This window comes from Lissotriton helveticus, chromosome 1_1, assembly GCF_964261635.1.
Source record: "Lissotriton helveticus chromosome 1_1, aLisHel1.1, whole genome shotgun sequence".
Classification (NCBI taxonomy): domain Eukaryota; kingdom Metazoa; phylum Chordata; class Amphibia; order Caudata; family Salamandridae; genus Lissotriton; species Lissotriton helveticus.
Genome location: NC_136057.1, coordinates 1,469,781,391 through 1,469,925,569, shown reverse-complemented (window position 1 = coordinate 1,469,925,569; position 144,179 = coordinate 1,469,781,391). Strand labels below are relative to the sequence as shown.

General features: G+C 46.2%; 1 protein-coding gene and 2 long non-coding RNA genes across 3 annotated transcripts; 1 reads left to right on the top strand and 2 right to left on the bottom strand.

Annotated features, from left to right (window-relative positions):
* Positions 1 to 27,045: 27,045 nt before the first annotated feature.
* On the bottom strand, positions 27,046 to 49,778 carry LOC144773366 (uncharacterized). Its single transcript, XR_013599965.1, has 3 exons — positions 49,720 to 49,778; positions 45,975 to 46,041; positions 27,046 to 27,143 (listed from the first exon to the last, which is right to left on the bottom strand). It is a non-coding gene; the product is annotated as an uncharacterized LOC144773366 (long non-coding RNA).
* Positions 49,779 to 50,178: 400 nt separating this feature from the next.
* Positions 50,179 to 50,956, bottom strand: LOC144773361 (uncharacterized). The gene is made up of 4 exons (XR_013599964.1): positions 50,887 to 50,956; positions 50,738 to 50,804; positions 50,306 to 50,655; positions 50,179 to 50,223 (listed from the first exon to the last, which is right to left on the bottom strand). It is a non-coding gene; the product is annotated as an uncharacterized LOC144773361 (long non-coding RNA).
* Positions 50,957 to 60,144: 9,188 nt separating this feature from the next.
* PA2G4 (proliferation-associated 2G4) lies at positions 60,145 to 110,922 on the top strand. Its single transcript, XM_078686280.1, has 13 exons — positions 60,145 to 60,326; positions 65,602 to 65,730; positions 66,317 to 66,422; positions 75,027 to 75,096; positions 86,202 to 86,294; positions 88,013 to 88,076; positions 88,502 to 88,580; positions 90,059 to 90,137; positions 90,801 to 90,934; positions 102,438 to 102,532; positions 103,004 to 103,131; positions 103,332 to 103,385; positions 109,698 to 110,922. The coding sequence occupies exons 1-13, from the start codon at positions 60,239 to 60,241 to the stop codon at positions 109,758 to 109,760; spliced, it is 1,182 nt and encodes a 393-aa protein (XP_078542406.1). The 5' UTR covers positions 60,145 to 60,238; the 3' UTR covers positions 109,761 to 110,922.
* Positions 110,923 to 144,179: the final 33,257 nt, after the last annotated feature.

Here is a 144,179-nt window from a genome sequence, read left to right as displayed (position 1 = left end):
TCTACTACTCATTCTCTACTACACACTCTCCACTACACACTCTCCACTACACACTCTCCAGTACACACTCTCTACTACACACTCTCTCCTACTCACTCTACTACTCACTCTCTACTACTCACTCTCTACTACTCACTCTCTACTACTCACTCTCTACTACTCACTCTCTACTACTCACTCTCTACTACTCACTCTTTACTACTCACTCTCTACTACTCACTCTCTACAACTCACTCTCTACAACTCACTTTCTACAACTCACTCACTACTGCACACTCACTACTACACACTCACTACTCTCTACTACTCACTCAGGAGAAGCCCGGCAGAGCGGGGGAGACAGTAAATTAACGCCGCCACCGCCGAGAGTCACTTACCTGCAGAGAAGGCTCCCGTTGCTTCAGCCGCCACCGCCAAGAGTCACGAGGGCATTTGACTCCGCGCCGCCGCTCCGGGGGACTACAGCACCCGGCAGGCCTCGCGGCGGCGCGTGCAGGGTGACGTAGACGCGCCAGAGAGCGCCAACGGGGCCAATAAAGGAGTGAGAAGCCCGGCAGAGCGGGGGAGACAGTAAATTAAGCCGCCACCGCCGAGAGTCACTTACCTGCAGAGAAGGCTCCCGTTGCTTCAGCCGCCACCGCCAAGAGTCACGAGGGCATTTGACTCCGCGCCGCCGCTCCGGGGGACTACAGCACCCGGCAGGCCTCGCGGCGGCGCGTGCAGGGTGACGTAGACGCGCCAGAGAGCGCCAACGGAGCCAATAAAGGAGTGAGAAGCCCGGCAGAGCGGGGGAGACAGTAAATTAACGCCGCCACCGCCGAGAGTCACTTACCTGCAGAGAAGGCTCCCGTTGCTTCAGCCGCCACCGCCAAGAGTCACGAGGGCATTTGACTCCGCGCCGCCGCTCCGGGGGACTACAGCACCCGGCAGGCCTCGCGGCGGCGCGTGCAGGGTGACGTAGACGCGCCAGAGAGCGCCAACGGGGCCAATAAAGGAGTGGGAAGCCCCGCGTCGTGGGACGCGAGCGGGACGCCCGGGGCTAAGCCCGGGCAAAGGGCGGGCCCTCTACGGCCCGAAGAGGCCGGGGCGGGGCCAGACACGCTGCTGTACTCATATGCAAGTAAGACACATAGTCAAAAGACTTATTATCATTTATTATTGTAAATCAGGAAAGTAAGGCTGTGAGTTTAACGTCATCATGTCTACAAAATCAAAGGAACCCTCACAGAATACCCTTGATAATTACCTTGTTCAGACCGTGAAGAAAATAAATACGCAAAGGAGAAACTCTCTTGGGTTAAGCCAATCCCCAGACCTTCGTTGTTTGTCCCCGACTGCATCTATCCTGATTGACGATACCATCCTGCAGGAAGCTAATCAGGAGAATATAATTAGTGGCCCTATTCTTGTAGGATTAAGTAGCGTTCTTGATAATGTAGTCCCGGCCATTGAGACTTCCAATATTCAGGCCGAAAGTGCCACTGACATTGACTCTGACCAGGAGAGACATGCACGAGTTTCACCTGATGAGATGACACCTAAAGGGCGTGTCACAAGGCCGAGACGTTTATGTACTAAGAATCCTCCTAAGTTGGGTGGCCCACGCACGGGGACAAGAAGCAAAAGGGTTACTACCCCAAAGACAAAGCAAATAAATGTATCGGAGGATAATCAAGACCATGCTTTTGCGGATGCTTTTTTCGAAAGGATTGCTGACTTTCTCGATCTAAAAATTAATGCTATTGTAAAACCTTTAATATCTAAACTTGACAAATTGCAAGCAGAGATTAAGAGGTTGGGTGGTCTCCATACTACGGTTGCAGGTGGTGTAGAAAACATTACCACGATAGTTACAAACCTGACCAATAATATAGGGGGAAATGTGGTTAGTGATGCTGTCTGTGATAATGTCGGGATTCAGTTGCCTGTTGAAAATGTATTGCCCCAACCATTAACATCATTGGCCACCACTACTGAGGGCTCTCTTTTAGTTAACATCCCAACAGATGATATCCCCTCTGCCAGCCTACCCCCAGTAACTACTCATACTACAGACCCCCTACAATTTTTAGTCGATGCCACATCTGTGGTTCTTGTGTTAGCAAATGTACCCCCCCTAGAAGGGGGAACAGTGGAAAGCACTACCTCCCTTACAAGTAAGGCTCTGCACTGGCTTACCAGTAACATGCGGTTAGCCCCAGGGGGAAAACATCAACTGGCAAATGTTATCAAGTCTACAACCAGGGTCCCCTGGCTGGGAAACCGGCCGAAAAAGTTTAAAGGGGACTGTGTGACAGTGAGCCTTTCGAATCATGATGTCCTCCCTAACATATTAGCCAATTTATTTCCTCCTCAACGCAGACAGGGTACTGTTGTCCCTTTAACCCTGAAGTTTTTTTATGGGGAGCAACAGAAAGTTACTTATCCAAGGACTCCTGCGCCAGGGTGGGACAGATTTTGGGACTCTAACACTATATGGGGGCAAGACATAAGGCATAATGCAGTGGCCCACTATCCTCTTTTACCACAGCAAAATTCCTTTGTAGAACCTCTTCAGTTATTTAATCGCTACGCCCCATTGTCCTTCATGGATCAGAATGACTGACTCCCTCTTACAAAAGACATTAACAATGAGGGTCCTTTGCCTGCTTTGGGACCTTTAGATCCAAAACCCATAGGCTATAGGGTCTGCAGAATTATGAGCTGGAATGTTGCTGGTATCAGATCCAAATTCAACAATAAGAACTGGTTGGAGATGGTCAGATCCAACGACATTCTTGCCTTTCAAGAAACCTGGGAAACGTCAGACAGACTTGTCCTAGACGGCTTTTCTAATTTTTCTGTACCTGCAGTACCTAGTAATTCCGGAAGGGCAAAGGGAGGTCTGGCTATATATATTTCCCTAGATGTTCAAGGAAAGCCAAGACAGATCAAAACTAATTCAACAAACATTTTAGCGGTTGAATTAACTATACAAAACTCACAGCCTATTTTATTAGTTAATTTTTATAATTCTCCTGTCAGTCAAATTTTGAACGAGCATTTGGTAACTCTTGAGGATTTCCTGTCCTCCCACAGTGAGAATAGTGCTCACGGTTATGATGTGATTCTCATGGGAGACTATAATATTCACCCATGTAACATGGATTGCCGTGTGGAATATGAGGATTTTCCCCCCTACCTCTCCACTCCGCACTTTGAACACTCATCACGAGGAGAGGCTCTGGAATCACTCTTAGCAACTTTTAATCTTTATGAATCTTTTAGTAGTGACATACGCGTGAGGTTACCAACATACGTGGGTAACAACACCGGCACAATAGTAGATTATATTTTTTTATCGACCAGTATTTTGTCTGAAGTTTCAAACTATAAGGTAGAAACTTCAGTCTTCAGTGACCATAACCCAGTAATTTTAGAGATTGTATCTCAGGGAGTCCTGGGAAAGAGAGAAACTGAAGTATTATGTGTGACCAATTTAGTCCTGACAGATCAGAATCGCAGGCTGAAATGGGATCAAGTTACCCCAATAACCTTTATACAGGATACCCTGTCTAAAGTTGAAGAAGAGGTTGCAATCTGCCTGGATAATAATAACTCCGTCAATACTCTGATAGAAGCGTTTAACGCTATTTGCCGCCAGGTCAATTTAGACCTGACTACAAGGAAAAAGCCCCATATATGTAGGGGCCCAAAATGGTTTGACTCAAATTGCTCCAAGGCTCACTCAACTCTCTTGAAGGCTTTAAAAAATATACCAAGAGATAAAGTACAGATAGCATTACTAAGAAAAATATATAATCATGCTATCAGTAAGAGGAAATTAGAGATTAAAAAGGAGGCCTGGAACGATTTGTTGTCGCCCGACATACAGAGAGACAGCTCAAGATTTTGGGCGATAATAAACCATCCTTTTTTTGTGGGATTAGACAAGCAGAGAGCAGATTGCACCATTCCCGATGAACAGTGGGTTACACATTTTAGTAATATTTACAGTTGCCCTGATAATATCCCATGCCGTGGAATACAATCTATACAAGTACCAGCTCTTATTCCACCTTTTAGTATAGAGGAGGTAAAAAAAGCAATCAGCGACACACACTCTAAAAAGGCACCGGGCCCCGATGGGGTTCCCGCTGACTTTTTTAAGAGTGCCCCTGAACTAAGTGCCAAAATCCTTACTAACATCTTTAATGCTACAAGAGATTTTGTTTTTCCTACTAGCTGGTCAATGTCTACCATAATACCGATTTTTAAAAAGGGACAAAGAACAGATCCGGCCTGCTATAGGCCAATTTCCCTTATTGATTCTAGTGTTAAGATCCTGGGAAGAGTCCTTTTAGGAAGACTGACTCAGTTTCTAGAAGGGAAGGGCATTTTATCAAATGCACAATATGGCTTTAGAGCCAAAAGAGGAACTTTAGATCAGTGTTTAAATTTAGAACTGATCATAAGTAAATACGTAATTGCCAAGGGGGGCTCTCTGTACATGGCCTTTATGGACCTCTCCTCAGCTTTTGACCTGGTTAACAGGGCTAAGCTGTGGGGAGTCCTTCTGTCCATGGGCATCCATGCCCCCCTGGTAGGATATCTGGCCGAGCTACATAGAGACCTCAAGACCTCGGTCAGAGTGACAAGGGAAGGAAGATGCACCTGTCACTTTGACTCAGAGAGGGGGGGTAGGCAAGGATGTATCCTTGCCCCCCTCCTCTTTACTCTTTATATAAATGGCCTTGAGGCAGCTCTGACAGAGTCCCATATTGATATCCCACGTGCAGGAGAGACAAAGATACCTGTCCTCCTGTACGCGGATGACGCTGTCCTCTTAGCACGTTCTGGAGTGGCATTGAATAAACTGCTTTTATCTTTTGGGGATTTCATGGCCTCGCTGGACATGAAAACAAACGTAGAAAAATCCCATGTAATGATAGCAGGAGCCGCAGGCAGGAAAAGAAAGATCAAAACATTCTTCTGCGCTGGGAAAGAGGTTAGGAGAGTTCCATCCTTCCCTTATCTAGGCGTGACCTTTGACGAAAAGGGTAAGTGGGGCCCCCAGCTTTTGGCCAAAAGCAACGCTGTAGCAAGAGCGGCTGCTGGGTTGCTTGGTTTCGCCAAAAAACTTGGAGCCCGTCCCATGGAAAGTATTATAAAGGTCTATAAAGCCAAATGTTTGTCGGTTGCTCAATACGGCTCTGTCATTTGGGGGTACACTAATCATGAATATGACAAGATTCAGAAAGTAGAAAATAAATTTTTGCGAACTCTGCTTTCCGTCCCCCAATCGACTTCGACATATATAATACACACGGAGCTCGGACTGGGCTATATTACCGACATTTTAAAGCTAGCCCCAGTTATTGGATGGTTGAAAGTGTGGCTCAACCAGGAGCTTACTCTAAACCATAGCATCCTCAAAGATTGTTTAGCCCTGGATAGAGCACACAGTATTCCATGGTTAAAATACGTTCAGACGCAGTTAACTCTAGTTGGTCGACCTGAACTTTTTTCTTCCCCACACACGATAAATCAGGAAGACATAAAGATAGTCAAAAATCTATTGACTGACCGCTATGTCCTGGAGAGGGAAGCCACAGAGTTAAACAAATCTACGGTTAGGAAACATTGTATGCTAACATCTGTTTCAGGTATGGAACCGTATCTCTTTTTGGTAAATAAACCATTCCATCGTTTCCTTCTAACAAGATTTCGTCTTGATCTGATTCCATTCATTCTGGGTAATTTTAAACAGTGGACTAGACCTGAAAATGCTGAACCATGTGACTGCGATTATTTGTCTATCCAAGACACGACTCATTTTATCCTGTTCTGCGGCCATTACAAAGAGAGTAGGAAAAAATATTTGCTGCCTATACTGTGCAATATGGGTTTTACACAGGTAAAACCAGCTATGTTGTTCTTGCAACTTCTACCGAACCTAAAAGTGACATTTCATGTTGCTAGTTTCTTGGTTGCTGGTGCACGTATAAACAAGCATCGTTTTAAAATTAGGCACCTTGTCCCTGATTAATGTGTACCTTCTATATTTTATTGATTTTACTCTTTTTAAATATCAATGTATATCTTATTTTGTATAACGTGTTTTTAGGGTTTTTTAAACAAAATTTTGATCTATATATTATGTGTCTTGATGAAATGTTCTCATGTATTGCTCGCTCTTTTATGATTTTTAATAATTGAATAAAGATATTTGACTGACTGACTACTACTCACTCTACTACACACTCTCTACTACTCATACTCTACTACTCACTCTCTACTACTCACTCTCTACTACTCACTCTCTACAACTCACTCTCTACAACTCACTCACTACTACACACTCACTACTCTCTGCTACACACTCTCTACTGCACACTCTCTACTACACACTCTCTACTACACACTCTCTACTATTCACTCTACTACACACTTTCTACTAGACACTCTCTACTACTCTACTACACTCTACTACTCACTCTACTACTCTCTACTATTCTCTACTACTCACTCTATACTACACACTACCACACACTCCCCACTCTCTACTACACACTCTACTAAACACTCTCTACTACACACTCTACTACACACTCTCAACTACTCTACTACACACTCTCAACTACTCTACTACTCTGTACTAGACAATCTACTACACGCTCACTACTAGACAGTCACTACTCTCTACTACACACTCTACTATTCTCTACTATGCACTCTACTGCACACTCTACTGCACACTCTACTACACTCTCTCTACTATACTCTCTCTACTACACTCTCTCTACTACACTCTCTCTACTATACTCTCTCTACTACACTCTCTCTACTACACACTCTACTATACACACACTCTAATACACACTCTCTACTACTCCACTACACTCTACTACACACACTCTCTACTACACTCTCTACTACACCCTCTCTACTACACACTCTCTACTACACACTCTCTACTACACACTCTACTACTCACTCTACTACTCTCTACTGCACACTCACCACTACAAACTCACTACTCACTCTACTACTGTCTACTATTCTCTACTACTCTGTCTATACTACACAGTACCACACCCTCACCACTCTCTACTACACACTATACTAAACACCCTCTACTACACACTCTACTACTCTCTACTACACACTACCACACACTCACCACTCTCTACTACACACTACCACACACTCACCACTCTCTACTACACACTCTACTACACACTCACTACTTTCTACTACACACTCTACTATTCACTCTACTATTCACTCTACTACTCACTCTACCACTCTCTACTACACACTCTATACTACATACTCTCTACTACACACTCTCTATTAGTCTCTACTACACACTCTCTATTAGTCTCTACTACACACTCTCTACTACACACTCTCTACTACTCACTCTCTACTACTCATTCTCTACTACTCATTCTCCACTACACACTCTCCACTACACACTCTCTCCTACTCACTCTCTCCTACTCACTCTCTCCTACTCACTCTCTACTACTCACTCTCTACTACTCACTCTCTACTACTCATTCTCTACTACTCATTCTCTACTACTCATTCTCTACTACTCACGCTCTACTACTCACTCTCTACTACTCACTCTCTACTACTCACTCTCTACTACTCACTCTCTACAACTCACTTTCTACAACTCACTAACTACTGCACACTCACTACTACACACTCACTACTCTCTACTACTCACTCTACTACACACTCTCTACTACACACTCTCTACTACACACTCTCTACTACACACTCTCTACTACTCACTCTCTACTACACGCTCTCTACTACACACTCTCTACTACTCACTCTCTACTACTCACTCTCTACTACTCATTCTCTACTACTCATTCTCTACTACTCACTCTCTACAACTCACTCTCTACAACTCACTCTCTACAACTCACTCTCTACAACGCACTCACTACTACACACTCACTACTACACACTCACTACTCTACTACTCTACTACTCTCTCTACTACACACTCTCTACTACTCACTCTCTACTACTCACTCTCTACTACTCATTCTCCATTACTCATTCTCTACTACTCACTCTCTACTACTCACTCTCCACTACTCACTCTCTACTACTCACTCTCTACTACTCATTCTCTACAACTCACTCTCTACAACTCACTCTCTACAACTCACTCACTACTGCACACTCACTAATACACACTCACTACTCTACTACACTCTCTACGACACACTCTCTACTACATACTCTCTACTACTCATTCTCTACTACTCATTCTCTACTACTCACTCTCTACCACTCACTCTCTACAACTCACTCTCTACAACTCACTCTCTACTACACACTCACTACTACACACTCACTACTCTACTACTCACTCTACTACACTCTCTACTACTCACTCTCTACTACTCACTCTCTACTACTCACTCTCTACTACTCATTCTCTATTACTCATTCTCTACTACCCATTCTCTACTACTCACTCTCTACTACTCACTCTCTACTACTCACTCTCTACTACTCACTCTCTACAACTCACTTTCTACAACTCACTCACTACTGCACACTCACTATTACACACTCACTACTCTACTACTCACTCTACTACACTCTCTACTACACACTCTCTACCACACACTCTCTACTACTCACTCTCTACTACTCACTCTCTACTACTCACTCTCTACTACTCACTCTCTACTACTCACTCTCTACAACTCACTCTCTAGAACTCACTCACTACTCTCTACTACTCACTCTACTACACACTCTCAATTACACACTCTCTACTACACACTCTCAACTACACACTCTCTACTACACACTCTCTACTACTCACTCTCTACTACTCACGCTCTACTACTCACTCTCTACTACACACTCTCTACTACACACTCTCTACTACACACTCTCTACTACACACTCTCTACTACACACTCTCTACTACACACTCTCTACTACTCATTCTCTACTACTCATTCTCTACTACTCATTCTCTACTACTCATTCTCTACTACACACTCTCTACTACTCACTCTCTACTACTCACTCTCTACTACTCACTCTCTACAACTCACTCTCTACAACTCACTCTCTACAACTCACTCTCTACAACACACCTACTACTCACTCTGCTACACACTCTCTACTACACACTCTCTACTACTCACTTTCTACTACTCACTCTCTACTACACACTCTCTACTACACACTCACTACTACACACTCACTACTACACACTCACTACTACACACTCACTACTCTCTACTACACACTCTCTACTCCACACTCTACTACACTCTCTACTACTCACTCTACTACTCTCTACTGCACACTCACCACTACACACTCACTACTCTCTGCTACACACTCTCTACTACACACTCTCTACTACACACTCTCTACTACTCACTCTCCACTACTCACTCTCCACTACTCACTCTCCACTACTCACTCTCCACTACTCACTCTCTACTACTCACTCTCTACTACTCATTCTCTACTACACACTCTCTACAACTCACTCTCTACAACTCACTCTCTACAACTCACTCACTACTACACACTCACTACTACACACTCACTACTCTCTACTACTCACTCTACTACTCACTCTCTACTACACACTCTCTACTACACACTCTCTACAACTCACTCTCTACAACTCACTCTCTACAACTCACTCTCTACAACTCACTCACTACTACACACTCACTAATACACACTCACTACTCTCTACTACTCACTCTACTACTCACTCTCTACTACACACTCTTTACTACACACTCTCTACTACACACTCTCTACTACACACTCTCTACTACACACTCTACTACACACTCTCTACTACACACTCTCTACTACACACTCTCTACTACTCACTCTACTACTCTCTACTGCACACCCACCACTACACACTCACTACTCTCTGCTACACACTCTCTACTACACACTCTACTACACACTCTCTACTACACACTTTCTACTACAAACTCTCTACTACTCTACTACACTCTCTACTACTCACTCTACTATTCTCTACTACTCACTCTATACTACACACTACCACACACTCATCACTCTCTACTACACACTATACTAAACACTCTCTACTACACACTCTACTACTCTCTACTACACACTACCACACACTCACCACTCTCTACTACACACTCTACTACACACTCTCTACTACAAACGCACTACTTAGTACTACACACTCCACTATTCACTCTACTATTCACTCTACTACTCACTCTACTACTCTCTACTACACACTCTATACTGCATACTCTCTACTACACACTCTCTCTTAGTCTCTACTACACACGCTCTACTTCAGGCAGCAATAAAAACGTCATGATAACTTGTGATTAATGTTCCTGGTAGAGAGAGATCAGAGGTTTGTCTAGTAGCAGGTTTGACTCACCATAAAGTAGTGCAGAGGGTTAATCTGCTGCAAAGAACAGAATGGTGTTTGGGTGGATATCTGAGCGGATTCGTAAAGCCAGCCTTTACCAGCACTATAAAGCAAATGAAATGTATGTGAGAGAGGGCCTAAGGGAAGATGAGGTCCACTTTTTACACGGTGGTAATGATGGAATCAGAGGAGGAGGTGGGGGAAGAGGGATGCGGGGGTGTCCAAAAAGTATGTCACACCGGGCAGCACCACTGCTAATGCTGGCCCTGTTTCTAGCTCAAGCGGCACCGACACCCATAGTCTAAAGATAATACCTCTGCCTTAAGTGAAGTACTCTGGTACCCAAGGATGACTAGCAAACAATATTATTCACAACGTTGCTTACTATTCAGCAACATTTCACAGTTTGCAAATCATCTTTATACACCAATTCAGAGTTTGCTAACAAATTAATGCAACACATTGTCATATACAATGCCAATAGCTCAAACTTTAATGCTGCGAGACCTATTGCATTGTAAATGCTTGTTCTCTGGGTAGTTATCAAACATGGGCTAAACCACAAGGGGGCCCACCTTGTAGTTGTGACAAATTCTCAGCACAGGATACCATGCATTTTATTATGTTTTGCGGGTTATATTCGGACATCAGGCAAAAACATCTGGTACCAATCCTGAGGGAGGCTGGCTTCACTCAGGTGAGGCCTGCTCTAGTCCACCTTTAGTCCTTGAACAGTACTCGCATTATATTTTGCGTGGCTAGTTTTCTAGTGGCAGCAATTAGAATTAAAACAAACACAGCGCCCCCTTAATTTAGTATAATGAATTTTTCAACTCCGATGTATTATCTATGCTGTGTACATTAGGATCAGGTGTATTGCATTTATTTACGATGTCCCCGTATGGTGTTTGTAATTTATGGTGTTTATAACTTATGAAGCAGATGTGTTTTTTAAGTATGTATATAAATGTTTTTATGTATGTATATAAATGTTTTATCCCCTTTGATGATTTTTTATAAATTAAATAAAGTGTATTTGACTGACTGCGTCACTTAGTGGCTGCTTGGTAGTACCGCCCCAGAAAAGAGAAAATTAGGGGCAACAGTTTACATGACATAGACAAGCCTGTTCAGGGCCTACAGATAAGGTGAAGGGAGGGACAGCTCTGTGCTGGTCTACAGTAAAAAAATAAAAAAATAATATATATATATATATATATATATATATATATATATAAACTCTTTCTTTTGTTGTTTTATGCCATAAGTCTGCCTTTTAGCACTATTGACACGTGATTGTACCTTGTGATCTGGGCGGATACGTAGCAGCATTAACAAATGGCGAATTTACACACAGTCTCTATGTGATCAAGGGCTCTCGAGCCCAAAACGTGTAATCTGCCGTAGCTGTACAGTTATGGAACGAAGACAAACAGCGCCATTGCAGGATGTTTGCTGTCTTGTGGCACAGATTTCACGGCTGGAAAGCGGGACAGGCAACATGTTTTGTGGTACTTGTTCTCCACTTGGAACTGATGTACAGTTTTATTTTAAAGATTTGTGAAGCTACCCCACTTGTGGAGGAGTGCTGCGCACTGCATTGTCCAGAAGGCCTTGCAAAACGCCACGCCCACTGTGGCAGGTGTGGAGAATATCCTTGAAGGAGCGCGGAGAAAAACTGCTTCTCAATCCCTTTGCCTCTGATGAAAGGATGACGATCCTGAAACGCGTCAGGCAGACGATATCTTTTAAAAGACTGCAGTTGTGTGGTGTACTGCTGGCGAGCTGTGAAATGGATGCAAATTTCGAACTATGCCTATTAAACTTCATGTGGCTTTACTTCGACCTTCTGGGCTTACCTGCTTTGTTGGAGATATTGACGGCTGTTGCCCAGCCGTGAAGTATTGCCCACCGCTTAGACGCGGGTCCGCGCAGGCTTACAGTTGCTCTCCGCAGTTATGGAACGAAGACAAACAGCGCCATTGCAGGATGTTTGCCATCTTGTGGCACAGATTTCGCGGCTGGAAAGCGGGGCAGCCAGCACCTTTTGTGGTACTTTTTCTCCACTTGGAACTGATGTACAGTTTTATTTTAAAGATTTGTGAAGCTACCCCACTTGGGGAGGAGTGCTGCGCACTGCATTGACAGAAGGCCTTGCAAAACGCCACGCCCACTGTGGCAGGTGTGGAGAATATCTTTGAAGGTGCGCGGACAAAAACTGCTTCTCAATCATCTTGAAACTTTGCCTCTAATGAAAGGATGACGATCCTGAAACGCGTCAGGCAGACGATATCTTTTAAAAGACTGCAGTTGTGTGGTGTACTGCTGGCGAGCTGTGAAATGGATGCAAATTTCGAACTATGCCTATTAAACTTCATGTGGCTTTACTTCAACCTTGTGGGCTTACCTGCTTTGTTGGAGATATATATATATATATATATATATATATATCCATCAAAAAAATTTCCCCAAAGGAGAAGCCTCACACAGGTAAGTTCAGCTTCACAATATTTAATGGGGCTGCCGTACAGGGAACGAAGACAACACAGGCATAATCCAAGCCTGACGCGTTTCGTGCTTCTCGCACTTTCTCAAAGGCTTTTCGTTAATGGAGTTGCGTGATATGAAGTCCACCTGATTTTAAAAAAATCCTGCCTCAATAGGCGTGGCCGTTCGCACGGCATTCTGGATTCCGTAGTGCCACACTGTGTTGCTCAAGTGAACTAGTCGAACAGTCCATGAATAAAACACCCTGTTACCCCAGTGGGTTGCTGTGCCATTTACGAAAACGGTGCCAGCATTTTTGTGCCTCCATTAGCCAGCACCTGTTCCTTTCAGGCATCATCATTGTGGTAATGCCAGGACCGCTTTCCGCAGCAGGGCTTCCTCCGCGGCTGGGACCGCCGCTCAAATCTATCAAAAAAGTTTCCCCAAAGGAGGAGCCTCACACAGGTAAGTTCAGCTTCACAATATTTAATGGTGGCTGCCGTACAGGGAACGAAGACAACACAGGCATAATCCAAGCCTGATGCGTTTCGTGCTTCTTGCACTTTCTCAAAGGCTTTTCGTTAATGGAGTTGCGTGACATGAAGTGCACCTGATTTTAAAGAAATCCTGCCTCAATAGGCGTGGCCGTTCGCACGGCATTCTGGATTCCATAGTGCCACACTGTGTTGCTCAAGTGAGCTAGTCGAACAGTCCATGAATAAAACACCCTGTTACTCCAGTGGGTTGCTGTGCCATTTACGATAACTCTGCCAGCATTTTTGTGCCTCCATTAGCCAGCACCTGTTACTTTCAGGCATCATCATCGTGGTAATGCCAGGATCGCTTTCCGCAGCAGGGCTTCCTCCGCGGCTGGGACCGCCGCTCAAATCTATCAAAAAAGTTTCCCCAAAGGAGGAGCCTCACACAGGTAAGTTCAGCTTCACAATATTTAATGGTGGCTGCCGTACAGGGAACGAAGATAACACAGGCATAATCCAAGCTTGACGCGTTTCGTGCTTCTCGCACTTTCGCAAAGGCTTTTTGTTAATGGAGTTGCGTGACATGAAGTGCACCTGATTTAAAAGAAATCCTGCCTCAATAGGCGTGGCCGTTCACACGGCATTCTGGATTCCGTAGTGCCACACTGTGTTGCTCAAGTGAGCTAGTCGAACAGTCCATGAATAAAACACCCTGTTACCCCAGTGGGTTGCTGTGCCATTTACGATAACTTTGCCAGCATTTTTGTGCCTCCATTAGCCAGCACCTGTTCCTTTCAGGCATCATCATCGTGGTAATGCCAGGACCGCTTTCCGCAGCAGGGCTTCCTCCGCGGCTGGGACCGCCGCTCAAATCCATCAAAGAACTCCCCTTGAATACTGGGGGTACCTGGGGGCCAACTAGCCCACCAGGAACCTCCAGTATGCGCCAGGAGGCTGTGTTGCAGAGAGGTGTTCTGAGGCCACGCCCCTTTTTACACCTCTCTGCAACACAGCTCTGTGGAGCTTACTGGAGGTACCTGGTGGGCTAGTTGTCTGCCTGGGGACCTCAGGATTCAAGGGGACTTAATCCCCCAATTTAAAACGCGCCACGGGGCGCATTTGCACAGTGGTGAAAGTAGGGGGCAGGGCCTGAGGTGATATGTGTGCAAACACGTCCTGTGGCGTGTTTTAAGTTGGGAAATTAATTCCGCTTCAATCCAGAGGTCCTCTAGGAGTCAACTAGCCCACCAGGTACCTCCAGTAAGCACCACGGAGCTGTGTTGCAGAGTGTTGTAAAAAGGGGCGTGGCCTCTGAATACCTCTCTGCAACGCAGCTCCCTGGCACATACTGGAGGTACCTGGTGGGCTAATTGGCCCCAGGGGATCGCAGCATTGAAGAGGAATTAATTCCGCAACTTAAAACGCGCCACAAGGCATGTTTGCACACATGTCACCGCAGGCCCCGCCCCCTTCCTTCACCATTGTACCAATATTCCTCTAAAAAAAGTCGAACTACGAATTCTGATTTACTCACCTGTTATCAGGAGAGAACTGTGCTGCATCTTTTAGCCCAGCACTGACCCTGAAAAGTAATTCTAAGAGTACTTACCAGTAACTTGTATTTCCTTCCATAGGAATCCATTGTGTGGTTTTCACCAGAAAAGTTTCTAAGTGTCGATTTTTGAAACGTACAAATATTCCTCTAAAATCAGCAGAACTACGAATTCCGATTGACTCACCTGTTATCAGGAGGGACCTCAGTGCTGCTTCTTTGAGCCCAGTAGTGATCCTGAAAAGTAATTCTAACCGTACTTACCAGTAAATGTATTTCCTTCCAACCGAGAACCTATTGAATAATAGATTGATAAGCGATGTAATAGATGTCATCAGTATAAATGAATTTAGCAAGTTGCAACGCCCACTGGGGCATGGACGCTTCTTGTATTTTCCGTTCTCTGTTTTTGTTGGACAGATCACAACTTTACTGTTCAAGGGCACTGCAGAAAAGAAGTTTGAATATTGGAACTTTATTTAGTAACAAACAAACAATAACACGAGTTGTCTATTCTGCGAATGATCGTGCAATACGAGAATCATTGATTAATGCATTACGATAATGAGAATCGATTATATGCTTTACACGCAAGTTTTTTTTTTCCGGCTAATTCACAATTTATGAATTTTGGTTAGAGTTCATCTATTTCAATGTTATATTTCTTTTTTGTATGGATAAATAATTTAATATCTTTGCATATTACGTACTATTGTTAAAAAATTTAAAACACTGAATGCTTGTAGGTTTACAAAGATCCTTACCAATGGCTGCCATGATCGTATACTGTTCTCACCCGTGAGGGGTGAATAGTCCTATTTCTGTTTTGAATGTTGGATAAAATGGGCACACAATGGTACAATGGCTGAAACGAGATTAAGCCGTAAGGTGAAACGCGTTGTTTCCTGCCAGAATAAACTTTTGCACACTAGCAACTTTACGAGTTCGAGTACGTCTGTTTTTACTAACGGAGTATCTGTTTGGATATATATATATATATGCATACCAAACTCGAACCCCAATCTCCAGCAATCCCCGGTGTAACAGGACGCCGCCAGAGGAGGAAACGAGAGCCGACCCAAAATTGCAGGTGAAAGATATTTTTATATGATTTTTGCGCGACCTGCCAGCATAAAGTTTCGGCCTACCCAGAGGCCGTGATCACATGACGCGATCTGCGGAACAGTCACATTTTTAAAGTGCCAAGTGCAAAGCAAGCTGTTACACAATTGGTTGTTACAGGTTAGCAGCATGGAAGAGAAATAGACAACATACTACACTTAGGTTCGTCAAGATGTATAACCAAACCTGATGAATATCAGTGTAGAAAACATAAAATACATAAAAAATACGCTTTTTTTTTATAAAAGACGGCTAAAATAACGGTCCTCTACAAAAATGGTATAAAACGTATTAAAAAACAGCTGAATGTATAAATGAATAAATTCACATTAACCACTTTCATGGTAAAACGAATACAGTTGAATAGAATTTAAGGCCAAGCCCTAATACAATAAAACCCCAGTGGGTGAGAACTATATCAACATGTATAATCATCTGATGTAAACATTAACTGCCATGCCTTTCTGTAAATATTAACAACAAGTAACAAATGAGCAAAAAATTTGCCAAAAAGTGTGAAAAATATAAAATATCCAACTCTTATTTTAAATAATTAAAAACAAATTATGTATATTAAAAACCACTGCACTGTGTGGAGAGGGAGGTGAGCAACTATTGGATTCCCCTACTCAAAAAAGTTTTTTATACAGTAAAGGGGACATTCTATTTAGAAACTCCGAAAAGTATTCGCTTGCTGCTGTGGTATACAAAACACATGGAGGTTAAAGACAGGTATAAAAGTCCTCGCTTGCGTTAAGGCCAAGCGGAGACTTACAGTCAAGATCCACAATGTACCTGGTTTCCAGTGCTCGTAAAATAGATTCACGGTTCCCACCCCTTCTCAGGGGAGGGACTGTGTCAATAACAAAATACTTTAGCAACTGGCTATTGTTACCATGGCACTCCTTAAAATGATGTGCGACAGGGTAAGCGGTGTCACTGATGTTGATGGCTCTAATGTGCTGGAGTATCTGTTTGTGGACTTGCAACTTGGTTCTCCCAACATATCGCATGCCACATGGACACTCCAGCACATACACCGCAAACTCCGTCTTGCACGTCAATGGTTTGTGAATCACACGGGGGATGTCGGAGAATGGTGTATTGTATTCCGTTAGACTCACCCCGTGTTTACAGGCCTTGCAAGAGGAACACTTCCTAAAACCCTTGCTCGTCTGTAACCAGGTGGTATTGGTTATGACCTCAGGACTTGATTTAACCAACGCATCACTCAAAGAGCGAGCTTTCCTAAAGGTAATGTCAGGTTTAGCTGACATCAGACTGCCAATAATCAGGTCATTGCAGATCAGGTTCCAGTTCTTGTTAAGAATTTTACGGAGGGCTTGATGCTGTCTGTTATAAGTCAGAATAAGTCTGACTGGTTGTTTGTCCTCAGCATGTTTCCCTGCCTGAGATTTTTTATGAAGCAGAGCATCTTTCCTAGGAATAGAGTTAGCCTTCCGAATAGCGTGGTCTACTATTGTCTTGGTGTACCCCCTGTCTAAAAACCGCTTGTTGATGGCCTCCTGTGCCAGCTTGCATTGGGCATCAGTGCTGCAAATACGTCTGATACGCAGCATCTCCCCATAGGGGATGCTGCGTATCAAATGCAACGGGTGATGACTTTTAGCATGCAGCACTGTATTCCCGGCTGTAGGTTTTCTATATGAAGCCGTCTCCAGTTTGTTGTTTTTAACCACAATCTCCACATCCAAAAAACAGATCTTTTCCTGACTGATGTTAGAGGTGAAGGCAAGATTGTATGCATTGATGTTGATCAAGTCAATGAAGTCACTGGCCTGTTGTTTAGACCCCCGCCAAATAAAAAAAATATCATCAATAAAGCGGAACCAGTGAACGGCATGTTCAACAAATAAATCATGGAATGTGCACTAGAGGACCTGTTCCTCCCAGTAGCCCATGTGCAGACAGGCATAACTGGGAGAGAAACAGGCCCCCATGGCAACACCCCTGATTTGCTGAAAATATTGATTGTTGAACATAAAGAAATTATTATGTAAATAAAACGAAATCATCGCGATCAACATTTTGTTGTGTTCATGCATTTCAATTGGTCTAGTGCACAAATAGAATTTTATCGCTCTCAAACCATCATTATGTTGAATACTTGTGTATATCATGGAGACATCCAATGTCACTAACCAACAATCAGAATCCCATGAATCATCATCAAGTTTCCTTAAAAAATCGCTAGAATCTTGTACATAAGATGGTAGACATTTTACAAAATCCTGCAGAAAGGAATCAATGTACATAGTGATATTTTTCCAGTAGTCCCCCTCTCGCAGAAATGATAGGTCTGCCAGGGGGAGTTTGAAGATTTTTGTAGACTTTGGGGATTAAATAAAACACAGGCATTACCGGATAATCTTTCTTCAAAAATGTACACTCGTCCAGGCTCAACAAGCCAGCACTCTTCTAACCCAGTAAGAGCGTCTGGCATTCTGCCTGAACTTTCCTGATAATGCCAACATCACAGTGTTTGTAACACGCCACGTCATTTAATTGGAGGTATGCCTCCTCCAAATAGAGAGAACGAGGCCAAAGAACGACATTACCACCCTTGTCTGATTGACGGACAATGATGGTGTTATCTGCCTGTAATTTCTTTACCAAATTGTTGTAGCTGTTGTTGTGAGCTCCAAATTTATGTTTCTCCCTTAGTGTGGTGGTGTGAAGTGTTTTAAGTCCAGCAATAGTTAGTTAATGGAAAATATCAATGTTATCATGAAGCATCGTTGGGGTAAAGGATGATTTAGGTTTAAACTTAGTCTGACCCGGTGAGTCCAAAACCAACTGTTCCTCCAAAGTCCCTGTGCTTGGAACTTCATTCCGCAGAGATATTAAATCATGCAATAAGCCCACATAATTAGCAACCAATCCTGGTGACATGGTGGTCGGAGTGATACCCTGTGCTTTTTGCTGGAATTTGTTGCACAGAAAATATTTCTTGAGCTTCAACTTGCGCGTATATTTATACAAGTCAATACGGGTATTGGCATAATTGAGATCACTTGCTGGACTATAAGTTAAACCTAGCAATAAAATAGCCATATCTGCCTTGGTAAGAGCGACCTGAGTGAGATTGATGACAGAGGAATCACTATCAGTGGGATTGTTGCCAGCCTGCAATGAATTTAGTTCTTTGAGTTCCATCTCTTTTTGGGGTAGAATTTCTTTTTGGATTTTTCTTGCCCGGCCTGCTTTGCGTCGTTGTTGCCACCTTTTGTTGTTTCTTTTGTTGCGGTCTGGCTGGGTTTTCTGGGGCGTAGGGTATCTCGTCTGTCTTGGCGCAGGCAGTCTACCTCCTGCACTAACGAGAACCTGATAAACCCCAATCGCGGGTCATTCCTCACTGCTTCTGTATCCGATTCACTGTCAACCATTGAACTCATATCTGAAGCAGAGGACACCGCTTCCAATGCAGGCGTGACACCCAGGCTAGACGAGGCCGGATTAGAACTTAAAGTCCCTTTAGAAGCCTTTATAGCGTCAAACTTCCTCGCAAATGTAAAAATGCGACCTTGCTGGTAGTCGACTTTGTCACGTTGGAATTTAAACGCTTTCCGCTTCTTGATTATCTCCTCTTCCTTGCGTAGCCTGGTCATCATATCTCCCCTAAATTTGGCTGATTCAGTTTCAACCCCTATTTCCATTTTGCTTATTTCAATTTCAAGCTCATCAATCTCATGCTGTAACTTACTCCGGTCACTTTCTGCAAATTTTACCAAGATGATGACGAATTTGCTGGAAGAATCTAGATTACACTCCGCCCACTCGTTGAGCATACTAGGATCTGGCTGTTCATAACTGGGGGCCAACATAATTCTTAGCCACCCGAGGGATTCGCCCCACCTCCAGATATCTGCTCAACGAGCGGTATTCCCATCACTTGGCCTGTTCCCTTTTAATCAGTCTTTCCAATTTCTTATAGTTGTCACGGAGGATCGTACCTCCCTCTCGCACAGTATCAGTGTTAACCATTGCATTCTGCTCCCCGACCGGGGAGTCATAAAAGAGGTCAAGTGCCTCCTCCTCCCTGCTCCGCAACGCGTCTGCTGACATGACGCTGATTTACAAAACACAAATGTCCGCTCACCAGAAAGGACGAACAGCTGCCACAGTGGTCCCTGCTCGCCACTATCCGCACTCCTTCACCGGACAATCCACCTTCGACGCACCACTGCCGCAGCGAGAACACCACGTAGTGCCGGGACGTCCGTCTCACGGCACCGGTCTCGTTCTCGGCAGCAATGCAGTTCCTGAAGCGGTCCGGGGGCTTGAGCAGCTTACTCCTCAACGAAGTCAAACAAGATCTTCCGGGTAACCGGAAGGGATAGCTTCCTGCTGCTCTGCCCAATAGGAAGGAGGGTTCAGCTCCAAGGCCGGAGAAGCCGTACCAGCCGTAGAAATGCACACCAAACTCGAACCCCAATCTCCAGCAATCCCCGGTGTAACAGGACGCCGCCAAAGGAGGAAACGAGAGCCGACCCAAAATTGCAGGTGAAAGATATTTTTATTTGATTTTTGCGCGAACTGCCAGCATAACGTTTCGGCCTACCCAGAGGCCTTGATCACATGACGCGATCTGCGGAACAGTCACATTTTTGAAGTGCCAAGTGCAAAGCAAGCTGTTACATAATTGGTTGTTACAGGTTAGCAGCATGGAAGAGAAATAGACAACATACTACACTTAGGTTCATCATGATGTATAACCAAACCTGATAAATTTCGGTGTAGAAAACATAAAACACATTAAAAATACGCTTTTTTTGATAAAAGACGGCAGAAATAACTGTCCTCTACAAAAATGTTATAAAACGTATTAAAAAACAGCTGAATGTATAAATGAATACATTCATATTAACCACTTTCATGGTAAAACGAATACAGTTTAATAGAATTTAAGGCCAAGCCCTAATACAAGGTGTGCAGGTGCATGATTACTCCCCCCTCAAAGAGACTGATTATGAATTGCCAGGCTCCAAGGCAGAAACAATGAAAAACACAGAAAAGATTTAGGGAGGAGCCTATGAAGAGAGCTGAAGTTATGCCTAGTGGTCATGGGTGGTCAGTGCAACAGTCAAGGATACCTGTTGGCAGAGTCAAATGCCAGTGGCAAGAGGAATGCTGCTGTGGCAATGGGGGAAGAGGACCATATGGTAAGAACTGCCAAGACAAGAAGTGGCGGAGAGGATGCACAATGCCCCTAGTGGACTGCCAAGGGTTGAGAAGTGGACCAGCTGGCAAGAATTACCTAAACATTCCCAGGCTGCAAGAGAATTGAGAGGCAAAGAAATGCACACTCAGTGGCGAATGGGCGCCACCGCGAGTGGAAGAAGTGGGTGCACAAGATGCCTGAAGGAGGAATACGCTCTGATGAAGAATGGACAGCACAAGGAGAGAACTGTGCCATAAGTTGTACCCTAGACACTGACAGTACAGGCTGGAGCCCAAGAGCGAGAGGTCAGGGAGCAGATGATCTGTCAGAGGTCAGAGAAAAGATGACCTGCCAGAGGTCAGGGAGAAGATGCCCTGCCAGAGATCAAGAGTAGATGACCTGCCAGAGGTCAGGGAGAAGATGACCTGCCAGAGGTCCGGGAGAAGCTGACCTGCCAGAGGTCAGAGAGAAGATGACCTGCCAGAGGTCAGAGAAGAGGTGACCTGAAAGAGGTCAGAGAAGAGGCCTGGTCTGAGGAGAGCAGGAAAAGAGGGGACCAAACCGCGGAAAGGGAAATTGTGTGGCATGTAGCCACCGTAGAAGAAGAGAAAAGGAGAGAAACGAAGAAGAGAGGAGTGTGTGAGAAGACAACTGGCACACGAGAAGATAAAGAAGGCGAACGAGTGCAAGAACATCCGGAATGAAGCACAGTACTTGGTGACTTTGGTGGCTCTATGAGAGGCTAGCTGTCCAGGAGTCTTCGATAACACCAAGCAACCCTCAGGAACCGCCGGTGAGAGCGAGTCCCGCCACGAGAGATGCGTCTACAGCTGCTCCTCTGCAGGCTCCAGGAAAACAAAGGTCTTATGTCGCAAGCTGGTTCTTCTAAGACCATACTATGAATGTTGGTGTCGGAGCACATGAGTCTAGGTGGCAGGAGTCATCCTATCAGGAAACAACTACCCTCCAGGTGGAGCAAGGGGCTTGAAGGTGGGATTCATAGCACTTCCTACACAAACCTAGAGGGTGGCAGTGGAGTGACACTGCAAAGTTCACCCAGTCCAGTGGAAGCCCGGTGAAGAGGGCCTCCGGATATCCCGTGAGAGGGAAACATCTAGGAGAGGGACATCCCGGTGAGAGAGGGATGTTTGTAACTTCTCCGCCATTCTGTAGCTAGAAGCACTGCTGCCTCTGTGAAGACGCAACAACAACCAGGACTGATCTGTGAAAATAGAACATCTCCCAGATTCACTATCACTCCACCTGCACCATCACGGAGAACTGTACATATAGAGACTTTGGTTGTCAACTTCCACGCCTTGAGTCCAGGGAGGATCAGATCAGCAGTGTTATTGTTTTATTCTCTTCTACAGGTTTGGACTTTGTTGTCCCAGTTTGAATAAAATTTGGGAGGGATGTAGTGACCGGCTGGTCACTGGTCCAGTTGTTGTGCCAGCCACTCCCCGAGGGCTGACTTACACCCCACCCCACACTCATCCAACACAGGCATCACAGGACATGTGACCCTGTTAATAAAATGGGCGGGTGCACGTGTCTTGGGCCACTTCTACCTAATAAGTACCAGTGTCTGTGTCGTGGTCATTACTGCATAGGGGCCAAATGCCCCACACTATTACACTGTGACCTTTGTTCCAGTTACTGTGCACATATTGTTCAGAGGGTCTTAAAGTTACTGTACAGTGCCTTAGAGTGCACCCTCTGCCCATGCTGCTCTACAATATAGCTTAAAGACATTGGCAAAGACAATAGCTCTGGCTAAACATTTATAAGCTCCCAAAAGCTAGACATATTGGCTATGCTAGTGCTTGTTTAAACTAGGAACAGATTTAACTAACCATTTAAAAAAATCTACATAAGTCAGTGACCAGTGCTGTCTCTTCCCCAAAACAAAAGTTTTTAAAAAACAATTTTCCCTTTCTGTGATTACTGTCTTTGCCTGTGGTTGTTACAGTTTAAAATTGTAGTTTTAACATGCCTGTGATTGGATATGTTATCACCTGTTTTGTGTTTTAAACTTGTGTTTTTTCCTGCCCATGATTGCTTCCATTTAACATGTTGAATTGTGGGATTTGCAGTCCAAACTCTGTAGTTTTTCCCTCTCATTCCTGATGACTATTCAGTTTTCCCTCCGAATTTCTCCTTTGATCTGTGCTAAGACCTGTATGTTAAAACAGTGCACCCCCAGCCACCATTTTGTGTTCACAAGCCAGTGAAACCAGCCCCCCTGCCCTCCCCCTAGCAACAGGGATATTCCACAATAGAGAGTGCTTCTGTGAACTGTTTTAACTGTGTTTACTAGGGACTGTGCACTTCATTTTTTGGCCAGGAGAGGGAGTAAAGTTTTATTCAAACAGTATTGTTAGATTTCAAGTTAGTGAGGCCTTTACCTGCAGAAGTCCAAAGTGTGGATTGAGCCTGTCTGTCTCCTAGGAGATTCTGAACAGGAAAAGCCGTTCTCAGCCCCCCACCCCCACCCCCAGGCCAGCAGACCCAGGACTGGGGATTGGCTATTCAACTACCAGGCAACTCTGAGCCATCCCCTCACACTTGCCCAGGTCCATTAAGGCCTTGCTAGGTGCACCCCAAATCATTCTCCTCCATCTTGTGAGTTGCAGCCTCCCTGTGCCCCAGATTGCAGTGAGCAGAGTCCAGGAAGTGACAAGGAGGCAGACTAGTGCTGTCTCTTCCCCAAAACAAAAGTTTTTTTAAAAACGATTTTCCCTTTCTGTGATTACTGTCTTTGCCCGTGGTTGTTACAGTTTAAAATTGTAGTTTTAAGCTGCCTGTGATTGGATATTTTATCACCTGTTTTGTGTTTTAAACTTGTGGTTTTTCCTGTCCATGATTGCTTCCATTTAAAGTGTTGAATTGGGGGATTTGCAGTCCAAACTCTGTAGTTTTTCCTTCTCATTCCTGATGACTATTCATTTATACCTCCAAATTTCTCCTTTGCTCTGTGCTAAGACCTGTATGTTAAAACAGTGCACCCTCCGCCATAATTTTGTGTTCACAAGCCAGTGAAACCAGCCCCCCTGCCCTCCCCCTAGCAACAGGGATATTCCACAATAGAGAGTGCTTCTGTGAACTGTTTTAACTGTGTTTACTAGGGACTGTGCACTTCATTTTTTGGCCAGGAGAGGGAGTAAAGTTTTATTCAAACAGTATTGTTAGATTTCAAGTTAGTGAGGCCTTTACCTGCAGAAGTCCAAAGTGTGGATTGAGCCTGTCTGTCTCCTAGGAGATTCTGAACAGGAAAAGCCGTTCTCAGCCCCCCACCCCCACCCCCAGGCCAGCAGACCCAGGACTGGGGATTGGCTATTCAACTACCAGGCAACTCTGAGCCATCCCCTCACACTTGCCCAGGTCCATTAAGGCCTTGCTAGGTGCACCCCAAAACATTCTCCTCCATCTTGTGAGTTGCAGCCTCCCTGTGCCCCAGATTGCAGTGAGCAGAGTCCAGGAAGTGACAAGGAGGCAGACTAGTGCTGTCTCTTCCCCAAAACAAAAGTTTTTAAAAAAACGATTTTCCCTTTCTGTGATTACTGTCTTTGCCTGTGGTTGTTACAGTTTAAAATTGTAGTTTTAAGCTGCCTGTGATTGGATATTTTATCACCTGTTTTGTGTTTTAAACTTGTGGTTTTTCCTGTCCATGATTGCTTCCATTTAAAGTGTTGAATTGGGGGATTGAGCAGTATTGTTAGATTTCAAGTTTGTGAGGCCTTTACCTGCAGAAGTCCAAAGTGTAGATTGAACCTGTCTGTCTCCTAGGAGATTCAGAACAGGAGAAGCAGCTTACAACTCCCTGGCCAGCAAACTCTGTTTGAGGTCTCCGAGACCTTATATGGTCTGCTAGTGGTTGGTACATGTATACACTGATTGGTGGTTGTATCTGATGTTTCTATTGGATTAGGGTTAGTGTCCTCATTGGTTGGGTATTTGAGTGTTCTGATTGGTTTCTGGGTCTGTGATTCAATCAATGTAGGGTTGGGACTAGGGCTAGGGTTAGGATTTCTATTGGAAGTAGGTTCTAGGGTTTCCTGTGTTATTGGTTGTTGGGACTAAATGGGTCTTACACCTCTTTTACTATACCGATCCCCCAAAACAAACCTTTCTAAACTCTTCCCTCTTTTCTACCCCTCCCAAACCCTTCTCAATCCAAATAACTAACATATCCACCACTAAAATTACTTTCATGTACCACCACACAATCATTACATGACATGTCAAGCAATACAATTAATGGAGAAAGTCTTAAAGTCCGGTGAGCGATCTCTCACCCGAATGCATCAATCAAAGTGGACCCTTCTCCACAAGCCCCATGTAGATGCTGCGTCATAACACTGTGGTGTGGTGAATTCCTCACAAAGAGTGTGAAAAGTAATTGAATATGTACTTTGTCCTGCAGTCTAAATCAAAGGTTTGACATTCCTCTTATCCATAAAGAACCCGGTGGCTGCCCAACGATTTTGCCGAAAGTTTAACCATGGACATAGTCTGTAATCAAAAGAATAACCTGTAGCTGTAACTCAAGGGACGTAGACAATCTGGAACTTCATGTCCCACGAAGACACAAACTGTAGCCAACCGGAACCTTGTGACGTTCACAAAACTTTATTGACAATGTGGTTGGCACAGGGTGTACAGGGCATAGAGAATACCCAAAGGAAGCAACATTGATTGTGAACTACTAGAGAAGCTCCAAACACAAGATGGCGGCATGCACCGGTGACGCCGTGCTCCAAAACGCCCACCACGGAGGTGAGCCACACGTCACAGAGGATTCCATGGAGGAATGGCAGAACAGCAGGACGCAGGTAAGACAGCGAACGCTCAGTGTATGCTCGGTGTGGACAGCTTGTGCCATATTTTAAATGTCGCAAAGCGGTTGAACTGGCACACGTGAAGGGGCAGCATTGATACATGAAAATACAAAAATGGCTCACCAAAAAGGTCCTCTGTAGACAGCACTGCATGAACAGCACACCGCATTAGTGCCAAATCAAACATTGCCCATTTTCTCAACATACCCAATGCAGATGGCTGAAGTTCCTTGTTTTTGCTGTCAGCTTTGTTGGCAGAACAGCATGACGCAGGTAAAACAGCGCGCACTCAGTGTATGTGCGCTGTGGACAGCTCGTGCCATATTTTAAATGTCGCAAAGCGGTTGAACTGGAACACGTTAACGGGCAGCATTGATACATGAAAATAAAAAAATGGCTCACCAAAAAGTGTCCTCTGGAGACAGCACCGCATGAACAGCACATCACATCAATGCCAAATCAAACATTGCCCGTTTTCTCAACATACCCAATGCAGCTGGCTGAAGTTCCTTGTTTTTGCTGTCAGCTTTGCTGCACTTGAAAAGCTGCTAGCTGGTTAGAGCAAAATGCCTGGACTGTCCAATGCACTACAACTGTCCAGATATGCCAGCAGTACCTTTCCAAACGTAGAATGGTGCAGAACAGTGATCTGTTCACTGCTTGTCACTATAAAAATAAAGATGCCAGTTCCAGATGACAGCGTTAGTAAATTAACTGGTATGAAGCCACATAATGCCCTTTCAGAAGGCCGTCAATGTTCATAGTGCACCGGTTGGCACCAAATAGATGTTCAATAGAGGAAAGGTAAGATTAAATGCCCTAGGCATGCTGTCCAGGTGGTAAAGGACACTGGTGGGGCTAGAGAGGGTGTTCTTTTTCTTAAGGTTTCAAGTTTCTTTACCTCATGTTTCCTTATAAGTTTCTAGTAGTACAATTCAAGTATCTTCACCTCAGGTCTCGCAGTAGTTTCAGGTACAGGAAATCTTTCACCACACGCAGGTTGTTTTCTCCAAATTGTCGCCATTGTTCCATTCAAATGAAGTCCATTTGTAGCCTGTCAAGAAATTGCACATTAAACGGTTTAAGTAAATACTTTTTATTGAAGCTTGTCATCCGACACAGCAATAGGTCATGGGGAGGACGGAGGAAGGGCGTCTGGGCAAGAAGGTCATCAGGTGGCATCTGTCAATATTCCAGAACGCTCATCTGCCGCACCTTGCAGTGGAGGATGGGGATGCACATCCCATATCACAATCTAGTATAATTACACATAAACGACCCCATCTAACACCGCAGGAAATAAATACGGTACGAACCACCTCGCAAGCTTGGCCATGCATTGGCCAAGTGGCAAATAAGACCCCCATATACGCCCCTAATTTTCCACTGGTGGACCACCCGGAGTTGTCCGTCACGCAGGAAAAAAATAACATGATGCTGCTGGAAGAGGTGGGTATTGCACAGATGGGAGACCTATACCCTAACGGCACCTTCATTACCCCAGAAGATCTGACATATGTCAGCAATCAATCGCTATCTCTGAGGTAAACTGTGGGCCATTTTCACTGACATTGCATTTGGGCAACACTTCCCTTATAAATACATCATCTAGAAATTGCATTCTTTCCCATGGCATGGTTGGGCATGGTATGGGATGGAATGGGGGTCTGAACGTGACCTTGGGCTTGTCTGAATTGGTGCATTGTATGCAATCCCTCACTATTCTCTCTGTGGCGAGATCCACCCCTGGCCACCAATACGAGTTTTTGATCCTGCTCTTGGTTTCGCTAATACCCAGGTGTCCCTCATGGCATATTTCTAGAATGGTCTGCCTGAGTTTGGCTGGTGGAATTACTTTGCCACTCCTTAAAAGCAATCCCTCTTTGATTGAGAGATCATCCTTCACATCCCAGTATGGTAACATCTCTCTCTTTTCCCACATTTTTCTTTACCGGCCATCCATTCATTATCATGTTACACACTGTGCCTAATGTCTGATCTTTGCTTTGTTCAGTTAACCATTCTTCAAGCGATATGCCATGCGATTCCTCATGAACACTAGCAACCCAGAATGTTTCATCTGACTCCCTTTTAGATTCTTGTTCTAAAACTGGCATCCTACTCAGGAAGTCTGCTACCACATTTCTTACGCTTGGTATATATTGTACTTCATAGTTATAATCAAATAGTCTAACAGACATCATTGCAAGTCTTGGAGAAGCTGTATTCAATCCCTTGGTGGTTACTACTTTTGTTAGGGGTTTGTGGTCACTTCTCAACATTTCTTTGCTTCCCCACACAAATTGTTGAAAGTGTTCCAAACCCCAAACGCAAGCCAAGGCCTCACGTTCAATGACCGAATACTTTTTTCTGTTGGGGTAAGTCACGTGAGGCAACTGCAATAGTGCATTCTGTACCTTTTGAATCAATTTGAGTTAGGACAGCACCTAATCCTCTCCCACTGGCATCTGTTGTTACCATACTCTTTAACAATGGGTCAAATCCTTGCAACGGTGGGGCAGTGCATATGTCCTTCTTTAGCATGCAAAATGTTATACCACATTCATCTGACAATATAAATTTGTTCTTGTTTTTTAGTAACAGTCTCAACACAAATGCTTTAGCAGAGAACCTCTCAATGAATTTAGAATAGAATTCTATGAGTCCCAAGAAGGAGCTAAGTTCATCCTTATTTTTTGGTTTTGGGGCATTTAGAATTGCTTCTAAGAGCTCTTTTGTAGGTTTGATTCCCTCAGTCGAGATAGAGTGTCCCAAGTGCGTGACCTCTGAACGTGCAAACTTGTTTGCTATATTCAGCTGTGAGGCCCTTGTTCTCCAGGATTTCTAGTATTTGCATCAGTTTATTGTCATGTTCTTCTTTTGTTGTACCCATGACTAAAATGTCATCCTGAAATAACAGAATGCCTTCCACCCCTTTAAATGTCTCCTGAATTAGCCTCTGAAACATGGCAGCAGCGGATGCCAATCCAAAGGGAACTCTCTTAAAACGGAAACACCCGAAGGGGTGATGAATGTGGTCAAGCTTCTTGCTCTCAGGATGCAATAGAATCTGATGGTATGCTGCCTTCAGATATATTGTCGAGAAGTACTTGATTCCTTTTGTACAGGCTAGCATTTCATTAATTCAGGGGAGGGGAAATTGATCTACCAAGATATTCTCGCTAAAATCGCGGAGATCAATGCACAATCTCAACAGCCCATTGGGGCGTTTCACCACAACCATGCGGCCGACCCATTCGGAAGATTCAACTTTCTCAATAATGTCATCTTGAAGCCATTTTTCTAAATGCTATTTCACCCCTTCCTAACCTTATGTATTATGGAAATGGCGCCTTTCTTCACGCAAATTTCATGTTCAAAACCAATGACCAATGGAGTCTGTAAAAACTTTGGGGAATTTAAGTTTGACAATTTTGCAAATCTCATCCTCACTTTCTACAATGAGAACAGGTTTTTCACTGTTCGGGTTGAGCACAATCCCAAGCTTTCCTTGATCTAACCAACCTAAAACTGAAGGGCCTTACTTGGATACATATAGCTTGCATAAGGCGTCTCTTCTTTTGAACGTAAACTTAAGTCTTCTAAATCCCTCCAAATCAATGGGTTCTCCAGTAAATGTTTTCAGGGATATGCCTTGGGGTTCTAATTGTTCACCTAGTTTTTCCAAAAATGTCTCCTTCCACACTTTTGTATTAACAAGCGTGTACGGTGAAACCGAGTCTGCGACAATTGACACGTTTACACCACCTATACACATTTCACAAACTGGTTTCTTATTAACCTTACCCTCCTTGTTGCCATCAACATCTAAAAACAGTGATCATCAATATTGAGTACAAACATATTCATGTCATCCTCATCTGACAGATTAGAATCTGAGTTATTCTCATTTTCAACGTATTTTACAGTTTTCCGTGACCTTTTGTGGCATACTTTCTGAAAATGACCTACAACTCCACAAAAAGAACATCTGCTCCTTTTGGCTGGACAATTTCGATCATTTGCTAAATGATTTAAACTGCTGCATCTGTAACATTTTCTGTTAGTGGTGCTTGTATTTTCGAATTTTCTGTCTTTATTTGGCTTGTCCCTGTAATTAGTTCTTGCATCCTTGGGTTTTCTGTCACTCACTTTGGCAACGATGTTCTCCTCTTTACTTTCTGCTATCACAGCTTTGGTGCATCTGCCTGTGAGTTCAGCCCTTCTGACTATATCAATTACAGTTTGTAGTGGATTCTCTCCTTTTGCCCACAGGTTGTCCTGTATTTCAGCATTAGAACCGTGCATTACTATCTGTTCACAAATGAATTCATTGTGTAGGTCACCGAATCTACATGAAACAGTGCATCAGTATTTTGTACTTCATTTCAGCTTTTATATCTTCCTCATCCTCAATTGTAGCAATGAAGTTTGAGAAATGCTCCCTCCATTCCTCCCATTTGATGGGGGGTTCTCCTCCCCAGGTAAAAATTAGGCAGGTGGGTTTAAATTCAGCAAATAACCTGTTGCCATATTACTTTAACTTTTTGTGATGTGCTGGGGTTTTCAGTAATGGCTTGGAGTAGGTATTATCCTGAATTATGTTTTTTTTTTTTATAATTTACCATTAGCTGAATAAATTATTGTAAGGTAACTTTTCTCAGTTTTGCTGTGCCAATCAGCGCAGATTGCCACTCCGGAATGCTTTCCCTTAAAAGCTTCTTTGTTTTCTCATTCACATGTGGTGCACTCTGCCCTTTAAGTGGTGAGAGCTTTTATGCTGCGCAGTGCCGATGGTTATTTATTTTTTCAGCTTTCGTTTTGACACGATCTGCACAGGCACGTGAAAACTATAGCATAGTTGGTGGGATATTGACATTTTCTTTCCGTCTGAAAAGTGCACTCAAGATGGCCACCTTATGATGCTTACGTGCTAAGTTATTCACTTTTGACAGTTCTCCACACAAGTGAATACAGGTTGACAGTTGACAGCTGGCGGTTTAGAGATAGCAGTTTGTTTTTTTCTGTCACCGCTGCGCAGTTCGCACATGATTGATTCAGAATTAAGTACTTAAAGTTATTTATCTTTTTAACGTTGTTCGATCTTTCATACAGTCGTACAATACTCCTTTTGCACCTCAACTTCAAATTTTTTTTTGTAATTGGAACTTTCACTCAGTTAGGTGTTGATGTTACTCTCAACGCTGACTGCTCATTTTTCCATCAATTTCACGCCAAAGTTCGCCCTTGTTCACTGACCTTATTTATTATCTTGAAGTCCTTCGATGTTGATTACATTTGCTCACATTTAATTATTGGTACTTTTTCCTTCCGACTCCTCATTGATTTATGCACACGGGTTCCGCTCTGTTGGCCCTCGTCCCCAATTTGTCAAGAAATTGCACATGGAACGGTTGAAGTAAATGCTTTTTATTGAAGCTTGTCATCCAACACAGCAATAGTGTAGAGTAGTTCCTATATTCCCAATAGGCTCTGCGCATTGGAATAATATATCCTATAGTTTAGACGTAGGATTGAGGTCAACTAGGTTTCTATCGAATATATTAAACTTAATAGTGAATGCCAGCTAGCTCAGAGGTCACTAGAAACTTTCTCGAATTCACAAGAAGGTATTAGTTTCTGACAACCGCATAAACATGACAACTTTGTTTCCCAAGAATAAGAAAAGTATCTCTAGAGTCGGGGAAACCATAGATAAGTATTTCACTCAGTCACTCGTGCATGCTTCGTTTCTACAGAGGTGCTGAGAAATAGAGAGACAGGCCTGTTCATTAAAAGGTTTTAGTGAACAGTCTTCTTTCTCATGCAAGAAAAGTGAACTGCTACAATCGTAATGCAGACTGCAAAGTAAAATGCGTACAGCGAGAATAATATTATAAAATAATTCTGTTAGAGCATTGTATGGTTTATAAACCATATATATAAATACATACATAAATAACAAGTGCTAAAAGTACTCAACTGGTGCTTCTAAAATACGCCTACCCCAATATACCTAACCTAAGCCTAGTACGCGAGAAGGAGTAAGTGTGGTGTAGCATAGGTTTAGTTTTTCTTTGCCAAGAATCTATCCAAGGTTTCTCTAGGTTCTAATCAGAGCAATACCATTAGTTTAGAATGAAGGAGGTCTGGTATCTCAGTCTCGGGACTCGATCTCCCAACACCCCGCAAGGGGAGCTTGGAAACATTGGAGCTGGATTCTCGGCGAGAGAAATGCAGCCTCTCGATCAGTGTGTCAGCTGGAGGGTCGACTTCCTTCGGCACTTGCTGTAGCGAGTAGATAGTCGAACTGCTCCGAACCACCATGTCTTGCTAGAGCAAGTGAAGGCATATTTATACCTTGAAGGTGTCTAGTTTGACATAAAGTCGGGCATAATAACGTCAGGAAAGAACCCCAAGGGAATAGTAGTTCTTTGTAAAGTACATGAGTTCTTGGACAAATCAATATTCAAGCAAGGGAAGGTCCCTGACTGCTTAAGCCGATTTTCCAAGAAATCGTTGTGACGTTTTCATACGGGTGGAAGTAGCCATGCCTGTATTTGGTCTGCATGAGCTATGTCTAAATAAGGAAATGATTTCTATGCCTATATTAGGGCAGTGTGAATTGTACTTATATAAGGGCATGGATTGGGAAAATTCACTAAGATCCTAAAACGCCATACAAAACCCACTTACTTTATTATGTACTACATTACTAAGTTCTAAACACATAAAACATATCTAAACATGATTTGTTAAAAACCTTACCCAAAATACATAAAAATGCATTCAAAATGGTTGTACATGAAAAGAGTATTTGTGCTGTACGCAGTTAAAAGCAATGTTTCATTCAAAGCATATAGATGACATTTAAAAAACGCTATCCAAATGAATCATCAAAATACATTTATGAAATGGCTCTTAAATACAGAAGAAAAAGTTGAGACCATTTCAAGACAGAATATATCAAATATATAAATTGTTTGGTTGTAGACAAGGTCAAATATTGTCTCTCGGAAGTGTTAAAAGAATTCGTATTCTCTAGGAATGGTTCTACTTTAAGCAGATTACTTTGTGCCAAAACAAAAAATTCGATTTTGGAAAAAAAGTCAAATCATAGAAAAATAGAGTTCCAAAGTTAGAAGTTTGTTTTTGAAAAGTGAAGTTCGAATTCAGAGAACACTGTGTGCTAACTTCAAAAGTCAGAGTCATTGTTTGGAGAAAACATCAAATCCTCTAAGCTGGTAAAAAATGTGTCTACTACTGTAGGTGAAAGTTGGACTACATCATTAAGTAGATCAATTGCACATAGATGAGAAGCATCGCCGTCAGCTACAGCCGCATTAGCAATGTTCGAAGTAGATGGTACCTGTGTGCCTGTTGCTCCACGTATCTCACCGTCTGCAGTTTGCGTCTGTGAGATCTCAACGAATGCCGTCATCAGGATTGGTAACCGCTGGGGAAAACACAGTGCATGAGCCGTTACTGGTTCAAGCAAAGTATAAACTTCAGTTGGCAGGACTGATGGGAGTGTCAGACAGATGTCTACCACACATTCTTCTCCACATAGCAGGCATCGTAGAACAGGTAAGATGCAATCTTGCCAGATTGGTCGGAATGATAGGAACCATGTGGTATTTAGATCTCTTAAACGCGCCAAGCCCAAAATTTGTATCATGCGCTCACGACACTTCATTGCCAGGAGGGTGTTCTCCAAGGTGATCTGGGTGTCGATGGTGACTTGGCTTGTCATATCGGAGCAGAAGGAGCAAAAATAGTATCCCAGCTACGAGTCCCAAAACGAGAGCCAGGCCGCCAAACACAGAGTGCACGAAGTTTGGAAATATGCCTAGGACTGCTTCAAAGGGTGCTAACAGTCCCAAACAAATCATCTTAAATACATGTACAATACCACTCGTATCAGACTTGTTTAGGATACGACCTAACATTTCTGAGAAATGTATAGGGCAGTTTGTCGATAAAAGGGCATGTATCGCTGCAGAAGTCCTTGCAACCTGCAGATCATACGTCTCTTTGGCCGAGGTCAGTGGCACAGTTTTTTGTAATAGAATGGCTTTCAGTCTGCTTAAAGTATCAATTCAAATAGAAGAGATGTTCAGTGAAGGCCATAATGGCGACTCCCCGTCTGACTTAGTTTTAGGAAACAATACTTGCATACAGCATGTGACCCTGGCTGACACAGTAACGAGATAGGGGGTTACTGGTAACATGCCACAACAGCTGTGATCATTCAACATAATGTAACTTCTATTAGAAAGCTGTCTAAAAATTGGATCTATCACTGCAGCTGGAGAACCTTGCAGGATAAGTTGTTTGAGGAACCATCGCAGGCCCCGTGTAAATTAAGACCCTGACATAAGAGTGAACCACTAGTGTGTTTTCACAATTCGTACCACTAACACTTTTTTTCCCCCACTCCAACATTTGTGTGTATAAGGTAAATCCCAGGATGTCTTGATGTATTCTTTACCCAACCTTTCATACACGCCCGCTGGTATATGTTTTAAGCAATACTGAAAATGCAAAATCGTCACAAGCAGAGTGATTGTACCATGTATTATCCATTCTGTTGCTGGCTTCTCAGAAACAGTTAATGGTAATCTTTCCAGTTCATCAATGCTCAGCACCGTATAGTCTGCCCCTCTCTGTGCCAAAGTGATTTGTTTATCTGTAAGGTTGAACCCAGAAAACAATGACGTGTTGTTGATTAGACGCCATGGCACATATCCAGAACGAAGGTTTTGCAACGTCCAGCCCAAAAGCATTATAGAGCGCAACTGTGACTGACCATGCTGTAACATGACCAAGTCCTGTTCCATTATGTCAATGGCAGATGATACTATGCTGTCCAAAGAATAAAAAGATAAGTATTGTTTCACTTCCTTCAGTGTAGATTTTTGTAGCCACTCAAGGCAATGTTTCCCCACACTGTATGATGTTACTATGATGTTGTCTCTGGACATATCTTGGATCTGGCCTAGTGAATGTGAACCCTTGTGTTTTATTCAGGAATCTATCTTGACAGTTGTTTGTGTCTGTGGGCCAGATTAACCATTTTTTCCAATCAGGATCTGTTCTGTTGTTAAGTAAAATAGTGTTTACGTCAACCACCCCCTCTGAAGTGTTACTTCTTTCTTGTATAGGTGTAGGTACTGAAGGTTTGTTTAAATCTTTTATCTTAGCGAATCCAAGACAAGATGACTGTTGAACAGTGTCATTCAAAAACCTTATTTGTTCTGGGATAATGCAGGCTCTAAATAAAGCTTCTAAGCCCTGCACCTGCCAGTCTTTTGTGCTCCAGACAGTTTTTGTCTCAATGGTGTCTTTCCAAAAGTCAAATCCTAATGTAGACAACTGAGCATAAAAGGCCGCAGAATAAACTTGCCTTGTATTTGTCAACATACTTTTCATTCCTGTCCTATTAACATTTTTAAAGTAAAATGATTCTGGATTGGAAACATTATACCCTAAAAAGTATGAAAATTTGTCATAAAATGTTTTGGAGCTACCCTTTGGTGGCGTAGGACAATGTTCCCATTGGTTATAAGTAAATACATTTCTAGGATTTGCAGATTTATGCAAGAAATGATGACCAGAGTGATTATAACAGTACATTTGTTCATAGTCTGATGAACCTTCTAAGTATTCATGATTTATAAATTTTGCAGACATTTCTAAGTCTGACATCATATTATTAACAGTCTCAAAGTCCCAATCATCAGAAAATGTGCTGGGTGAAACAAAATCACTCAAGGAAACCTTGAATTGGTGTGGAGTTTTCAACAGCTCTGCCGGACTAAGAATGTCATATTCAGTTCTGCCCCAAGCTATACCACCTGGTATAGGAATGGCTGTGATGTTTGCTTCTGACAAGTCTCTTTGTTCATGATGGGATGATTTGTGCGGTTTGAGGAGTAAGTTGATGTCTTTCATACTGTGTCCTTTGTACTATATTTTCCATTGATCAGCATTCCCAAGGTAAATACCAGAGTCAATCAAAGTAGAAGAAAAAGTACACCTAAGATAATCCATACTTCAACCCATGGTGAAACTAGATATGTCTTTTCCAGTTCTCGAAAGAGATCTGTCATTTGTTCTCTGAAAGTTTTTTCAGCTGGTGGCTTTTCTGGTTCACTTGGATCCTCTGAAAACGTATCAAAGTTAATGAAGTAGCCAGAGGCAGTTCTGTCAATTGTAGGGATTGCTTCTAGATTCGATGAAATCGCTGGAATCACTTGATCACTTGTCATATTAGTATACTTGGATGCTATATCATTGTAGACAGGTGTTTCTTGACGAACTGTTATTTGGGTCTCAAGAGGCACAAGTTCCATGGCTTTGTTATATAGTCCTTTGTTCTGTCTTGCAGAGCCTTCAAATGTTATCAGTCTCTCAGTCTGAACCTCTTGGATTGTAGACCAGATTCGGGCATCGGCTACATCTTTGGAGTCCACTTGGCCTACTACTTATAATCGGCCACATGATGTGGTTTTACCAGGTCAATGGATACAAACCTGTTCTCCTTTTTTTCCAGCAAGGGGCAGCAGCAGTACTGTTCTTGATCCTTGAATTGCTAAAACAGGTACTGGTTGTCTGTAAGAAGGTCCAAATTCCTTCTTGTCCGCGATCTTTTCTCTGACCAGATCCCCAATCTTTGGAATCCAGGCAGGCCTTGCTGGGACGGGTGGTTTTTCTTCAGTGGTCGTTGATTTCAGGAATACGTTGCTTTGACTTTTTCTTATTTCATTTAAGTACTGCAAAACGGTCTTTGATATCAAAAGGTTTTTGTTCTACAACTGAAGTGTGATGATCAAGGTCCTGGACAATCATTCTAGTTCCAAAACGTATTTCATATGGAGTGAGAGAACTTCTTGGCAGATTGTTAAGACTACGTTGGACACTTATTAGATGTTTGACCCACCCGTCACCCGAGCCTAGTACCCAAGCTGTTATAGATTGCTTTATGTCCCGGATTTTTCTCTCCACAACCAAATTTCCCTCAGGATGGAATGGACTAGAATACCGCAATGCAACGCCCAGATTGGCCATGGGCTCCTTGTAAGCTTTTGAGCTAAACACAGGACCCTGGTCAGAATGTAGCGTGCCGACTGTGTATGTGCCGATAAAGACTCGCAAATCTTTTATAACAGTTTGAGCGTCAGCCGAGCGCTGGGGCCACAGCCAAATGAATCTCGAGCATGAATCCACTGCGACCATGATATATTTATAGTTACCATCCCTCTGTAAGGGACTGCAGTGGTCCAGGTAAACGCAGGCTAATGGTTTATCTGAAATTAACAGGGGCGTCTGCGCCGGGCGTTTCACTGTAGAGGCTTTCATCTTTGGTAGATTTCACATTCCAAAACATAGTTTCTGGTCTGTTTCCTCATGCGCGGCCACCAGTATCGCTGCTTTAATAATGTTACTGTAGCAGAAACACCTGTGTGTGCAGAGGCGAGCCCTTCATGTGCTGCTAAGATTAGTCCTAATCAATCCATCAATCAATCAACCAATCCATTTATAAAGCACACTATATACCAGTGAGGGTCTCAAGGCGCTGAGGGGGGGGGGGGGGGTGCTGCTGCTCGAAGAGCGAGGAGTCTTCTGAAGGTGAGTAGGTCTTGGGTCTGCCGTAGGCGCGTGGGGAGGGTGTTCCAGGTCTTGGCGGCGAGGAAGGAGAAGGATCTGCCACCGGCGGTCGTTCGTTGGATGCGGGGGACGGTGGCGAGGGCAAGGCTGGTGGATCAGAGCTGGCGGGTGGGGGTGTAGAAGCTGAGTCGGCCGCTGAGGTAGGCTGGTCCGGTGTTGTGGAGGGCTTTGTGTGCGTGGGTGAGTAGCTTGAAGGTGATCCTCTGTTTGACGGGGAGCCAGTGTAGGTCTCTCAGGTGAGGGGTGATGTGGCTGCGGCGAGGGACGTTGTGGATGAGTCGGGCAGAGGCATTTTGAATGCGTTGCAGTCGTCACAGGTGTTTTGTCGGGATGCCTGCATAGAGTGCGTTGCCGTAGTCCAACCTGCTGCTGACGAGGGCCTGGGTCACCGTTCTTCTTGTTTCGGTGGGGATCCACTTGTAGATCCTGCGAAGCATGCGGAGGGTGTTGTAGCAGGAGGAGGAGATGGCGTTGACCTGCTTCGACATGGAGAGTGAGGAGTCGAGGATGATTCCCAGGTTACGTGCTTGGTCGGTGGGTGTCGGTGCAGTTCCTAGCGAGGTTGGCCACCAGGAGTCGTCCCAGGCTGAGAGGGTGGGTCCGAGGATGAGGACCTCCGTCTTGTCCGAGTTCAACTTCAGTCGGCTGCTCCTCATCCATTCGGCGACAGCCTTCATCATGGGCGTCCGCAGGGGGGGGCAAGGAGGGGCGCTTGCCCCCCCCTGGAGTGCCCCTCTTTGCCCCCCCCCCTGCCAGGGCCGGCTCTAGGGGGGTGCGAACGGTGCCATCGCACCTGCTGGCTTCCTGGGGGCGCCGTGTTTACAACTTAATTATGATTATAAAAGAACCTGCTGGCTGCTGCGTGTTCCTTTCCTCTTGCAGTTACGGGGGCCTCACAAAAAAGTCAAGATAACTCCTGTGATTAATGTTCTTTCTGGCCAAAGATCAGAGTTTTGTGTAGTTGATGTTTTTGACTCGTGTGGAGGTAGTACAGAGGGTTAATATGCCCACTGCAAAGAACGTGTACCAAGTAGATTACAGAGTGCATTTAATGTAAATAGATCAGCAGGTTACTGCTTTTAAAACAGCCATCCTTTTGTTACTTGCAATTTATAACTTAAAGTCCTAAATAGAATAGTGAGCCTCTCGCAATAGAGATAGGGAAGGGATACCACTTCCCCTGGGATTACAACTTACTGGACTTTGGACGTTGCCTTGACTCGTCTACCGGTTTGTGTCCCCGTCACCCTTCCCCTCATGCTGTGTCTCTCACCCTCCCCTCCTCTTTCCCACCTTCATTATCTGTCTATTTCCCCCTACTCCAACCCCCCTGAATCTCTCCCCTTACCTTCTTTTCCCCTTGCGTATTAGTGCTTATTGTTTATCTCGATCTTACAAGTAACTATGTTGCCATGCTCTAAGAACTGTGTAACCTTTGTAACGACGTAACCTGTAACTATGATCTGATGCTCATGTAAAGCGCTCTGATACCTCCGGGTCTAGCCAGCGCTATATAAAACTTTTTAAATAAAATAAAATAAAATAAATTAACTTTCATCATAGAAGTGCATACACTCTGCTAAGTATAGAACATTGATTAATGTTGCAAAAAGGGTTAATTTGGGTAGAAATGGATTCTTATTATTAAAGAAAACTCCCAACTATGCTGTTTCTTTTAAGACTCTGGGTTTGTGCTTCTCCATACCTAAACTTTACTGCCTACCAGTATGGATGACATGTGACTCCTACACTTTTAGTCCTTTGGCTTATGTAACATGTCCTATACACTGATTTACACATGTATGATTGATTGTCTCTGTGTAATGTGTGTGTGATGTAAAGTGCTCTGAAATACTTTACTGGTATGAGTAGCGCTACATAACGAATTCAATGCATCTGAGAGAGAGTGGTTATGGAGGCTTGGTCACTGTTAAAGGGTGCTAGTGAGAGAATCCTTGTTAGTAAAAACGCAGCGACACATGTTGCCGGGCAGTTGAAAGTCCTTTGCAAAGGTTGACTGATCAACTTTCTGTAGGTTGATGCCATATTTGGGTGTTTAACTAGTACTAATGAGGTGCAACTAATGCCCACACAGTGATAACAAGTTTAAAAATGACAAAATGCAGTTATACTGTCACAAAATGTGCCATATAATTTGCTTGTTCTTGACGCATAATTCACTCAACCCTGCCACTTTATGTGACCCTCCCTGCCTCATAATTACAGTGGCCCTGCTGTTAAGGTATCCCTGCTGAGTGCCTCATATTCTACTCACAGTGTAGAGTGTGTTTGGGGGAGTAAGGCTGGGCCTGCCTTACCCCTGTGCTCTAAACTAAGATGCTGTGGCTGCGCTTGTGTGGTGAATGTGGCCTCAGGAGGTTCAGACCTTTGTGAGGACCGTAGACAGACAAAGTGAGGAAAGCACCTGGCTGCCGATGGCAGAGCCACTTTTCGCAGCTACCTCTCACCACTGGCGGGCCCCAAAACTAGGGCAGTGCCTCATACACACTTAAGGGTCTCCCAACCTGTGCACTAGAGTCTGAGCCCACGCTGTCATCAAAATGAGACGGTCAGAGAGAGAAAACAGTAAAACTCGGGGAGTCCTGCAATGACACAGAAATGAGTATGAAAACATAACACAAACTCAGCGTAGCAGGTGCTCCTGAGTAGACTGGGGAAGATATTTCCGTAGCATCCTGCCAAAAAGATGTCTGCATTCCTCACCTGCACTAAGTTACTATCTGGTGATGTCAGAAACAAGGGGTTAGTGGGGCAGCGATGACCAAGCAGTTCGAACTCCCACTCGGACCTAATTTTAAAACTGCCATACGTGCTCCAAGATTGCTTAGCTTGATAAAGGTAACCAAGTTAAGTAACACCAGTACAAGGGGGTAAATGTAATTTGTGAGGTATTGAGTAAAAATGGTTGTAGAAACATCCGTTTCATTTTCATGTATCATCCCCTTCCCTAATTACCAGAAATACAGTACAAACTTTGCCACTGGATTCAAGCAAGCCGGGCTGGGGACGGCTGAAATGCCAGAAACCGGTCCTCGGAGGCTTGTTTCCGGTCCAGGGAAGGCATGGCTTGGCAGTTCGGGCTGGACTGTTCCCATGAGGCACAGGGTCAGACTGATTTGCATATGGCCATGTCTGAACTGGGGTGGCAGAGTGGGCTAAAGAACAGTGATGGATTAAACCCAGATCTGTTGACTGGGTGTGAGTGTTTGATTGGTTCAGATGCTCCGTCCATCGCCACCCCCTTTTGTACCGCTTTATTCACCATAAGTTGGCAGGGTATGCTCAGACGTGAGTCCCTTGCTCACTTTGCCACTGGATTCAAGCAAGCTGGGCTGAAGACGGCTGAAATGCCAGAAACCGGTCCTCGGAAGCTTGTTTCCGATCCAGGGAAGGCATGGCTTGGCAGTTCGGGCTGGACTGTTCCCATGAGGCACAGGGTCAGACTGATTTGCATATGGCCATGTCTGAACTGGGGTGGCAGAGTGGGCTAAAGAACGGTGATGGATTGAACCCAGATCTGTTGACTGGGTGTGAGTGTTTGATTGGTTCAGATGCTCCGTCCATCACCACCCCCTTTTGTACCGCTGGTTGGGAAATATGCGCTCCTCTGGGGCTTCCTTGCTTCAACTGGCCCCTCTGCTGCCTTCTACTTTTCGAATCCAACATTAGGTTAACCTAGAAGCGCAGCAGGTGCTTTAAGTACCTCAGGTCTGTGAGGGAACCTATTAGATGTTCCAAGGTCAGTGTTGCGCACAAAAACCATTTCCCAGTGTAGCTGCATAACCTAAAACACAGATTTATAAAAAATATTTTTCATTTTGTCCGACAAAACATATTAGTCTACACAAGACAGTGAGGTACATGGGGGCAGTCAGAGTAGCAATCAATAAGGAATTCTTCTGCGCTGGAGTGACCGGTGGCATAGTAAGTATCAATAGGGCACAGTACGAAAGGACCAGCATAGTGTCTGTCAGTCACTGCCTTAGTTTGCTGCTCATCTTTTTATTCACTCTCAGGTGTGCATTGATGGGAGATTTTATTTATTTATAGTGTTCTGGCTAGGTCTGGGGCGGTAAATTCCGTTCCGCTTGCGTAATTTGCATAATTTCGCGTTCTGAGGAGAACGCGGAATTGCCAAAAATTCCACGATCCTCTGCTTCGCGGAATTTTTTGCTTGTTCGCGCTTTCAAAATGCACGTTCGCAAGATATTTCTCCCAGAGCACGCAAACAGCGTTCACAAACAGGATAAAAGCATCGCAAATGGGCGGAACAAGCAATTCCACGTGTTCGCTGAACTTTTGCGTGCTCGCTGAAATTTTTTGAAAGACGGGGAACTTGTTAGACACCTGCACAAAGTAATCCCCTGAGGAAGGGCGGTGCCCGAAATGCATCGGGATGTGTTAACAATATGATGAAACCGATAACAAGGATATGATATTGAATATTCTAATCAATGATTGGTGAATCAACCAACGTGGAAAATAAACATGATTTGAACATTTGGATGATTTTCCTTCACATATCTTACGATTAACTGTGGGATTTAAGCAACAAGACCTGATTGGTCCTTTATGTAGTGCTCGGAGTCGCCTTCTCCTGGTTGAGAGGGCCTTGCATTAGTATCGTCATTTACATTGCCACTAGCTTAATTGTTAAATAAATGGCATTGTCATTTACAATGCCAATAGCTACACCCTACACAGAGCCACCCTCACACAGACACACTCAACAGCTCTGCACTTTATACTGAACAGCACACAGCACTCTGCACTCAACAGCACACAGCACACTGCACTCAACAGCACACAGCACACTGCACTCAACAGCACACAGCACTCTGCACTCAACAGCACACAGCACTCTGCACTCAACAGCACACAGCACTCAACAGCACACAGCACTCTACGGCACTCTACAGCACACAGCACTCTACAGCACATAGCACTGTACAGCACACAGCACTGTACAGCACACTGCACTCTACAGCACACAGCACTCTACAGCACACAGAACTCTACAGCACACTACAGCACACAGCACTCTACAGCACACAGCACTCTACAGCACACAGCACTCTACAGCACACAGCACTCTACAGCACACAGCACTCTACAGCACACAGCACTCTGCACTCTACATCACACAGCACTCTACATCACACAGCACTCTACAGCACACAGCACTCTACAGCACACAGCACTCTACATGGTTATAGAGGGCAGAGAGTACTAAAGTAAGTTCTTTTATGTGGATATGTTTACACGTAGTCAGTCTATCTGTGTTCAGCTATCGGCAGAGAATGCGACAGAAGTCGAAAGTGGTAAGTGAAAAAGCGCAGAATCACTCAGCGCCAAAGTAGGGCAGCCGTGATTGGCGGGCAGCCTCGGCTAGTGTCTGTGTTCTGGTGCCAGCAAAGGTCCGTGGGGTCAGTAGCCCCCGCAACCGTGTCCAATTAATTTCACGGGAGGGGCTGCGGGCTCTGCCTCTCACTTCTACCCTCGCCATACATCTCTTATAAAGTTATATTCACAGACACATATCCTGTAGGGTCGGTGGCAGCCCCTGCCTGGCCGGCCTGTCAGCCTCCACCGGCTGCAAAAACTTACAGACGTAAAGAGCATAACGCAGCTGAATTATTAAAATGATCTCCACACAAACATGAAACATTTACGAGACGAGTTTGGGAGTGCTGCATCGTGTTAAACCCTACCCTGGCTTCCCCGAGGAGTTGGGTATACGTCCCAGAGGAGAATCAAAATCCTGCAAGAAGTAACCACGACATGTCATCGACGTGCATGCGAGCATCACCACCACTTGCACAAACACAGTCTTATTCATCTAGTTCCGGGACACTTACCCTCGCATCACTCTGCTCACGTACACCACCCACATCACACGTGTGCATGCGCCACATTGTCACGCAGAGTGCACTTGTTTTTATCTCTTCCCTTCAAGGAATATACAGTCACTGGATGAATCGCTTACATTTCATCATAAGTAGAACTACACCGCATCATGCTTTATCGGATTAAAAACAAAACAAACAGAACAAGCATTTACAATGCAACGGTTTCGCCTTACAAAAAGTTAGACACGCTTTCAGTTTTAGTAGAGGAGACACCCCTTGCCTCCCACTGCAGCTGAAGCATTTCAGCGCTGTGAATTAACCCCCTCCTGGGAGAGTTAGCTCTACTTTTTCAGAGAACTTTTAAGGCATCTGCAAAGTGGACTCTGGCCCAGGGCCCCAGCCTTTCAAAGGGGGTGGTAGTGAAGGGGAGGTGTGGTGTGAAAGAGCCAGCTCTGTTCTACAGATTTTTGCGCTCATCACTTAGATCAATTTTTAAAGACAATCTTGGAAATAGTTTATTTTTTAATTTATTTTTAATGTATATTACAGACATTTTGCAGACAAAATGTGTTATACAAGGAAGCCATAGCTGGAGGATTAGTGAAAGTATGAATGGATGAGTGAAGTGGTGAATGGAATGATGAGGGAAAGGATGGATAGATGAGTGAATGCAATGGGGGGCTGAGCAGAGAGTGCATCAGTGAAGGGACGGTGCAAGGAGAGGCTGAGGAGAGTGCAGCAGTGAAGGGACAGTGCAGGGACAGTGCAGGGAGAGGCTGAGGAGAGAGTGCATCAGTGAAGGGACAGTGCAGGGAGAGGCTGAGCAGAGAGTGCAGCAGTGAAGGGACGGTGCAGGGAGAAGCTGAGGAGAGTGCAGCAGTAAAAGGACGGTGCAGTGGGGGGCTGAGCAGAGAGTGCAGCAGTAAAAGGACGGAGCAGTGGGGGGCTGAGCATAGAGTGCAGCAGTGAAGGGATGGTGCAGTGGGACTGAGGAGAGAGTGTAGCAGTGAAGGGATAATGCAGTGAGAGGCTGAGGAGAGTGCAGCAGTGAAGGGACGGTGCAGTGGGGAGGAGGAGTGAGTGCAGCAGTGAAGTGACGGTGCAGTGAGAGGCTGAGGAGAGTGCAGCAGTGAAGGGACGGTGCAAGGAGAGGCTAAGGAGAAAGTGCAGCAATAAAGGGACGGTGCAGGGAGAGGCTGAGGAGAGAGTGCATCAGTGAAGGGATGGTGCAGGGAGAGGCTGAGGAGAGAGTGCAGCAGTGAAGGGATGGTGCAGTGAGAGACTGAGGAGAGTGCACCAGTGAAGGGACGGTGCAGGGAGAGGCTGAAGAGAGTGCAGCAGTGAAGGGACGATGCAATTGGAGGCTGAGCAGAGAGTGCATCAGTGAATGGACGGTGCAGGGAGAGGCTGAGGAGAGAGTGCAGCAGTGAAGGGATGGTGCAGTGAGAGACTGAAGAGAGTGCAGCAGTGAAGGGATGGTGCAGTGAGAGGCTGAGGAGAGTGCAGCAGTGAAGGGACAGTACCGTGAGAGGCTGAGAGAGAGTGCAGCAGTGAGTGATGGTGCAGTGGAGGAGTGAGGGCTGCAGCCTGGATGGGGGGGCTGAGCAGAGAGTGAAGCGATGGCGCAGGGAGAGGCTGAGGAGAGAGTGCTGCAGTGAAGCGATGGTGCAGTGAGAGGCTGAGGAAAGTGCAGCAGTGAAGGGACGATGCAATGGGGGGCTGAACAGAGAGTGCATCAGTGAAGGGACGGTGCAGGGAGAGGCTGAGGAGAGTGAAGGGACGATGCAATGGGGAGCTGAGCAGAGAGTGCATCAGTGAAGGGACGGTGCAGGGAGAGGCTGAGGAGAGTGCATCAGTGAAGGGACAGTGCAGGGAGAGGCTGAGGAGAGAGTGCATCGGTGAAAGGATGGTGCAGGGAGAGGCTGAGGAGAGAGTGCAGCAGTGAAAGGATGGTGCAGTGAGAGACTGAGGAGAGTGCAGCATTAAAAGGACGGTGCAGTGGGGGGCTGAGCAGAGAGTGCAGCAGTGAAGGGACTGTAACAGGGAAGAGACGGTATAGTGGAGCTGAGGAGAGAGTGAAGGGATGGTGCAGTAAGAGGCTGAGGAGAGTGCATCAGTGAAGCGATGGTACCGTGAGAGGCTGAGGAGAGAGTGCAACAGTGAGTGATGGTGCAGTGGAGGAGTGAGGGCTGCAGCCTGGATGGGGGGGGGCTGAGCAGAGAGTACAGCAGTGAAGCGATGGCGCAGGGAGAGGCTGAGGAGAGAGTGCAGCAGTAAAAGGACAGTGCAGTGTAAAAATAAAAATATGCCTTACCTCTAACATAAACTAAAATCAACATACATACCTGTCTGAACAACTCCGTGCACAGCGGTGCACATCGCTGAAGGGAATCGCCACGGGCCATGTTGAACCTAGAAAAGAGAGAATAAACATAAGATTAGCAACAAAAAAAATGGCTTACCTCTGAACGAAAACAGAGGCAGAGAGTGAGGTAGTGAAAGAGAGTGAAAGTGACTTAGTGATATAGAAATAGAGAGAGTGAGGTAGTGAGACAGAGAGAGTGAGGTAGTGAAAGAGTGAGTTAGTGATGGAGAGTGATTTTGGTGGTAGTGAGATAGAAACAATGAGTGATGTTGTGACATAGTGAGATAGAGAAGGACTGAGGTAGTTTAAGAGAGAGTGAAAGTGACTTAGTGAGATAGAGAGAGAGTGAGTGAGATAGAGAGTGACGTAGTGAATTGGAGAGAGAGAGTGAACTTGTGAGCTAGTGAGATAGAGAGTGAGTCAGCGAGAGAGTGTTGTAGTTATTTTTTGAGTGAGTGACTTGTGTTATAGTTAGGTAGTGAGAGTGATATGGAAATAGGTAGAGTGATGTTATGGAGAGAGTTAGTGAGAGAGAGAGTGAGATAGTGTTATAGATATAATTTGAGTAGTGATGTAGTTATTTTTGTTTTGTGGGAGAGTGAAGTAGATATAGAGTGAGGTAGTGAGAGAGAGTGAGGTAGTGAAAGAATGAGGTAGTGAGGGTGAGAGTTGTTGTGCTGTATTGAGATAGAAACAGAGAGATGTTGTGAAGTAGTGAGCTAGAGAGAGAGTGAGGTAGTGTATGAGAGAGTGAAAGTGAGTTAGTGTATTTGAGAGAGAGAGAGAGAGAGAGAGAGAGAGAGAGAGAGAGAGAGAGAGAGAGAGAGAGAGTGCGGTAGTGAGATAGAGAGAGAGTGAAGTAGTGAGTTAGAGAGAGAGTGAAGTTGTGTGGTAGTGAGAGAGTGATGTAGTGAACTTTAGAGAGAGTGTCGTGATATAGTGAGAGAGAGATAGTGAGATAGAAATAGAGTGAGGTAGTATATAGAGAAAGTGTGAGGTAGTGAGATAGAGAGAGAGTGAAGCAGTGAGTTAGAGAGAGAGAGAGAGAGAGAGTGAAGTTGTGAGGTAGTGAGAGAGTGTTGTAGTGAATTTTTGAGAGTGTCATGATATAGTGAGGCAGTGAGATAGTGAGATAGTAATAGATAGAGTGAGGTAGTGATGTAGAGAGGGTGAGGTAGTGAGATAGAGAGAGTGAAGTTGTGAAGTAGTGTGTTAGAGAGATAGTTACTGTGGTAGTGATATTGTGATGCTGTGAGAAGGAGAGTTGAGTAGTGAGGTAGAGATTGAGGTAGAGAGTGAATGAGAGATAGTGTAGTAGTGAGAGAGATAGTGAGTTAGTGAAAGAGAGAGTGGGGTAGTGAGAGTGAGGTAGTGAGAGAGAGAGTTTGAAGGGACGGTATAGTGGAGCTGAGGAGAGAGTGAAGGGACGGTACCGTAAGAGGCTGAGGAGAGAGTGCAGCAGTGAGTGATGGTGCAGTGGAGGAGTGAGGGCTGCAGCCTGGATGGGGGGCGGGGCTGAGCAGAGAGTGCAGCAATGAAGGGACAATGCAATGGGGGGCTGAGCAGAGAGTGCGCCAGTGGAGGGATGGTGCAGGGAGAGGATGAGGAGAGTGAAGCAGTGAAGGGACGATGCAATGGGGGGCTGAGCAGAGAGTGCATCAGTGAAGGGACGGTGCAAGGAGAGGCTGAGGAGAGTGCAGCAGTGAAGGGACGGTGCAAGGAGAGGCTAAGGAGAGAGTACAGAAATAAAGGGACGGTGCAGGGAGAGGCTGAGGAGAGAGTGCATCAGTGAAGGGCCGGTGCAGGGAGAGGCTGAGGAGAGAGTGCATCAGTGAAGGGATGGTGCAGGGAGAGGCTGAGGAGAGAGTGTAGCAGTGAAAGGATGGTGCAGTGAGAGACTGAGGAGAGTGCAACAGTGAAGAGACGGTATAGTGGAGCTGAGGAGAGAGTGAAGGGATGGTGCAGTGAGAGACTGAGGAGAGTGCACCAGTGAAGGGACGGTGAAGGGAGAGGCTGAGGAGAGTGCAGCAGTGAAGGGACGATGCAATGGGGGGGCTGAGCAGAGTGCATGAGTGAAGGGACAGTGCAGGGAGACGCTGAGGAGAGTGCAGCAGTGAAGGGACGATGCAATGGGAGGCTGAGCAGAGAGTGCATCAGTGAATGGACGGTGCAGGGAGAGGCTGAGCAGAGAGTGCAGCAGTGAAGGGAGGGTGCAGAGTGCAACAGTGAAGGGACGGTATAGTGGAGCTGAGGAGAGAGTGAAGGGATGGTGCATCAGTGAGAGGCTGAGGAGAGTGCATCAGTGAAGGGACGGTACCGTAAGAGGCTGAGGAGAGAGTGCTGCAGTGAGTGATGGTGCAGTGGAGGAGTGAGGGCTGCAGCCTGGATGGGGTGGCTGAGCAGAGAGTGCAGCAATGAAGGGACGATGTAATGGGGGGCTGAGCAGAGAGTGCGTCAGTGAAGGGATGGTGCAGGGAGAGGCTGAGGAGAGTGCAGCAGTGAAGGGACGATGCAATGGGGGCTGAGCAGAGAGTGCATCAGTGAAGGGACGGTGCAAGGAGAGGCTGAGTGCATCAGTGAAGGGACAGTGCAGGGAGAGGCTGAGCAGAGAGTGCAGCAGTGAAGGGACGGTGCAGGGAGAGGCTGAGGAGAGTGCAGCATTAAAAGGACGGTGCAGTGGGGGGCTGAGCAGAGAGTGCAGCAGTGAAGGGACTGTACAGTGGGACTGAGGAGAGAGCGTAGCAGTGAAGGGATAATGCAGTGAGAGGCTGAGGAGAGTGCACCAGTGAAGGGACGGTGCAGGGAGAGGCTGAGGAGAGTGCAGCAGTGAAGGGACGATGCAATGGGGGGCTGAGCAGAGAGTGCATGAGTGAAGGGACGGTGCAGGGAGAGGCTGAAGGGAGTGCAGCAGTGAAGGGACGATGCAATGGGAGGCTGAGCAGAGAGTGCATCAGTGAATGGACGGTGCAGGGAGAGGCTGTAGAGAGAGTGCATCAGTGAAGGGACGGTGCAGGGAGAGGCTGTGGAGAGAGTGCATCAGTGAAGGGACGGTGCAGGGAGAGGCTGAGGAGAGAGTGCAGCAGTGAAGGGATGGTGCAGTGGAGGAGTGAGGGCTGCAGCCTGGATGGGGGGCTGAGCAGAGAGTGCAGCAGTGAAGCGATGGCGCAGGAAGAGGCTGAGGAGAGAGTGCTGCAGTGAAGGGATGGTGCAGTGAGAGGTTGAGGAGAGTGCAGCAGTGAAGGGATGGTGCAGTGAGAGGCTGAGGAAAGTGCAGCAGTGAAGGGACGATGCAATGGGGAGCTGAACAGAGTGCATCAGTGAAGGGACGGTGCAGGGAGAGGCTGAGGAGAGTGCAGCAGTTAAGGCGACGATGCAATGGGGGGCTGAGCAGAGAGTGCATCAGTGAAGGGACGGTGCAAGGAGAGGCTGAGGAGAGTGCATCAGTGAAGGGACAGTGGAGGGAGAGGCTGAGGAGAGAGTGCATCAGTGAAAGGATGATGCAGGGAGAGGCTGAGGAGAGAGTGCAGCAGTGAAAGGATGGTGCAGTGAGAGACTGAGGAGAGTGCAACAGTGAAGAGACTGTATAGTGGAGCTGAGGAGAGAGTGAAGGGATGGTGCAGTAAGAGGCTGAGGAGAGAGTGCAGCAGTGAGTGATAGAAATAAACATAAGATTAGCAAAATAAACAAAATGCCTTACCTTAACTGAAAAACAGCAGCATACATACCTGTCTGAACCACTTCGTGCACAGCAGTGCACACAGCTGCAGGGAGACGCCACGGGCCATATTGGACCTGAAAAACAAAGAAATAAACATAAGTTTAGCAAAATAAACAAAATGGCTTACCTCCAACAGCAAAACAGCAGCATACATACCTGTCTGAACCACTTCGTGCACAGCAGTGCACACAGCTGCACGGAGACGCCACGGGCCATATTGGACCTGAAAAACAAAGAAATAAACATAAGATTAGCAAAATAAACAAAATGGCTTACCTCCAACAGCAAAACAGCAGCATACATACCTGTCTGAACCACTTCGTGCACAGCAGTGCACACAGCTGCACGGAGACGCCACGGGCCATATTGGAACTGAAAAACAAAGAAATAAACATAAGATTAGCAAAATAAACAAAATGGCTTACCTCTAACAGCAAAACAGCAGCATACATACCTGTCTGAACCACTTCGTGCACACAGCTGCACGGAGACGCCACGGGCCATATTGGACCTGAAAAACAAAGAAATAAACATAAGATTAGCAAAATAAACAAAATGACTTACCTCTAACAGCAAAACAGCAGCATACATACCTGTCTGAACCACTTCGTGCACAGCAGTGCACACAGCTGCACGGAGACGCCACGGGCCATGTTGTACCTAGAAAAGAGAGGAAAAAAACCTAAGATTAGCAAAATCAAAAAGATATATTACCTCAAACAGCAAAAGAGCAGCATATCGGGACCAGTTCGTGCACAACGGTGCACACAGCTGCAAGGAGACGCCACGGGACATATTGGACCTGAAAAACAAAGAAATAAACATAAGATTAGCAAAATAAACAAAATGGCTTACCTCCAACAGCAACATACATACCTGTCTGAACCACTTCGTGCACAGCGGAGCACACAGCTGCACGGAGACGCCAGGGGCCATATTGGAACTGAAAAACAAAGAAATAAACATAAGATTAGCAAAATAAACAAAATCGCTTACCTCCAACAGCAAAACAGCAGCATACATACCCGTCGCAACAACTTCGTGCACAGCGGAGCACACAGCTGCACGGAGACGACACGGGCCATGTTAAACCTGAAAAACAAAGAAATAAACATAAGATTAGCAAAATAAAAAAAATGGCTTACCTCTAACAGCAAAACAGCAGCATACATACCTATCTGAACCACTTCGTGCACAGCAGTGCACAAGGTTGCACGGAGACGCCACGGGACATATTGGACCTGAAAAACAAAGAAATAAACATAAGATTAGCAAAATAAACAAAATGGCTTACCTCTAACAGCAAAACAGCAGCATACATACCTGTCTGAACCACTTCGTGCACAGCGGAGCACACAGCTGCACGGAGACGCCACGGGCCATATTGGACCTGAAAAACAAAGGAATTAACATAAGATTAGAAAAATAAACAAAATCGCTTACCTCCAACAGCAAAACAGCAGCATACATACCCTTCGGAACAACTTCGTGCACAGCGGAGCACACAGCTGCACAGAGATGACACGGGCCATGTTAAACCTGAAAAACAAGCATTTACAATGCAATGGTCTCGGCATTATTAAAGGTAGAGCTATTGGCATTAAGAGGATGCTGAGAGGGGACCCATAAGCGTGAACGGGAAAAAGGCTAGTGATTGTGCATTCCCCATGAGTGTAGTAAAGGAAAAGGGGAATAAATGCCCGCAGTGATGCACAACTGATTGCGCGTGCCGGGAAGCTGCTCACACATTCCAACAGTTATTGGAAATCAAATCCCTGTCCAGTCCACATAATTTTCTCTGCATATGACTAAAAACCTAAGACAGCCTTGTTATTTTTACGAAACCGTGTATAATAAAAGTATCCGATTGATAAAAGGTTATTAAACTTGACAGCCCTTAAGTGATCCAAGAAGTAAATATTAAAATGAAGTTTCAACAACACCAAACTTGACAGCCCTTAAGTAAATCAAGAAGTAAATATTAAAATGAAGTTTCAACAACACCAAATTGTCAAGGGAGGCCCAAGGCAGTAGTACAGATTACGATGCGATTTAATGTTCGTCCTTCGGGCAAGGTTTGTTGCTATAATGGAGAGGAAAAGCCCTGCATATTCGCCTTTAAATAATTAAACAAAGCGCTGGAAACGAGGGTTAATTTGCCGTGCACGCTCACAATATTAGCCTTTATGGAGTAACATTCAAGGTCAGTCACATCAGGTTTTTTAATGTTGTCTTTTGTGGCCCGACTTCCCCAAGCTATAAAAGAGAGGCCTGTCCACAGAATGTCAATAACAGGCCCTCTGACACCGCGCTATTTATAAGAGATACAAAACATAGTGGCGTGCGGCGCGTTGCCTTCAAGAAAAACTAGACCTGGATGCCTGCATGTCTATTCACTTATTTAGGGAACATTTATCGTTTACTAAACACACAACATCACCCCAAAGAATGCCTATGGTCTTGCGGGCTATGGAAGCATTTCTAGGGATCTCAGCACGCCCCTTGGGCTACAGAGGTGGGGGCTGGCCAGTAAGGTGGTAGTGTAAATGGTCGTAGCGGTGCGTGCAACGAACGGTGCAAGGGTGGGCACATCAGCACATGGACACTGGAGTCTGGCATCCACTGGCTAAACTATTCTCCAGGTCTTGCTTGCTATTGGGCACCATCTACTGCTGACTCCATAAGGCAACTGCCTCATCTATCCTTATGGGAGCAATAACTTGGTGTGCATTATCACTTGACTGTGTAGAGTGGTATGGCATAGAACTCTTGGATGTAGTCAATGATGTGGAACAGACACACACAGGCACAAACACAAGCACACCCACACATACACAGAGGAGCACACACACAAGCAGACACAGGGACACACACAAGCACACACGGATACACATACAAGCACATACACAAACACACAAGCAGACACAGGGACACACACAAGCACACACGGATACACATACAAGCACATACACAAACACAGAGGAGCACACACACAAGCAGACACAGGGACACACACAAGCACACACGGATACACATACAAGCACATACACAAACACAGGCATACACAAGCGTACGTACAGACTCACACACAGGCGCACACACACACAGGCAAAGTGGCAGTCTGCAGAGGTAAGAGCATCAGGGCAGTGAGACGGGTGGGGTGAAGTCGGGTGTTGGAATTCAACAGACGACGGGATAGGCAATATTTAAATTTTAAAAACACTTACCTTGAGCTCGCCGTATCACCATTAAATTGAAAGGTAAAACACTTGGTTTCTTGTCCCACGCAGGAAAATGAGTTTCTAAACTGTGCGAGTTGTTTTACAAACACCTTAAGTCTCAGAACGTGCGTACTCAAAGCTTTTCCCGGGTGCTGACAGGTTTGCTTTTGCTGCTATTCAAGGAATAGAATGCAGTTTAAAAAAGCAATTTTAGCTGTGTTATTTCCGTGTAAGCTTTCTTCACAGACTGTGATTCAACTTGTCACATATAGCCAACTTTTAGTTGCTTTCAATAGACATCTTATCTACCATATAACGAGATTGTGGTGAGCGTAGAGCCAACCATCTGTGCACCGTTGGTTGTCGGCTGCCATGTTAAAACATGAAGCTCATTTGGCTCTTTGTTGAAAAACAATATAATAACAGCAGCGCGGCCAGCATGTTAATACATGAAGTGTGTGAGGTGCTCTGTTGGCAAAAAATTACTAAAAAATTAAATATTTGTTAAAAAAAAAAAAGGGAAGGCATCCTCCACATGGTTTTCCTATTTATTTACTTTTGTACAAATCGCATCACAGCCTGCTTTAGCTATAGATGTTTAAAGCTTCAGGGTAACGTGCCGTGATTGCTACAAAAGTAAATAAACGGAAAAGAAATGCGGCGGCGCCAGATTTCTTTTCTCTTTATTTAATTTTGCAGCTATCGCGGCATGCCACACTTTAGATTTAAACCAGTGAGACTAAAGCGTGGCAAGACACAAATGCTAAGAAAACAAATGAATACAAAAAACTGTGGGCGGATGACTTTACAGCTACCAATAAAGTAAATAAATGCAACCCAAAAAAACGTTTTACTTTGCAATTTTTACAGTAAGGCAGATTTTAAAACAATTACCTCCTCTGCAGCGTCAGGGTTTCAGAAGCCGGCCATTATGTCATGCCAGCTTTGTTATGCCATCATTCAAAACACGTTTGTGAATGTGTGTGTAAGAGTGCAGCGCCTCAAAGCCTTGACGCTGTCAGCTGCCTCTGCTTCATGCCAAAATTAAGCACGGCTGCAATGACACCACATGGGCGGCTGAATCGTGAAAGTGACTGCCGTTTATAGAACTGAAATCAAGGGCACTCACTGGATTGTGGAAAAAATGAAGGGAGATAGTTTCCTTGGGAGTGTGAACACGCGTCAGAGCAACATTTTTATGTGAGTGCGTGGAAGCGCCACCGGACGTGATTACATCCTTGATAACGTTGGGCCAGTGTTATCCTTAAAGCACAAAGGCAGCGGCAGAGTAGAAGGGCGCCGAGATAGCTCCACATTTGTTTATGTAACTGAAATGAAGAGCAGCAGAAAAACTTCAAAATGCCTGTCGCCGATACTGGCTTTGCAAATGCGGACAATAATAAAAGCTACCAGCGGGAGGAGGGCGGGGACAAACGGAACGGTAAAAAAAAATGAAGAATGAAACTCACCCCTGAGAAGCCACACCGCCACAAGCATCAAGAAAACAGACAGTGGGAGGGGGGCGGGAACAAAGGGAACGGGTTGCGAATACCCGACCCGGCTGGGAAGGATAAGCTCCGAAAGGGAGCAGCCGCACCTCCATGGCCGCCACAAACAGCAACACAACGGAGGGCGGGGACAAACGGAACGGGGACGCGGACAACAGGAAAGGGGGCGGGAAGATGGGCAACACGGCCAATGGGAGGGGGGCGGGAAAGCAACACAACAGACAGCGGGAGAGGAGCAGCATTAAACACACATTAGCATTAGCAGTTACAAAAAATAAATAATAAAAAGGCCTTACCTCATACTCGCAATGAACACAAAAACAAAATGCCGTGACAAATGCTGTGACGAAAAAAGGGGCGGGTGACGCAAAAAGGGGGCGGGACTTAAAAAAAGGCACGGGAACGCCCACGATTTGCGTCCGGACGGGGGAAAGAGTGACGGACAACAATGTCTACCAATGGCTAGCCTCCATTTATGGAGCTAGCCAATGTTAGACTAAGGCGGGACATTGCCACATAGTGTAGATCAACAGATTTCGCCTGCGCCAACGCTGCTGCGCAGCGGACGCCAGGCAAAACCTAAAAACGAGCAGCTGTACCATGGGGATGAGTGGACACGTATATGTATAGCACTGTCTGATGAAAAGTATACTGTCTCCTTATCGGCTGCTGCCCCGCCTCCCTTTCCCTCTATAGAGAATGGAATACCATTAGTCTTGACAGTAACAGCGCAGACAATCTCGATCTAAAACATGGAGTGGTGCATTGGTCCCATCACTCGGTGAAAGATTGAGCACCCATGACCAGATTTATTTGGCTTATAAATATTGCTGAATAACATGCAATGCACGCCCTCTTTTCGCCCGTACTTGCAATAAGGGTATACGAAATCCCACCCGTACAGAACGGGACCTGCAATGCAGGCAAAACAACGCACACGGGATTATTATAAAATGAGATAATGGTGGTCTCGTTACCTGCTGCATCTAGGGGAAAGGGGGCGCGGTAGCACGCTTTACCTGGAGAAATGGCAACAGCGATGCGGCAGGCGGTGTTGTGGCGAGGGTCCTTCGCCGGGTCTGCTCTCCGCCCAGGCTCAGCATGGACATTGTAGGCATGGAAGTTGATTGTGAGCACAAATAGGGACCGGCCTGTAATACGGTTGTCAACCTTCTTTTTGGTGAATTGAGTTTTCTTATTGTTTGGAACGTGTTGATCGTCTTTGAACTTCACACGTTCTTCCTTTTGTTCTGATCATCCTCGTCTTTCCGATTTCTGTGATGAAGTCTGATAGGTACGAGAGGAACGTGTATCAGTATCTTGATAACTATCAGGTTTCCTCAAATTATCCCTATTCCTGAGGTTATACCTCCTTTCAGAGGCTCCTTTTGAGGAGACCTACCTCGGGATTGAGAATGCTTCTCTTTAGAAGTTTGTTTAGTGTTCTCCCACTTCTTTTTAAGAGCAGTGAGAGTGTTTTAAAAAAAAGACCTTTTCAGGACTTTATCAGCTGAGGTTTTACTGGTTTACCACCCAAACTGTCTCTACCTAGTTCTTCATAGGATTTTTCAATTATTCTGGCTAGTTCCTGAGGTTGCTCCGTTACATCAAATTCTCTTAACTTTTGGCGGATCGCCATAGATGCTGCTTCACCTTTAATATTAGCTAATATTATTGTTGAGACCTGTTTCAAATCTTTCAGTAATTTCATACGTAGATTTAAAGCAGGCTCTGCCCCGTATTCATTTTGAATCTGTTTCAGGACGTCTGTATTACCGCCATAGACGGAACACCATGTGTTTTTGTGTAGATTGCAGCAAAGACTGTACCCAAATTGTCGCAGTCTTCCAGGTGTGGTGCGATCCCCATTGGTAAATAGATTGTTAAAATCCTGTGTTTCTCATGAGGGGTAGTATCGGGAAATACTGCCTCGATTTGAGTAATTTTTTGTGCTATCCAGAATGGAATTTGTTCCCTTTTAACAGATAATTTACCAATGACTGATTGTATAGTCTGTGGTGTGATTTTGTTTGTGTTCCCCTGGTAAGGAGTGTGTTGTGGAATCCTTATAGGAGGTTGGACTGTTAGAGTCTGCATGACATATTGAACCAATTGTCTATATATTTGTATTAGTTGTTTTAGTTGAACTAATAGGGCATCACCTGACATTTCTTCAATGCCAGAATATGGTGTATAGCTGGCTAGCTCCAGGTCTACCTAGTGGACCGAGCCTGGTAATGTGATTTTGATGGTGTAGGGCGCCTTTAAACCAGAGTGCATGCTCTTGGTAAGTTAGTGGAATTTCAATATCCTCGAAAGGAACGCATTCCATTGGATGTTCTTCTACTTTGTAGAAGTGAAACACATGTGTTACTGAATTTGATTCAGGGAAGATAATCCATGAATAGAATACCTCTGTCTGCCGATATTCGTGTGCTTCTATCACAAAAACTACCCTACCACCTCTTGATGATGGGCCATTTGTTATAAGTTTTATAGTGATGGCTTTCCTTATATTTTCTGGGATGATTATAGCATCCAAGTCATCTTGTTGGAAACCTTTAAAGTCTAAGCCGGGTAGGGCTGCAGCTCCACCGGTTGCGTTGTTGTCTTCTTCGGTCATTGTTTAATGAAAGTTGCAGAGCAAGTTTCAAGGAAACAAAGATAAGGTGCACAATATTTTGAAACACTGTATCCTTCAACGTTGAATGAACCAAAAACTAATACATAGGAATTTTCGTCCTACTCAGTTATGGCGGATATTTTATCCTTTTGCCCACTCCAGACTTCTATTGGAGTGTTTTACGGGAAAAAGGAGTCTCTGAGAAAAGCACGACTGAGTTACTTTAGTATCTAGCGTTAAATTAGTGCCTTACCAAACGTTGGGTGCCATGTAGTGTAGTTCCTATATTCCCAATAGGCTCTGCGCATTGGAATAATATATCCTATAATTTAGACGTAGGACTGAGGTCGACTAGGTCTCTATCGAATATATTAAACTTAACAGTAAATGCCAGCTACCTCAGAGGTCACTAGAAACTTTCTCGAATTCACAAGAAGAGATTAGTTTCTAACAACCGCATAAACATGACAACTTTGTTTCCCAAGAATCAGAAAAAGTATCTCTAGAGTCGCGGAAACAATAGATAAATATTTCACTCAGACACTCGTGCATGCTTCGTTTCTACAGAGGTGCAGAGAAATAGAGAGACGTGCGTTTTCAATAAACGGTTTTATTGAACAGGCTTCTTTCTCATGCAAGAAAAGTGAACTGCTACAATCGTAAGGCAGAATGCAAAGTATAATGCGTACAGCAAGAACAATATTATAAAAATAATTCTATTAGAGCATTGTATGGTTTATAAACCATATATATAAATACATACATAAATAACAAGGGCTAAAAGTACTCAACTGGTGCTTCTAAAATACGCCTACCCCAATGTACCTAACCTAAGTCTAGTACACAGGAAGGAGTAAGTGTGGTGTAGCATAGGTTTAGTTTTACTTTGCCAAGAATCTATCCAAGGTTTCTCTAGGCTCTAATCAGCTCCATACCTTTAGTTTATATTGAAGGAGTTCTGGTAGCTCAGTCTCGGGACTCGATTTCCCAGCACCCCGCAAGGGGAGCTTGGAAACACTGGAGCTGGATTCTCGCCGAGAGAAATTCAGCCTCTCGATCAGTGCGTCAGCTGAAGGATTGACTTCCTTTGGCACTTGCTGTAGCGAGCTGCGTCGGGCAAGAAGATAGTCGAACTGCTCCGAACCACCGTGTCTTGCAAGAGCAAGTGAAGGCATATTTATACCTTGAAGGTGTCTAGTTTGACGTAAAGTCGGGCATAATAACATCAGGAAAGAACCCCAAGGGAATAGTAGTTCTTTGTAAAGTACATGAGTTCTTGGACAAATCAATATTCAAGCAAGGGAAGGTCCCTGACTGCTTAAGCCGATTTTCCAAGAAATCGTTATGACGTTTTGATACGGGTGGAAGTATCCATGCCTGTATTTGGTCTGCATGAGCTATGTCTAAATAAGGAAAATATTTCTATGCCTATATTAGGGCAGTGTGAATTGTACCTATATAAGGGTATGAATCGGGAAAATGCACTTGGATCCTAAACCGCCATACAACAATAGGTCAGGGAGGAGGATGGAGGAAGAGCCTCTGGTCAAGAAGGTCATCAGCTGGCGTCTGTTAACATTCTAGAACGCTCAGCTGATGGCAGGGGGGAGAGAGTACGGGGTGAGGAGAGGGACAAAATAGTTACAGTAAAACACAACATAGCCATGAGGTAAGTTGTAAATAAGAGGATTATTAGCTTGGTTACAGGATGGTAGTCCATTAGTTAAGCCCCACCAGGAGCAGCATCCTTGATGCTCAGCCCACACTCTCCAACTGTCTTCCTCTCCACTCCACCAGGCACTCCAGCATTCCACTCTCTCATCATGCATTCTAGCATTCCACATATACATCACATTCATATTGGCTGAGCAGCAGGGAATGGGTAACCAGGAAAAGGATGCATTTAAAGGCAATCAAGGTATAACATAATGCAACAGTGTAATGTGCTTGGCTTATTGCATTGTCATACGAGTCGACTCTTGAGTGAACATGCAGTGGCATTGTAAACTCTTTACAATAACGCTTGCATTACATTTTACTTTATAGATCCCTTCACTGAGGATCTCTCTTAACGGCTATATCCATCACAGAACGTAGGTTGATAGTTGGGCGGCCATCAAAAATGACACAAGGGACATGTACATTAACTCTTAGAAACCAACTAATGTTAAACCATGTGTCCGCTATCACTCACTCTCTTCTCTCCACTACTGAACAGACAGAATAAGAGGGCCACTCTGGTCAGTCACTCATGAGTGACACTAAACTCTTCCCACAAGACCTCTGCAAACTATTGCGATCAAGCACTTCCTCACAGATGGTACCCGTTCGGTAAAGCGCTTTGGCGACGCGTCAGAGGCATGAAGCTCTATATAAGCACAATTAACATTACAGTTGAAGAGATATAAAATCGTCAGGTTTCACCCAATAGTTGAGAAAACTACACCATAAATGACAAATTTTCCAAAATAGAAAGAAGAGTAATCAGTCTGCAGAGATTAGAAAAGTCTGCATTTGACATAGATTGTAACTGTTTTTAGATTATCTACGTGTTAACACTTTGTATAAAACCTAATTAGAGGAAGGTTTTTACCGCGGAGGGCGAGCTAATTAAAACTGTGAGAGGATAACATCGGCTCCCTGTCCCGTTCCACTTCAATCATCGCCGTATTTGCATACCGATTACTAAATTCCAAATTATCACCGTGTTAATTTAACTATCACATTGCGCAACATTTGCCATGAACTACAACGCCCAAAAATCCAGTCACAGCCGCGGTTTGCCCGCTGGGTAGAGCAGTCTATCTTGCTTTGTTTCATACACGCAGCACCCAGTCAGAACTAAAATACCCATACTACCTACTGACAGCTTAGAAATGGCGTTGTGACGTTGCATCCTCTTTCACCACGACCGCCCCCTGACAGAGAGATTGCATGTCGGGTATTGTAATGTAGCAGACACCATGCTCGCGTTGATTGACCATCGGTCTACTGCACTTGAGAACTACAAGACCCAGCCACCCCTCCTAATCCACTGGCCTCCGGGCTTGTGCTCCCGCGCTCTCCGAGAGCCGCATGGTCGGTGTTTGTGCGCGCTGACGTCACGGCGCCTCTCGCGCCGCTGCTCTGTCCTCGCTAACACCGTCCTGTGCCATCGCGCGCTGCTTGCTGAAGATGTCGGGGGACGATGAGCCGCAGGAGCAGACCATCGCCGAGGACCTGGTGGTGACCAAGTACAAGATGGGAGGCGACATCGCCAACCGTGAGTCTCGAATGGATATGGTTGGACAGGCTTTGTATAGATCCACCTAGGGTGACGGGTGCCGGGACACGCGTGGGCGGTGATCCCCTGGGACGACTAGGCCGCTGTTGAGTGGGACTCGCCGCATGCTCTTGTTGTCACTTTTCTGGAGAGCGGTGGGCATGCGTGGCTTCCGGCCGTCTATCTCTTATGACCCTAGTAGGGCCTCGTGTTCTTGGGCTCCCTGCCCTCCTCCTCACTGAAATGGAAGTTGTACTACCAAACCTTATTTATATTGCTATCTTCGGTCCACGCGAGTTCTTCTGTAGTTGGCAAATATGAGGAAATGAGTATAGCATATTTAATCACTCTCCAGAAACCTATTTTATTGAAAGCCATTCTTCCAGAAGCGGGCCTCCTGGTGTTTAAGGACCTACTTGTAGAGGTAACAAGTGGATGCAGATCTGTCAAAGGGGGGTGCACGTGCTACGGTGGAGCGAATGTCGCTATCTGATCCTTTTTCTGGACTCGAGTGTGTGCGCCCCTTTTAGACTCCTCACATAAGGGAGGGCTTGTCTGCCCCGAGTTTTAAATTCTGGCGGACTATGCCGCTTACTTCCCAGATTCTTCCCCTTACTGCTTTACTTAACTTTCTTTCTGCTTCCCTGTATTTCGAAGCCATTTGCTTACCCACGCCTTGTGTTGGACGCGGGGTTGGTCAGCGCCAGCAGCGTCATATTACTGCTGCAGATGGGGGCGGGTTATTGGGACCACTAACGCACTTAGCTCTTTTACCCATGAATTTTACTATCTGTTAAAGCACCAAGCACGTTACATACTGTGATGTTTGGACACTTCATCCTTTACTGTAGTTATCGAATTCGTCAAGCACTTTCACACAACAGGGCGCACTTGACTACCTAATATCAGTACTGTATCCTACCATAAAGCTCCAAGCACTTTAACTTACTGGGCCTAATAGATCATGGCTAAGAATTGCTGTCGATCCGACCATCTCTCCCACCAACAAACTCGTTGATACTGGGATTGAGGAGTTAAAAACACATGGACATTATTGTAGTTTTAAACAATGAAGTGGTTATCTTTTTTGTTTTAATTGTTAGTTTTAGTTAACTTGACGATAAAGTTATACGTTATACATACAGCGTCAAATTTCTCTTGGGTGAAATCAGTAGGATCGACAAAACGCTCATATCCATAGGGAGATTAACTCGCGTTTTCTTTGGTGTTTTCACCGTCCCACTGTGCATGTAACGTAGGGGTTGGCGTCACTCCGATTTCAATGGAATGCATTTCGATAGCACATTTTGGGCTGGGGCTACCCTGAGGTTAGTTGTATAGTAGTGAGTTTGGGGAGGGGATTATTAACTAAACTTTTGCATTGGCGTTCCTTTCTGTACTGGACACTCTAAACGTCATATCCCCATCAGCTCTTTGATCGGGCCTGTTAACCAATAAATATTTGGTGTAGCGTCACGACTGGCCGTTTTCCAGTCACTAATAAGCCTGAATCTGTGACGGGCACATGTCACTAAGCAATAATAGGGATGCTGTTGAGTAAAGTCCTCCAAGGTTCATACAGTGACCTAAATACATTTATCAGGTAAGCGCTTTGCCTTTAGAATAGATAGCGTACGTACTGAGCTGAAAACAGTATCTGTTGTTCCGACCTTCAAGACTTAAGTTCGAATCCAACACAGAGTAAGCATTATGTTCTTTGGGTGGGTACACTGAACACTTGTAACTTGGGTAGTAGTATTTCCCTATTTATAACACAAGCAAGACTGGTAAGGGGCCTTAAAGGCAGGTTATGGGGCTTCTTTCTCCTTTGGTGTATGGGTTCTAATTGTACGGCCAATAATGCCTATGGGTTTCTTTAGATACGAGTTCAGAGGCACCAAACCATTTAAATCATCCTGGAATAACGCGCTACCCCTGTGGGACAGGCAAAGAGGGAGTGTCGCAGATAGCCCATTCCTCGTTCATTCAGGTTTTATAAATGAGCTGTTATATGTGCACTATTTGATTCAATGCCTGATTCCCCATGTTACTCATGTTTTGATTTGTTACCTTTCCCTCAAATTGTAAAGCGCTCTGATATCCTTCGGGATCAAGTTTGGGCTATATAAAACTTCATAAATAAATAGTTGTCTTCATTGAGCTAAAGGAAAAAAGTAAAAGCTGCTCACGTCATATATAAAGATGCGGTGTAGGCACTCTGGCCCGACATTTAAATCATCGGACTCAGTCGGTTTTGAGCTGTCTATTCACTTTGCAGTCGAAACATGCATACAGTCTATCTGCAGAATAAAGCATACATCCGGTACTTGTAAAGCCCCTAAGGGTCTCAAGACGCTGGGCCATCCGGGAGATTAAATGAGTATTGCCCAGAGCTGGCCGCTGCGCCACATCGCTCCCATAGGTCAGCTCACCGTTGGCGTGCTGCTTCGCACTGCAAGAGGTGACCTATGCTATACTTGGCAAGATACTGTTTAATCACGTAGGTGTGCTGCACCTGGTAACTATTTGGATACTTCAACCCACAACACGCACATTTTTCGGGGGTCTCCTTTTACTTTTAACCATTTGAAGACGCTGTTCATTGGAGTGTAACATCTCTCCGCTTCGAGAAGCTGACTAAACGAGTAATGATTACATTACCTTTTCCCTTAGTATAGAATTGGAGTACAGGAAATCTGGAGCCTTCAGATCTGACTCCCGAGTAGTTTGTCTACGCAATATTTTGGACGTCCATTTATTTTTACTAATATCACATTTTGGTGGCCATGCGCAGGCATTAACCCGCTACTCGCCTCCAGACCACACATTGGGCAGTGGCGGAATCAAAGCAAAGGTTCAGTGGTAGAGCGAGTTTGCTGATGTCTATTCACTCAGTCTGCACTTCAGCTCCCTTCAGTCTGACTGAAAGACGAATCGTATTGTTGTGGGAACAAAAGTGCCGCATTTTGCGACGCACGAGTACTCGTTTCGCCTGTTGACATATTGTATGAGTCCTCTGTCGCAACATATAATTCTCAGTGTACTGTGGCGCTCATTATATGTTCTCTAAGGCTCGCCATGCATCATTTTAATGAGCCCGTTTACCTTGCGTGATGCCTTGTGTGCATCATATTTTGCAGTGTGCCATTGCATTAAGAAACGTGCCGTTTGTTGTTTATCTTTAACATTCTACATTGATGGGACATCGACGCAAGCAAACGGACGTCGCACCCAGGGGGTGCGGTTTACAAATGCAGATATGCCATTACAAAATGTCGTGGGTCAGGCGGGATGAATGCACGTGTAGGGGGAGCATCCCTGTAAGTTGTGGCACCAAGTACCACGCGATTTCCGCATGGCCTACTGGAGCAGGGATTTCTCTGCCCATATCCTTTCTCTTGGCGGGAACCATGCTGTTCCTTTGTTGGTTTCAGAGACGCCTTTTGTTGCCAGTACGTGCAGGGGCCAGCATTTTATTTGTTGCAACAGTCACCCGACCCTGGCTTGCAGGCATCACGTTTCAAGTCCAAACCTGACGCATAGTGTTTCCTCATCACTGAAATTAAAGGTGTCCTGCTCGGCTTTTCTTAATTGGACCCATAATTGCTTAAGGGAAAGGCTTAATACTTGCTCCAAGACCTTTGTGAGTCTCCGGTTACATCTGCATCATCAGACAGCAAAACACACAAGATGATGGACGGAATGTTGCACAATGGCAAAACATTCACCCCCAGTCACAGATCTGGGTTTAATACATCGTTATTTTGCCAGGATAGCTTGACTCCAGTGGCTTAGTGAGCACGGGACCCACGTCTGGGTATACCCTTCCCACATAGGGTGAACAGCAAAACACACAAGATGATGGACGGAATGTTGCACAATGGGGTGAATGTATGACATTGTTCTGCATTCTGTCCATCAACTGTTGTTTTTGCATTTGTAACCCCGAGTGGGGAGTGGGATGGGTATGCTCAGACGTGAGTCCCATGCTCTCCATGCCACTGGAGTCAAGCTATCCTGGCTGAAGACGGCTGATAGCCAGAAACAGGTCCTTGGATGCTTGATTCCGGTCCAGGAAAGACATGGCTTGGCAGTTCGGGCTGGACTGTTCCCATGAGGCACAGGGTCAAGGCTGATTTGCATATGTTCATGTCAAAACTGGGGTGGTGTGGTGAGCAAAACAATGATGGATTTAGGCCCAGATCTCTGTACTGGGTTGAATGTATGACATTGTTCTGCATTCTGTCCATCAACTGTTGTTTTTTGCATCATCAGACAATCATTAATTCTTCTCGCGTTGAGACACTAAGACTGTATAGGACTCCTTTCAGTCTCCCACCTCACCACCTGTTGTGCTGATTGTTCCCATTACACTTAAGAAATACAAGGGTGCGAGTTGCAGGTGTAATGCCAGGAACAGCTACTTTTTTCTTCTAACGGAGCATGGCTGCTGAAGTGACCTTGCAAAAGGCAGCTTCCCTTACTGGAGTGGATCCCTAACTGCCAAGTTGAAAAGTTTGTCCATGCATGTGCCTGGTGGTTGGCCTACAATACTGGAGTGATTAGTGCTTGTTTTAGTTAAACAACAACTTCTCACCGGAGGCAATGCGAGACAGCATTCAGTCACCCTAATTCTATGATGTATGTCACTTTAATAAGTCCCCCTGCAGTTGATGCTGTAGGAACAAAGTTCCTTTTTTGTGAGAACATCCGCCAGAAAGTGTGCAGCTCAGCAGTGCATACTCACTCATTAACTAATGATGTGGTTTCACACCGAGTGCCGGGAGCGAAAAGTTTGAATCTCTAATAACGCAACTCTAATAACGCTGCCCTGCATGTCATATACCCTGCGGCAGGTTTGTCTTTATGTACGCAAATACGATACTGTTGAATATACACCTAAGGTCATTCACCACACGGCTGACGCTGCCAGGTACTGATGCCTGCTTAAAAAGACATCTCGGCTCTAGAGGAATTTTGTGTGTTTAATACTATTCAGGGGTAGCGGAGGACATATAAGGTAACACACGCATTTAGATAATTTGCATCCCTGGCACCAGATGAAAACTGAATAATTATTGATGCAATATTCCCAAAGTCACTTGTTTTTTGCCTTCTTTTGTTATGCATTTTAAACTTTCCTAGTCCTTGCATAAATAAACCTACTTTTAAATAAAAAAGGGATGCGCATACTGTTCTGCCTTTAGTGTGGCTAACGTGGTAAATGCATTTTTTACTGTGATTGCAAATAAAGCAGTAGCCTCTTGTCTTTCAGGGGTCCTCCGGACTGTAATCGATGCCGCCACCTGTGGGTGCTCGGTCCTGAGTCTTTGTGAGAAGGGTGATGCTCTGATCATGGAGGAGACCGGTAAAATCTTCAAAAAGGAGAAGGAAATGAAAAAGGGTGAGACCTCGCCTCATGCCTGCAACATGTAAACCGCGCTGTGCTTTTGGAATTTGTCTTGAACGTACCTTCTCTTCGTCATAACGAGGCTGACATTAAACTGCCTGTTTTGTATCTACCTGAAACCGTGTGTGTCAGGCACTTCTTATTGTGCACAGTAAATCTGTGCTGCACACACTTCCATATGGACTAAGAGCACAGGCTGGCACATGAATGGCTGACTGAGTTAGTTGTCGTAACTGAATTGCTACTTACATTACCCATCTTTTCTACAGCATACTTTATTTTCATTTGTTTTCTTGCATTCCACTTAGTTGAAAAGAAATCTTGTAGCCACTCTAGGTGTGTTTTCTTTGTGCAGTGAGTGGCGGGGTACTTTATTCATCATGTGTGCTGTCCACTTTGCATATCGGCAACTTGTATAATTCATACCCTTAAAAAGGTTTAGCTTGCTGCATCTTTTGCTTTGCTCCAGCCAGAGTTAATGCTTTGCATCGTGCCCAGCACCTAATTTCCCCAGAGTTAGGCACAGTTCTGCCTCCACCTGCTCCCAGCTTCATTATCCAACCTGTCCTTCTCTTCACAGGTATTGCTTTCCCAACCAGTATATCTGTAAATCATTGTGTCTGCCACTTCTCTCCCTTGAAGAGTGACCAAGATTATTTACTCAAGGAAGGGGACTTGGTCAAAATGTGAGTATGTTGCAGTCTTTCCACGTGTCAGTTTTAATTAAGTATGTTCTCTGGTTTACGCTATATTTAAGGCTAAGGTGGTTGATTTCTTCCAAACAGGCTTTATTCTTGCCTAGCATAAGATCTGTACGCGGAGCATTGCACAGACTGCATTCTCAAGGGTCTAGCAGAGGCTGTGTCCCAAGACATGTAGTGCTCATTAATTAGCTGTCTGGCTTTTCTTTATATGTGCCCTATTTTACCAGTGTCTTTATGGCTAGCCCCCTTTTAGTCACTTGTATTGAGATCTTTCCGGTTTCTTTGCAACCATGTCCGTTTACTTACAGACACACAAATCAACCATCACATATAAACGCTGTCGTGTAGCACCAATTACATTTAGTTGAAGGCAAGAAATCAGCAAAATGTCTCCGGTGGAATGCAGGTGTAAAGGACTCCTACGTGTTCTTTACTTACATAGTGCCGCTAGACCGGCTATCATAAGGCCAGTCACTTAAAAAATGTATTTGTGTATATAATTTTTTTTTATGAGCCTATTGACTGTCCTGTTTTAAGCCCTGGCTTGGCGTCACAGCTGCCTGCTTAACATGTTGCAAATTCTTTTAAATATAGTGGGCTTTGTCTCTACTCCGAGAACTGTTACTGTCACCGTGCTATTGGGTATTCATGATGCATTCGTAGAGTTCTTCTATTGGAACTCGCGAGAGACTACTTCGGGTGGCGGTTGGTGACATAAAAGAAACAGTGTGGCACTACATCCTTAAAATTACATTAAAATAAACATCTGAAACAAGTTTCACATACCTTTTCCTGCAATACATCTTCTATGCTCTCCAGTCCCTTGCTCCAGACTCCTCCATGCGTGAGGAAGTCACAGCCAACTACCTTATCCAGTCCAGACACTGCTCTTTTGCTGTTAACAATGTTTTTTTTTTTTTTTTTGAAATTCTTTTTATTGTTGCATCAGGTGAATCATTAGTACCATGCACAATACATCGCGGGGGGGCGTCAACATTCCGCTCTACCCGCCGTTACGCAACTTTTGAAATAGACAGTTACATTGCATTCATCCTGACGAACTTATCCTTCTTCAGTTCCACCCCGAACTCCCCCCCCCCCCCCATCAACTATAAAGAAAGGTAGTAACTGAGGGACCTCACCTCGAAGCCCCCCCCCACCCAACTCCCCCCCCCCCCCCAGCAGCATGAAACCTTCCACCCACTCTCTCCCCCCCCCCCCCCGCCCCTCATGGCTCTCTCGGTCCTCGAATTTGTGTGGCAATGAGTATAAGCACTCCCCATGGCCCTAGCCTTCCAGTGCACATTTGCCGGGATCAGCGACCTACACACCATGACTGTGCTTCATCCTACCACCCGCCCACTACCCCCTCCCGGTCCCACCCTCCTACTCCAGTCCATGGTAGTGCCTCCACTTGGCCCATATTTTTCTAAATTTTCGAGGGCACCCCCTAGCTTTATACGTAACACGTTCAGCTGCCATATACATATCCAGGCCTCTTCTCCATTCCTCGAGATTTGGTTTCCCAGGCGCCCCCCACAGTCTTGCAATGTCCCTTTTGGCGACCACCAGGGCCAACAGCAAAAAGATGAGCAAATATCGCGTGATATCCACCTCCGTGGACATTCCCAAGAGCGCCAACTTGGGGTCCCTGGGTATCTCCACCTCCAGTATCTCACTCAATTCGTTAAAAATCTCGCCCCAATATTCCTGTATCACAGTGCATCCCCATATGATGTGAAAGAAGTCACCCGTTGGGTGCTGGCATCGTAGACATGCGGTGTTAGCAGCCCTCCCCATCCGGAAAAGCCTCACCCTGTCAAAGTACGCCCGATGAAGGACCTTAAACTGAATGAGACGAAGCCTCGATTTTATGGCCACTTCTCGGGGGTGCATGAGTATGAGATCCCAGTCTAGGTCCTCTAGCGTGCCCACATCCGCCTCCCACCTCTCCCTGAGGACCTGTAGATCTCCCAACATGTTATTTGTCAATGTTTTGTAGGTCATGGATACTGCCCCTCTCTGCATCTGCTCTTGCAGCAGGCGGCCCTCAAGTGGGGCAAACTGGGGAATGTCAGTGAGAGATATGTGTTGGGCTCCCCATGCGTGTCGCAACTGTATGTATTTGTAGTATTGGGATCTCTGGAGTCCAAACTCCTGTTGCAGTGCTTGGAATGTTTTAAGCTCCCCCTTTGCTATGACATCCCCAACTGTGGAGATGCCAATGTCATCCCACCTTTGAAACCCGCGCAACTTGTTCAGTTCAGTCAGCCACCTACATGCCCATAGGGGGGTTTGGCGGGTGAGCCTTTCATGCCAACCCATTCTAACCGACGCTCTGCGCCACGCCATCAAGGTGATCCTAGTCGCTGGAAGAAGCTGGCGGCCTCCCCTCCCCCCATATAAAAAGTGGAGCACCGTCTTAGTGCCCCACCGAGACCTCTCTAGTGCATAGGTGGGGTGGTTCGCTGGGGCGTGTATCCAATCGTTGATCGGGGTGAGGTGTTCCGCCCAGTAATAGGCCTCCAAATTAGGCAGTGAGAGACCCCCACTATACTGATGGCGCTGCATAGTCGTGAGTGCCACCCGGGCCTGCTTCCCCAGCCACAAGAAGGAGCGGAGATCGGCATGGACTTTCCGCAGAGTCTGAGCCGGGAGGGGATAATACTCATTTTGCAGGGCGTATAAAAACTTTGGGAGTAGGATCATCTTATACAGGGCAGCCCTGCCCAAAATGGTGAGCGGGAGCGACCGCCACCTATCCATCTCCGCCTTTGCCGCCACCAAAATTCTATCGACATTGTCCGTATAGGAGCGCTGCACATCTCGGGTGATAAAGACCCCCAGATACCGGAAGCCTGTCGTGGTGTGAATGAGCAGCTCAGGCAGCTCCTCCCCTCGCGGGGCACCTTGTGGGTCGTATAGGACCGACTTATGCCAGTTTATAGCATGGCCGGCTACCGCCCCAAAGTCATCCAGTTCCCTGAATAAGGCCGGTATCGTCGTGGCCGGATCAGTCACATATAGTAGCACATCATCGGCGTAAAGGGAGATCTTCTCCTGGTCGGCGGCCGATTCCCCCCAGTGGAAGCCAGTCACAGCTCGGTTGAGCCGGATGCGGATCGCAAGGATCTCGATCGTGAGGGTAAAAAGGAGTGGGGATAGCGGACATCCCTGTCGCGTCCCCCTCTCTATCGCGAACTCTCTCGACAGTCGTCCGTTTACGCGCACTCTAGCCCTAGGTCTCGAGTATAGAAGTGTCACCCAGCGCTGGAACTTCGGCCCAAACCCAAACCTCTCAAGGGTCCCCATTAGGAAAGGCCAGTGGACCGCATCGAACGCTTTTTCCGCGTCCAAGGAGAGGAACCAATGTGGCTCCCTCCTGTCGCAGACCTCTTGGAGCCAGTTGTGGGCGCGCCGCAGGTTGAGTTTAGTGGCCCTGTCCGGGAGGAACCCGGACTGGTCCGGGTGGATCAGGCCCGTAATTACCTGACGCAAGCGCCTAGCAAGAATAGTGGCCAGGATTTTGGTCTCAATATTTAGTAGCGAGATTGGGCGGTAGGAGGAACAGTCACCAAGGGGCTTGCCTTCCTTGTGGATCGGGATTATGGTCGCTAGGGCCAGGTCCGGCGGGAGGTCGCCGGATGCAAACGCACCCTCATACAGCGACTTCATGTGACGCGAAAGGAGGTCCCCCGTTCGTTTGAAGAACTCCGCCGGGAAACCATTCGGTCCCGGCGCCTTCCCCGGTTTCAGGGCAGCCATCGCCTCTGTGATTTCATCCAGAGACAGGGCGGCTTCCAAAGCCTCACTATCTTCAGGGGTCAACTGCGGAACGGCCACGTCGCCCAGGAACGATCTCGCCACCTCGCTGTCCCCTAGGTCTCTTGCCCTGTAGAAGGCTTCGTAGTAGGTCGCAAAGGCCTCTGCAATGGCGCCGTCTGAGGACGCCCGCGCCTTACCAGGGAGCTCAACCCAATCCACCCATCTGGCAGCTCTCGCGCGCCTGCTCAACCACGCCATGAGTTTACCAGATTTGTCGCCAACATCGTATAAGCGATGTAGGGTGGCCAGCGCCTGTGTACGCGCCTCGTCCGTGCTCAGTTCTCTATACAGCCTTTGTGTATCTAGCAGTAGTCTAAGATCAACCTCCTCCTTCGTCCTGTGATATTCTGCCTCCCGGGTCAAGATGTTTGCCTCCTCCCTCGCTATGGCTTCCGTGCGTTTCCTTTTGGCCTCCCCTACCCTGGATTGGAAGCGGTCCCTCAACACTGTTTTCATGGCTTCCCACAGTGTCACTCCGGACTGTACCGATCCCTCATTTTCGGCCATAAAAACTTTGATATCCGCTCTTATGCCCCTCAGAATCTCAGGAGTCTGTAAATCCCAAGGCGACATATGCCACTGTGCCTGGCCCCTCCCCCTTCCCCGACCTATGTGTGCGAACAGCGGAGAATGGTCCGAGATACCCCTCGCCCTATAGTCCGCCTCGTCTCCCGCTGAAAGCTCCTGCCTAGATGTAAAAATGTAATCTAGCCTAGAGAAGACCTTGTGGGCCCCAGAGTAGAATGAGTAAGCCACATGGGCAGGATGGAGCCACCGCCAAACGTCAGTAAGCCCGATCGTGTCCATTCTGCGCGCCAATGCCGTCTCTGCAGCCACTGTGTGGAGGTTCCCAGATCTATCGCGTGTCACGTCCATCACGTCATTGAAGTCCCCTCCCACAATCTGTATTGTGTCCGCCGTGTCTAGCAGAATGGCCGAGACCTCCTGCATTGTTCGTGTTTGCAATTTGGGTGGAGCATATACCGACAGTAGAGTGTACCTGCGCCGTCTCCATGTCCCCTGTACCCCGGCAAACGAGCCCTGTGGGTCCAACCATGTACGTGTAACTGTGAAAGGTGCGGTTTTCCTAACTAGTATTGCCGTGCCCCGTGAATCCATGGTGTAACCCGCGTGTGCCAGAACTGTGTACTGCCCGCGCGCCAAAAAGGCACATCGGTTCCCCCTCAAATGTGTTTCCTGGAGGAAGACGATGTCAGGTGCCACCCGTTTAATATATGCAGTGACCAGGCCCCTCTTAATTTTGGAACCCAGTCCATTTACGTTCCAGGTCAGCGCCTTAACCCCGGTGCCTTCACCGTGGGGTGTAGCTAGTGTACTCGCCATTGTTTCACTTGAGGACTATCCAGCACTTGGCCCCAGGGCCGGGACGGTGGCAAGGGTAGTCTTTCCCGAACATGCTGCTGCTGCTGTGTTTTAACGAACCTCCCCCCACCCTCCCCAGCTCTCTCAACAACCCCAACGTGGGGTAACATGATAACAAAGCCCCATCCCGCTCCCCCCACCCCACCTCCCTCCCCTTCCAGTTGCATCCCCATGCGGGTCTCAACTATCCACGGGAGTAGGCCTGTCGCCCTCCCACACATCCCACCCTCAAGAAACCCCAACCAGTGCTAATAAACACAAAAAAACAGTACTAGGGGGAGTGCCAACTTGCTTGCTCTGCATCGCCGAGCCGTCATCCCTTCCCAGACCCAGTGCATCAGTGTTCACGAGTGGGAGTCTTGTGTGTCCATCTGTTCCTCACGACCTGTAGAGTCTTGCTCTAACTGCCGGATCTCTTTGGCCAGAGGGTGCAACGAGTCACTCCCAGCATTCTCCTCCTCTCCTCCGGATGCGCGGCCCTCCGATTCCTCCGGTTCTTCCTCCTCCGAGCGGATTCCGTTCCTCAGGCAACCAAACCTCGAGCCTGCCACGGAGCCGGAGCCCGGTGACGCCGACCTGCCTCTCCTCCTCTCCTGCTGGTCGGTGGTCCTGTATGGAGTTTGCGGCGTCTTGCGCTGTGTCCTCTTCAATCTCCTCCTTGGCGGCTTCGGCCTCTCCCACGTCGGACGTTCCCTTAGTGACCGGTCCAACTCTGCCCGGCCCGCCGCCTCCCTACTATTTAGGATAGGCCGCTCCTCCAACCATTGCCAAGCATCGTCCGGGTGTGCAAAAAAGATGGATTTGTCCTGATAAATGACCTTGAGCTTGGCCGGGAAGAGGAGCATATATTGGATGTTAAGGGACCTCAGCTTCGCTTTCACGGCGTCAAAGGAGCGGCGTTGTTTGGAGACTTCCTGACTGTAGTCCGGGAAAATCATTATGGTGGCGTTTTCAAAGCGGATCTCCCCCAGTGTCCTGGCCTCTCGCAATAGCAGGTCTCGATCGGCGAAGTTCAGAAACCGGGCTATGACCGGTCTCGGTCTCGCACCCTCCGGTGGTTTGGCCAAGAGCGCCCTGTGCGCCCTCTCTATGATGAAACACGGGGAGAACCGCGCCGCCGGGAAGGTCTGTCTGAGCCAGTCAAGGAGGAAGGCAGCCATATTCCTTTCTTCGATCCCTTCTCTAAAGCCCACGAAGCGCAGGTTGTTCCGCCTGGACCTGTTCTCGGCATCGTCCACCTTCCACAAAAGTTGGCGGTGGGAGGCCTGGAGCTCTGCCATGTCCTTCCTTAGCTCAGCCACCGACTTCTCATTGTCTGTCAACCTTGTCTCAGTCTCCGTGACCCTGTCGGTTAAGTTACGAAAGTCCTGGCGTAGCAGCGTAACCTCAGACCCTACCTCTCCGATTTTTGTTTCCAAGGCCGCACGTGAAGCTTGGATGTCCGTTCTAGACGCCTGAATGGCCTCCAGCAGCATGTCTGTGTCATTGCGTGCCCCTGACTGCGCAGGCCGTTGTTCCACCGCAGTGCGCGGCGCAGCGAAATTGTCCATCGGGCCTTGCCCCTTAGTCTTGGGCGCCGTTGCATTTTTACCCATAGCGGCGTTGGCTAGAGGCCAGGGGCTCCTGGGCTGAAGTGGCCTCCCTCCGAGGTATCGCTGGGCTCGGTCCTGCACCGGGGACAGAGGCAGAGTGAAGCAGCGCCTCGACCACGCAGCGCCCCCGGGCGGCCCCCGAATATGATCCTGAGAACCTCTGGGCTGGGGTCCGCATACACCCCCCGTCCCGATGTGGAGCGCCGGGGCCGGGCTCTGGTCGCCGGTTCACCCCGGCTGCACTACTGGCGGGGGCCCCGTCTCCACCCCTGTCCGCTCCGCGGGGACCAGGGGGGTGCTCCACAGCCTGCGCCACGTGCACGTCCCCCCCAGGGGTCTCCCTGTCGTAGGGTCGGATCACCAGTTGTGGACACAGGCAGGGTGGTGCCACAGAAGTTCCAGTGGCCAACAGAAAGGGGTCAGCACAGTTCGAGAAGGCCGAAGTTCCAGGGCAGGAGGAGCCGGGCTCCACAGTCCGATGTCCGTCTCACTGTGGGTCGTCAGTGCGCGGCCGCCATCTTGGTAAAGGCGGGCGCCGCCACCGAGACCAGCCCCAACGCCAGGCCCAGAACAGACGCGGTCCTCCTCACCTCGGCGCAAAGCTCACTGGCCCTCCGTCCCTGCTCCCAGGCACCGACTCTGCACCACCTCGGAACCAGAGGGGGGATTTCGCCGTCTCTAACTCTCCCTCGCCGCGTCGGTCGCCATCTTGAGTAGGTGGTAGGCGATCTCCTCCGTCCCGCTCCCGCTGTCCGGCTGCGGCGGAGTGTGATCTCCCGCCGGCGGCCGAGCACCCGATCGAGCCTCGATCACCCGCAGCTGCTCTTCGCGGGAATTCCGGCGCTCGGCGCGGTCCTCTTCCTCCCGTCTCCCAGGCCGCCAGACCGATCTCCGGGGCAGTGAGGAGGCACCGTCACGCACAGCGGCCGGGCAGGGTTGGGTCCGTTTCGGAACTGCAGCCGCCCTCAGTAGGTGTCCAGGCACCAGGTCCACACTTCTGGTGCCGGTTCTGGGTCTTGGGGAATAGTGAAAGCCGGATTATAAGCAGGCTCGGCCGGAGCTCTGCTCAGGCACGTCTAGTCGGCCATGTTGCTGGCCACGCCCCCTGCTGTTAACAATGTTAAGCAGCACGAGTGAGGCGTCTAGACTGGCTGGCACAGGCAGCCTCGGTGCTCCGAAAGGCACTAGAGGCTTGTGCCTGCTCTCCAACCCAGCTGTCTAAGGCATCTGGGTTGGAGAGGTTTGAATTGCGCATGCCTGGCTGGCTGTATGTAGTAAGTTCGCTGGCCAAACCTACATTCACACTTCAAACTGAAGTCGCTGTTCGATGCTGCTAGTCAGCAGCAGTGATGCCTTGGCCCAGCCCCCACACTCCGTTCAGCAGAGTAAAAAAATTAAATGGTAATAGTCCTTTGTCATTTTGTTTTTCACTCTTTCTGCAGCAGTGTGAAGGGGCTCCTATGGAGGAACTGCCGCTGACTACACCTCTGAAAGGGCAGTCCATCATTTTCTGGGCACATTCAATGTGTATTCTATAAATAAACCAATCTTTTTGTTATACCTGTTCTACTGACAGTTTTTACTGTAATAAAAAGCAACACATGTAATACAAAAAACTTGTACATCAAAGCTGCATTTGTCAACGCCTTTGTTTACATGCGTTGGCACCTTAAAGCCAGATCTATCAGCTTTGGCAATACTTGTTTTGATTTGGGAAAATGGGCAATGGGTTGATCTGTGTGGGCTGCATCCTTTTGTTTGACTGCTCTCTATTCTTATATTGCAGTGACCTGGGAGTTCACGTGGATGGCTTTATTGCCAATGTTGCCCACAGCTTCGTTGTGGGTGCCACAAAGGTATGCATGTCCTACAGTATTTATTGGAGCATGGTCCAGCATGTCTGTAGAGGTACCGAACTGGAATGTAGGTGGAACAATCAAAGACAGAGTATTTAAAGAAAATGCTTTACATGCTTAATGAATTTACCCAGATTACCAAGCAAAACACGAATTTGACAGTTTTTAGCAAGAGGGCATTGAAAAACACTTGGTACACGAGTCATTTTGTATACATGCACCAAGGCTGTAATGTGACTTGTTGCTTCATATATAAATGATAGATCTGAAACCGAATCTTAAGAATTTGAAATCCCATTTTGTCCTCTTGACCTAAAGCACCTTGGATAGTATCACAAAGGGAGCACCAAGTTAAGCCTCTGCCACAGATTGTGGTCTGACTGGAATGTTAAGTAGATGGACAGGAGGTGTGATATTTTACTCCGAAGACCATAGTAAATTGTTCCGTATCCCAGAAACTTTCTGGTGTATGCTGCTTTTGCCTGGAAATGTAGCATTGACATCTAAAACATGACAATGTATCATACACAAAGCAGCATAACCAGACACTCCACAACAAAACAGTCAAACCTATCGCAACAATCGCATTATAACCCACCAAATTCACCTTGCAATAATGAATGCAAGTACAAGTTAGTTAAAAATAACACAACTTGCACTCCACACAACAAATATGCAGAAACAGTCTTCATTACCACCTCCATACTCCTTTTTTCATAACAAAATGGCAAAAGGTGTTTGGAGCAACCACTGCCTTAACTTACTACTGTAGTGTAGTTCCTATATTCCCAATAGGCTCTGCGCATTGGAATAACATATACTATAGTTTAGACGTAGGACTGAAGTCGACTAGGTCTCTATCATATATATTAGACTTATTTGTGAGTGCCAGCTAGCTCAGAGGTCACTAGAAACGTTCTTGAATTCACAAGAAGGGATTAGTTTCTGACAACCACATAAACATGACAACTTTGTTTCCCAAGAATAAGAAATCAATCTCTAGAGTCGCGGAAACAATAGATAGCTATTTCACTCAGTCAATCGTGCATGCTTCGTTTCACCAGAGGTGCTGAGACAATAGAGACTGGCGTTTTTCAATAAAAGTATTTATTGAACAGTCTTCTTTCTCAAACATAAGAAATGTACTGCTACAATCGTAATACTGGTAATAAAGTACAGAGTATATAATACGAACAGTATTATAAAGTAGTACTGTAAAAGCATGATATGGTTTCTAAGCCATAAATTGTCTTAAAACGGATAAAATACATAGTGTTAAAATGATGGCTAAAAGTACTCAACTGGTGCTTCTAAAATATGCCTACCCCGGTGTACCTGACCTAAGCCTAGCATAAAGGAAGAAAGTGAGGAGTAGTTTAAATTTAGTATTTTCTGCCAAGAATCTAATCAAGAATTCTCGAAGGGTCTAATCAGCTCCGTACCTTGGTTTAGCATGAAGGAGGTCTTGTATCTCTCTCTCAGGACTCAATTTCCCAGTAACCCGCAAGGAAACACTGGAGCTGGATTTCTCGGCAGGAGAAAAGACAGTCTCTCAGTGCATCAGCTGGAGGGTCGGCTTCCTTCGGCACATGCTGCTGCAGGGCGTCGGGCAAGTAGTAAGTCGATCTGCTCCAAACCACCGTGTGTTTGTCTGTGCAAATCTAGGCATATTTATACTTTGAAGGTGCCGAGTTTGACGTGTGATTCGACTTAATAACATCATCAAAGACTCAGTTCTTCGAAAACTCCAGGACTTCCTAGATAAATTAGTATTCAGGCAAGAGGATGTTCCTAGCTGCTGAAATCTGGTTTTTCTAAGAAATCGTTGCTGATTCTTGGAACATAGTGGAAGTAGCCATGCCGTATTTGGGCTGCATAGGCTGTCTAAATATGGTAATGATTTCTATGCCTATATAAGGATCGGATAATTATAGCTATATAAGGGCATGAATCTGGAAAATTTACACTAGGGTCCGACATTCATTTACAACACTACCACAGGTATGGAATAGTGCAAGTCAAAATGTTTAGTAGTTCGAGCCAAAGACTTGTATGGAAGAGTCAGAATTAAGTTTGATTTTAAATTTCCCATAGTGTTAAATTACAATTCATAACCCCTTTCAGCCCTTAATGTACTCCAGATTATACACCGCAAAGCATGAGGCTTTCATTTGGTGCAGCTGTTTTTGTAATTCCGAACAGATGTCTCTAATTTGAACAGATATTGGAGCAGTAGTATATTCTATCCGAGTACCCAGAGAGGGTTGCTCAACCGTTATGTACATCACCAATTTTTAGATATTATGAGGAAACATTCAAACTTCCTACGTATAGTACAACGGTGGGAGAGGTGTGGCGCCGCGGCCAGGGAGACTGACGCTGGAATCTGGGGACCACGGTTCGATCCCCGGCTCCGGCGGCAGGTTAGCCCAGCACCATGTGACTCTGGGCAATAGCTCGCTTAATCTTCCCGACGGCCCCCCAGCGCCTAGAGACCCTTACGGGTGATTGTGCACTTTACAAATGTGGACTTCTACAACAAATCCTAGAGCAGTTTGGTGAATTGCAGAGGTAAATACGTTGCGTTAAGCACCTGTTCTGAAAAGTTAACATGCCTGAACCATATCCTGATAAAGCAGAAGGGATTTGAATGAATACGTACAGATGAAACTAGTATCCAATATTCTTTTTCTCAGTGACTAAGAATGGCACATGTATGCACCTCTTGCATACATGTGCCATTCTTGAGCACTGGGGGTATTGAGACCTCCTTAGATCTTCCCCTGTTTAAGCACTGGCTCCAGCAGTACACCACCAAAATGAGAACTGATCCGAATGCTCTACATAGTTGAAGGAGTTCAGGTCAAACACGTTTGGTGAGACATTGCTGTCTTTTGAGGTAGATGTTGAACAGTCCGAGTCCTGTGGTAGGCCACATTGAGAAGATCCTGGATCTTAATGGGTTGAGATTGGTCCCAGTCTACAACCACACATACAATCTATGGCATTGTCTTAGTCTTCTGTACCAGTATAATGGAGATTTGAAGTAGAGTGCCCTGGTGAACTGAGTGAGATGGTGTTGAGAGGATATCTTGTATTAGGGTGGTACACCTTTGTGTTACATTTTTAGGTCTCACCTGTCAATGCGCATTGAGCGGAGCGAGACTATAGGGGCTTAAACAGAGTTTAACCAGACTGGCGATTTGATGAAGTGCATGTGCGCTTTTAGCTCAATGCGCAAGCGCAATGAGTTAAAATGCGCGTGCACAGCATCAAATCGCCAGCCATCTGTTGCCCAGCTTGGTGCCGCCAGCAGCTCTTCCTGCTCCGCCCCCTGCTGCATCAAAGGCTTTCACGGCCGGCCGTGCTTTTAGTTTCACGGCCGGCAGGCCGTGTCTCCTTTTCTTTTAACTTGTTCTCTTTCTCTACACTGACGCGCTGCCTTTCGCTCTGTCTTTCATCCATCTCCGTGTTTCTCGCCCTCACCCATTTTTCCCTCTCACAAACTGCCCCTTCTGTCTTTCACTATTTCCTCTGCTTCTCTGTTTGTATATATCTCTACCCACCTCACCGTTACCTCTCGCTGCCTTCCCCTCTGCGTCCTCCTCGTCCCTACATCTTCCAACCGCCCTCTTTCTGTCTCTCCACCCCACCCCGTTCTCTTCCCTCCATCACCCTCTCCCCTTCCTCGCCCTCTCTTACACAGTCACCGCATGCCTGTGTCTCGTTCTCTCACCCACTCCTGCTTCTTTCTCTGCCCCCTTTACGTATCTCTTCTCTCAACACAAACCGAAAGTGCCTGCCAGCAGAGCACACGGGCTTCCCAGCACTTTAAGGCAAGGATGGCGTTTTGAAAGTAGCAAGAACTTGTCTTGCAGGCACCCCGCCCCCTCAAACACTCAGAAAAGCAGCGTTAATCTGCATTTCTCCACCTGAGTTCACGGCCCAGCGGTAATGACACGCAGAGATTACGGCTAATTTCTGAGATTACCGCCTGCGGTAAACGAGCCTGCACGGACGGACGCATTTGCGCATTTTATGCACACAGCGCCACTGCATCTGTTGCGTGGTTTTAGGTCTCACAGAAGTATTTTTTTGCTTTGAAGCCAACTGCACCTCCCCCTCACGGCCGCCAGGCCGTGTTATTTTGCTTGCATTTCTCCTCCCCAGCCGCCAGCACCTCCCCTCTCACGGCTGCCAGGCTGTGTTATTTTTTTTCAGCCTCCCCTTTTTTTTCCAGCCCCTGTTGTGCCGCCCAACTTGTTTCTGTTTGTTTTCGCATCTCCCCTCTCTCTCACGGCTGCCAGGCCGTGTTTCCCTTTATTTCGAATTACCTGATAACAACGTTCATTTTCTTTCTTTTTAGCATCACATGGCAGTCTGAAAATAGAATTCTTAATCAGTGTTGCATTCCAAATGCTATAGGTGTCACATTCGCGAAAGTTATTACTATTGGCATTGTAAATGACAAAGCTATCAATTTAGCTGTTTTAAAAACCAACAAATAAAATATTTGTCATTTACAAGACCAATAGCTCCAACTTTTCTAATGCGAGACCTATTGCATTTCCAGTGCTTGTTGGAGCTTGGAGCCTTCTCCTGTTCAGAAGGCTATTTGTGATCATGGTGTCGGTGGAACTCCTGGGCATTTGCTTTGCTTGTGATTCACAGTATAGACATTGAGTTGGATATTTCTGGCCTCTTCACAAGCTTCTCCCTGAATGATTTTATTGTAATCTAGGCAATCTTGTCTTCGTTGTTGTATAAAGCAAAATTGTGTTCTTTTGAGCAAGGAGGCTGTCAGGGTGTCCGTATGTTGGAGACTGGAATACAGTTTCTTGTTAGTCAGTGGGCATGGGTCATCTATGGGCAGTCCTGCTTTGCTGTAGGGGATGACTGGGGCCTGGAAATAAGTCTGTAATAGCCAGACAGAGGAACTTTACAGTGTGGACTCTATAAGATAAAGCGATCTTAACGATTTTCATGAAGATGAGATTGACGATTCCAGCGTTCTTTTATCTACGTTTACAAATGCTAAACTGCGCGTAACTCTAATTCATTTTGTTCCTTAGCAGTGGTGGAGATCATAGGACGGCCCTTGTGGTTTGCTTGGTATTAAGGAGGTCTGTGTGTGAGCCATTGGCTGAAGAGTGGCTCTGAGTAGTCCATTCCAGAAATGGCTTGTAACGATGCTCCGGTCTTTAGGGGAGCTCGTTTAGGGAAGTTGTGGGTGTTCAACAGCAACTCTTGTGGTGTGCTTTATCCTCTTGTGGTCCTGAAAGTTCTCTTGGTGCAGAGAGGCATTTCACAGGGGTAAGTTCAGATAAGCAAATTGCCAGCCAGGCGACATTAACATCCCATTTTAACTAGATAGCATTTAGATTATGGCCTGGAGCTTGAGTAGGACCAAAACCTCGTTGATGGATATCTAGGGATTCAAGTGAAAGGAGAAGGTATCTGGTGTTCGGTCTTATCGAGGCAGATGTTAAAGTATTGAAGAATGATATAGGAATGTGGTGGCGTACTGTTAATGTGATCTATTTTCAGAGGCTGGCAAGAGTTGGCGTTGAGTAAATTAGTTGTGTGTGAATTAAGTGGCAAACTCCCATGAGATGCAGCTGACACTTGGCTTCATGGACTTTATCAGATTAGAAGGCAAGTGCTAGGTGGAGGTCCGGCTTTGCAGTAGTTGTGGGGTGGGCATGGGAAGGTGGAAACATTTGACAGAGTATGGATTGGGGGTGGGCGATTAAGCAGGCGTTCATGGGATTTAGCAGGATATGGTGAAAGGGGTTTAAAGCTGTGGACAATAAAAGCAAGTGGCCAACATTTTATGGTCATGTGCAAGAGGGGAAGGCCTGTTGATGCAGTTTTTTAAACTTCTGGCAATGACTTACTATTTGCAGCGCACAGCAGTCGTGATGTGAGATTTCAGTCCTTAGATGCTACTAAGGCTCTGGAGATGAGTGTTGGCAAAGAAGCAGTGTGTTGTGGAGAAAAGGATCAAGTTAGAATTGGGGAAACTTGGAACATGGCTGTTTGGAATTGAGACTGCAAGGAGGCGGAGGTGGTTGTAGAAAATGGGGTTTGTAAAATATAAAGTATATGGAAAGGGGTACAAGGGCTTCAGGTTGGAAGCATGAGACTGCTTGGCAGTTTGGTATTGCTGGGTGCATCTGTGGGCAGAACGTTTTTATAGTTTCCTAATGATTCACCCATGGCATTAAGATGTCTCAGGGAGGTGGCTATTGTGTGTGTGGATATGTATGTGTGTATATATTCTGTGCGCCCCACGATATTCATATATATATATATATATATATATATATATATATATATATATATATATATATATATTCATAAGATCAAAAGTCTCAGGATTCATGCCACACGCTGTGCGAGAACCAGACAAAGAGTCTGCTGAATGATCGAGTGGCAGACAACTTATTCTAAATCTAATATACAAAATCTTCGCCAAGGGCGGTGTTAAAATATCCATATAGCTCTGAAGGCATGGGTAGTTTTAAATGACAACTGCTCAGGTACGTGACCAAGAGTACCCATGGTTATTAACTCTTAACACACAGGAAACCAATAGGTTGATCTTAAGGCCAGCTTGTCCGCCATATAAATTAGTTCAGGCGAGTCCCACAATTTAATCGAGCCCACTTTTTTACACCATTTGTTAACAAATCTTATTGTACCTCCAAAGCATGTTCAAGTTCCTTTACATCTCTCAATGAGTCTCCATATTCAGCTAGTTCCGGAGTTGTCCAGGTTCATAATCCAGAATAATAATGGTTTTAAGTGGGCCAGATCAGAAACTTCTTTTTATGGCAATACCAAAATAAAATGGAACCAGGGTAGTGCTTGCCGGGACAGAAGGCAAAGATCAATTGAAAGTATTCTCTGCCACAACAAGTTTATTTGTATCCTTGTAACCCCTAACTTTTGTGCCGTGCAGGGCAGCACCTAGGGCCTTCACACAGTGAGCTTTCAGGATCGGGTAGAGAAGTGTATGTTTCTTCTGAAAACGCAGGATGGCTTTGGATCTGTGCGATATTGTGAGTGATCCTTTATTTACTTGGTGGACCCACCTGAATTTATCAGAAGGGGTCACCCCCAAATAGTTAAACCTAAAAACCTGTTCCAATCGGTCTGTTCCAGCCATTACAGAACAACTCTTGTTAGCATTCTTACTAAAAACCATAAACATAGTTTTTGCAGTGTTTAAATCCAGGTCCCTGTGTCTGCAGAACTCCAGAAATTTATTTATCCAATTTTGTAACCCCATCGGGGATTAGGAGATTATTAGGGAATAGTCTGCAAACAGGAGTATGGGTGTTTCGCCCCGTTCAGGGTAGGAGTCATTTATATACTTTGCCAGTGCCTTGGCCACATCATTTATGTATGTGAACCAGATAGGTGCCAAAATGTGCCTCTGTCGGGCCCTTCTTGCAACTGAGATGTGCTTTGTCAGCGCCCCTCTATCACCCCAGCTGACCTGCGCATAGTTCTTTTCATACAGCCTAGCCAATAGTTCAGTGAACCCACGCGGAATTGCTATGCTTGCTAGTACTCCTATGGTTCTCGGGTGTAATGTGGCACACAGATCAACAAATGCCAAGTCATTTCGGGCTGCCCAACAGGACGTATTTCCAATAAAGGAGAGTGAACTTAAAAACCTGATCTAATGTGCTAACTTTTGCACACAATCCTGCCTGAAAGGGTGTTGAGATCTTCTGATCATCCATTCCCTCTTGCCATCTGTGTAAGGCCTGCCTAGAGAATATTTTTTGAAGGATATCTAGTAGGCTAATGGTCCTATAATTTGCCGAGCAATCCGTTTCACCTTTTTGAAAGATTTAGATTATTTCCGCCCCTTTCCAGGTGTCTGGAATCTCCCCGCCCCTAGCTATTGCATTTGGAAGAAGATTTGCATAGCTAGCTTTCAACCAAGGTTCTGATTTGTATAGATCACCAATTTTGCATTCGGGACCAGGGGCCTTTATTGCCTTTAAACTATTAATAGCAGAAAAGGTGTCCTCTAAGATAAAAGATGTTCTCAAACTCTCCACTCCCTGGTTTTGTAACATCACCCTCGAGGCACTCATCAACCACATTGAAGGACTGGTGTGGGGCCGTGTATTATGTGGAAAAGTGTTTTCCCATCTCTCTGGAGGGATTTTATTCCTTCTGGGTTTGGTGCTTCTGCCTGTCCCATGTGCAATATGCTAGAATGACTGGCCATCATTCTCTGAGGTCATGGAGCAGGTCTTGACAGTTGGCATCCTCCCGCTTCCTCTTAGAATAGTCAATTGCATACTTGTATTCCCGATATACTGTGCAAATCTCAAGTCTGTTACAGCACCTAATAGCGCTTTTCAGCAATTGCTTGGCCTGTTCAGTCGAAGAGTACCGTTTTGGGTCTTTGGAAGGGGCATGTACTTTATCACAAGATTCCTTATAAAAAGACTAGCTTTTTTAAAGAAACCCCCATAACAATCTAATTAGCCATCTCTGGGAAATTCTCATTAGATGAAAAGAAAATATGAACCACTGATCTCTCAGCGTGGAGCTTCTCGTTAGCTATAGCCTTTGGCCCAAAAAACTCTTTTACAGTTGGTCACAATGGGGTCAGGGACCACAGTACTGTGGTTGGACATCAATTTCTGGAATTCATGCCCCAAGCACCTTAAGTCCTTAACCCCTTCCACACTCATGACGAGCTGGGCTCGTCATGAAGTAGCCTCCTCACACGCTCATGACGAGCCCAGCTCGTCATCTTGTGTGGGATTTCAGATTTCTCAGCACAGCAGGGGAATATGCTGAGCAGCCATGGGGTTAATGGCACCTTCAACAACCGTTTGCATGTACATGTATGTTTGTTTCTCCCATGGGCTAACATTACCGAATTTGAGGCTCATACCTCAAACGGCTGCAGACGTTGAGCCCGAGGCTGCCTGAAGGAAACCAGCAGCAGTAAGTCGAGATGCTGTGGGTTATAGGGACACAGTCGGTCGAGCTCCCTAATGCCCAGGAACTTCGTGTGCAGGGGTGTAGTTTGAAGTCAGATTCTTCTTGCCGTTCGCGATCAGGTGGTGCCTTGGGATTCACACCACATGTGTTGTCATGGAGTCCAGAAGGGGTCAGCCAACCCTGGACTTGGACTCTGGATCACTGGATAGCCTTTTATGGATTGGTGAGAGACCTGGACACAGGCCGGACGCTTAGGGTGCATAGTGGTCAAGGATCAATGATCCGGAAGCCACCAGAGTCCTTGGTGTTTTCTTTGTGGATAGAGCCTCTGTTCTTGGGAGTTCTGGTCCTCTTCAGAGGCAGGCAGTCCTCCCAGGGTTTGTGGAGGTTGCGGACTGTTGGACGGGTATAATTCTTCCCCCGCAGGATTTTTGAGGGCTGCTGGTAGGGCTGGGGCCAAGTCAGTAGGCATCTTCTGTCTTCTTCGTCCTTTCCCTTCTTAGGTTGGCTAGAACTACCTTTCGTGTCTGAGGGAGCCACCTAAATACAAAATTTAGGGGCGTTTTTAGGAGAGTAGCTGGTAGGGCCAATGGAAACCGTACCTTAACCTGGGGTGTCTTCACCCTCAATTAAGCCACCCTCCTGTTGGTGGCATATTCCTACCTCTGATTGGAGTCCTCATCTTCAAGATGATGGAGACTGAAAGGTGTACTTCAACTCGCTTCCTACACCTTCCGGGTGGAGTTGGCAGAGGTGGGCAAGCCTCATATTCGTCCTAGGTTTTTTCCAGCCGGTTTTCCTGCCCAAAGTGGGGCTGTAAACCAGGGGCTGCCATCGACTGCTAAGAGCAGAGGTTGGCGGTCGCATTACAAAGGCGGAAGGTCTTTGAAGTTTCCCTCTCGAGCACTGTGCCTATTTGAGGGGAGGAGGTGTGACACCTCCACCCAGGATGTGCTTTGTATCTGGTCCCAGAGAGCAGTGGCTCTTGACCCAGCGGTCCACAAACATGTCTAGTGGTGGCAGGCTGCCTAAAGCCAGTCTGTGGCCACATCAGGGTTGGTAGATTTTCAGGGTGCACATCTGTTAACCTCTGATTAGATGCTTCAGCAAATCCCACACTGGCATCACTGTAGGTTGGTGAGGAGTTGTTTAGTACCAAACACTCAGAGTAGTTGATTTTCCAACCAATGTACTTTCCATGGCTTCCCTGGCCCGTACAATATTAAGAAATAGACCTCAATATTGTACGGGCGTGCAGATATGCCCACACCTAGATGTAGTGCACCCTGCCTTATAGCTTGTAAGGCCTGCTAGAGGGGTGACTTGCTTTTGCCTTAGGCGGTACTAGTTGGCATGGAATACAGGCAGTGTGACATGTCTACTTTGTTAGGGGCCCTCTTCTGTTCCAATGCCCCAGGTACCTAGGGACTTGCATGGGGCCTGAAGGGCCAATTGTGGAACGGTTTTAGGGAAAGAACAATGGTACTGGGAACCTGGACCGCAGGGACCCAGTATTCTACAGTCAAAGTTCGGGGAGAGAATGTAGCCTTCCGGCTAGAGCGGTCTACCTCAAAGCTGGAGAACCGGGTTTGAGTCTCTTGAACGACACTCAACAGCCTGTGATTATGGGCAAATCACTTAATCTCCCCGTGCCTAACAAAAATTAATGTGTTCTTCTATAACAAAACTGGTGCTCATGTAAAGCGCTGTGATGCCTGATGTCTTGGGTCTAGTTTGCACTGTATAAAACTTTAAAAAAAATATGTGTGTATATATATATATATATATATATATATATAGGATCGAAAGCCAGGCAAAAAGTAGACGGGTACTGCAACAGAACCCAATTCAATTACCGAGTTATAGTTTCTTCAGATAAGTAAAACTATAACTACTGAATTTTTATGATTTTGTGTGTAAAATCTGAACCCATCAATAAAGTTCCAGTGACCGTACTGTTCTTTATTTTTAGTGTATTTTCTCTTATATAATTCTTGTAAGATGTTGTCCAGAGTGTAGGCACAGCTTTTCATTTCAGGGTGCAGAACATTTTTGCCCAATTTCTTTATTTTACCACCAGTAGTAATTTGAATGATATATATTTATATATATTTCTTTTTTTACAGGAAGTTCCAGTTATTGGACGCAAAGCTGATGTTCTGAAGGCAGCACACTTATGTGCAGAGGCTGCATTGCGTTTGGTGAAACCGGGGAACCAGGTAACATGGCTGCAACTGGGATACTGGTCACTTGAATCAAGTTAAAAATAATGCAGTCTCCTGCGTCTTGCAGTACTGATGTGAAGTCTAGTCTGAGAAATGACACACAATCTGTAGCTTGGCATCATTGTCATTGTGCTATGTAGACAGGACGATTTGTCTTCAACAGTAAGAAAAGTTGTAAAGTGTTTAGCTGAGTCTCTTAAGGGTTGTACGGTAATATTTTCCATTAAAACTGGCGGCAAGCACAGCAGTGGCCACCTGCCCGGTATGTGCTTGCTGCTCGTTATGTTGACAAATTTTAACATGCTTACATACTGCACAGTATTTAAACAAAAATGGGGTAACCCTGTGTCCCTCAGAACCTGGGTAGTTAATGGTTAATAAAACAAGTGGTTCTGTTGGGTGTGACGCATGAGTAATTCAAACACTACTATTAATGTGGTTGAGGCCCCCCCTCCAATGACAACAGTTCAAAACCTCCCAACTAATGACTCGAGGTCTTATTTACTACTTTCAAGTCTTTTACTTGACTTTTTATTCAATGCAAAAGAAATTATTTAGAAAAAGAGAGAAGACTGTCCACATAGAATTTAGTGCAAAAATAGTGACAATAGTGAATAGTGATCAACAAGTGACAAATATATACAAGTGAAATTAGAAGTCTATACAATCAATATATACATATATACACAATTGTTTTTCTGGAGGCCGTTATAATTGGATGTCTAGAGATTCTAGATATTTCTTTCAGTTTTGGAATCCTTCGTCAGCTGACGAATGCAGCGGATCGGTGGACCATTGAGCCAGCGGATTCTTTACATATAGGACTGAGAAGCGGATCTTTTGGCCTTGCGCCAACACCTCTACAGGCGATTCAATACGACCTGTGGACTGTTGTGCAATACACCTTGTCTTGAGAAAGACCCGCCACGACCTTACACCCAGGCGCAGAAGGGTCGAAACGTCGACATCCTGTAACTGGCCGCTGATCTCTAGGATTCCAAAACTGAAAGAAATATCTAGAATCTCTAGACATCCAATTATCACGGCCTACAGAAAAACAATTGTGTATATATGTATATATTGATTGTATAGACTTCTAATTTCACTTGTATATATTTGTCACTTGTTGATCACTATTCACTATTGTCACTATTTTTGCACTAAATTCTATGTGGACAGTCTTCTCTCTCTTTTTCTAAATAATTTCTTTTGCATTGAATAAAAAGTCAAGTAAAAGACTTGAAAGTAGTAAATAAGACCTCGAGTCATTAGTTGGGAGGTTTTGAACTGTTGTCATTGGAGGGGGGGCCTCAACCACATTAATAGTAGTGTTTGAATTACTCATGCGTCACACCCAACAGAACCACTTGTTTTACTGCACAGTGGCAGTTGTTTGTTTAAAGAGATCTCTTGGCAGTCAAATACATATATTTTCAGCTTATTATTGTGCTTTTTAATGTTCAAAGTCCGGCTTAGTTATGGTTTGAGGCACAAACGAGTAATTGAAGATATGTTGAGGTCTCAGTACGACCCTGCTGTATACATGTAAACAGAGCTGCCTCGTCAAAATAGCTTTGCTTTCCTTTTATTGCTTCTGATGTCCTCCAAAACAGTGCAAAGAATACACTAGTGCTTCCTGTTTTTTGTAGAACAGCTTCATTTACACGCTGTTTGTGACCTCTGATCCACTAATTTGTATTGTTCTTTTACAGAACTCTCAGGTAACAGAGGCCTGGAATAAAATTGCTCAGTCATTTAACTGTTCCGCTGTTGAAGGTAAGTCCTTTAAATATGGTTGATAAAGACCACAAGCTAGGCTTTTTTCATAGTTGTGGATTGACTGCTATGTGATGCACAGTGAGGGGTGAAAGGGTGACTGGAAAGCCTGCCCTTCTGCGTTTTGGGACAGTGATGCAGGTAACATTCTAGTCTGACAGTTTGAAGCATTGGTATGATCCGCTGTTGAGTAACACGTTGGGTGTTTAGTAGTGTCTAAAGTCACTTTGTTTTATTTTGTGTGTACTCTTGCTTGCCCTTCATTTTAATCGTTTTGACCAGTTATTTAAACTGTTTTGACGAAGATTTGAGCTGCCAATGAAAATCTGGGTGTGAAAATGGACTGGTCTAGTAAAATATATGCAACCAACTGGCTCTCCAGTGGTACAGAAGAACAATATGGTAATTATGTTTCTTCTTCCAAGGGATGTTGTCACATCAGCTGAAGCAGCATGTGATCGATGGCGAGAAAACGATCATCCAAAACCCAACTGACCAGCAAAAGTATGTTTGTAGTCTCCACAAAAATGTGAAATGTTCATGGTGCTTGCTCTTTCCTCTAGTGCATGTATTAATAAGGAGTTTGCAGGCCTTGACAAATCTCCAAGCCAGCCCACCTGTTATTGCGAGTCGGATTTTATCAGGGCAAGCTATATTTTGGGCCTACGTGCCCCTTCTGGCGAGCTGGCAAACAGATGTTCTGTTCACTCATAAAGTGATGGAGCGCTAAAAATGCCTTTAAATCTTGTTTCTATCTTGTCACATTTATTCTGTGTTCAGAGGCGGGTCAATCGCCTGTCCATCTAAAATTACTTTTCATTATCGGACTGCAAAGTTGAAGGATTTTGTAAAGTGAACTTGTCTTACAAACGCGCAGTACAAAAAATGTGAAATGAGAGGCTTGTAGGAGGATGTAATGCTTTATTCCTGCATCCATTTAAATAGCGAATTATACAAACATTTAAAAACAAATTGCTGTTATGAAAGCCCTTGGTTTGTAATTCTGACGAAAAATATTTTAATAGGATGGAAACCATTATGAACACTTTACTAGGTGATGTGCAGATGATAAATGTTTGCTGAAAAAACTATTTCTACAGATTGTTTATACACAAGAAGTAAAACTGCATGTTAGTGGGAATTTTTTTTTATCTATTTCAATGTAAAATGTGCTGTCTATAACTGGTAATGTAATCTACCACCTCACGTTTTAGTACTATATTTAGAGTTTTTAAAGATGAACTGAAACATTCATGCCCTGATGGCAATGCTATTGGCTAGATTCCTATTATGCACGGAGCATGCATTTTGTGTATTAAATCTAACCAAATATTTTTTTTTGTACAGCAGCAATGCTGATCTTGCATATTGGAAGGCACTGTCATATGAGATAATGAAGAAATAAAGGCCATTCAAAATACAATATTTGCCTAGGATGACCTAATGAGACCTACATATAGGTCAAGTGCATTTCAGTTCTGTTGAGTAGCTTATTCAAGTTGATAGACCTTCAGGTCTAGTAATATTTTTGATTTTCGAGGTCTAGTTTGACTCCAGTCAGTGATGCTTAAGGGTGACCACATCAGAAATTGAGGGCAGTCGAAAAGCCGGACTACATCAGACGTACCTGTTTTTGTGGCTTGATTTTGTTTCAGGTGGGGGCTAGTCCCTCCAGTAATCGCAAATGGGTAGATGTGGCGGCCAATACCAAGTGCAGAACCGTTAAATGTAATCGCCTCTTGTTGATGGCTAATCTGAATATTATCGTTGTCTAGCATGACTGGACCTTTCTATGTAGTGCAAATAGGGCTCAGTTTCAATATTTTAGCACAGTGGCCTGTGTTTTGCTTGGTTTCGTTAATGTTTAATAACATTTCTGGAAGTGAATCCGGTTTCCAGTTGATGCCTGTGTATCTCGTGATAGAATTTTTCACCTTGTGTCCGGTTGTCTGATGTATCTCCATACTGTCTTTCTATTCTAGGAAGGACCATGAAAAGGCTGAGTTTGAGGTGCATGAAGTTTATGCTGTAGATGTCCTCGTTAGCACTGGAGAGGGAAAGGTAAGGAGGGGCTGTACACTTAAGCATCTTCGAAGCTACACACACGAGACCCAGTGCAGCAATGTGTGCCTCATTTAAAAGTCTTTAGAACCATGGTTTTGTAGGTATTCCCCTCCCCTGACACATGGTCTCAGGCCTATGTCCCAGTAGTCACTCCATTCCCTTGTACTTTTTATCATGCTGAAGACGTCTCCTCATGCATGTGTGCAATTAATCTGCAGCAATCTTCTTCCTGCACACCATGAGCCATGCTTTTCACAGAAACATTATTTATTTGACCCGTGTCTTTTTGAGTTAGGCTTGTTGAATGAACATCTCTTGATCATCCATAGCTCCTCTTTGGCTGTGTTTGCTGTATTCTGCCACTGATGAACTTTATGAACATGACTCCTTCTGTCTAGGTCACCTGACCTTTTGTCTGTGCATGCGGGTGTTTCAACTGTGCTTTCTTGCTGCTTGTCGGGCCCTGCTCAAACATGCAGTGTTTTCCCAGTTATAAATGCGATTGTTTTATTGTTCATCCACTTAACTGCAATTACACGACGTCCCTTAATCATTGTAAAATGGCTAGTACGTAACTTAGCTTTTAAACTACAACATTAATAAAAAATAACATAGTAAAAAGCAACCTTTTTTTAAATAGGAGCCGTTTTATTTTTTCAGCCAAAGGATGCTGGGCAGAGGACCACCATATACAAAAGGGACCCTTCCAAGCAATACGGTTTGAAGATGAAAACCTCCCGTGCCTTCTTCAGTGAGGTTGAACGACGATTTGATGCAATGCCGTTTACTCTCAGGTAGTGTCTTGGGGTAGGACTAGAAACCTGTTCCGATTCTTTATATTTTTTATTCAAGTGTTCTCTTAAAGGGGTCTAGCCATGTGATTAGGTGTAGCATTTTACTGACCTGCACTCTCTGCTGCATTAACTGTCATTTATGTAAATTGTATTGTGTAAACTGCAGTTTCCGAGTCTTTCTAAATTGCAGCTTATCTGTGCTATCGCTGAAGTAGAGGGGATTAGAGAGCCACAAAGTTTTGTCGAACTGGAAAAGCATGCCAGTTTTTTTTAGACTTGGCCGCGGGTCCTGACCCTTTACCCGAATTGTGTTTGCCATCACAACAGTACCAAGACATGTTGGAGACCCTCTATAGCCAGCTCAACTAACATTTGTTTCTGAGTAAGGGCAGTGCCCCACTAGCTGATTGTGAGCGACTACCTCTGCAGCCCCCGTGTGGACAACCTCCAGGATGTTTCCTCCATTCTTTTCATGGGAATTTCTAAATCGCATGGTTAACCAGGAGGACCTCCCAGCGCTAAGATAGCTAACAGGTTACTATGTCAATGCTGAACGCAAAGGTTAGAAAAGAGCTGTTTTTAGCTGCTTTCTGAATATTGGTTCTGACTCTGTTTGCCATCTATGCTATGGAATTAGCCTGGGACCCTTTTTATGCATAGCTCGATGGGCCATGCACAGTGGCTTGAAAATCATTTAAAGCACTGCAGGCTGGCCAGGGCTACAATCTTTTAGGGATTTTGAACAATATGCAGGCTGTGGCATTCTGAATGACTTGGTGTCTTTTTCAAGGAGTTCCCGTAATAGTGACGCGAAATGACTAGGCCTTGTAATACTAGCCTGCTTAATGGTTCAGGTGACCATCTCTGCTGCTGAGTGCTAGCAGCTTTAAAACTTCATTTCCCCCGCTGACTACTAGCGGTGAGTGGCACACCTTGTGTTTTTACTTTCCTCCCCCACCCCGCCCTCCTGACTCCTCCCCCTCGGCGTCATCGCCTATTTAGGCTCCGCCCACTTTTTGCCTCACGATTTACCAAAGCCCTGTGGCAGAGGGCAGAGGTTTAGCGCGCTGAGCGCTGTGAAGCCTTGTATTTTTAACTTTGTTCTGCTTGCCTCTCTGCTGCTGAGTGCTAGCAGCTTTAAAACTTAATTTCCCCCGCTGACTACTAGCGGTGAGTGGCAAACCTTTCCTCCCCCACCCCGCCCTCCTGACTCCTCCCCCTCGGCGTCATCGCCTATTTAGGCTCCGCCCACTTTTTGCCTCGCGATTTACCAAAGCCCTGTGGCAGAGGGCAGAGGTTTAGCGCGCTGAGCGCTGTGAAGCCTTGTATTTTTAACTTTGTTCTGCTTGCCTCTCTGCTGCTGAGTGCTAGCAGCTTTAAAACTTCATTTCCCCCGCTGACTACTAGCGGTGAGTGGCACACCTTGTGTTTTTACTTTCCTCCCCCACCCCGCCCTCCTGACTCCTCCCCCTCGGCGTCATCGCCTATTTAGACGGGCCCCATGCGTCAGCGCAGCGGACGAGCGCAGCGGGCGCGACGTAGGCGCGCCGGAGTCGCACCAGAGTCAAGCCCGTCTGCGCCCGTCCGCGCCGGGACGGGCCTAGGGCCTAGGGATGTGGATACTACCATCTCCTACTCATCCCCCGCCCTGATGCACCTTCGAGCTGCTGACTGCCCCCTATCGTTTGACACCTGGACGCGGATCACTACTCTAGGAATCACTGGTAATCTACCCCCCCACCTTGGCCCACTCACTCCTCCCACTTCCCTCACTATTCCTGAGTCGCAGATCCGCCTACTATATCTGAACACTCGTTCTTTAGTCAGGCATCAAACTGATATTTTCCATCTACTTACGACTGAAAGACCTGATGTTCTTCTACTTTCTGAGACCTGGCTTACGGACGACTCCCTCCCGGACATACTGGCAGCATTACCTCCTGACTACTGCCTGCTTAACACCAACCGCCATGGGGGTCGCCCTGGAGGAGGGGTCGCGGCGGTAATACGTAAGGATATTCAGGTTATCACCCCCACTTCCATGATTTTTCCCGATGTAGATAACCTTGTCTTCAGTCTTGGAACTGAGGTGGGCGCTGTTACCTTTATGGTACTTTACCGCCCCCCACAATCCATGCCCTCTTTCCCCGCACTGTTTATTGAGCAGCTTGCTAGCATTGCTACCTCTTCTCCTCGCATAGTTATTGCTGGGGACTTTAATTATTGGTTTCAGCACAGGGACGCTGGCCCCCACGCCCTCGAATTGTTTGAAGGTCTCTCGAGCCTGAACTTCAGCCAGTTAGTCACCTCCCCCACCCATAGTGGTGGCCATATACTTGACCATATCTGGGTCTATGGGGTGAAGCCCTCCCACCCGCTTATTACACCTTGCGTGTGGTCGGACCACCGCCTTATCGATACCACCATCTCGATGGCTGGTCAGGTCAGGATCCCTTCGCGGGAGGGTGGCATGGCTCGTAAGTGGAAGGCCGTCGACTCTTCCAAACTGCTAACTCATCTGTCTCACACACATCCGCCTCCCCCCAATGACCCTGACATTAATGAGCTAGATGGGCAAGTCTCTAGCTGGCTCATATCAGCCAGCGATATCTTTGCCCCACTAATCAAGTTCCCTCGCTCTCGTCATAACCATTCTCATAAATGGTTTACTCCACTCCTCAAAACTTTACAGTTAGAACTTCGTCAATTCGAACGCAGATGGAGAAGAGACTACTGCCCGTCAAGTAGAGATATCTATGTGGCAGCTCGTAATAGGTACAAATCTGCTATCTCTGCAGCCAAGAAAACCTATGTCTCCGAGCGTATCCTGTCAGCTCCCTGTAAATCGAAGGAGATCTTTAGAGTTCTGGACGAGTTCACGTCTGACGCCAGAACGCTTTTGTCCCAGGCCCCTACCCAGGAATCTTGCAATGCACTTAGCACCTTTTTTTTACAGAAGATTGTTTTGATTAAGGGCACTATCCCAGTCACCTCACTGGATGCTGTTCCAATCACACCCCCTCATAATGCTTTCTCTATCACCCAGCTTCCCCCACTAGACGCTATATCTTTAGCCAACCTGGTGGCCCGGATCAAGTCTGGCTCCCCTGACGACCACTGTCCACCTTCCATACTTTGCGACATCTGCCATTCTCTACCCGACTGTATCCTTCCTCTGCTCAATTCCTCTCTTCTTTCCGGGACGGTACCCAGCTCCTTCAAGGAGGCCGTTCTAGTGCCTCTGTTGAAGAAGCCTGGAGCCGACCCTGCCGTCCCGGCAAACTATCGTCCTATCTCTCTCTTACCTTTTTTCTCAAAAATCTTGGAGGCCCATGTCACTGCCTGTCTGTCGGGGTTCATCGAGAGTTCCATCTTTCTCGAGGCCAACCAGGCCGGCTTCCGCCCTGGTCATTCTACGGAGGCTGTGATCCTGGCTGTCCTAGATACCTTGAGAGACGGAGCTGACAAGGGTACCTCCCAGGCCCTGGTTTTACTAGATCTGTCGGCCGCTTTCGACACGGTGGACCATAACATCCTCCTCCACCGTGTCGAACAGGCCGGCATCCAGGGCCTGGCGCTGGCCTGGGTGAAATCTTTCCTTATGGGGAGATCCCAGTCCCTCAGCCTAGGTACATTTAGGGCCCCTAGGGAACATCTGCCTTGTGGGGTCCCTCAGGGCTCCTCTCTATCCCCTCTTCTTTTCAATCTCTATCTTCGCCCTCTTCTCTCTTCTCTGAGGCAGTGGGACGTCCGCGTCTTCAATTACGCGGACGACCTACAACTCATTTTCTCTCTAAACTCTCCTTCTTCTATTCCTACTTTTCAGGCAGTCATGTCCCATATCTTTCAGTGGATGTGTCAGAACCAGCTGAAATTGAACCCCGGTAAGACGGAGCTCCTCCTGCCGGGTAAGAGCGCCGTCCACTGGGGTCCATATTTCTGGCCGACAGAGCTTGGCTCTCCTCCCTCCCCGGTAACCTCGGTGAAAAGCCTCGGGGTCACTATTGACGCTGGGCTCTCTCTGGGGCCGCAGGTGGGGACAGTGGTTTCCTCCTGCATGTTCCAACTGCGCAGGATCAGGAAGGTGGCCTACCTTCTTACTCCCGATGCCTTGCTTCAAGTCATCATGGCCCTTGTTCTCTCCCGCCTGGATTTTTCAAATTCCATCTATTACGGCTTACCCAAATGCTCCATCAATAGGTTGCAAGTCATCCAAAACCAGGCGGCGAGACTGGCCCTCGGGATTCCGAAGTGGCAGTCCGCCAAACCCCTCCTTATCAAGCTACACTGGCTCCCGGTTAGCCTAAGGGCTGCCTTCAAGGTTGGCTGTCTTATTTTCAAATCTCTCTCTGGTTCCTGTCCCGCCTTTTTGAAATCCCTGATCTGTCCCTACTGTCCCTCACGTAACCGTAGATCACTTCACTTACATCTTTTGGTGGTCCCTCCCTTCAAACTCTGTAGATCTGGGGGTCGAAGATTTGCCTTTCTCGGCCCCAAACTTTGGAATTCTCTCCCCCTCTCAGTTAGGACTTCCGGTACTCTGATTCAATTTCGCAAATCACTAAAAACCTGGCTTTTCCCACAACCCCGCTAAAATCCCTCTGTTTCCTCAGCACCCTTTCAGCGCCATGATACCTCCGGTGACAGTGCGCTATACAAAATTCCCTTAACATAACATAACATCTCAGCAGCTTTCTTAAAGTCCTTAGCCTGCCGAAGCATGTTGTCGACCGTATTGGTGCTTGAGTTGCCATTGAAAGCTTGTTGTCAAGCCAAAATTACAGATTTTTGACCTGCTATTTAGGGATGGGTTGACGTCAAGAAAATCCCCCCATATACCGTCCTCTCCGTTTTCTCCCCATTAAGTTTCAAACAACTTGCTGTTATTAACAAAGCAGGGTACATTTACTCACGTCACCCACTGTATGGCGGCTTCCCCTCACACCTGTGTTTAACTAAACTTTGCAGAGTACCTTTTTTTGTTCCTTAATGGCCTCCTACTTTGGGCTGCAGTCTCCATTAGTTCTCTCTAAATAAGGAAAATCATATTGTTCCTTCCAATTACTGGTCATTTGATATGCACTCACTTGAGTGTTCCCTCCCGGTAAGTCCATTCCATGTTGGTGACACTTTGTTTTATCATGGGTTCCACTGATAACTTTTGAATTTCCTTCTGTATATTATTCTCCTCTCTATGCAGTATCACAGTGAAAGTTTTCGCCATACTTCATCTGACTCCAACTTGTGTATCACTCTGCTCTCAGCTCTATTGACAAGTGGTGCATCCTAGCCCCTTTTAGGACTGACTCCCACCTCTGTGCACCCAACTCATCCCTGTTTTCTTGTGTCCTTACCAGATAGCAAAAGCTTTTTGGCTGCAAAGGACCTATTGTGGGCTTACCAGAAACCTGGGCTTAGAGCCAAACCATTGCTTACACATGGGCTTGCTTCGTCACTCATTTGATTGCTGCTTATATGATGGCTTGCCTTTCCCTTCTATTTGCTCTTTCCCTGAAGCAGAGGCACTTCAGCATTCTTTTAATTGTATGGCTTGCATCTTCCCACTGCTCACATTTAGGGAACTTGTTTCTTTTAGCACTCCTGGCTGTGCATGTTTTCTGGCTCTCCCTTGTTGCACTGCTTCCCTCCCTTAAGCACCCAACGTATCTCCGCACTGAATTGCTTTCTCCCTTGTGTGCTGCTCTTTTGTGCTTCCTTTCCCCTAAATGCTCCAAGGTGCCTCCCTTGTTTGCAGCCCTCCAAGCTGCTTCACCACCATGTCCTCTGTGTTGCCCGCTCCCTCGTGCAGCATAGTCGCCCACCCCTGCTTTATTTTATTAACCACATGGGTGCTGCTGACTAGCTCAGCTCGTCATGAGGCGCAGCGGAGCTGCCCTCACGACGAGCTGAGCTCGTCACGGCCGTTGGAACGCAGGGCTAATCTCCCCGCTGTGCTGAACGTTCTAAAAACGGGTGTGGCCATGACGAGCTGAGCTCGTCACCAGCAATGCGTCGCCGCGTGCGGCCACCCTCCTGCCCGCACAGCGGGGGGGAAACACCCCGCAGCGAAGGGGTTAAATGACCAACACTTTCCCCTCTTACTGTCTTTTTGAGTGCTGCCCTGCTGCCACTTTTCTGCTGCATCAAAATCACTTTCACACTTGAGTTATTTTTTTAATTATCTAAGTTGCATCTGCCCTTTTAGACCGAACAATTAATAAATAAATAAAACTGCTTGCCAACATTTACGTATAATCAGATAAAAAATAAAACTGGCACAATCTTTTAAACTCTTTTAAAATCTCGAGCATCGGCAAACAAGGTTGCAAATGTCTTCCCTATAATAACTACAGAGATAGCATGAAGTCTCTTTAGTGTGCTCGGGGATTAAATTAAATTTGAAGTTTTCCAAACCAAAAGCGCAGAAGCTTTAAATGGATTGAATCCAAAACTAATCTTCCTAAATATTTCTGAAATATTAAGGGACCAAATAATGCGTTGACCACCTATAAGTGTTACAGCCAAGTTGAAATTTATTTATTTATTTTAGAGGTTTTATATAGTGCTGGCTGGACCCGGGGGTATCGGAGCGCTTTACATTTTAGAGACAAGAAAAGGTCAATAAAACAGGGGACATACATAGCATCAATGTAAATAAACATAAAAGTCTCCGTCTGACATATTTCAAAAAGATAAATATGGGAAATAAGCACAACAAAATGTGTAAGATGTGATAAATCAAACATATCAAAAGGCACAAATTGGAGGGGAAAAAACGGAAAATTGAAGGGTCAGGATAGGAAGGTTAGTGGTCCGTTAGGTTGGTAAGGAAGAGAAGCGGGAGGGGCAGAAATGGGAGGGGGTTGAAGGGGATGCGGGCTGAGGGTGGACAAGGGAAGGGGGGAGCAAGGAGGAGTGAAGGTGGTAAACAGGGAGGGGAAAGTGACGAGGAGACAGGGCGAGTAAGGCTAAAAACAAGGGAGGGCGAATGCATCTAGGGTCGGACAGATGTAGCCAGTGGAAGAGAACAGATATGGATTAGGGTCCCCAGTATTTATTGAGGAGATGTAGTTTGAGTTCTTTTTTGAAACAAGAGTAGGAAGGGTTGCAGCGAAGGTCAGTTGGAAGGGCATTCCAAATGCAAGGAGCGTTGCCAGAAAAGGATCTAGACTGGGTGGTTTTCTTTTTTAGAAGGGGGGGATAAGAAGGAGGGTGTTAGTACTTCTCAAGGAGCGGGAGCAACCGGCTTTAGTGAGTTTGCTAGCGAGGTAGGTCGGTGTATTCTGATGGAGAATTTTGTGTAATGCAGGCCGTTTTGTAAATGGATCTACCTTCAATGGGGAGCCATTTAAGAGTTTTAAGGGCAGGGGATATGTGGTTGAATCGCTTGCAGTCTGAGGTAAGCCTAGCTGCAAGGTTAAGCACAGATTTAAGAGGTGCTAGGTGGATCTTGGGAATTCCGGTGAGAATGGCATTGCCATAGTCTATGCGAGAAAGAACAAGGGATTGGACTGCTAGTTTGAAATCATCGATCGGGATGAAGGGCTTGATTTTCTTAAGGTGGCGGAGAGTGAAGAGGGCTTCTTTGGCAGAATTATTGATGTGTACCTTGAGGGTTAGGAGGTTGTCCAGGGAGATCCCTAGTGATTGGACTGAGGAGGACAAAGATAAGGAGCAGTTGAGGGCGTTAAGGTCAGAGATCCACTTCTGAATGGGGAGCTGGTTATTTTTAGGGGAAAAAAAGAATGATTTCAGTTTTTTTAGGGTTGAGTTTAAGGTGGTTACTGTGGAACCAGGATTGGATCTTGATGAGAGTGTTGTTGAGTTGAAGGATGTCAGCATGAGTTTTAATCTTATAATAGAGTTGGGTGTCGTCAGCATAGAGATGGTAGTTGATCCCGGCTTGTTTAAGAATGAGTGTGAGGGGTTCCATGAAAAGGTTAAAGAGTGGGAGAGAGGATGGATCCTTGTGGAACTCCTAAGGAGATGGAGGTAGGGTTAGATAGGCAATTTTGGATTTTGATTTGTTGAGAACGGTGTTGTAGGTATGAGACAAACTATTTGTGTGTCGTACCATTCAGGCCGAATCGATCTCTAAGAACATTTAGTAGAGCAGAGTGGTTAACCGTATCAAACGCTGCAGAGAGATCAAGGAGGATCAGCAGGCTAGATTCACCATTATCAAGTGAGTGGTGGATGTCGTCAATGTTTAGCATGGCGGTTTCAGTGCTGCATCCTTTCCTAAAGCCAGATTGGAAGGGGTCTAGTAAGTTGAAGTGTTCAATGTGTCTATCTAGTTGGAGAAGGACAAATTTTTCCAGGGCTTTAGAAAGAAGGGGAAGGTTGGAGATGGGACGAAGGTTATTGAGGTCGTTTAGGTCTGCCAAAGGGTTTTTGATAATGGGGGTGATTTGGCCTAGTTGCAATGAAGTGGGGACACAGCCGGTAGCAAGGGAGCTGTAGATATTTGAGGTCCAGGAAGGGGTGATGATGTGTTTGAGGTTTTGGACATGTTTGGAGGGGAGAGGGTCTTTGGTGTGGGAGGAAGGCTTGAGTTTGGAAATGATGTTAAAGACGTCTCTTTCAGTGACAGGCTGGAAGTTAAGCCACGTGGCATTATTTTTAGTAGGAGAGTTAGGATGATTGGAGTCAAGGAAATTGGAAGGCAAGGTGGGGTGAGGGAGATCAGAGTTTTGCTGGGCAGTAGTGGGTGTAGGGGGAGTTATGGTGGAGGGTGGGATATTAAGAGAGATGTTTGGATTGGTGGGAGGGATCACAGTAGAGAGGAAGGATTGCTCAATAAGTTTAATTTTGTCTGAAAAAAAGAGCTATTTCTTCACATCTAGTCGTCGAGGCCAGTGGGACAGGGGGGGGGGGGCGGAAGTAGTTTGATTGCGCACAATGTTGAATAGTTCTCTTGGCCTATTCTGAGCTCGATCTAGTTGTGATCTGAAGAAGGAAGTTTTTTGTCTAAAGATGTGTTTTTTATAGGACGATCTAGCAAGTCTGAGGCGGGTCAGGTTAGGAGAGGGGTGCTGTCTCCATAATCTTTCAGTCAGTCTGAGTCTACGTCTTTCATTATGAAGGTCTGTGTTAAACCATGATTTGGAGGGGATATTTCTTTGCTTTTTGAGTTTGAGAGGGGCAAGAAGGTCAAGGGTAGCAGTGACAGCTTTGTTATATTGTTCGGTTAGTTCATTCGTGTTAAGGGAGGGTGGGATAGCGAGAAGCTGGGCACGAAGTTTGGATTCAAGTAAGTCGGGAGGGGTAAGACTGAGATTTCTGATCAGTTTCATGGGTTTAATAGTTTTGGAAGGAGGGGGGGAGGCAGAGGTGGTTATGGTGAACAGGATAAGGTGATGGTCGGATCAGACAATGGGAATGATGTTAGATAGGAGGGCTAGATCTTTGCAGGTTATGATAGCGTTAAGGGTGGCTCCTTTGGAATGGGTTGGCGACTGACAGATTTGATTGAGGTCATTAATTTCGAGAAGGTCAGAGAGGAGGGAGATTGGGGGATCTTTAGTATCATTCCAATGGAGATTAAAGTCTCCCAGGAAGATGTTTTTAGATTTGGAAATTGAGGATTGGGTAAGAAGGTTAGATAGCTCATCAATGAATGGGTAGTGATTTCCAGGCGGATTATATATATTGTGAAATGTTCATGTGCTGCAGAACTTCTAAGGTCACTTATTGCCTCCCACAAAATTATACTAAGCGTGGATCTTGAATACATTTTTAACTAGTAAAACAATTTCAAATACGCTCCAGGGCTACTTGTATTCGGTCTCCTGAGGCCAAACTCTAAACTGATTTGGGCTGGTGAAGCCTGCCGAGGTAAATTGAACGGATGACGATAAGTTCTTACCATGACGTCTATAATTTTTGTCTGCTTTTCCTCTTAATGTCGCCACACCATACGTCAAGGAAGGGGCATGTTTATTTGCCATTACTTGCAACAGTGACTGAAGAGACAAGCTTTTTAAGGAATTCCCCAGTGAGGCAAACCCAACAACTAATCAATTGTTCCTTCTTAAAAGGGCAGCACCCTGATTATTAAATGAGCCTCTGGAATCAAAAATCACCCCCAAATATCTGTACTCTGATACAGATTCCAGAACTGTCCCTTCTAAATAAAATGTTGGCAGGGAAGCGCTTCCCTTTTAAACTAGCATGTTTTTGGTTTTTATTAAGATTGACTTAAACCATGAGCCTCAGCATACTGTGCAGTTTTATTAAGTGCTGAAGCCCCACCTATGTATAGCTAATCAAGACCATATCCTCAGCGTACAACAGGTGGAAGACATTAAAACCAGCCACTGTCGGTGAATGTGAATTAATACTTCTCAGAGCAGGAATGATAATGGCAAGATCTAAATGAAGGGGGGGGAGCAGTACACAGCCTTGTTTTAGACCATTCCTTGTAGTTTTTTTTAATATTAGGCCGTTGCCCATCCTAACTCTTTTCCAAGTGTCTTTATACAATAGTTGGGTCTTTAAGGAGACGAAAAATATCCCAGTTCATCAGCTTTGCCCATTGGATATTTCTCTGCACTGCAGGGAATGCTGAGTGAAAGTCAACATAACTTGGTTACGCTTATGTTTGTGGAGTCCATCTTGACTTCAGTAACCACGTTAATCATATCTTTCGCTGCAGCTGCCTCTTCTGTGTAGACCTTTTTCTCACATAATGTCAGCTGACTCTTGTCTATACTGATGTTTTAAAAATGGCATAAACTTGACCAGTCTGTCTAAAATGTAATTCCCCCGTGCCAGAGTTAGACTTTTTATTATGGGCTTTCCTAAGCCTCTTGCGCTGTTTTGTAGGCATAAAAGAGCAGAAAAAAAGACCCACTCAAACCTCTGCCCTGGCTTTAAATACCAAATTGCTATTTGGATTGTGACAAAATTAAGTTTCCGTTTCAGAGCGTCAAACAGTCTGAGGCCAAGGCTTTTATGCTGCAGGGGTGCGCCTCCAATGGCATAAGCCGCACTGGCCTAATGCCGGCTGCTTCCGAGCCAACAGAGGTAACCCCAGCACTAGCCTTACCTGCCCCTGCCGACTGTAGTGATCAAAAGACCAGCAATTTCAAAAGTTCTTTCTGTCGTTGCTCTGCAGGATTCTTCCCTGTTTTACTCTAAATAGCTTTTCTCTAAAAGGATGTCAAGTACAGCAAATCCTGGCCTTAGAATAAGTTATTTTAAAAATATTTTGGTACAGCAAGTCGAAATCCAGCCAGGTACAAGCTGACTAGGCATAATGCCACCCCACACCCAAATTTTTCTTTTTTTATCCACAAGTTCTGGTAGTTTTCAGGCATGCTTCACTAATGCTGGACCATTTCAGTTCTCCTAGCCTAGTTTGTTACAGCAAATTGAATCCGACTGTGGACTGGTTTGTCAGTTTAAATTTATAGGGCTGTGAGTTCTTGCCGCTGTTAAGTCTTTATACTTTTTATACATAAGCTGCTGCATGCTTACTCGCTGTTACCCTCTCTTGCAGGGCGTTTGAGGATGAGAAGAAAGCCCGAATGGGTGTGGTTGAATGTGCCAAACACGACCTGTTGCAACCTTTTAATGTCCTTTATGAGAAGGAAGGTAAGACACTTTGAGACTGCACTAACCCTTGGGTTCTATTAGGTGAATGTAATACATTCGGTACTTAACCTGATTTTGGAGACCAACCTATACTTCGCCGAGTAGTGGGTGCATGCAGCCGATCTCGTGCATACTGAACAAGGTGAGGCCATGCACTTTATCTCAGTGTATTAATGGCAGGGGGGGGGGCTTCTCGTGTCCTTCTTTAAATGGCAGAAGAAGCTAATGTATTAGAGCACCATCCCTTGATGGTGGTGGGGGGGGGACAACGACGAGGGAGGGGTGCTGTTAATGGGCAGAGATCTGGAAGGCCCATGGAATCGCTACCCATGCACACTCAGGGGAATGTGTTTAGGGCTGGGCACTGTGCAGCCATCTTATACAAAGCAAGTGCACAGCAATTGCTTTGGACTCTAGAGCTTACAGCACTTATTGGCCCGGTTCTGCTCATATATTTCTCTCCTTTTACAGGGGAGTTTGTGGCCCAGTTCAAGTTCACGGTGCTGCTGATGGCTAATGGTCCTATGAGGATCACCAGCGGCCCACTGGAGCCTGAGTTATACAAGTCTGAACTGGATGTGCAGGATATCGAGCTGAAGGTCTGTGGATTCTGCCATTTCATATTTAATCATACATTCTTTACTTTGCTTATGGCTGCTGTTGACGTTAGTTTGAATAACAGGAACTGCAGGCATGCCTCTCTGCAGATATGCTGGGCGCAGGTACCAGAAACGTCCTTAACTGTTGTGTGATCCTGTGGTCTTCCAGGACGTCTAATCAATTTTGCTCTTCCTTTCAGGCACTTTTGCTGAGTTCCGCCAGCCGGAAAACTCAGAAAAAGAAAAAAAAGAAGGTATGTTTTTTCTTGGCAATTGGCGAAAGGTAAAATGTACTTTTCTGATTTGAATTTGAAATACTGTTGCTACAGATAAGCTGTAGTCAAAGGGATAGGGTTTGCTATAAGTGGCACGTGCACTAAAGGCGAATTGTTGTTGTGGAAATAAGATGTATGAAGCTCTGAAATGGTCACTCAATAACGGTTTAGTTAATTATTGCATTGGATGCTGCCTTCTGGCAAAATGTGAATCTCTACCAAGCAATATTTGATTAACAAGTTTGTCAAAAGCTCAAAACATTGTGTTCGAGGCATATGGGCTGCAGATGGTACATTTATGAATAGATCGCCATCTGGTGTTGGGCTCGGATGATTGCACTTTGTTTTTCTTCTGGAGAAGTCTTTGTCGTCATAGGTGACTCCTCCTCTCGGTGTTAGTGCGCATGGGCATAGGCTCCATCCTTAGATTGTTTTTTTCCGCCATCGGGTTCGGATGAGGATCGAAGCGCTCCGGACCGACTTCAACAAAGAAGGTTATAACCGGCGCGTATTCCTTTCCAAATCGACGGTATCGTTATCGAACGCGACTTCACTCCATACCGACGCGGTTCGAAGGACGACGACTACGAGAAACTCGACGTAGTCCAGCCCGGGGTCCATGGAAAGGACTCCATTCAAAAAATGTCCAACGTGTGGTGCTAAGTTCCCACACAAGGACCTACACGAGGTGTGCAACCTCTGCTTGTCCCCTGAACACGAATCCAGGGACTGTGAGGCCTGTGCAGCGTTCTCGTCAAAATCGACGATTAGAAACCGTCGAGCCCGAAGACACGAGGTATCGAGAATGCAGTCACAAGCAATCCCGGAGCTGTTCGAGGACCAGCACCCAGAAGAGGAGGAAGAAGAGGCCGACGAGGAGGGGTCAGAAGCGGACGAGTCCGACGTCGAGGAAATCGACGTCCAACAAACCGTGAGTGACGACGTCCCTTTACCGAAAAACAGACCCCGCACGGTGTCGACCCCGCCCTCGAGCCCGGTCAGACAACCGAAAAAAGTTTCCAACGCCCCGCCTTCGAGCCCGGCAACGAAACAGAAACCGAAACACTCGGTCCCACATCATAGTGGTTCCGGTTCCGATAAACCGACCACATCGACACCGAAGCACCAGGTCAAGGAAAGCTCGAAGTCGAAGCAGTCCATGTCGACACCGAAGCACGCTTCGGCGCCGAAAACACCCCCGACACCGGGGACATCTTCGATACCGAAGAAGTCGGATCCGAACAAAACTTCGGCACCGAAAATACAAATGGACAGTTCAAAGAAAAAACACCTTTCGGAACCGAAAACTGCGGTACCGACACAGGAACACGGAACGGATCCTAAACAAAAGACTTTGTTTATTGACCCAAAGACTGGCAAGGTAGCCACAGAACTACCTAAAAAGAGGAAACATGAACATTTGGACGACAAGGCTCATCCAAAGAAGAGAACAATGGGGACGAATACAACTCCTCCCCCTTCTCCCAAACCTCACACACCATCTTCACCTCTTCCTCACAATAGGCCAGATATCCCTCCCACACGTCCATCTACACCTACAACAGATGGAGAGAGTGACACAGGGGAGGGGGGACACCCTGGGGATGATGAGGACACAATCCCAGAGGAGGCAGACCCATGGGAGGAGTATAATGTGGGATCAGGTAATGATACCGATCTTGAGTCATATCCCTCAAAACCTTCACCTCCTGATGACAATACTGGGTTTGCACAACTCATTACTAGAGCAGCAACATTTCATAAGGTAGACCTACATACAGAACCTCTAGTACAGGACTTCTTATTAGAAACACTACCTACTGCACAAAGAACATCAGGAACACTACCAATGCTAAAGGGCCTTCTCAGTCATACATCAGAGATATTCAAAGACCCAGTGAGGGCTAGGGTATTGAACCCAAGAATTGATAAAAAATATAGGGCAGCTCCAAAAGACCCAATATACATTAAGGGACAAATTCCTCTAGACTCACTAGTGGTCACAAACGCTCGCAAGAGAGCAAACTCTTTATCTACAGGAGAAGCTCCACCTCCTGACAAAGAGTCTAAACTAATAGATGCCTCTGGCAAGAGAGTAGCATCTCAAGCGGCAAACAGTTGGCGCATAGCTAATACGCAAGCACTACTTGCAAGGTATGACAGAGCGCATTATGATGAGTTAGAAACACTCATCAAACATCTCCCTAAAGAACATCAAAAGAAAGCAGATCAACTTATAAAAGAAGGGAAGTTAATTACTAACACTTCAATAAAGTGCGCCCTAGACGCGGCAGAAACTGCGGCAAGGTCGACAAATACAAGCATCATGTTAAGGAGACATGCATGGCTCAGAGTATCAGGGTTCAAACAAGAGGTACAAACATAGTTACTGAACCAACCTTTTGATGGGAAAACACTTTTTGGCACAGGGACAGATGAGGCCCTAGAAAAGATGAAAAAGGATACAGAAACGGCTAAATCAATGGGAGCATTGCAACAGCCGACACAAAGAGGTTCCTTTCGTAGATCCACCTATAGAGGAGGATCCAAAAGTACAGGCACAAACCAACAGCAAACCTCTTTTACACCTACATCACCCAGAGGTAATTCTAGAGGTGGATACAGGGGTAACAACAACAAGGGTAGAGGTCGCGGAAACAACAACAACCGCAACTCTCCAACCCCAAAACAGTGACTTCATAGAGCTTCCCCCAGACCATATAACACTGGTAGGGGGACGCCTATCACAGTTCCTACCTGTCTGGGAAAACATCACATCAGACAAGTGGGTAAGACAAATTATCCAACATGGTTATTGCCTAGAACTCACAGCTACCCCACCAAACATCCCCCCCAAACAGCGTCCAATGAAACAAGATCACCTGACACTATTAAAACAGGAAGTAATATCACTGCTAGAAAAGCATGCCATAGAGAAGGTTCCACAGCACCAACAGGGAACAGGAGTATACTCCCTATACTTCCTAATCCCCAAAAAGGACGGGTCTCTAAGGCCAATACTGGACCTAAGACCTCTCAACGCATACATAAATTCGGAACATTTCCACATGGTCACGCTCCAACAAGTACTTCCTTTACTGAAGAAAGGGGACTTTCTTTCTACACTGGATCTAAAAGACGCTTACTTTCATATCCCTATTCACAAAGCCCACAGGAAATACCTCAGGTTTGTGGTAGAAGGACAACATTATCAGTTCAAAGTCCTTCCATTTGGTGTCACGACGGCACCAAGGGTGTTCACAAAATGCCTGGCAGTGGTAGCAGCTCACCTAAGAAGACAACAAATTCATGTCTTCCCATACTTGGACGACTGGCTAATAAAAGCCAGGTCGCAAGAGGAGTGTCTGCAACACACACAAAAGACAATTCAGCTACTACACCAGCTAGGGTTCACGGTGAACTACACAAAGTCACACCTACAACCAAACAAGGTTCAACAATATCTGGGGGCTACTATAGACACAGAAAAAGCCAAAGTGTACCCCAACCCAGTCAGGGTCCAAGCAATGCTTACAATCATTCAGAGATTTCAGCCACAACACTCACTAACAGCAAGAGTGTTCATGCAGCTATTAGGCATGATGTCATCCTGCATACTGCTAATACCATATGCAAAACTACAAATGCGTCCGCTACAAGAATGCTTAGCGACACAGTGGAATCAGGCTCAAGGGCAGATTACGGATCTGGTGTTGGTAGACGACCGCACACACCGCTCTCTGAAGTGGTGGAACAGAACAAACATTACCAAGGGGCGGTCGTTCCTAGAGCCAATTCCACAGGTGACAATAACAGCAGACGCGCATCGCTCACCGGATGGGGAGCACATATGGACAAGTACACAGTACAAGGAAGGTGGAGTGTGCAGGAAAGAACACTACACATCAACTACCTAGAACTACTGGCAGTGTTTCTAGCATTGAAAGCCTTTCAGATACATGTTATCCACAAAGCAGTCCTGATCAGAACAGACAACATGACAGCAATGTATTATATTCAAAAACAGGGGGGGACGCACTCTCTCCAATTATCCAGACTAGCACAGGAAATTTGGAGATGGGCCATTCCTCAAAACATCTATCTGTTAGCCGAACACCTACCAGGAGTTCAAAACCAGATAGCAGACATCTTAAGCAGACAGTCGGAACAAATACACGAATGGGAACTGCACCAACAAATACTGCAGCCATTCTTCCAAAGATGGGGACAACCAGAGATAGACCTATTTGCCACTCATCAGAACGCAAAATGCCAAAGCTTCGCGTCCAGGCACCCACATCACCTGTCGCAGGGCAATGCGTTATGGATAAATTGGTCCAACAAATTTGCATACGCTTTTCCCCCTCTCCCACTAATCCCATTAGTGGTCAGGAAACTGCAACAACATTCAATGACCATGATACTAGTAGCACCCACGTGGGCAAGACAGCCGTGGTTCACCACGCTCTTGCAACTCTCACAAGTGCCACATCAAAAGCTACGAATTCTACCCATGCACCTTACACAGAACCATGGAGAAATAATGCACCCAGATCCAACTCAATTGAACTTAGCGATCTGGCTCCTGAAATCCTAGAATTTGGGTACTTAGATCTCCCCCCAAATTGCATGGAAATAATTAAACAAGCGAGACGTCCAACCACCAGAGCATGCTATGCAGCTAAGTGGAAGAGGTTTGCTATACACTGTACTAATAACAATATCAACCCTCTAGACGTATCAACAAGGGAGATTATTTGCTACTTATTACACTTACAGCAATGTAATCTAGCGTACACATCTATCAGAGTACATCTAGCAGCTATAGCCGCATACCTGCAAAACAGGCAGCGCACATCACTGTTCAGAGTACCAGCGATAAAAGCATTCATGGAAGGTCTTAAAAGAGTCATTCCACCAAGATTACCACCTTCCCCAGTCTGGAACCTCAACGTAGTACTCACCAGACTAATGGGGCCACCCTTCGAACCTATGCATAGGTGCGAAATACAATTCCTTACATGGAAGGTGGCATTCCTTATAGCTATTACCTCACTCAGAAGAGTAAGCGAATTACAGGCATTAACAATACAAGAACCATTCCTACAGTTACACCAGAATAAAGTGGTTCTTAGAACAAACCCAAAGTTCTTGCCTAAAGTAATTTCAGCATTCCACATCAATCAGCCAGTGGAATTACCAGTCTTCTTTCCAAAGCCACAGACGGTGGCAGAAAGGGCTCTACATACACTAGATGTTAAAAGAGCCATTTTGTACTACATAGAAAGAACACAAGACTTCAGGAAAACTAAACAACTATTTGTAGCATTTTCCCCAACACATAAGGGCAATCCTATCTCTAAAGCAGGCATCGCAAGATGGATTGTAAGATGTATACAAATATGTTACATTAAAGCAAAGAGAACATTAACTGTTCCTCCTAGAGCTCATTCCACAAGAAAACTAGGAGCATCTATGGCATTCTTAGGGAACATTCCCCTAGATGACATATGTAGAGCAGCAACTTGGTCTACACCACATACATTCACAAAGCACTACTGTGTTGATGTACAGGCTGCACAACAAGCCAGAGTGGGCCAAGCTGTATTAAAAACTCTATTTCAGACAGTTGCGACAGACACTGGTGACCACCGCTAGGGAGGTAACTGCTGTACAATCTATTCATAAATGTACCATCTGCAGCCCATATGCCTCGAACGGAATATGCTACTTACCAGTATGCATCTGTTCTTGGCATAGAGGGCTGCAGAGTGGTACATGCCCTCCCTGCCTCCCCGGAAACCTGTGTCTGTCCCAACATTATCTTATTTAGATACATTTACATGGGCATATCTTTATGTACTATACTACACTACTCCATCTAACCCTACTATGGCAAAACAATCTAAGGATGGAGCCGATGCCCATGCGCACTAACACCGAGAGGAGGAGTCACCTATGACGACAAAGACTTCTCCAGAAGAAAAACAAAGTGCAATCATCCGAGCCCAACACCAGATGGCGATCTATTCATAAATGTACCACTCTGCAGCCCTCTATGCCAAGAACAGATGCATACTGGTAAGTAGCATATTCCATTCGAAGGTATGCTGAAATATGCCATTTTATTTGTAAAAACCTGCATCTGATCAGTTGATCTTCGGTTTTTCCAGAGTGCTGCACTGCCTCTACCTTGATTCGGCAGTCTTCAACGACATGAACTAGAGACAAATTCAGCATGAAATACTTGGTTGCTTTGCATTATCTTATTTTGCACGTTTGCTTTTGCAGGCCTCCAAGAATGCAGAAAATGCCACCAGTGGAGATGCCGAAGAGATTGAAACCACTGACTGAGGCCCTTCTCAATTTCCTCACTCCAATTTGCCAGTGGTTTTGTAGTATTTGCATCCACCCTGTCCCCATTCTCCCCTTTCAAGAACAAACAAAGGGGGCCTGTTTTGTCGTATGAGCTTCGGACTTCCCACTGCGTACAGTTGGCATCTGTGGACACTGAGGGAGGTGGCTCTACTTCAGACTATTCAAAAACACGAATTAATAAAAAAAAGCAGTCTAAAGCTGCTCTTCCTAAGCCCTTGTCCTTGTTCTCAGAAGTGAAGTAGGCTTTTCCTGCCCATATATCTTAAGATGCCACATTGAGCATTCTCAGGCGCTTACTCAACGACTGTCTTTAGGAATCCTTCTGAAATTCTTGTTGTCTGTGCGATGTGCAACCCCACCTTGCTGCCCCTGATACTCGAAAATGTTCTGCTCTAGACCACTAGTTTTCAGAACATATTGTGCAGACCCAGTTGTATTCAGAGCAATTTGCTGTAGTATGCACAAGGTAGGGACTTAAAGCACCCAGAGAGTAGTTAGTCAGTGGGTTAAAAGTTGAATCTCATAATTATAGTTATGATATCCCTTTGGTATTGGAGAGTAAGGGAAACTGTAATGATCCATGATTACCTTTTGAGTGGGGTATTGCAATAGGGCATAGTGTGTTAAGTATTGAAGTCTTCCGAAATCTCCACCGGTTACAAACCTCCAGCTGTTTAATGTAGAAGTGGCATGGTCTGATCTGTGTCCTTTGGCAGCTGCTGGCAGTTTGACACTGCATTAGGTCTCTGCACTGTGGGTTTTTCCTTTTTGTGGGTGTATTTGAACATACAGGTGTATAGAATCTGGTACTGACTAAGGCTCCCAGTACACACACTCCCTCCCCCTTTATCCTTGATGGAAAAAAATTTGAGGCCACTCTGCTGTGAATTTTTTTTTTTTGTACATGACTGGAGCAGTTTATCCCCTTTGTTGGGCCTGATCCAGCACACCGCATCAAGGTATGTCTTGGAATCCAAGCACTTAACAGCTACCGAGCTGTGGCTATATCACTCTGAAATGTGAGTCCCTTTTTTCAGAGGCATGGGCAGTGCCCATGTTATTGCAACATTGTCATGAACGGAAATGCATTTATAAAAGTACCAAAGGTGAAGTCTATTAAAGGAAATTGAATTTGAAATGTGTTCCTTTTTTGTCCGTGCCAGTCTTGTCTTTGGACCCTGCTTTTTTTTTATTTATTTTTTTAGATGGTGTTGGTCTTAAGTTCCATGGGAGTTTAACCAGTGGTCGCTGATTAGTTGGAATTTCAACTGAGCAGTATTCCTCCAACTGAAGGTAGAAAATTGACCAGACGAATTGTAAAACCGAGCAGGAGACAGTAGCACACGTTGGTGCGCCTTTTTTCAATGAGAAACTTTTTTTTTTAATAAAAGGTGACTGCACACAATATTGTGGTCTTAAAAAATAAAGGCAGAGTTATTTGGAGTTGCAGGATGATTTTGCTCCGGTCACTTCTGCAAAAAAGCAATTCACTTTTAGATAACTGCGTTTCCTTATGTAGATTGGCTGTTATTCAGGAGTTCCAAAATGAAGATTTCCCTCGCCAATCACATCGGCATCCGAAGCGATCAGAAATCTCCTGCACAGTTAATACGCTTGTATTCTAACTTGGCGGAGGTTATAGAGGGACTCTTGTGCACGTAGTGGCTCTTTGGCCGTACTATTTTTTTTTGTAATTCTATGTAAAACAGCGGTTTGCTTAAAAAAAACCTCCTTTAGTCCTTGAAGTCGTTTTGTGTTTTGTTAATAATGGTAGTATTAAGACTTTGCACGGACATTGTGTTGTGTCTAGGGAGTGGTATGGTAATTATTGGTGGTGGTGCAGGGCTCCTAGTTATGGTGCTATCGGAATCCCAGCTGATCCATGTGATGGGATGCCGTTCAAAGAAAGTACAACTTCAAATCTCGTTCCAGCTGAGACATTATCACAAAAGCCTACCTCTTGCCAGGTATGCCATCTTGGAGCAGTGAATTTGTTTAGAAGATCTTTATTAATAATCGTGTGGAAGTCTCTCGTAATTTTATTGACTAGTTTACACCTGGGTGGTGGAAATACTGATGGGATTTTGGCTTATATGATCCCAGATTTCCACTCAAGACGGTCTTGATGAAAGATTGTGAGACAAATGGCCATTGTTGCCTTTGTTTTACCAACTCCACTCTTCCTGTCACTCATTATATTCGGATCGTTAGGTTGTGTCTTGTGACCAGTGCCTTTGGTTCTTTGTACCTGTTGCTTGCAATCCCCTGCCTTTCGATGTATGTCCTGAGAAGTAATCCCCTAACCTAACTAATTAGCTTAATTTCAAAGTGTGTTGTGATATGATTTATTCGCACCTTTTGGATTATCAACTACAGGATCATGTGGCCGGGCCACTGGTCCTGCTGATCTACAGAAGAACACAGCAGGGACGTTAAGATTACATTTAGCACTCCCAGCAATACTCTTTGTATAAAGGAAAAGTAAAAACGTGTCTCTGACCAAACAAATCTAGGAACTTTTGAAATGGTGCATTCGGAATAATGTTCTGCTCCGTTACTTGCTGGGGTAAAACACTTGTTAGGTATGATATGAAATGGGACTTTAGCATTGTACCAGCATTTTTCTTCAAATAAAGGCATTGAAAAGTGATGTCTGTGTGATCAGAATCCTACATCTAGTGTGTGCAGTGTTTTGTCTGGGAGATGTATATGAATCACAAAGCCTACCCTCTAATGGTTTGAGTATGTCACAAGGACATGAGTGAAGCTCTAAATGAGTAGGACAGTTCTTTTTAATTTCAGTGATGTTTATTTTTTACAATCGGACCTATTTTCCTACACAAATGGGTAAAGACTTTCTTTGAACAAGGTGTGCTCACTTGAGGCTGACGTGGTGTGATACTGGCATAATAGGGCTGGTGGATTTTTATGTTCGGTATGCTAGCTGGCCTAATTAATTGATGAGTTTTCCTTTGTGATGCGCTACAAGCCACTGTGGCTTCTGCAGAGAATGTGTAGGATATAACCTATCAAGTTAGTGAAGGGTGGCAGTTCCTCTAGCTGTTAATTCCAGTATTGTTGTAGCCTTCTTACGTTGGTGAGGAGTGTTTTATTCATACCGGGCTTTTGGTCAACTTATTCCACTGGTCTGCTGTAGTGTCGTTCACATTTTGCTTTCATCCACAATAGCATACTATATAGCCTCGGGCAGCTCACTTCAGCCGCTGGCTTGCCAGACTGAGTGATGGCTTTCTGCTCGTGCCCAGTTTGCCCATATGCACGATAAATACTCCCATCGTACATGGGCCTGCTTGTGCAGTGTGCTTTTTTATATATGTAATATAGATATACATAAAGTAAAATATATCCTGTGTGGCTGTATATTCCTGCCACCTAGTGTTGGGCACCGATGTTCATCGGTTGTTTTGCAGCATAAATCTTTACTTAATTCACATGCTGTGCATAATTCTGCCGTCCATTGGTACGGTTTGCAGTGGTTTCGGTGCCCATTTGATGTCTTGTGCATCCTTCAATATCCTCTGCAGATTCGTTTTGTTGCTTTGGGTCTGGAAGCACGATTGAGTGCTCAATTTTAGAAGTGGGAAATTTGAGTTTTTTGCGCAAGACGTTAAAAGAAAGCGTGGAAGAGTTGAAGGTCTTTGAGGCTGTACTAGGGAATTGGAGAACACAGTAGAAAGTTGAAGGGTTTTCACCGAAATTTGTTTGGTTAGTCAGAAAATAAGCGAAGGGCCTTTTGCCCCAAGTGGACCACTGTGAAGTGTGTAATCTTAGCTGTGGGATCACATTGCAGATTGCTGTGACGTGCGCTGTTGCAACTGAAAACCTTAAACTTATGAAAAGCATGCATTGGCAATGCCAATGAGTTTTGCTTACAATTGGAAGTGCTTTGGGTCATTGAGGGATTTATGCTCTTTAAGTCATACATACATGCACTCTTTTAAACTTCAGTGCACCCATATGTCTCTCCGGTGACTCGTTCTTGTAGTCCTCTACTGGCACAACAATAAAACACAAACTCCACATATACAAGATAAATTTAAAGTGCAAGTAGGAAAAAATACGTCTTTCTAATCTTGGTAGGGAATTGCTTGCAGTAGTAAAACTAAACAGTAGGTTTATGTCCTGCAGAAGTATTGGGCATATTCTAAAAGTTCCAGCATGGATGTTACATTTAGTCCCACCGTTGGCCATCTTGAAATGGTAAAATGATACACTGCATACCACGGCATTTCATAATGTTTTACTTTAGAGGAAGTGGCCACGTCGGATGCAGCGCATTGCAGATAAATTGAGCTGCAAGTCATCCATTAGCAGTGCCTTGCGAGCTTTAGTATCTTAAAAATAAAAATATACAGAGGAGGAGAAAAAAAAAAATAAACCTGTTAAAGGAAATAACGAAAGGACTGGCCAAATAGCCCGCACTTGAAAGCGTACTCTTTCAGATTGATGCAGGCGTGATCAGAAAATGCAGTCCACAAGGAGGCTATGGCTGAACCATTACCCCCTGCAGTATACTGTGTTTACACCCAGTGCCCATCCATGACAAACAGAACAGTGGTGACACACTCACTGTAGCTGTATTTTTGTATTTCATGATTTTCGTTCATTACAAGAGCTTGAAAGAGTCTAGCAAGAATTATTGCAGTGCAAATATCCTACGCTTTGTCCGAGGCTAACCAACACAACATTTTACGTACAAAAGATGCTATTGTAGCATTTCAGGTAACTAATTACCCAGCTGTAGGTTTTAATGCAATTAACAATCCACCCTTAAATGTCTTATCAATTTTAACATATACGTTTCAATCTGTCGGACCAACTGTGTTAATCATATACTGATCATACCTATACCACTGGCAATATATATTTTTTTCTTCTAGTGAATCAAACACTTCTTATTTGCTTGTCACCATAATTACCCAAAACCTCTTTCACTGTGCTTAAGCTTTTTCACAAGGCAGCTGCCGGGCTTAGTCATAAAATGATGTAGTATACAAAATTACAGTTGACAAAACAAAATATATTGTCTAATAAGGTCCAACAAGGATTCTGACCGTGCACATCTTCTATAGCCACGGTTTGGCAGAGGGAGTAACCGCACTAAAACCTTTGCCTACTGTGATAATTCACGAGATTCTCTGTAACAAAATACGTACTGGTCTTCGCACAGTGTAATAACTCCCTTAAAAGCCTATTGCAGTTAACTTTTTTTTTTTTTGCAGTACGTAAGGCCTACTTTTTAGGTCTCTCGTCTAGCATTGCAGTGCGCAGCACAAGGCCTCTTGTACGGGGTTCTGCAAGTTGACCACACGCTCGTGCGTGTGGTTTTGCTTTCGCGGGCTGCAATTGCCTTTAGCGTGCTTTAAAAAAAAATACAGCACACAATTGGGCAAAGGTGGGTGCATGTCCCGCCTTTGCTCTGCCCAGTCCTGTTTGTGTCTGTTACGTGCATTAGCGCGGCACAGACAACAGGCTTTCTCGTCCCCGCTCCTCTGTGGTGCATGTGCACCACTGGTTTCGATTCCCGTCCCGCTCCTGTGGTGCGCGTGCACCACTAGTTTCAATACAGCACGGCATGTGAACTCTACATCTTCAGTATCACAGACCCACATGAGTAACTAATTAGCTGCTGAGTCTCACACATAGCATACTGAAAATGCCTCTGCACTGTGACTGATCACGCAGGTCATGTCCGTGTAGTCGATGACCACCTGGAACGCGTGTGCTCTGTAAACCCTTTAATACAGTGTTTCCCAAACTGCTTGACACATTCCCAGGGGGTCTGCAGGCAGTGGTTTTAAAAGCACTGCAAGGTATCTTGTTTAATTAGCAGTTTTCAAAGAACAATAAAAGTGTCAAGATAGTGTCTGTGATTAATGTCCCTGCTGGAGAGAGGAGAGTTTTGTCCAGTAGCAGCTTTGACTTATCTAATGTAGCACAGAGGGTTAATATGCCTACTGCAAAGAACTTGCACCATGCATTTTAAAAAACAGTTTTTTATATGCATCGGTCAGTGGGTTACTGCTTTTGTCAGAGATTCTTTTGTTAAAGTGCAGCTCATAAGTGACAATTGTAATCAAACACAGTGACTTACAAACTACCATCAAACAGCTGCTTGCAAATAGAAAGGGACAAGTTTGTGTCTTACGTTTTTTCCCTGTCTTTCATTATACTGATGCTGCTAAAAAGGTTTATTTGGGTGGAACTACATTTTTGTTAAAGTCAATGCTAACCATGGTGTTATGTTCTGAATCCTGAGTTTGTGCTTCTCCAGACCAAGCACTCTTTAAAAATGCCTACCAGTATGAATGACATGTAAGTTCTACACCTTGTAGTCCCGTGTCTTATGTAACATTTTCTATACACTGATTTACACCTATGATTCACTGTCTCTATATGTGTGTGATGTAAATTGCTCTGACATCCTACACTGGTATGAGAGATGCTATAAAAAATGAAATAAACGTGTCCGAGGGGCTGTGGGGAGATGAGAAGCACTGTTGGAGGGTGATAGTGGGGGAAGCATTGAAGAACCCTCAGAAAGATTTTCGTATTCTGGTGCATAGTTAGGTCTTTATTTACTATTCTTTAAAAGCGAATACAATTCAATATATAATGATGTGTTGTAGACTGCACCATTGTCTCCTACATTTCTTAGGGGGAGAACCTCCCAAAGCCCCCTTAGCAGTGGTCATGCTCACTCACTGCACTTGGTATGCACCCTATGGGGACTGGTCTGAAATCATTTGCCAGGGCTGCTTTGGGTTTCCAGTCCGGCCCTAGCAGGAGCCTCGTACTGCGAAATAAAACCAACCATTGAAAAGGTAGTCACGGAGATGCAGCACCAACCTTCCCATAACCTTTTTCGTTTTCTTGCAAATTCTTTCAATATAGAATACAACAGAAGTGGCAGAGTGTTGTTAGCCTCCTTGGCTTAACAACACACTCCGCCACTTCAGAAACGCAGGGCTGCACCATATGTACAAGAATATGGTGCAGCCCTGCGTTTCCCCTGCGCTGGCGCTACACTTAACAGGGGAAGATACTTTATGTACAGGAAGGTCCCCCGTTCCTGCACATAAACAATCTTGAATTGTAGTTTTTTCACTTCTATGTGTGCTGCTTAAAGCAGCACACAAAATGGCTTTCTTTTTTTAAGATTGTTGATGTGCAGGAAGGTTCACCTTCCTGAACATAAATAATCCAAGGCGTTCTGCAAAAACGAGAAATGAAGCAGTTCACCCTGTTTTGCCAAATTAAGACCAGGTTTTCCCTGGCCTAAATTTTGGCGCTGCCTCCCATTTATGCTGCCCTTCTAAATAGGGGGCAGCGTCAAAATCAATGGGTGGTGCAGGGTGAAAGGGGGTCTTATTTGTTAAGGCACGTTACGTGGCTTAACGGTGTCTTGTAAATAAGGCGAAGCCCCTATCACCACGGGAACATCTCAAAAAGTGATGTTCCCATGGTGATAGGGGCTTGTAAATATGTCCCTAAAATCATTAGTAATTTGACTATTTGTTTTGTGTGCACACATGTTAATTTTTTTTTAAATACTGTTAATGTTTGAAATTTAAATCCTACAAATTGCTTGGGGGTCCACGGCTTCCAGTGGTGACTCGATGGGGGTCCTCGGGAGTCAAAAGTTTGGGAACCACTGCTTTAATATATGCAAACCCAAAGTAACATGCATACACACGGTGGCCACTGAAAGACAGCACAAAATGTTTGCAGCGGGCTCCTACTCACAGTAGCTCTCTGGTCTTGTAAATTGAAGCATGTGGAACCGGAAAAGCAGTTGTCAAATCGCAGCAACCGCTGACTATACCCAGGCCTGCCTGGGTCGCTCGGGGCAAACAGTCTGCTTGATGCATATCACTTTAGTGGATTGAGACAAAGTGGGATCCCTTCTTTCAGTAAAGGTACGCATGGCATAAACCTTTCATCTGTTGACGGGCTCTCGTCTCTTACCTATTATTAATACAAAGGGTCATTCAGGGCTGAAGCAACTGAACACCTTTGTCGGTAGGCACACTTCCGCCGACAGCCACTCGATCTGTACACGGCGTCAAGATTGAAAATACTTGTGTTTTATACAAGAAATGTGTCCGTCATGACCCTGCTCTTGTGGGAGCAATGCAATAAATGCGCTATTACATGATTCCCTGGCGCCCGTCTTCCATAGGTACATTCTGATGGCAGTTTTGCACTGGTTCCTCAGTGCACACATTCTCTTTCTTGCTGTCTTTGATGTGTGAATGGCCCAGTGCTATGATCAGGAAGTTGTGCAGTGACCGAAAACCAGAAGTAAGCCCCCCTCTGTCTAAACTCCATCTCCCAATCCCACGGCTGGGACTGCCACACATCCAGTAGGTCGCTGCTTGTCTGCGGCCTGTCGGGGGCCTCACCCTCTTCCCTGAATTAGTCTGACACCCGCAACTATTGTTTTTGACCCTCACCCATCTTTCGGAGGGTCGGGGTCTCAGGCTAGGCCCTGTTTTCTCCGACAGACATATAAATTCCCTTTGCCCTACGCGTCTCTTAGCTCATCACACGATCTGTCCTAGAAATGTTGATCGCTTAGCCTGCCTTTACCTTTTTCCACGAGACATTCATATCCTTTCTGCTTAACAAAAGCTGCAAATAATTCTGCCTGTCCGTCAAACATCCTTGTTCCCAATCCTCTGTGGCACCTGTATGGTCCTCACAGTTGCCACTGTGGCCTTTACAACATCTCACTGATATATTTGCAGCACTTACCGGTCCTCATCGAACACAAGAGTCTCTCTTCACAGAGCTCCCAGTCCTTCGCCGAAAACTGCACAGCCTTCACTGAAATGCTGACGCTCGCGGTGCAAATGATTCCTTGTGATCTGTGGTCTTGGCAAGGTTAGGCCAAGTTGTTTCAGACAGTAAGTGTACCTCTCCACCTGCTGTCTGTCACCCATGTACTTCTCTCCGTCCCGCTCACCATTGTGTAGTTCCCCATCCCTCCAGTTACCTTCTTCTCGTCTGCTTTCCCACCACATACTCCACTTTGCTCTTACACCCATTGTCTCCCCACTCTGTGCTGTTTGTCTTCTACTTTCCCCAACCCATGCCCTCTTTACTGCTTCCCCAACCCATTCCTCCCTTGTTCTAATTCTTTCAGTGCTATCCTAGATAAGTAGTGACTCAAACTTCGATAACAGCACAATGAGTTTACACTGAAACTGTGCACTGGCACTTCTGTGGCTTGGTGTTTTTATTAGGTCTCGGCCTGATCATGCGCTGGTCTGGCCGAGACATTTAGTAGCTGGCTTTTGAAAGTGCTGCCAAAGGCCACCAGCGTGCGGTTAAGTGCCGCCATCTGTCTTTCCTCCATTGTCACCGGTCATTGAAACACAGTGCTCTTCTTTTTGCCCCACCACTTTTGAGGCCAGACTTGTTACTTTGAGGAGTCAAGCGAAATGCTGTGCATGGGTGGCCTATTGTGCCACTTCTGTTCAATCTACCAGTACTTTGGCCGGCTCCTCAGGCATCGCTCTGGGCCCCATATGCACCCTCATGTGCCTGCGCAAGTAGCGGCTCTTCTTCACACTTTTCAGGTTACTGCTGCTGCACTTTAGCTCCAGGGAGCACGTCAGCTGCGTGCATCTGATCCTCGCTGTCCCCCTGCTACCCCACTGCCGGGGTCTTTAATGTGCACTCGTGTATGCCCCAGACCGAGGCTAACCGAGGGCATCTTGGCCACACCACTGAAGCGGTTCGTATTCCTCGAAAGCGTTTGCCTCGAGGTAAATTGCAAACGTGAAGCACTCCTAAAAAATGTCAGCACGCTATTTATTTGCAGTCTGCACCCATTGCGTGCCACTGTGCTTGTGCAAATTAACAAAGCAGTCTTTTCTTTTAGCTACATTCCGATTTTGAAACGCAACGGGCACTGTATTTTCAGGCCACATTTACGGGTGCTTTTTGTAGTACATGTTTTGTGTTTAGCGCACTATTCGTTTATTTATAGCCTGTAAGATTTATTGCTTAATGTTTCTCATTTTTGTACTAGAATGAGGGGGCAATGTCTTAATTGGCGTTCACCCCCGGTGGAGCGGCAGGGCTGTTTCAGCTGCCTCCCTACTGTTGCTCTTTCCTCCTCATCTGTGCTTTTATGGCTCTCGCCAGTGTGCATCTCTGCTCCTTGCACTTTCCCCACGTAACGGACCTGGCATGCTGACCTGCTCCTCTGTATTCTTTCTGCTGTGCCACACTTTTCACACACAACAGCTTTTTTCTCACATGAGCGCCTGCTTAGCGGTGCCTCTTTACTTCGTTAGGTTGCTTTCCATAAATGAGCTCCCTGCCAATATTCATTGCTGCCTCTGCTACTCCACCCTCCTTCAGTGGGCCATTAAACTTCACATGTAATGTTACCAGGGCAGTGTCATAAACCCAGCACACTAGCAGGTCGACACTTTGTATTTAGATTACTGTGCACTTTGTATGTCTGGGTTCTAATCCTATTTCAAGAAACATGTTTAGAGTTAGCATTTTTAAACATTTGAAATGCTGCTGAAGATTTATTCATTAAATCTGCATTCGCCACCTAAATTGTTAAAAAAAAGTTATTTCCTTTACCAAGCCATGGGCAAGGGATCGTTTAAAGTGCTGCATTCAAATTGTAATATCACCTGAAGCCCTTCATTTAAGTACTCTTTCTAACCGCATCTCCAGGATCTGTGTTTATTTATTTTTTGTTAATGGTGTGGCAGTTTCGGTCTGGTAACTTTGCATCCAACAACTTAAGGCTAAAATAGGCCCTGCAAACACACAATCTTGACAGTCCTCCTGCAGCCGTTGTTACCGTTATTCGTAACGGATAATAAAATACATTCAATATAGCCTTTGCACATAAGTGCACATTCATCATTGCACCTAATTACACTCTAAATACCAGATAAATGCATCCCACATAAAACTACTATGCCACATAGCAACCATCCATACAAATACAATCCTCACCATGCCACATAATTCCCATCAGCATAATTTAACTCAAAATACCACAGTTCCACGCCACACAATTCAGCTCCACACATTTCCATTCTGCACAACATAATTCAAATCAACACAATTACACAACAAATGCATCCAATCCACACCTCAAAATTCAACATGTTGCACAATTCAACAGCTCACCACATAATTAAATTCCACTACATACCACACCACAAGACCACATACCAATACACATATTTACACTCCATAACACTCCATCCCATTCTACATAATTCCAGTTAATTTAATACCACATAATTACTATCCACATAATTCCACTACACAAATACACACACACTATTCCAACCCACACAACTCCACAACTAACAAGTTCAATCCATATAATTAAACTCCATACTACATACAGCCTCTCCATAAACAAAAGACATTGCCATTTAGAACACCATTAGCTCCAACTTTCGCTAATAGGAGACCAAGTTATTGTACTTTGTGGCAGATCTGCCCCACTGTATCTCTTGCGGCTCTACAAGCAAATTTGGCGATGGAGTAAACTGTATTTTTCTTAACTTTTTAATTAAAAATTCTTCTCTTTAATTTCCTGTAATTACCATAGTTTCAAAAACAAGCATTTGAAATGCAATAGGTTTTGCGAGTTTGAGCTATTGGCACTATAAATGACAATTCCTTTTATTCTGTTTTGCTTTAGATCTGGGGCATCTGAATTTTGATTTTCGAACAGTTACATATGAAAGTAGTCGAGCCGCACAACTGCTTCACAGCTCATTTTGGAAATAAGAACCCTGCCTTTTATTTTAATTTGTAAAACGTAAATACATGGCATTTTTATTCGTAATGCCAAGAGCTTAAACTCTCGTAAATTCGAGACATATTGCATTTATGATAAAAGGCATTGTCTTGTATTTACGAGAGTTCAAGCTATTGGCATTATAAATGACAGTGCCATTTATTTATTTTTTATAAAGGAAAACAAAAATAAAAGGCATTACTAGAGTTCAAGCTATCAGCATTATCAATGACCATGCCATTTATTTGTATTGCATTAAAAAAAAGTTTTATTTGAGTTTTCATAAGAAAACATCAAGCGACATATACAGCAATAATACCTTGCAGAGTACAGAAGTACACATCGGTTCGTCCATCAAGAGGTGCAGTCCCCCCACATAAACATTTTGGCCTAGAATATCAGATACTTTATGGATACATCATTAACCATACAGGATTCCATCAGTCAGGCGATTGAGCTATGACATATGCAGTAAATGGACCACAGATGTCCCTAGGTCTAGAAACTCTTGGCAGTTCCTCCCAATAACACAAGAGCTGGTCACGACAAAAGGCAACCTCTTTCAGCCATTGCTGAAATCTAGGCGCAGGACTTCCATCCCAGTGTAGCGATACTCTGCGCTTGGCCAACAATAGCGCCAAGGCCACTAGCCTGCGATTACACGTTTTTAAGATGTCGTACATTCCCTAGAAGGCAGAAAGGCATGGTACAAAGCACAGGCTCCCCCACCATAGGTGTTAGTGCTTCGTTACTTCCCCCAGAACTCCGCTGCCCCGCCACAACTCCATGCCAGATGTTGAAAATCGACTGCCTCCGCCCGCAGCGTCTACAGTTGTCAGAATCCCTTAGCCCATATTTAAAAAGTTCCGCGGGTGTATAATATATTTGATTAATTATTTATAGTGAATTGGGTGCAAATTTCCGTTAGCAGTGAATTGGGCCGTCAGTTTACAACATGTGCCCCAGTCATCCTCCGTCAGTGCCTGTGGTAAAATAGCTTTCCATTTATCCAACGGGCACACACTCACATCCACTTCATCAGCTTGCGAAGCATTATATAAACTGGTGATCATTTTTGCCCTAGTTTGTGCAACGTAGATATGCTGCAGAGCCGTAAGAGTAGGGGGGCTCAGCAGGATAGCCGGGATATAAGGCTTTTATCGCAGACCTGAGCCTACTATATATAAAGGTAGCCATAACCGAGCGTCCCCCCCCATCTCCCAAGAAGGCCTGCAATCCAATAAACTCCCCACCTGAAAACATCCCCCCATAGTGCACTTATCCATAGACTGCAAGATTTTCACTGCCCCCTGTTTCACACGTCACAGATCTGCCCATGGTGGAGCAGCAGCATAGCTGCCGCATACAGGGTCAACCTCCAAGCCAGTCTCCCAAGTTCCCTCCAAGCTTGTCTCGTGCAGGGTACTGTCAATCTCATCTTTCTCGAAGACCGTGGTGTCATTAACCACCATTACTTTCAACGGTATCGGGTGGACAGCACGCGCTTCTACCGCCACATGTGGTGTGAAGGGCGGTGCATTCTGCCAATATGATGCATATTGTGCTTGCGCACACAAATAGTTTCATGTCTGGCACACGGAACCCACCCTTTTCGTACGGCAGCGTCGGAACCTCTTACTTGATACGTGGCTTTTTCCCCTCCCCAGACCAAAGTGATCAATATTCTGCATAATACATTAAAAAAAAATGCGGTCTCAAAATAACGGGTATGCTGATAAATAAATACAGAAATTTCGGCAGGACCACCGTTTTTTATCAGCGCCACACTGTCTGCAAACGTTAATGGGAGCTGTATCCACCTAGCAACTTTGTCTTTGAGTTTAACTATAGCAGTCCCATATTTTTTGCGCACCACAATCGGTGGATCTTTGTGCACCCAGACACCCAGGTATTTGACAGGCTCATCACTCCATATCACGGGGTATTCTAATTCCACTCTTTTTGTACATTCCGTTACCGCAAATAGGTGCACCTCAGGCTCAGAGACATATAGGACCATATCGTCAGCGTACATTGACACCGCCAATGGCCGCTGTTGAAAACTGAGCGCCTTCTGAGCATGCCGTTATCGCAGGATACAGGCCAGGGGCTCCAACATAAGGGCGAAAAGGTGCGTCGATAATGGGCAGCCCTGCCTCGTCCCGCACCCAATCGGGAACGCATCCGAGGTTCTAGCATTTACGCGAACACGAGCCACAGGCGCCGTGTACAACAGCCTAATTCAATTAGTGAATATAAAGGGCACCCCCATACGATGCAGCACTGCCAGCATGTACTGCCAGGATATAGAATCGAATGCTTTGGCAGCATCCAGCAGGACTGCTGCTGCAGGCAGTGTAGGCTTCAAAAGGTTACTACTGCAAACAGCATCTGTAAATTGTGCGCTGTGGAGTGGGTCGGGACAAAGCCCGACTGGTCCGGTAGGACCATCACAGGTAATAACAATTGCAATCTGCTAGCAAGGACCTTAGCAAGAGTTTTAACACCCGTGTTCATTAAAGATAGCGGTCGATATGATTAGCACCGATCAGGGTCCTTCCCTGGTTTACGAAGTCACAACGCTTCACGGAGCGTGGAGGGCAACCTCTGTTCATACGCTTGAAGGTGTGGCGCCAAGATGTCAAAATACTCTTTGTAAATCTCCGCTGGGAGCCCGTAGCTTTGCCATTTGGCAGTGCATTGACAGCATTGCGTATCTCATCCAAGGTCAGCAGATGCATTAAAAAATCGTGCTGCCCCTTTGACAACCACACCAGGGCTACGTCAGCTAGATATTCCTCTATCAGCAGTTTTCCTGCATCTGTACATACCCTCATAGTGATCAATAAAAGGCCAGGATGCCCTCACTGTCACAATGCCTGATCCCATTCACACAAATTGAGTTAACTGTATTATTTTTTGCAAAGCAGTCAGTTATTTTCGCTGCCATCGTGCTACCCGGCCGTCCTCCCTCCCCATAATATCTAGCCGACCATCGTCTTGTCATATGTTTCACTTCCAGGTCCGCCAATTCGTTCTACTCTGTGATCTTTGATCTAATGGTCGCTAGTGTAGCGACATCTAACTCAGTCGTACTGTCTCAAGTTCAAGGACCTTCATAGATCCCCGAAGCGACTAAAGTAGAGACCAATGCACGCTCTGCGGATCGTCACTTTGAACGCCTCCCACAAAGTGTCTAGACCTTCCACCGTGCCTGAGTTGTGTTCAAAGTACTGAGTGATAGCTTCCCTGACACCCTCACAAAACACTTGATCTTGCAGAGCTGATGATTGCAATCGCCACTGAAACAGCGGTGGGGTATACCTAGGTATAAGCATAGTGAATAGCGAAGGGGAATGATCAGAAAGTGTCCTAGGCAAATGGGTAACCTGCGAGTTTGTCACTAGTAGTCTGCCAATAGTCCAGGTGGGACCAAGACTGATGTGCATAAGAGGGGCAAGTACCCTACCGTATCCCAGGGTGTCTCAACCTCCCAAATCTATAAGGGACAAGTTGTGTATCCCAGTCCGAACCGCCTGCGCGGCTTTCTTAACAGTTGGGTCAGATGTAGTGCGCCGATCCAGATTCAAGATCACATTAAAATCGCCACCACAGATAATTGAGGTCGGCTGTAGCATATAGACCGTGTTCCACAAGACATCATAAAAGGCAGGGTCATCCACATTAGGACTGTACACATTAATAATGATGACCATCATTCCACACAATTTCCCCTGCACTATTCTTACCGACCATCCGTGTCAGCCTCCACATGGGATGGTTCAAACACAAGATTTTTCTTAATCAAAATCATAACCCCCCTCGCATATGAGGAGTAAGATGACAAATTTGACATCCGCCCATTTGCCGCTTGTTTACGTGAGTTTCCTGCAATAGAGCGACTTGCAAATTGTCGATCCAAAAAAGCAAGAACCTGCCTGGTTTTCTTTGGATTTTCAATCCCCTGACATTCCATGTTATGCATGTCACCTTACCACCCTCCAACAGTATGATGTTCAGAACCATAACCAGAGCTGCACCAACGTCCCATACAATACAACCAACCCGCCTCTGCACTTTGCTCTGCAAAAAGCAACCAAGAATCAAATCCCCAACAAACCCCCCCCACCTACTTAAGCATCCCAAACATGCAAATACTCCCCAATACCAAAAAATACAGAAACAGAACCCCCTTCCCCACCCATGGTGAGAAGCTAGTCCTCTCAGGGCCTACACCCATGTCAAAAAAATTACGTGGGTTATTCCCTCCTGGGAGGACACCAGCCGCCCTCCGACCCCATGGTGGTACCTAGGGGGGTCGGGGCAAGTCTACGTTCCCTCGCCAGCAAACCCCACAGTCATCGTATCAACAGTAATATACTAAACATGGACAGAATCTAATGCGCAGGCGAATGCACATAAACCTCCCTAGTAGCCAGAGAGATGCGGACATGTCTCAAAATAAAGTAGTACAGCAATGTATAGCTGAGCGTCCCCCCCCCCCCACCCCCCCATATCCAATGCCACACCAAGCCCATTGTACTTGTACAAAGCAGCCCAACCAAAAATCCCATCAGGACATAAACTTCATCCAAACGGCACAGTTACAAGCGCATCCCAAAATGTCCAGTGGTCCCAACTCCCCTGCACTCCCTATTTCTTGTCTCAATTTTTAACAGTTCACATTCCAGCCCTTGACCATAGTCCCAATTTAGGATCATAAAGACTGTGAAAAGAAATCGCATTAACAGCAATAATCAACCGTACAATGAACCACATCTGTATTGGAGCAGCATACGACCTGCAATAACATACTAATCTTTGCCCGCGTCATCACCAGCCTGCCTGGTCACAGCACGCTTCTCCAACTCTTAATGTACTGCATAGCGTCTTTCGGGGTCATGCAGATCTGAGGCTTGTTCCCATACATTATCTTGAGCTGAGCGGGATACAACATGGCATACTGTATTTCCATATCCTGCAACTTCTTTTTGACTTGCTGAAACTCCCGCCTGGCCTGTTGAACCGCGACTGTAAAATCCGGAAACAGTGCCACCTCCAGCCCTTGATAACTAGTATGCCCAATTCTCTTGCACGCCGAAGAGCCACATCCCTGTCTCGATAATTTAAAAGTCTCACGATAATCGGACACGGTGGCGCCCTCGGCACCGGACGTGGTGCAAGAGACTGGTGTGCTCTCTCCACCACCAGAACATTGGAGAAATGCTCCACCCCAGCATGGTTTTTAGCATGTCCTCCACATAAAGCTCCAACTTGCCCGTATTGGTGAATTCAGGCACTCCAGTGATGCGCAAGTTGTTTCGGCGCAACCTCGCCTCTAAATCCTTGTTCTTGGCCCTTATGACCTGCAATATCTTATCCACCTAAGAGCAAGACTTCGTGACAGACACATTCCACCTTGTGCTCAACCGTGGAGATACGTTGTTCTGCCTCCGTCAGACGCACACCGTGTTTGTCTAACTTTGCTGATATGGTGTCAATACACAAGTTTAGGTTGTCTATCCTTCCATCTATTGTTTGAAGACTCTGCTGCATTGCCAGTAACAACTTTTCCAGCTTGGAGCTGCTCCTAGATTCCATATCCATTTCTGTGTCAGACGCTGCCTGCTTTTGCGTTTTTTCCAGGTGCTTAGATGCGTAGATTGCAGGTGCTTGTCCGGCTTACCCATCCTGCCACCTGAACAATCTGTAGAGTGTGCACTGTACCCACCAACCGATCCGCAAGGTTACGCAGGTCCTCCACACTCCGTCAGCGGTGCTGGTCTCAATCGGTGCAGGCAGACACACTCTGACTCAGTCCCAAAACAGGCCACGAGAACAATCCAAAAATAGATCTGCCACAGCTCCTGGTCAATACCGGTGCAGGAGTACTCCCCAGATCCTCTCCTGAGTTATGTGCAACACCAAATAGGCCCAGGCATAGAAGCAGAGTCGGCAGTCCACCGCCACAGCAGTATCACAGTTGAATCCCCCAGCAGGCATCACACCAAGCAACTAGGCCCAAGCTTGCTCAGGAACGGGCAACACGCCAGCCGCTTCCACCAGCAGCCAAGGTGTATCCCGAACAAGCCAACCACAGCGTTCGCAGGCCCCACCAATCTCCACAGCGTTGTCCAAGTGGGTAACTGAAAGTGCTATATGGGCTCCACAATCACTCTGCCACAGTAGGCGCCGTCATGAAGACCAGCAAGAAAAGGGGATTGCCAGTTTCACTAGGAGCAGGGGTACACAGTAGCTCCTTAACACAGCCCACGCTGTCTCAGGCAACACAGTTCACAGGCTGATTACCTCAAGGGGCCCACCCCGGTTCACAACATGCTCGCCAAGCAGTCTCTGCTCCCGCTGTCCGGCCTCCTCTAGCTCTCTGCTTGCATAATCATTTAACTCACCACGCGCTGCCGATATTGCACCTGACTCCAGCTAGGGCCACAGATCCAAGATTCGGCCCCAGACAGCGCTGCCTCCAGTGCCCGCAACGACCGCAGGACACCAAGCTTCTCTTCGGCACCGGGGCTCGCCGTAGCAGCGGCAAGGCCGTGCCGCAACAATCCTTCTGGCCTCCGCACAGCTTGCCGCCGACAATGCGCTGGACACCCTCGATCCTCCGCAGCTGCTCTCCCCAGACAGCGCGCCTCCTATGCCCGCAATGCCAACAGGTCTTCCAGCTTTACTCCGACACAGGGGAGTATTACATCAGTGGCAGGGCAGTGCCGCAATTGGTCATCCGGCCTCCTCGTGCCTCCCCGCTGGCAATCCACAGCTCGTGCTCAGGCCCCCACAGTCTCACCTTGCATAAAAGCGTTATGTGCATCTGTGCATCACTGTAACAAAGTCGTTCCCCTCCCCCCCCCCGGTGCCATCATCAACCACCGTACCGCAGGCTTCACTCCGCAAGCAGTAGTGGCTCCAACACAGCCAGGCCTTGTCGGTGCCCGCCTCAGCTCCCAACTGCCGCCATTTTATGCGCCGACCACCAGAGGCTGCATATCAGCTTTTCTGCAGAGACAGCAGCCGCATAAATCGCCGCATCTGATGCAGCAAACGATGTGGATTCCAATGCGCTTTCTCTCCACTGCAGATGAGTGAGAGAAGTAGAGGATAATGTACGGATTATGGCCCCGACCAGCAGAGCTGCACTAATGTGCGGCCATCTTGGTTCGGGCTCACTAGAACCCTGTTATGTTTAAAAAATTCAAACCGAACTAAAAGGCACTTCAACGAAACAAGTAAGCCTCAGAGAGCAGCAATGAGCCGCTTTCCCAAACGCCCCCAAAAATCTACCAGCACCGTAACTTCAGCATAATTTGAATAATCCGGCTTAGTATTCCCCCCCACCAGCAACTACCGGCCTCATTCCTAGCATTGACAGTGGTTATATCTCTATTGCCTCATTCAGTGGCACCTTCATTAGCTTACTATCGCCCACCCTAGTTTATTGAATCTGAATTGCCTTGTTTTTCCCCCTCGCCTCTGCCCAAAATGGCCGAGCCATAAAATTAATTTTAAAGTTCCTAAACAGCTCACCCTAGCCTCTGGTCTATCCCAGCTCCCTTCTTTGTCCCCCAAATCATCACAACAGAAATAGGACCCACCACTGAAACAGACATAGGACTACACTCTCACCTTCTCCAATAGGACCGGTCATTGAAACAGACATAGGACTACTCTGCCACTACCTTCCCCTCTCCAAGCTGTCGGCCATCTTGGACTAGTCTCTGACTACTCTTAGACTAACCTCTCGGCAGGCAATCTCTGTACAATCTCTTCAGCTGTTACCTCCCACTTAGCCTCTCTCCTCCCTCCCGTGAATACTGGCCCTCTCCAACCAGTACTGACTAGTCCTAGAACAGCCCCCCCGCAGACACCCCACTCACCTTCTCTACTACTCTTAGACTAACCTCTCGGCAGGCAATCTCGGAACAACCACTTCAGCTGTCCCCCCCCCCCCCCCCCCATCTAGCCTTTCTCTTCCCTCCCTTGAATATCACTTTACCTACGCCATACTTCCCACCATGGAACTCTCCGGCACCCACACATACATATTCAACTACCCCCTCTCGAAAAAATCTGCCAAAACCTTTAAACACAACCTTTCGAAAACCCACCCAGAAACCCCCTTTGCAGATCCCTATTTCTCAACCCGTACTGGACGCATGACCACTGATATCATTTTCTACACTAAGCGCAGAGCGCAATGGAGGAAAGCCTTCCTTGCACTCTTACGGTCTCCTCCACGAGGAAGTCCGCACATGGTCTTATGATGTCCATTACCCCATCACAATCTTTCCAAGCGACAGCAACCATCACCATTTACAACAATGGCACTATCCTCACCCAGTCCACAGATCGTAGCCTTAATCTATTCGATACCTTATTTCCAGCCATTAAAGAGAAGGTAGCCAATTTACTGACCCAACCAGCCTCCCCTCCCAACACCCAATCCATTGCTTCTCCCACGCCCTCCCACCCACTACATTCTTGATTCCTGGATCCCCAGAACCGCACGCTACCCTCAACCACTCTACCTCACCCCACAACACACATACCCTCGCTACATCTAACCACCCCCTCTCTATCACCTCCCCACTGCCTCTTACCTTCAACCCCCATCTCTACCCCCACCCCGCCTCCCCTCGAGCCCCTCCCCCATCTTCACCCCCCTCCATCTACATCTAGTCCACCCTCCGCTTGCCCCGCCTCCCCTCACCCCCAGCCCCCTCCTCCTCGCACACCACCACCTACTCAACCCCCTACCCTCCCTCCCCGACCCCCCCTTACCCCTGGCTGCACACAGCCTAGCGCAACCCTTAAGCCCTCTAGCTCACCCTACAACATACATCTCTGCCCAAATCGCCCCCCTTCTATCACCACCTCTCACATCTAGCCCCTTCTTCTCTATCACCAGCCCCTCGCCCCACACCCTGCTACCTCCCACACCCAGCTCACCTCCTCCCCTCGCACCACCAACGCACCCCCTCTCTCACCTTGCACCCCCTCCCTCTTCACCACTCCTCCTCTCTTGCCTAAGCCCCTCTCCTCCCTTCACATCAGTACACGCCCTCCATCCACTCCTTGCACCCCCCCTCACCTCATCCCTGCCTTCCCACACCACCCCAATCTCCCCCCTCCTATACCACCCCAAGTCGCCCTTTCGCCTTTACCACCCTCCCATACCGCATCACTCCCTCCTCGGCCCATCATGACAATCACCCACGTATCCACCGGGAAAACCCCCACCCCACCCCCTCCACCCACCCTCACGTCCTCGGAACCCGCATCTAACTCTCACCCAACTCTCTATCCCCCTCACCCATACCCTTTCCACACACCCATCGAACAGTACCAACTCTCTTCAACCTACCCCTGGTTTTCCTACTACCCCCCCCCCCACTACTGCTCCTAACTACATTCTCGACCAGATCATGTCCACCCTTCACCAAATCAAAGACGAGCTTCAAACCTTCAAATTACTGTTCTCAAATCAACTTAGGCTCCCCGCTCCACCGAGTACCGTGCTAGCCCGCAAGCACCCCTCCCATCCCACACGCTTACACAAACCCAACCCCCCCCCTACTGGACCTCTATCCCTGCCCCTAATTCTTCCAACCGCCCTCTCCGGTGCACCAATCCATTGACACGATATGACATACGGGCCCTACTATACTCCTACAAACCCGTTCCCACTACCCACATAGCCACCACGCATTTTCCCACCCCCTCCATCCACTCCAACCCTGACACGCCCCCTCAAACTAGCTCACCACTTACCTTCCATTCCCACCATCCTCTCCGACCCGCACAAGCCCCCCACGCAAAACACTAGGGCGCTATCCCTAACAATCTGAAAACAATCACCCTCACTCTGGACCCTTCCACCTCCCTCCTCAGCCCACGGCTCAAATGCACTCTACTTAACTGCAGATCTGCCTCCAGACACGGATCTGACATAGCCGACCTCATTATCGCACATGACCTTGACCTTTCCATACTCACCGAAACCTGGCTAACTGAATCCTCCTCCCCCCTCATCGACATTCTAGTTCCCCCTAACTATCACATCATCAGATTAGACAGGACTGTCAAGACAGGAGGTGGAATAGCATGTATTTATCGCATTAGCCTTTCAGTAACCAGAGCCAGTTTCCCTACATTCTCCTCTTGTGAACACATATGCCTCGACGTCAACAGTGAGGGCAATTCTGTATGCTCTCTACATATTATCTACCACCCACCAGGGGACAACCTCACCTTCACTGAACACCTCCTGGAACTGATCACAACTAACTTGGGTCGACAAAACACACAAATATTCCTTGGTGACTTCAACCTTCATTGGAATGATCACAATGACTCCGTGGTTAACAGTCTCAAAAACGTCCTCAACACCTTAGACCTAACCCAAATCTGCAACAGCCCCACTCACGACAAAGGCTCTATCCTTGACCTCATTATCTCCAAAGATGGCGCCACCCATCTTGACTCAATCCAACCCTGTGACTGGTCAGACCACCACATTATCACGTTCTTCATCAATGAACTGGTGAAACTGCACCCAGCAAAATCCACCAAACCCAAGGTATGGAAAAGAGACTTGAGGAATCTCAATCCCATCTCCTCACCCTCCCCCAGCTACAACCTACTCATACCTTCCATTGGCAATGTCGACGTCCAGGTACTCACTGATCACTACCTCAACTCAATGACTACGATAATCAACGAAGTTGCCCCCCTCCAGCTAAAGAGTCTCCTCCAAAAGCTCAAAGCCTTGGTATGATGGTCTGCTTAACAAAGATAGACGAGACATGAGACTATCAGAACGCAACTGGAAATCCACCCCATCAGCTATGCACCTCAATACTCTGAAGAAAAAAAAGAAATGCTTACTTCAGGAAAATTAAACGAACAAAAGCAGACTTCTTTAGCCATCAACTAAACCAAGCTAAAAACCGACCAAAAAAGCCATTTGAGCTAATCAAATCTCAATCCTAAAATGAACCACAGCGAGTGCTTAGCTCAATCCGCACGCTTCCATCATGTGAAGAATTCTCCACCTTCTTCAACCTAAAAACAGTCAACATCAAGAAGGATCTCATCATGGACCTAAACCTATATTCCAACCCCATCAGCAAAACACCTGTCAAACTAAAAAACTATGCTACCTGGGCATCCTTTGATACATACATGGAAGTATCTATTGGCAAGATCCTAAGTACCCTCAAGCCCTCCAACCACCTCTCGGATCCTCTACCTGCAAACGCCGTAAAGGACTTTAGCCCATGGCTCCTCCCGACCTGGACAAAAATCATTAATAGTTCTCTTCTACAAGGATCTGTACCAGACTCCCTCAAAGTGGGACAAGTATCACCCATACTTAAGAAACCCACAGCTGACCCTACTGACCTAAATAACTATCACCCCATCTCTAATATCCCTACCTTAGCAAAACTGTTAGAAAAATGTGTTCACCTACAACTGACCAAACGCATCAATCATTTTTTGATCTATTTAACTAACACCAATCCGGCTTCCGTGCAGGTCACAGCACAGAATCAGCCATGACCCACATAATTGACGACGCACTCCAAATTCTAGACCAAAACGGCACCTGCTTCCTCATTCTACTCGACCTCTCATCTGCATTCGATACAGTCAAACACGAGAATCTACTCGATCTGTTGAATATCAGAATCGGCATCTCTGGCACAGTACTCAAATGGTTCACCTCCTTCCTTCATAACCGGACACAGAAATTCAAAACTAATAACATGTCCACGCCTGTCCCAGTTACACTCGGTGTCCCGCAAGGTTCCTCCCTATCACCGACCCTGTTCAACCTAGTCATGGAGCCACTCACCGCATTGCTTCAGGCCTCTAATGTGCAATTCCACATGTATGCGGACGACACCCAACTTTACCTCAAATTACAATCCCCTGAAGACCTCAAACTTCTCAACTCAACACTTAAGGACACACAAACATGGCTGGCAGAGAACCATCTCAAACTCAATGCTCTAAAAACAGAAATCCTCCTAATAGCACCCCCCTCCAAAATCCTCATTGCTCAGGACTGTCTGAAACACCTCACTGCATTCAACGTCCAACCTATCATTGTAGACTCCGCTAAATCTCTAGGTTTCACCCTCGACTCCAATCTCAACATGCAACGACATATTAGCAATGCAACCAAGGGTGCTAATTTCCAAATCAATATCTTGAGATAGTTGAAATCCTCCCAGCCAACGACTTTAGAACTGCAGTTCAAGCCCTAGTTATACCTCGGATTGACTATGGTAGTACTGCCCTCTGCGGTCTCCCACTTTCAACAACCGCACCATTAAGAGCCTCCATCAATGCTGCAGCAAGGCTCATAACTGGATCAAAAAAACGCTCACACATCTCTCTGGACTTGAAATCTCTGAATTGGCTACCGCTCAAAGCCAGTATACACCTGAAAATCGCATGCATTACTCACAAAGCCTTACATCACAGCATGCCCAGCTACATTGCTCAGAAACTGACAATCTCAGGAGGCTCAAGATCCACAAGAAGCACAGAAACTCTCCTTCTGAAACCACAAAGATTCCACAAGAAAAAAACTTACAAGCGTTCCTTTTCAGGGATGGCCCCCAGGATCTGGAATGTCCTTCCGCCATAAACGAGACTCATCTCATCCACAGCCTCCTTCAAAAAAGAAGTCAAATCTATCCTCCTGGCTAAATTCACTTGAACATTAACTACGCACTTACTGTTTGCCTATTTGTCTCCCCCTTGTATTTCAGTGCCGCAATTGACCACACAACCAATCTGAAAGAAACAGGTTAGTATTAGATTCCTTACCTTAGAATATCCCCAGGCGTCAGACTGGATCTGGAAATTTTTGCGTAGCAGTACCCTTGCGCGTCGTTAGGCGTCGTCTGCGGCTCCGCATCCGTCGTGGGCGCTGGAATTACGTCGCCGGAGTACTTAGACGCCGCCCTCGCGCGCTGACGTCAGTTCTTTTTTCTGCGCCAGCAAGCGCCGATCCGGAAAAAGTGGTACCCTTAGTCAATTTTTGACTAAACTTTTTCGATAATTTTTAATCTACTTCGAAGTCTATACGACTCCGACGGTGCCGGTAGGGATGCCCAGGTTCAAACCCTGCGCCGACTGCGACCGACTAATGTCGGTTATCGACCCCCATCGCCGGTGTCTTCATTGCCTAGGCCTCGACCATGACAAGGCCTGTTCCGACTGTCGAGCCCTGACGTCTAAGGCTAGGCGGGAGCGGTCCCGCAAGCGGCTCGAGCTCCGGCAGTCGGACCCGCGTGAGGTCCCGGTCCGCGAGGAGGTCGAGGGACCAGTTGCGTGGTCTGAGCCACCATGGCTCCGGGAGTCGTCCACGGTCTTCAGGCTCCTCAGGTAAGCACAAGAAGTCGAAGAGACGTCATCGCTCTTCCGACTCTCCCCGACGCTTGCGCGACGCGGCCGGGGGTTCGGGCGACAACGCCCACGCGGCTCTGCCGGAGCCGCGGGCATCGCGGCCTGCTCCACACCCGACGGTCCCTGGGCAGCACGCGACGCCGGAGGAGACCGAGGCCTTCCTCTCGGCCATAAGGTCGCTCACTCCTCCGTCGGGCTCCGCCGCGCCTTCGGGCTCTGCGGCCCCGACTGGGAGTCCCAGTGGGTCGGGTGCTTCGGTCCCGACGCCGCCGGTGACTTCGGTCCCGGCGCCGCAGGATCCGGTTTCGGATCCAGGTCGCCGCCGGTCGACCTCACGACCTCGCCGGCCCCTAGGGTGTCGCCCCCAGCGCCGCCTTCGGGCGGCACCGTCCCCGATCCCACCCTCGAATCGGGTCCGGCGCCGCTCGGCGCCATATCCGACGCCGATGGGAGATTTCTACTTCTATGACCCGGCCCCATCCTTTGGTCCTGAGTATCAGGAGATGGGTGGTGAGGGCGATTGGGAGGGGTCTGAAGACCCTCTGGCACGGGAGTGTCAGTCTTACCAGGACTGGTCAGGAGAGCTAGGGGATGCCAGTGGTCTGGATACTTTGCCAGTCACTGGTTTTGTCTCCCCTCCCACCGTGGCTACGGAGGAGGGGGCTGCTTATAGTGTGGTGTTGACGCGGGCGGCCAAGGCCCTACATCTTGAGCTCCCCGTCGCGGCCGTGAGGACTAACCTCCTCACTGAGGTCCTTAAACCGCAGGAAAGGTCGGCCGAGCCTCTACTGCCGTTTAATGAGGCCTTGTCTGACGTTCTTTTGGGCACCTGGTCCAGGCCCGCTACAGGTCAACCTGTAGATAGGAACGTGGCCAGACGCCACCGCCCGGCTCCGGGTGACCCTGCTTTCCAGTCCACCCACCCCACCCCCGAGAGCCTGGTCATCCAGCCTCTAACTCCCAGACCGCGTTCCCGACGGCTCCCCCCCGATCGGGAATCCAAGAGGTATGAGCAGTACGGAAAGAAGGTATTCTCATCCTTAAGTTTGGGATTGCGGTCAGTCAACACCGCATGCCTCTTGGGCCGCTACACCCACTCTCTGTGGGACACGGTTGCGGACGTGCTGCCACAATGTCCGGAGGAGGTCCGGACTAAACTCACCCAAGCCCTTGCGGAGGGTCGAGATGCGGCACGGTACTCTATCCGGTGTGGGCTGGATACCACTGACTCACTGGGCAGAGCGATGGCAACGACGGCGGCAAATCGTCGCCACGCCTGGTTGAGGTCCGCCAACTTCTCGGCTGATGTCCAGAACACTCTTATGGACATGCCGTTTGCTGGCCGTCGCCTCTTTGGCGACAAGGCAGACCATGCGCTTGAGTGCTTTAAGGACTCCAGGGCTACGGCCAAGTCCTTGGGCCTCTCGGCCCCGCGCCAGCAAACGGGTGCCTTTCGCGGCCAAGGAAGGGGTGCCCCCACACGTGCTGCCAGCCACGCGCCGCAGTCTAACATCCAGCGCTGTGGTGGCCATGGAATCCGCCGTGGCGGTGGTCGGGGACAACGGCGCTGCCAGTCCACACCTGCCCCTGCAGCATCTGCCTCAAAACCTTCCTAGTCCGAGCTTTCAGGCCCATGTGACGCCAGTGGGAGGCAGGGTTCGCCATCACCACCTCCACTGGCGCACTGTTACATCGGACAGGTGGGTGCTGCAAATCGTCCGAAGGGGCTACTCCCTCCCCTTCGAAGCGACCCCTCCAGCCATGCCACCGCAGTACCACCACGTGTCGGGGGATCACTTGACACTTCTCAGAGAGGAAGTTACGGCCCTCTTGGCCAAGGGGGCCATCGAGCGTGTTCCTGGGCAAGAAGTAGTGTGTGGTTGTTACTCCCACTCCTTTCTGGTACCCAAGAAGGGCAAAGGGGCCTACGCCCTATCTTGGACCTGCGGAACGTCAACGGCTTCCTCCGGCAGGAGAAGTTCAAGATGCTAACACTAGCTCAGGTCCTAGCTGCCCTGGACCCGGGAGACTGGATGGTAGCGTTGGACTTGCAGGACGCTTATTTTCATATCCCAGTCCTGCCGGCCCACCGGCGTTACCTGCGGTTAACGGTAGGCCACGAGCACTTTCAGTTTACCGTGTTCCCCTTCAGCCTTACCAGTGCCCCACGGGTGTTCACGAAAGTGATGGCGGTGGTCGCAGCTCATCTGCGCAGTTTAGGGGTTTCAGTCTTCCCCTACCTCGATGACTTGTTGTTGAAGGCGGGCTCGCCCCAGTCGTCAGCCACCTCCTGACTACGGCCGACCTCCTGCACCTGCTGGGGTTCTCCATCATTGTGCTGAAGTCACACCTGTGGCCCTCTCAGAAGCTCCTCTTCATCGGAGCGGTTCTCGACTCAGCGCAGTTTAGGGTTTATCCTCCCAAACAGCGGATTCGGGATATTCAGGCTATGATTCCGATCTTTCAGCCGTTATCCCGAGTCTCGGTCAGGTTGACGCTGCGGCTTCTGGGGCTGATCGCCTCTTGCATCCTTCTGGTGCATCACGCCAGGTGGCGGATGCGGGCTCTGCAGTGGGATCTGAAGTTTCAGTGGGCCCAGCATCAGGGCAACCTGTCCGACCATGTCTTGATCTTGGAGGGCACAGCAAAACAGTTGCAGTGGTGGCTCACCGACCGCGATTGGGTCAGCGGCAGATCCCTCTCCCTACCCCAACCGGAGCGCGTAGTTGTGACGGACGCGTCCCTCCAGGGCTAGGGGCCACATGGGAGAGGCGGTGATCAGAGGCCTCTGGCCTCCGGCGGAGTCCCAGCTCCACATCAACCTTCTGGAGCTGCGGGCGATCCGGCTTGCACTGAAGGCATTCCTCCCCTCTGACTGGGGGAGTGTAGTGCAGGTGTTCACGGACAACACCACTGCCATGTGGTACTGCAACAAACAGGGCGAGGTGGGGTCGTGGACCCTATGCCAGGAGGCTCTGCACCTCTGGCAGTGGCTGGAACATCAGGGCATGACCCTGGTGGTTCATCACCTGGCAGGAATATGTAAATTACGGGACCCCCTCTATCTGTATTTTGGTGACCGGGGAAGAGAGAGGAAAACACTATATATCAACAATTATCAAAATTCCCCCGTGGTCAGAACATAGTTTCTTTTCAGGCTTCGCTCTCAAAATTTATCAATCAATATTCACATTTAGTGCAGGAATAACAGTCTCATATTTTTCATTTGAATCTTTTTTATTTCTTTTTAGATTTTATCAAAATTATTTAAAACATTTATCTTATTTATCATTTTTTGAGTCTTTTTTTTAAATGTAATTCATCAAATCATTAACATTTTTTAACATCCAAATAATTTAGACAATACAAATATCATCATTTATACAAAATATATTGTTTGTTCTAAATAATGCATAAAGACGACAAAACCAATTGTACCCCTAAAGCACACAGAAACTACCTCACATACATCACATTCATACCGTTTCGCACTCTTCCAAGTTCTAAAACAATCTCTAAGTTTGGAATAACAAAGATCTTAAAAGTTTCCTAACGCCAGGTCTACGCGTTTCGGTGGGATGGGACCACCTTCCTCAGGACCAGCTTAGAAATAGTTTTATCCTCTCATTCTTCTTTGTGTGCAGGGTATCTGTAATTTAAAACAAGGGTACAATATCATATTCCTGTAATTAAATCCCTACACCAGGGCACAACTCTGTTTGAGTATTGATTGTTGCACTATATACAATTCGTTGCGACATTCACTAGGAGACATCAAATCACACCTAGAAGTAGCGACACCATAAGCCTATAACTGTTCATTTTATGTGATCTACAGCAAGAACAACTCTAAGGAGGAATGATTTTACCAGCCCCTTATGTTGTGAACAGTTTCTCAGGAACCTATTAATACTCCTTGTGGACCCAACATTAACCTGTCAGTATGCAGATCGTGTTCCTAATTTTTACCTTCCAATCAATTCCATACAAGACCTTTCCCGAACCCGTTCATTCGTGGTCAGTATGAGCAGTCCATATGTACCACCTAAATCAAAAGTACAACATATCACGTGTTTGTTCTAAATTCCCAGTATATAAAGTTGTAGACATTTATCAATTTCTGCTCTTACCACTAATATTGCTGCAACTGTCCTGTATACGACTCTTCTTTCTGACTTCGTTAAAATTGTAGTGTATTCTTTTGGACACTCTAAATCAAGGTATTTGTATCATTATTTCACTCGTTTGTTAGTTGTTTCAATTCTAAACACAGTGATCTGGAGCAATTCTTACCTCAAGGTATCTTGTCCTTTACATCCAAAGGGCCTATTCTTCAGATTTTACGACCAAGGGGCGCAGGTTTGGAGTATTTTAAATTTTGATTTCTATCCAATCTAGGAGACAACAATAAACGCTTAGTTTTCTTGTTCTCCCTTTGATTACACTAATGGATTAAATCAATAAAGCTAACTCACTTTAGTAACTAATAATCCGGGGCTAACTTCCGAATCTTCTTATGTCTCGCCTTTCCTGGGCGCTGCTTAACTTCTCTGCTCGTCACTTTCTGGGTTGTCGCAAATTCTGCATAAACGGGTGGACAAACAATCACACATATCGTTATTGTGGCGTTTCCCTTTTCCTCCCCCTTCGATGTTTCCAACATCGTCCGTTTTCTAGCTTCTCAGCATAACTGTTCGTTTCGAAAAAGCCCTCTTTGCACAAGGGGGCTCCGACCTATCTCCCTAGCCCCGTGCTGCTGCTCACTCGCGTCTTGGACCTCTAACCTCGTCTTGCGTCTCCGTGTTAACTACCATCAAAACTTTCTAAATTTCCCCGGTTTTTCAAAGAGACCCCGTCCGTAGTGCTTACCTCATTTACGGTGCGACCTTCCCTAAGTGGATTCTTCCTGCCTTGTCTCCCCGTCTGCGGCCTGCGAAACAGCCAGTGCCTGTTGGATCTTAAATAGTAGCCCTCATTCCCGCTACTACCGCTTACGCCCTTTCACCGCACCGGAAGCAATTCCCATGATTTCCGGTTTTATTCGTGGGCGCCATATTGGGTAGGGATCGAATCATTAGTTTTTCTCGTGTTCTTAAATCTTAATACGCTCCATCTTAGTCATGTCCTTATCATATTCCCGTTATACTGTTGAGTACTGTATGTTTATGACGACTACATGAGGGACCTCCTTACCTTGCTCATTTTATGGCTGCTCCAAATTCTCTGAGTTACTAAATTGTATATAATAACACCTAATAAGCTTATAGAGAACTCTCTATTATTAAGCTGACTTATGGCTAGCATCCATGAAATTAATAAGTCTACTTCTGTTTAGTTACAAGCCACGAAATATTTTCGTTCAGTCCCTTGCGAACACTATCAAAGTGATAGATCCAAAAACACTCGCGTCTTTTGCGAGTGTACTCCATAGTCTGACCCAGTCGGAGTTGGACTTTCTCCAAAATACACCACCGCAGATCACTTTCACTGTGATCAAGATCTATGCAATGCTGTACTAGTGGTGCTGCTATTTTCTGTAGTCTCACCGCAGATTTATGTTCGCTAAATCTGAGGCGAAACTCCCTGCCTGTTTCTCCAATGTAGGCGAGGTTGCAAGGACACATAATTACATACACAACATTGCTACTCCTACAATTTGTTAATGATCTCAGAATTACTTCAAAGTTATTATAAGTAATCCTTTCAGTTGTGATTGCTGCCTCGCAAGCATGACACGATCCGCATCTATGGTTACCTAATACAGGACTATGTCCTGTAATTGAGCTCTGATTACTCTTTGTTTTCTGTTTTCATCACCTGGCAGGTTCTCTGAACGCCAGGGCGGACCAACTCAGCCGTCAGTACATGATGGATCACGATTGGCGTCTCAACTTGGACGTGGCGCAAGGCCTCTTTCAGCAGTGGGGAGAGCCTTGGTTAGATCTATTCGCCACCGAAGAGAACGCGCAATGTCATCAGTTCTGCGTGTTGGAATTTCCAAGGCAGCACTCGCTCGGCGATGCTTTTCGTCACGAGTGGAGCTGCGGTCTGTTGTACGCCTTTCCGCCTATACCACTTCTGCCCAGAGTGCTGAAGAAGATCAGGCGTGACTGGGCCCAGGTTATCCTTGTGGCTCCGGACTGGGCACGAAGATATTGGTATCCAGAGCTACTCAGCATGTCTGTCGATCCCCCGATTCGTCTGCCTCTTCAGAAGGACCTTCTGTCGCAGCAGCAGGGGACGGTCCTCCACCCGAACCTGTCCAGTCTCCACCACCATGCTTGGAGATTGAGCGGCGACAGTTGAGGCCATTTGACTTGCCTCCTGAAGTTTGTACTGTGATTCTGGCAGCCAGGCGTCCCTCCACAAAGTCGGTATACGCCTGCAGGTGGAACAAATTTGTGGCATGGTGCACAGCAAAGGCTGTGGATCCTCTCTCTGCACCCCTTTCTGAGGTTCTCCTCTTCCTTCTTTCTCTTGCCCAGCAGGGCTCTGCTCTGGGCACTATCAAGGGCTACCTTTCTGCCCTTTCAGCCTTCTTGAGGCTACCTGATCAGCCATCTTTGTGCAAATCCCCCATTGTAAATAGGTTTTTGAAGGGCATCACACACATGTTCCCTCCTGTTCCATTCGTGATGCCTCAGTGGGACTTGAACCTTGTACTTACTTTTTTGATGTGCGCTCCTTTTGAGCCACTTCATAACTGTCCTCTCCGCCTTCTTACTCTGAAGACTGCTTTCCTGGTTTCCACCACCTCTGCCAGGAGGGTGAGTGAGCTCCAAGCTCTTTCCTCTAAACCTCCTTTCTGTCCATCCGGACAAAGTTGTGTTGCGGACTAGACCCTCTTTTCTGCCCAAGGTAGTCACAACCTTCCACATCGGGCAGTCCATCGCTTTGCCCACCTTCTTTCCGCCTCCGCATCCCTCGAAAGAGGAAGAGCGGCTCCACCGTCTGGACCCAAAACGTGCGCTCTCCTTCTATCTGGATCGCACTCGCCAGTTCCGAGTGGATGACCCACTCTTTGTTGGTTACGTGGGTGCTAAGAAATGTCTGGCGGTGCATTTGCGGACCATCTCTCGGTGGGTCGTCTTGTGCATCAAAGTATGCTACTCCTTGGCTAAAAAGGAGCCTCCTGTTGGGCTTAGGGCCCATTCCACTCGGGCCGGGGAGTCCCATTGCAGGACATATGTCAGGCAGCTACGTGGGCCTCGCTGAACACGTTTGCAAGACACTACTGCCTGGATAGCCAAGTCCGGCGTGATGGCTTCTTTTGCCGTTCCGTCCTCCAGGACTTTCTGGTGTGATTATTGGTTCGCAGACCCACCACCGGGTTTGATATTGCTGGGGTATCTATTCTAAGGTAAGGAATCTAATACTAACCTGTTTCTTTCAGATGCACAAGTTACTTACCTTCGGTAACGATATATCTGTAAGAAACAGTAGTTAGTATTAGATTCCTTACCGACCCACCCATCCTCCCCGTTCTGTGAACCGATATCTAGGGTTAAGGTCATCCCCTTTCAGGGCCCTAGTTTCATGGCACCAGTGTTGTTTTTTTATCATGGCTCTGTGTATAAGAACTGACATCAGCGCGCGAGGGCGGCGTCTAAGTACTCCGGCGACATCATTCCGGCGCCGACGAGGGATGCGGAACCGCAGACGACGCTTAACGACGCGCAAGGGTACTGCTACGCAAACATTTCCGGCTCCAGTCTGACGCCTGGGGATATTCTAAGGTAAGGAATTTAATACTAACTGCTGTTTCTTACAGATATATCGTTACCGAAGGTAAGTAACTTGTGCTTCTCGACTACCTGACATTGTACGCTCCATGCACAAATAACTTTATTAAGTTTTCTTCTACGTTTGCCGCTCATATGTATTATGATTTCTGTATTGCGTTCTCCTCTCATATGTATGTAAAGCGCTCTGATATCTGCAAGGATCTTGTTCGCGCTATGCAAAACTCTGAAAATAAATTTACAATGTCAGTAGCTCAAACTGGTGTCAATGCGAGACCTATTGCATTGCAAATGCTTGGTTTTAGAGATGGGTTGAAATTTGTTGTGACACTTGCTGCGAGAAAATCTTTGCACTTTCCTGCTTCTTCTGCAGACTATGCCTTTTCATACATTGGAGCAATTCTGTGCTTGAGTAGCAACGACTTTTGAAACATGGCCTTGGCTATGCTTAGGGCTACTGCTTTTCCTAAATTACAGTGGAGCACATAGGTCTTTATTTAAAAGTGGTCCTGTGTGTTAGCAACCCTACTACATTCTGCTGGATTGCGCTCATAATGTCAACAGGGCTTTAAGTGGGATGAAAAAACTGTGTGGTCTCTCAAAGGGGCAGGGCCAATGTAATTAAGGGCGTGGCTTAAATACACGCAAGCTAAAAATCTGTGCTTAGCATAGTGTGCCGCCCAACTTGTATTTTGCTGTTTCTGTCATTGCATCCAGATATATGATGCAACAAGTAACATCACACCTTGTCAGGACTATTGGCTTTGTCAATTGTTAGTTGCTTAAGATAAATAAGCAGCAACTATGGCTTCTATATAATATTGAAAAGGCTCCCACTTAAAGCCCTGGTGACACCGCAACAATGTTGCTGCTCCCGAATTTCAAAAAGAGAAGGGAAATCCACACAGAAAATGACTCTTTAAAGGATTTACCTTCCCCCTACAACGCTCACGTGTCATGACGTCATGCCCCCACTGCTCCATGAGTGAGAAGTGAGCAGTGTAAGCACATGCACATGGATGTTGCTGCCGTTGCTGCAGTCTGGAAAAAAAAACAGGACATCTATGCCAGGGCACAAAACAGAGCCCCATAGATACCCGTTTCGAGGCCCCCTTTGAAAAAATGCCAGTGGTCAGATCCGGTGAGACCCGGCCCACTTAAATCCCTGGATGTCGAGCTCACAAGCCTGTCCCACCCCCATTCCGCTACCCGATATCGAACACCTTCCCAACTAGGATGTCTGGATAGGAGTCAACATGCAGAAATCTCAGGGCAAGACGCAGCGAACCGTCCCAACTCTACCAATGTTACACATGGATTAAGGTGGGGTGTAGGGTGCAATAAGTGGGCACGTGTTTGTACTATCCAACACCAGCATGCCTCCAAGGCTTGCCCAGT

Coding starts and splice junctions, on each gene's coding strand:
- PA2G4 (XM_078686280.1), top strand. CDS start 60,239: ATGTCGGGGGACGATGAGCCGCAGGAGCAGACCATCGCCGAGGACCTG. Junction 90,138..90,800: donor TTAGCACTGGAGAGGGAAAG/GTAAGGAGGGGC, acceptor TTATTTTTTCAG/CCAAAGGATGCTGGGCAGAG. Junction 90,935..102,437: donor GCAATGCCGTTTACTCTCAG/GTAGTGTCTTGG, acceptor CCTCTCTTGCAG/GGCGTTTGAGGATGAGAAGA.